Raw genomic sequence first — 144179 nt, 5'->3', positions numbered from 1 at the left:
ATGATTGGCGCCGTCCTTGACCAGGCTCCTGTAGACCCGTGGGTCGCTTCCGGCTGGTGTGATTGCTGTGGCCCAGCGTAGCTGATAAGGTGAGGCCACTGCTGCCGTCCCCGCCTGGAGGAGCTGCCTGCCACGAGGCCTGTTGCCGCAGCTGTGGGCGGTTTGTGCGTGGTGCTGCCCACTTGGTGTCCCGGCAGCCGGCGCTTCCCCGCCCGCTCGGTAGAGCGTGCAAGTGTGAGAGGCTGCAGGCAAGCGGCGCATCGCGCCCGACGAGCGAGTGTGCGTGGTGTGCACCGGACCTCCTGCCAGCGGGAGTGCTGCCACGAAGTGGTGACGCTGGAAGCCTCAGCACAGGCCCCTGCACGGCATCGAGGAAGGCCTCGCTCCAGGTCCTGCCCCATTTGAGCCTCGGCCAGGCCACAGTACACACGCCTTAGAGAGCTGCTAGGTTGACACAAACAGTTCCACACAGTCAAGCACTGCACAGGCACGAACCGGAGCACCTAAGAATTGTGGAGGCAGCCAATGCTAGTGAGTGACGCAACAGAAAGGGAAATAGGCAAATGAACTGCCCTGGCTGCTAGCACACACATGTGCTCTCATTAAGGGCGTCCCGGGCTGCATATACTGGCCTTGTGCGCATGCCCTACCACTGAGAGGTCTCCTGAGTGCCCAGGAGAGGTTGGAGAGCCAATCACACGTGAGGATCACTGTCTCTATCTGTTACACTCCAGCAAAAACACAATCAAGAGGTCTTAATCTTGAGGCATGTCGCAAATTCCACCTATAGAGCCCTTCACTGTAGAAGGATCACCATCCTCCCTTGCGTCCAAATGGAAAGATTAGGTAGACCGTCTTCAAATCTTCTTCGAAGCCACTAAAGTACACAAAGATCAGGAAAGAGCAATGCTGTTGCATCTAGGAGGAAAAGACATACATAACATTACCAAAACGCTCATAGAAGCCACGCCAAAATACCACCAGACAATAATCAATGCGCTCAATGGGCATTTTGAGCCGATGGCCAACTAGGACTATGAGAGGTTCATATTCAGACAAGCCTGACAACTTCCAGAGGAATCTTTGGACACGTACCATGCAAGGCTGAAGAATCTGGCATCAACGTGCAGGTTTCAGGACAAAACGGAGGAGATACGGGGTCAAGTGATTCAGGGGTGTGCCTCCTCCAAACTTTGGGAACGCATCCTAGAGGAGTCTGGCAACCTCTCGCCGAGATCTTAACCCTGGGGCATACCAAGAAGCTGTCCAAATCCCACGCAGCTCATATGGAGGCAGCCCTCCATGTCCCTGTGAAGATGGAACCGGTTAACACGTAACAACTAAGCTACAGCGGGGTCGGCCAAAATGAGTGGATACAGTGGCGAACTGCCACACCAGCCAGTGGAATGTCCTGCCAAAGGGAAAAGATGCTTTGGATGCGTACTGTTTAATCATTTCGAGAAGGTATGCAGGGCCAAGAAATATGGCAAGCAATGGCAGATGGTTAACCCGGTGCCCGAGGGAGACAAAACACCAAGTGACATGGACGATGATGAGGAGGAAGAGTGGGTAGTTCACAAGGTGCACATTATTGGCACTGCCACCCGCAAAGCGTGACGCCTGCCCCAGTACAACATCCGGGTAGGGGCTCAAGAAGTCATGGTAGTAGTTTACACCGGGGCCACCATCAACATCATGGCCGCCGCCCTTCACCAAACATTGCGCCCGCACCCCTGCTACAGCCATCAATCATCACGGTGTTGCGTATGGTGAAGACAGCCCTCTGAAGATACTGGGACATTTTAAAACATCAGTAACTCACAAAGAGCAGACTGTCAAACCAATATATATGTCACTGAAGACGGCCAAGGCATGCTTCTTGGGTGTTGGACTGCAGAAAACCCGGGGGTAGTGACATTTGCCTTCAGTGTTCATCATGAGTCCATACAACATCTACTCGAGGAATTCTCTGAAGTATTTGAGGGCATCGGAAGGTTCAAGGGAAAAGAGGTCCATCTGCATGTTGACCCCACGGTTCAACCCATTCACTCCACGGCATCGAAGAATAGCATTCCACCTACGGCCACAGGTTGAGCAGGAACTGAAGAAACTGGAGGCCGCTGGAATCATTGAGAAGATCATCGGTCCCACGCTGTGGGTTTCCCCCATTGTGGTGATGTGGAAACCAAAGCAGCCTGAGGCGGTGCGAATCTGTGTTGACATGCCCCTTCCAAATGCCACAATAAAAATCAAGTGCCATATTACCCCAACAATCGATGATCTCATTGGAGAAATGGCTGGAGCCTGCTGGTTCTCCAAACTCAACTTACGGTCAGGATACCACCAACTGGATCTTGAAGAGATGTCACAAAACATCATCCCATTTTCAACTCATGTGGGGTTACGACGTTACACTCGCCTGAGTTTCGGAGTATCCAGCGCCACAGAGGTGTTCCAGAACGTCATACAAGAATTGATCATGGAAATCCCGGGGGTAATTAATGTAAGTGACGACATCATGGTCCAGGCCAAATCGTTACCTGAACACAACGCTCGCCTCCCGCAAGTGCTGCGATGGCTGTGAGATGCTGGGCTCACGTTGCATAGAGAGAAATGTGAATTCCTAAAGAAGAAGCTCCAATATTTCGGTTATACTTTCTCCACGGAGGGAGTCAACCTGGATCCCGAAAAGGTGTGGGACATCAAAAATGCTGTCGCCCCTGCCAGCGTGACGGAAGTTCGCAGCTTCTTAGGCATGATAAACTATTTCGGAAGGTTTATCAAAGACCTTACCACTCTCACACTGCCACTACGAGAGCTGACCAAGGACTCCGCTCTGTGGAAGTGGGGTCCGATTCAAGAAAAAGCATTCAACGACATCTCGGAAGCAACCACTCTGGCCTTCCTTTACCCTGAGAGAATGACCCAAATTGCCATTGATGCAGGCCCGATGGGCCTCGGAGCTGTGCTCTTGCAGAGACAACATCAGGTTGAAGACTGGGCCCCTGTGGCGTTTGCAAGCAGGTCCCTCACAGAGACTGAGCAGCGTTATTCTCAAATAGAGAAGGAGGCCATTGCCATCTATTGGGGGTGTCGCCATTTCCACTTATATGTATACGGAAAGCGGTTTGTGGTCACGATAGATCACAAAACTCTTGTGGCCCTATTCGCAGGGACATCAATGAAGCCTCCGCCAAGAATCGAAAAGTGGATGCTACAACTCCAAGACTATAATTGTAGAGTGGAATACCAACCAGGATCCCGCAATCCGGCAGACTACTTGTCCCGACATCCCCGGGCAGCCACTGACAAAGAGATGGAGGACGCTGCTGAAACTGAAGAATATGTTAAAGGTATAACCGCCCGGTCCTGTCCAATTCCTCTGTCCATGCAGGATCTATCCGAAGCCACCACCAAAGATGAGTGCCTACAAAGAGCCAAGCTGATTTTGCACAATCGAAACTGGCACAAGGCCAAAGAAGAATGGAAAATTCTGACAATTCCAGCTCAACGGATTATGGAAAGCTTACACCATGTGAAAGATTAACTCACTGAAGACCCAACCGGCTGCTTGTTAAGAGGGCATCACTTAGTTATCCCCACATCATTAACGGACCGATGTGTACAATTGGCCCATGTGGGGCATGAAGGCATGGTAAAAACAAAATCATGACTCCGCACCAAGGTGTGGTTCCCGTTAATGGACAAATTGGTGAAGAATGATGTTGGTCGTGCTCGGCCAGTCAAGTCACTGGAGACCTGCCTCATCCTGCTCCAGTCATCGCAGAACCTCTGCCACAGTCACCATGGTCCTGCATCAGTATGGATTTTGGCAGCCTGCCTGATGGTCGTCTGACATTGGTGGCCATCGATGATTATTCCACGTATTCCGAAGTGGAAATTGTGACATCTCCCAATGCTGCTGAAGTAATACCCAAGATAGAGACGATCATGGCCGCCCATGGTTTGATGCAAGAATTTCGCACTGCAATGGACCTCCTTTTCAAGGACAAGAGTTGGCCGCATATCTCATGGCCCTTGGCATCCGATACCGCCGAATCACTCCACGCTGGCCTCAAGCCAATGGTTAGGCAGAACGATTCATGAGGACTCTTAACAAAGTAATCCGAATTGCACATGACAAGAAGCAATCCATAGAGCTAGCTATCTTTACCTTCCTTCGCAGCTACCGGCAGACACCCCATACCACCACGGGGGTAGCTCCCGCTCACTTACTGATGGGTCGAGTAGTCACTGTCTCCATACCTCATAATCCTAGATGGCAACCGCAGGACCCCAATGGCCCTCGGATTGATGCTCGTCGGAGAAAGTCCTATGCCCAAGTAAGCCACCGATGGAATGCGCAAGAGAGCCGGATCAAAGAAGGAGACTTAGTGTTGCTCAAGAATCGCTACTCGAACATTCCAACTGCCGTATTAAAAGAGGCCCTGGACTGTGGTAAACATCAAAGTCACCAGAATCATCGCCACTAGAGGGCGGGAGACTGTGTCCCGCAACGTGTCTCACTTCAAGAAGTTTCACCCGGAACTGTCGACATCACACTCCACCATGTCAGGAACTGAGGTCAGTCGCCGTGGGTCTGTGGAACATGTCCCTGCGGAGGAAGAGTGCGGCGCCAGTGACCTAGATGACTCCTGGCTTGGATACACCTGCGGCGCAGAGAGTGAGAGCTCTTCGACTCTGTTGGAGGATCGTCGCTGTGAGGTGATTCCGGAGAGTGATGCAATTCCTTCCTCAGGAAGAGGTCAGTCTCAGTACCCGCTGCGGTGATATCCTGAACCGTCGTCCAGACTGAAGGACTATGTCACGTAAGACTGTTCTATTTATGTTGTTGTGTTTTGATGAATAACTGTGCCCCAGGTGTGCCTGAGTTGCATTATGAAACGTTTCAACTTGTTGCCAATTAGGTTTTTCTTGCCGTATTGTTTTGATCCTTGTTGGGGAGGAATGTAATGTTGTGACTTGTGACGACACCGTCACGACGCGACGTAAGGGTCATGTGACCCACAGTTAATAAAAGCAAGGGGATGCGTTCACGTCGGCCAGTTGGCGACGGAGGCGAACCCCATGAGGTTACCTACGAAGGTCTCCTGTGGTTATTATAATAAAAGTGTGCCCCGGCCTGCACATCATTGTGCCCTGCAAGTGTTGGCGCTGCCCATCTCGATCGACACAACACGGGCAAGCCTGATGTAGTAAGTGGTACAATCTGATTCACACAGATAAAGGCATTGGGCCACACTAATCTTCCTCTCAATGTCTCCGTCTCCTCGATTCCTCACAATTGTAAATTGCATCTCCCACAGTCTTCTTATTTGCACCCTGACATGTTGGTGGGTCAGTACAAATCGATTGCATCCCAACTTTACAAAGTTCAGCCGTTACAAAAACAAGCCAAGGAATTGATAATACTTTATCTAGAGAAAGACAATCCCTTTTTATCTCTTTAGTTAAAGTGGCCTCTGGATTTCGCCAGATGGCAAGACATAGCAAGACTGGCCTCAACCTAATCAAATCTAGTATGTAGGGAAACCCAAGAATGCGAGGTGGAGATAGGGACAGATAAAAGCATTCTGTAATATCTATTTTCTTCATTTTGAATAGACATGCATTTAAAAATCCCTCATACCTCGGCCCAAATTATTTCTGGCAATAGGCAGACATTGTGATCTGTATATTTGTAACATGGGGAAAAGGGAGGCCCCCCCACTAAGGTTTCAGAAGACTATGTAACGACCCATGAGCCATGACAAATTTAGCAGTGCGATGAGCAATATTAGTGGACCATGATCCTTGGGCAGAAAAAGTAATCCCTAAATAAGAAAAGCTGTTAGACGTGCTCAAACAATGGGTACTGATTGACATATTAGATAGTGAACCATACTTACGGCCAAATGACACCCAGCCCATGATCTGATTGCAGATAATTCTGCCAAGTATTTTAGCAGTAGTAGCAATAAGTGAGATTTGCAGTTACAGCCTGAAAGTGAGTGATTCCCTTATTTGAAGATCGGGACTATTGTGTCAGTACCGTAAGGATTGTGAATAGGTGACTGGGTGAGAGTATTAAAAACTTTAAGAATGGAATTATTGCTAAATTACCTATTTAATATGTTGATAAGTCCCTAGTCTGTGGACAGAAAATGTTGCTTGTCCCGAAAATTAAATGCCACCTGTGGACTGAAGAAACTATTGTACCAGCCAATACTATGGCATTAAAAGCATGGCTTCAGTTTTACTCTGTGCAGCAGTCACCTTTGCAACAGGTAGGTAAAACTTAATTTAAGACTTAATTTAAGTATTAAATAAGTCCCCACAAAGCACACCTGGCTGCTCAAAAGTTAAGATGCATAATTGTTAAGAGTGGAACACGTGATACATTAGAAATTGCATGTTCCCCCAGTGTGTAAGATTAAATGAAAATTATCACTGGTCAGGCTGTAACTGGCATGTAAGAAAAGTCAGAGTGCATATTATTCACTTTAATTTACATCTTTTGACTTGTATCGACCAAAGACTGCATTCAAAGACTTATTTTTATATCTAATATTAATCCAGTCTAATAGTGACGGCAGATTCTTTATTAAGTATAGTGGAAATGTAACTTTAAAAAGATCACCTTTACCCTTCCTAAAACTGCTGTATGCTAATTTGCATTAGTTCTCCAGCTACTGCCCAACAACCTGTACTTGGCCTAAACGAGATGTGAAAGAGTTGAAAAAACCATTCTCAGAACATGGACAACCGGCTGCGAGAGGGGAAGTGTTTTATTTTCAGTTGCAGGAACACCAGTTAAGGTGAGTCCAGACACTTAATTCACTTCAAAGGGTCCTGCCCTATCAAAAGTAAAAGTTAGATGACACTTGAAAAGATGCCAGATTATGCCCCATAGTGAGGCTACCACTGAATGTAGTGGAAGGAAATCTAACTCCAGAACTGGTTTTGAGTGATCACAGAGGCAGTGACTACTCATTACCCTGGTCACAAATCTGGGTGAGCACACAGGCTATTCACAAGGGAATAACTGATTCCCCATCTTGGATTTTAAGTGTAAGGGACACTTTAGGACTGGTTGCAGTAGAGTAGAGTAGAACTGCTTTAAAAGTGGGTACAAAAGTGCTTGAAGCACTAGAATTACATGCTAATAGGGGATTTCAATGTACACTATGAAAACAAAGAAAGCCCAGTAGTCTCCCAATTGGAGAGTGACATGCAAATACTCCAACTCAAACAGTGGTCTAAGGGAACCACCCACACAGCCGGCCACACACTTGATCTTCTCTTTTCCAACATAGAAGCCACTTGTATCCATGAGACCATAGCCCTACTCTGGACAGACCATTCACTCATAGCATTTACATTGGGCCTTCCCTCAAAACCAAGTAAACCCGCATCGCCCATCGAATCGAGCATGGAGGCTTGTCACTGAATCAGCATTTCAAGCCCATTTCACTTGCTCTAATGTAGACACCGTAAAAGATCTCCCAGTCGGTGCAGGTATCACCAACCTTGACTCAGAGATCTGTGCAACACTGGACAAATTAGCACCAATGCAGAAACATAAGCAACGTCAAAGACCAAATACCGAAAAATGGTACACCCCCCAACTCAAAACACTTAAGAGGAAATGCCAAAACCTCAAACACCTATGGAGATTTTCAAAAACGAATTGGACAAATTTAGGTACAAATTAGAAATCAAAACTTACAATCTCCCATAAAAAATGGACAAATTTAGGTACAAATTAGAAATCAAAACTTACAATCTCCCATAAAAAATGCTAAGAAATCCTATTATGCCCACCGAATTAACGAGAACTGCTACTCTGCTAAAGAATTATATAAAATAGTCAGAGAACTTAGTAAACCAGCCAGCATGTCTCACGTTCTACCTCCCTCAGTTGAAGCATGTGAAAGGATAAGTGACTTCTTCTCAGACAAAATAAAGAAAATGTACTCCTCCTTCAACACTGTCACCCAAATTGACACATGGTTCAGGGCCACCTCGACCCCCCACCCGGATGCCACTTCTAATATATGCAATTTCACCCCCCTTCATGAAAATGAGGTCCTTAAAGCTATGAGTGAAACAAAATTGGGATCCCCACGTGACCCATGTCCTCATTTTATTTATGCCCAGATCGCCCCTGTACTATCCCCATACATCACCCAACTCTTTAATAACTCTCTCAAAACTGCCACCTTCCCCGATAAATGGAAACATGCCTCAGTAATCCCTCTATTTAAGAAAGCGGGTTCAGATGTCCTCAATCCCAAAAACTACCACCCGATATCACAAATCCCCTATCTTCCCAAAGTTGTTGAGAAACTGGTGAACAAACAACTATCCGATTACCTAGAAACTAATAGCCTACTGGATCCAACACAGACTGGATTCAGGAAAAAAACAGCACAGAAGCCACTCTGCTGGCAGTATCAGACAACATCAGATCCTGCACGGACCAAGGAGGGGCAGTGGCATTGACACTGTTGGACCTGTCGGCAGCGTTCGACACGGTCTCGCACAATAGTCTGCTAGAAATCCTCTACGAAAAAGGAATTCACTCAAATGAACTGAACTGGATCAGCTCATTTTTAAGGAATCAAACACAATTGGTTCACCTCGGTCAACATCAGTCCAAATCGTACTCCATAACATGTGGTGTCCCGCAGGGAGCATCTCTTAGTCCCACTGTGTTTAATGCCTACGTCTCTTTACTGGCCAAAATTAGCAGGAAGTGGGGCATTGGTATTTGCTCCTATGCTGATGACACACAGTTGATGGTGACTCTGGATGTAAAACCTGAAGTCACCAAATCAGAGTTACACAACTGTCTTACGGAGATGGCACAATGGATGCATGAGCATTACCTAAAGCTGAATGCAGGGAAATCCAAGATTTTACTCTTCGGAGGTGCCAAATTAGTATGGAATCCTACACGGTGGCCACTCACACTGGACATCGCTCCAACTACAAAGCACTGCACCAAAAATTTGGGTATCATTTTCGATGACACCCTGTCCATGAAGGACCATGTACGGGCCCTCTGTGGATGAACCCCTGGGCAGGCTTTTACCCTGGATACAACTCGACTGTAGAAGGTCTGTCACACAAGCGTTGCTAATTAGCCAAATGGACTACGGGACCCACTATTCATGGGTATGAACGAACTCTTGTTCTCACAACAACAGGTTCTTCAGAATGCTGCCGCCAAACTTGTCTGCAACAAAGGCAGGCTAAGCTCAGCTACCTCATGCCTGAGGGCATTGCATTGGCTACCCATGAGGAAAAGAGCAGCGTTCAAGCTGCTGAGCCATACCCACAAAGCCCTATACCGAACAGGCCCTTTAATACTCTAAGAGAAAATTGAGTTTTACGTCCCTTCCAGGAGTCTTCGCTCACTTCACTCAGCTCTGGCTAGGACTAAGCGCAACAGGAAGGCGAGACCCGGCGGGCGTTCATTCTCCCACTTGGCAGCCAGGAAATGGAATCAACTCCCGCTCGACCTACGACTCACTTCTAACTACTTGCTCTTCTGAAAAAAATTAAAAACATACCTGTTCCCTAAACAATAACTCCTACAGTCCTACTTTCAGCTACCTGTTCCTAAACAATAAGTCCTACTTTCAGCTACCTCACCATGACAGTTGCTACTAGAGCCTTGATATCCTTGAATGCTGCGCTTTATAAATAAAATAAATAAAGGTCCTGAGAACTATTACCCCAATAGGAAGGGAGTTCCCAGGAGTCAACCTCACCCATTAGCCTGTTCCAGGCCTACATGTGGCACCTCAAAGCATCATCCTAAGAATATTTCCCGGGCCTTCTGGAGATCAAAAAAGGACAGACCTCAAAGAAGCCCTGAATGAATGGCTGAACCTGCTCCCCCTCTATCCAGGATGAAGAAGTGGACTAGAATGGTCAGAAGAGTTACTTACTGTGTGAGTGTCAGCACAGGTTATCTTTTATTGTTTACCTAGCTTACCCTGACTAGAGTGGTGGTTTCTGCTTTTACAGGGTGCATACTCTGAAAATAATGAATCTCATTTCCAACTGGAACCGACACATCTTCTGCTGTGAAAGCAGACTCGACTAATAAATGCTGTTGCATGAGCATATCCGAACATTGCCTTCGGAACCAGTGCATCACCCTTGTAATCAACTCATCCTTTTTAGGAGCAGAGTCGACATCTCTCCTTTGGAACTGGTGCATGACCACTGTTCCATGGAGAAAATTGACACATCACCTAGACTGCGAGATCAACAATGATGCCTCGTTTAGCTGCACCATGCATCTTTATTATCACAACCAGGATTAAGGTACTTTGTTCAGCGGGCTACATGTGGTCCCTCTATCCAGCCCACACTCCATTGTTGTCATCCAAATTTTGACTGTGTCCCGGTCCAGTGTGACCAGATATCCCAAATATGCACCTTTTTCTCTAAGCACTATTTCACAGCTTATTGTTTAAAAATTGTGTACCTCACATTCTGCCTATTTGATTTTTGGTCTTGTTTTATTTATTTGATTAAGAGCATTCATTTAAACCTGGTGTGCAATCTTTTTGTGTGGTGTTTTCACTGTTTTCCTGTTTGAAGTGTTGTACAAATATTTTACACATTGCCTCTTAAGTTAAGCCTGACTGTTCTTTGCTAAGCTACCAGAGGGTGAGCAGAGGTTAATTTATGGTGTGTTTGTCACTTAACCTGAATAGGATTGTGGTTCCTGCTTGGACAGGATGCACACCTCTGCCAACCACAAACCCAATTTCTAACAATATGCTCAATTCTAAGTGTATCAGTAAATAACAAGGTGATCTGACCAGCTGGTTTTTGCTGATATTCAGTTACCAAAAAAGGCCCTTATGGTATTTGAATGAGAATGGTGAAAGGCTCACAGTAGTACCTCAGGTGGTCGGCACTTATGCATTCGTACAAAAAAATACACAAGGCAATGTGGGTGTCACCAGACCATTAAACAATGAATCAGAGCGACCAGGTCTAAATTGCCAAGAAGTTCTTGAAGTCCCTACAGGATGTAAGATTGATAAGAGGAGCGGACATGGTGTCAGACCATCACCTTGTCATGGAGTAAACTTTTGCCAGTGCCTTGAAACATTTTTATGGATTTTATAGATGGTTGTACTCGCTTTTGCATGGGATTCTGGAAACATTTCAGAAAAGGGTCCATCTAGAGGTAATACTGAGATGGTTCACAGGTCAGAAGTGCTGAATTTGTAAATATAAGTTAAAGTGCATGCCCTGCAGCATATGTGGGCCCCTTGACTTGTTGGTGTAAGTCAAGTGATTCTAGATCAAAGATGAACAGAGCAACCTCCACATTTAGGGAATCTTCACCATGATAATTAAAATAACCCAGCAAAACAAACTGTTGATATGACAGACCATAAGTAGGAATAAATTAAATTAGGTGCTGCCTAAATTCCTTTTTGGGCCCTGGGGGTGATACACTAAGGTACATTTCCAAAAAACTTTGGGGGCGAATTGAACTTCAAAAATGTATATCTCAGCCCACTCTGTCTGTAAGGTATTAATAAGTGAGAGTTTGGCAGTGTCTTTATGCAAAATTACTATACCTCAGCCTGTCCTACCCTCTCTCTCCAGTCTATGCATGTGATAGTTGTCTGGTTGAGCAAACATTACATCAGTAAAGTGCTGGAATTTAATCAGGTTTTGTTAAGGAAACAAATCCCTGATGACAAGAAGAGAACAAGTCCCAGAGCTCTATCAAGTGTTTTGGCAGAGACCTGACTTTACTGAGAAGCCTGACAAACTGCTTAGGTGCTGAAGAATGTAAGGGGGTAGGGTGGTGCTTAATAAATCATTTAGTGTGTGAGCTGCCTGGTGTTTATGATTCTTTGCCTGGCAAGTACATGCAATTTGTGCCAGTGCAAGCACTATGAGAATGTGTTTGTGACCTTCCAAATACTGAAGCACAATTTAAACTATGGGACTGACGTGCAGTTCAGTCTTTCTTAAGGTTTCCTATTCCTTTGTATGGCATACTCAACTTTTAATTCCATTGTGTTTTGTTTGGCCAGAAAATATGCAAACACTCTTGCTCTTGTTATTTTCTACATTTTTCTCTTTGATACATTTTATCTTCAAATCTGCATCAAGGTACACCAAATCACATGGTCATATCAGTCTGAGCCAGTCTAGCAAATGGTTTTGCCATTCTGATGAGCCTAATACAGCAAGATGTGGCTGCGGTCCCCTCATTATTAGTTTCTCAATCAACTGGGCAGGACTTTCAAACATGAATTCCTCAGTGGCACGGCAAGCTTGTCATGAGGAATGAACTATTCCCTTTTGGATTACAACATCATCCATGTCAGCTTTACTGGGTGACAAAATTGAAATAATACAGGCTGGTACTTTTTAAATCTAGTAGAATGTGCCATTCCACAAATATTAGTGATCCAGTACATGGTCCCTCTAGGAGCCTGTATGCTTCAGATGCACTTAGTCATTCATCTCATAACCTGCAATAATTTCTTCTACTCTGAGTTACTTACAAGTGGCTTTTTTTAATACTACCTGTGGATCAAAAGTAGTAGATGTTTTCAATTCTTCATTGTCTCTGGGGAGAGGTGGCCAACTTACAACTGTCAAAGCTTTTGCTGGCCAAAGATCTTGCTGAAAGTATAGCTTAATCGGAACCCAATATGCTATCAATTGAAACTCTTGGACTTCTATTCTTTGAGAGGCATGGACATTAAAGACACAAAGAAGTCCTTATATCCATGAGCATATGTATCCAAGGCTGGAATTTTCTGTCATACTCTTGAGGGCAGTGTAAGCTGGATTTGGTAAGAATAGACAGACTAAGCTCTGTTATTTTGGAGACTACAGTCCTAGGCAATAGGGGGTAATTGTACATTAATGTACTTTGAATAAATAGAAACTTTATAACAGTGTAATATAGGTTAGGGGAAGAATGAGGGGGTATGTTAGCTGGTTTTGCTTATAGACTTTCACCAATCAGAGAGAAGATTGTTTCTTTAGAATTGCTATAATCTAACTTGGGTGTGGGAGATGAAAAAACAGAGGAGTGAAAGAATAATGCCTGTTGTTTGCTACAAGTGATCCAATCCGTTTAGTAAAGAATTGTAGAGAGATGTGTCTAGTTTTAACCTAAATCACTTTTGGGCACTGGTTTAGGGCTTGGTGATTTATTTTAAGTCTACACCAACCAAGATAATGTGGCTCAATCCTATCTACTAGCCAATGATAATATGTCACCAGCTCCATTGCTCCCTCTTTAAAGTATGTGTGAAAGCAGCAATGAAATCAGGAGGAAAGGGACAAAGGCATACAGATTTTATGCCATGGACCTTGCACTGGGTCCCTAAACCAGCTGTGTTGCACTTGAAACTTTTGCAAGGTAATGAAAGTTACTACTTTATGTTCTATGAAAGTAGGTTTAATTTAAACACTGACAATCTGACTGTTCTGCCAGGTTTCTAGAAAGATGTTATGGGCAGAAAGTATACATGAGATGTGGGAAAGGGTGACCCTGCACATTTGCTACAGTGTTGTCTAACTGTCTGAAATGGATCACAGTAAGAATATCCTGGTGGTCTCCCATTCAGAGAGCAAATCTCCAATGCCACTTTCACCTGTGTTTACTACAAATCCTGCAGTTGATGTTTCACTTTCACTTTTACTATCACATGCTCTATTCTTGTGATAACTCATGAAGCTTGAAATTCTGTTCTGAAAGAATTTAATGTCAATAAAAGTGAAGATAGCTCCATCCACTTGATTCAACATCATTGTAATTGACTAAAATAAGACATTGAAGAAATAGGTGCCATACTGAACTGCCATAGATATAAGAAATTGGGGGGCATATTATCAAGGGGGTTTATTTCCTCTTTTTTGGCTTTAAAAGCCAAGAAAGCGGAGATAAAATTATCTCCCTATTACCTAGCTGTCGCTAACACCAGTTAGCGACAGCTAGTAGGAGATAGCGACCTTCTTGGGCCCCACTTTGCATGTCAGTGATATTTATCACTAATGACATGCAAAGTGGGCGTGCCAAGATGTTAGCGACTGGAAACAGTCGCTAACATCGCTATCTCCTATTACCAAATTCGCGCTAAGCGCGAATATCTCCAAAAGCTAACACCTGCCCTGAGCAGTTCTTAGCCATGTTATCCAATAGGAGGTGGATAACATGGCTAAGAGCATTAGCTCGCTAATGCATGAATATCGCTGATTTTTCAGCGATATTCATGCACTGCGGCCGATTTTTATCACATTTGCGATAAACCTTGGTAATACCAAGGTTTATCTGCGATAAAAATCGCCGCAGCTCGGCGATAATTTTTTCACGCTAACCAAGCAATAGCGATAATTATCGCTATTGCTTGGTAATATGCCCCACGGTTATTAATTGAGGGGGGTAAAACCATAATCAAGCAGCTACCACAATACTTGTCTGGGTAAGGTCACAGCAAACCCCAAGTTATCCTGTGCTCACCCCTCTGGTAGCTTGGCATAGAGAAGTCAAGCTTAACTTAGAGGTAATGTGTAAAGTATATATGCATCTGTTCTAACTGTAATAAAGTGAAACACAACAAAAGAAATATCCCACACCAATTTAAGGAAATAGAGTTCATTTTAATAAATAAAACAGACCCTAACCAAGGACAAACATATACTCAGTAGAACTAGAGATATGCAGTTTTATAGATTTCTGTGAATTTAGCACCAAAAAAGTACAAAAAGGCAATTGTGGATATTTGGTCACGCTAGACTGGGACAAAATCAAAAGTTCCTGCTGACTTTAATTGAGTGTGAGCAGGCTACCAACTTAGGCCCTGTGAACACATACCTTAACTTTGATTGTGAAGGGTTGCCATGGCTGGTGTCAAGGATGATTCGATCATCTAAAATGGTGCAAGGTCTGGGCCAGAGATTCATTACAAAGCATCAGTTCTGTGGGGCTGCAAAGCTGCAATGCGAGGTCCTGCATCATCGTCAAGGAAACATCAATGATGGGGTTTGCGATGCAAAGTCCTGTGTTGAGGATACCTACTGCACAAGCTGGTTCCAAAGAATTTGTGGCGCATGTGATGCAAAGTCCTGCGATGTTGTTGAGGATGCTGTTGACAAGAGGCTTGTAATGCGAGGGCCTGCATCAGGTATGTGCTGCACAGCAGCTGTTCTGATGAGGCTGTGGGCTTTAAGAGCGATGTGAAGTCCTGGCACTGGCAAAGTCTGTGCAACAGAGGCAATGCATAGGTTCCTTTTGGAGTTGCGGCCCACTAAAGAGGAGATGTGTACGTTTTGTTGGGACCACAGATGGGCTGGCAGAGCACATTCAGGCCCACTTCCAAGGGTCCAGAAATGGGGTAGCCTCACTTGGCAGGGTAAAACTCCAATATTGCAGAGTCCAGGTGCTGAGTTCAAGGGTTTTAGGTGGCTGTCATGTCCCTGAATCTTCTGCTCAGGAGTAAGTATGGGCGGAAAATTCGTTCCGCTTGCGAATTTGCAGATTTTCCGCGATTTCACGATCTGCGAATCGCGCGAAATCGCGGCATTATCTGCAAATCCACGAGCAGGACGAATTTTGCTCAGGAACCACTTACAGGGTTACAGCAGGTGCCCAAGTTGAAGCTAATTTCTTTGTAACCATTTACAAAATGGTTACAAAGAAATTAACTTCAACTTGGGTACCTGCTGTAACCCTGTAAGTCTTTCCTGAGCGGCGCCTCGTTGCCTACTTGCAACTATTCTTGACCCTGCTCTGACCCTCGAAGCAGGGTCAGAGAATAGTTACAATTAGGCAACAAGGCTCCTGTCAAAAAAATTAAACCTCAGCAGGAAGCACTTACAGATATAAACCGGGTGCCTGAGTTCAAGCTCAAATTCAGTAACGCATTATAATCAGCCCAAGAATCTAGTGAGCACGGTCAATGCTAGGCAGGTGTGCTTTCTCCGCAAATAGCTGTAATCCATGATGGAGGTCTAGGCATCCACGAGTTTCTCGAGCACAATCCCCATGTACTTCCAGTGACCAGGAGGCTGCTTTCTCCTCATCTGCTGCACTGATCGACCTCTGACCTTTACAAACAAGAAGCATGTGAACTCGCACAGAAGCCCGGCCCCACACGCATTAGGCTATGCAACCTCTTCCCGCCCTTTCCCCCACTGTGATGGACAGCTCACTCGAGGGACCTCGGTGCCCATGGGCGCGGTGGCAAAGTTACAGACACACGTGCTCACTGGAGACAACCCTTCTGGGCATTTACACAGCTGTAGTGCAGGAAAAGCACAATGCATTTACCCAACAAGGTAGCACTTACTGCTTTCTCCTCGTCTGCTGCACTGATCGGCCTCTGACCTTTATAAACAAGAGGCATGTGAACTCGCACAGAAGCCCGGCCCCACACACACTAGGCTATGCAACCTCTTCCCGCCCTTTCCCCCACTGTGATGGACAGCTCACTTGAGGGACCTCGGCGCCTATCGGCGCGGTGGCAAAGCTACAGACACACAGGCTCACTGGAGACAACTCTTTTGGGCGTTTACACAGCTGTAGTGCAGGAAAAGCACAATACATTTACCCATCGAGGTAGCACTTACTGCTTTCTCCTCATCTGCTGCACTGATCGGCCTCTGACCTTTATAAACAAGAGGCATATGAACTCGCACAGAAGCCCGGCCCCACACACACTAGGCTATGCAACCTCTTCCCGCCCTTTCCCTCACTGTAATGGACAGCTCACTCGAGGGACCTCAGCGCCTATGGGCGCGGTGGCAAAGTTACAGACACACGGGCTCACTGGAGACAACTATTTTGGGCGTTTACACAGCTGTAGTGCAGGAAAAGCACGATACATTTACCCATCGAGGTAGCACTTACTGCTTTCTCTTCATCTGCTGCACTGATCGGCCTCCAACCTTTATAAACAAGGGGCATATAAACTCGCACAGAAGCCCGGCCCCACACACACTAGGCTATGCAACCTCTTCCCGCCCTTTCCCTCACTGTAATGGACAGCTCACTCGAGGGACCTCAGCGCCTATGTGTGCGGTGGCAAAGTTACTGACACACAGGCTCACTGGAGACAACTCTTCTGGGCCTTTACACAGCTGTAGTGCAGGAAAAGCACGATACATTTATCCAACGAGGTAGCACTTACTGATTAGCCAGTAGAAAGTACTCCAGTTGAGTATACTGTGCAATTGCAACAAAATCCGTGATTTCACGGGGAATTCCGCTAATTCGCTGATGTTTTTGCAAATATGCTCGAATTTGCGAACCGCCAATTCACAAAATTCACCCATACTTAATCAGTAGACCAGCCAACTAGCCTTTGAAGTCACTCTGATGTCTGGGAATCAGAGTTGCAGGTCCAAACCTCCCCCCCCCAACCTAACCCGGCAGAGCAGAAGGACAGCTGACCAGAGCAGAAGGACAGCACACCATACCAGCAGGGCAGCAGTCTTTCAGAGCAGCAATTCAACAGAGTGGTTGTCCTTTCAGCAACACAGCAGTCCTTCTTCCTGGTAGATCGCACTTGCGATTCCTCAGGGCTGAAACAAACAGATAAGTGACAATAGAGCATGTATCTTATAGGGATATGGTTACAACAAGACCTTGAAATGGGGTCTGTACATGCTTAATTTTGCTTCCACTACAGTGAATGTACAATAGTTCACCTATTTACATCTAAGTGCCAGCCCAACACATTCGTGTTGAAAGTGTTTAAATGCCGTTATTTTATTGACGTGCTGGTGACTGGTGAATTTGTGATGACACGTTGAGGGAACCTAGATGTCTATGTTAACAACAAATGATTTTACAATGAAACATACCATAGCGGAAAAGGTGTTCTATCCGTGCACGACTCATTCATACTACATGCTTCGTGAGATGTGAACAGTCACAGAAAACTGTGGCTAAATGCACAAAGGGCACATACCTAGATGGCTGTGTCAAAATCAGAAGGTCTGTATATTCAAGAAAATTGACCAAGAACAAAAGGAAAAATCTCATCACTATTAAGTCATAGTCATGGTAACTAGGCAAGAAACACAAAACTAGTGAGGCTAAAAATATATAAAAAGAAAAGAGGCTCACCGCACAGCTGGTGATAATTCCGACCCAGCCGGGCCCTGACCGTTGGTGTGCAAATGAGTCTGATAAATACAGGGTAAAGTTCTCGGTTCTGTAATTGGACCAAATGATATAGATCACCGAACGTGAGTCAATGAAAACATCCATTATCTAGAACTTTACGACTGACAATGACTAATATGGACCCTTATTTGGGTTCCAAAAATAGTTTCGAAAGTGGAAATTAATGGGAACATCGTAACAGGTTTCCTGATGAGTGGATGCCAACTCGTGACAACCTTTGAATATTTTGCAAGAGTTACCGATAGGTAGAGAAATATCTCTTAAAACACGATCCTGGATATCATTGTGTATCTCAATTAAGTTGATGTGACTCAAAATTCTATGTAAAGCAATTGGTGGCTGAAGCAAGCATTATTAGAAAACATTATGACAGTGTTTACGGTTTCTAGTGGCTTACCAATGTTTCGTATATCTAGTTCTGTGGTGCCCGGAGATCACAGCATTGTCGATTCAAAATGTGGAAAACGTGGAACATGGTACTGTTCAGAAATAATTAGGGGCCCCATTAAGAATTCACCCAATCCATACTGAATGTGACAAGATTGTTAGTTAAGACAAGGTCCTTTGAGGGCTTACCTATTTAAGTGTTCCGCTGTGTGTTCATGTCGGGTGCGACTTGAAAAAATGGCGGGATACCCCAGGCTGAAATAATGACAAGATTTGGAAGTGGTCAGACTCATAACTAATCGTAATATAACCAAATCCATATACGGAAGTGTTTTGTTTGTATATGCAGCTTCTCCACTCTTACCTGTGTAAACGCGGGAGCGGCGTGTAGCGCGTCCTCTCTCCAGTCTGTGTTCCTGTTTGGACACGTGGCCCGGCTGCACCAGACGTTATATATACGTCATCGCCCTGCATTGAGACAGTACCTTTGGGCGTCAGAGGTGGCAACCGCAAACTAAAGCTTAGACATACTGAAGCGACCTAGATCATGCGTCTGAGGTCTGTGGAACAAGGACTCAATTATGACCATGAGATGCAGTACTTTCTGGGAGATTGAGTACACATATATGTAAATCATTGTCAATAACATATTACATCCAAAGTGTGTGTGGACTCATATGTTGAACATAACATAACAGAATATTGATTGCTGTGGTATACATTCTTTATCCTTTATGTCTTGATAACTCTCCTGAACTCTGAACTGGATCATGACATGAATTCACTTGAAAGATATGTATATTTGAGGAACACTATTGTTGGTTATATGTGAATAGTTAACTGTGACTGCAACAATAGGTGACAAAATTGTGTATAAACTGCATTTTAAGTCACGTATGATTGGGACCTGCACCGGGAAACCGATCATGCCTATTCACGGCGCTCACAATCCAGTCACTCTCGAGGTTCACCGAAATCTTCTTTCATTTTTTCGAATTTCCACTGAAGCTTTATAATTTTTATGTTGTATCCAAGGATCTTAATTTAGGGTTATATCGTAGCATGTTTTACTGATTTTTCTTCATCGTAAATTATGACTATGGGTAGTGGCCGTACAACTTTCTATGCCAACTGCTCTAACAAGCAATAATTACATTTGCGCTTTACGAAGGCAAACAATTGGTTCGACTGGGGACTCAGGGATATAGACACATCGATAAATAAACATAGACGGGTCCAATTGTTGGGCACGCAGCGCGATGACGTATATATAACGTCTGGTGCAGCCGGGTCAAGTGTCCAAACAGGAACACAGCCCGGAGAGAGGACGCGCTACACGTCGCTCCCGCGTTTACACAGGTAAGAGTGGGGAAGCTGCATATACAAACAAAACACTTCCGTATATGGATTTGGTTATATTACGGTTAGTTATGAGTCTGACCACTTCCAAATCTTGTCATTATTCCAGCCTGGGGTATCCCGCCATTTTTTCAAGTCGCACCCGACATGAACACACAGCGGAACACTTAAATAGGTCAGCCCTCAAAGGACCTTGTCTTAACTAACAATCTTGTCACATTCAGTATGGATTGGGTGAATTCTTAATGGGGCCCCTAATTATTTCAGAACAGTACCATGTTCCACGTTTTCCACATTTTGAATCGACAACGCTGTGATCTCCGGGCACCACAGAACTAGATATACGAAACATTGGTAAGCCACTAGAAACCGTAAACACTGTCATAATGTTTTCTAATAATGCTTGCTTCAGCCACCAATTGCTTTACATAGAATTTTGAGTCACATCAACTTAATTGAGATACACAATGATATCCAGGATCGTGTTTTAAGAGATGTTTCTCTACCTATCGGTAACTCTGCAAAATATTCAAAGGTTGTCACGAGTTGGCATCCACTCATCAGGAAACCTGTTACGATGTTCCCATTAATTTCCACTTTCGAAACTATTTTTGGAACCCAAATAAGGGTCCATATTAGTCATTGTCAGTCGTAAAGTTCTAGATAATGGATGTTTTCATTGACTCAAGTTCGGTGATCTATATCATTTGGTCCAATTACAGAACCGAGAACTTTACCCTGTATTTATCAGACTCGTTTGCACACCAACGGTCACGGGCCCGGCTGGGTCGGAATTATCACCAGCTGTGCGGTGAGCCTCTTTTCTTTTTATATATTTTTAGCCTCACTAGTTTTGTGTTTCTTGCCTAGTTACCATGACTATGACTTAATAGTGATGAGATTTTTCCTTTTGTTCTTGGTCAATTTTCTTGAATATACAGACCTTCTGATTTTGACACAGCCATCTAGGTATGTACCCTTTGTGCATTTAGCCACAGTTTTCTGTGACTGCTCACATCTCACGAAGCATGTAGTATGAATGAGTCGTGCACGGATAGAACACCTTTTCCGCTATGGTATGTTTCATTGTACATATCATTTGTTGTTAACATAGACATCTAGGTTCCCTCAACGTGTCATCACAAATTCACCAGTCACCAGCACGTCAATAAAATAACGGCATTTAAACACTTTCGACACGAATGTGTTGGGGTGGCACTTAGATGTAAATAGGTGAACTATTGTACATTCACTGTAGTGGAAGCAAAATTAAGCATGTACAGACCACATTTCAAGGTCTTGTTGTAACCATATCCATATAAGATACATGCTCTATTGTCACTTATCTGTTTGTTTCAGCCCTGAGGAATCACAAGTGCGATGAAACACATGTCGGCTGGCTGTATACTTCATTAAAAGACTCCACGATTTACCCTTCCACTGGAGTTTCTGTTAAAGACTTCTGTCATTTTGTATTCTATACTTTATGTTGTATTGTTACATAACAATCTATTCACTGTGAATTGAGTGCATCGGCAACCCAGTCAGTTAGGAAATTGGTAGTTTATCTACTCAATCTGAGTGGTTTAAGGCCTTCCCACGCGCCGATTTGCACCTGAGAAATTTTGTACCTGATACTTGTGTGCGCATAAACAGGCAGTGCACCCAGTACTATAACTGACCAAAAGCCTTACAGAATCCTTACTTCTTCCTGGTAGAGTCCACCAGTCCAGAAACAACTGAAGAGTTGATGACTGTGGTCCAATATTTATACCTGGTGGCCATTTTGAAGTTAGAGACCCTAACAGAGGATTCCACCCACCAGAGATGCTTGGAATTGTCTTTCCTCCCTGCCTCAATAGAGTAGGGTCAAACCCCTTTGTGATAGTACTTACAAAGGGTCTTTTTGATGTAAAAATGTAGTACATGACAGCTCCTCCTGCTTGGTAACTCAGAGTGGCCCATCCTGCCAACTCCTAGCTTTTGTTTGTCTCATTGTCTGGGAGCAATACACAAAGACCAACTGCCAACTACACCTAGTCATGCGAATCACGATACAGGCAGCAGACACCAAATGGTTGGTATAAATCCTCGTCAATATCAACCAAAACCCTGATGACATAAAAAGTAGGTTCAAAAACTGTATGATCAGTATACAAGAATGGATGACCAGAAACTATCTTATGATGAACGCGGGAAAGACTGAGGTCATGCTATTCGGCAAAGCTGACCAAATCTGGTCATCAGACTGGTGGCCAGACTCCCTCGGCCCCTGCCCAGCCCCCAAGCCCTTTGTCAGAAATCTTGGAGTAATACTGGATGACAAGTTGACCATGTCTGAACATATCAGGAAAACAGTGGGAAATAGCTATGGCTAGATGCGAAGTCTGAGGAAGATCTTTAAATGGATCCCACTCTCAGCACACATGCCCCTGGTCCAGGGACTGATTGTAAATAGGATGGATTATAGAAATGCCCTTTTTTCAGCCATCAACCTAACACTAATGAATCGACTGCAGGTCCTCCAAAACACTGCTGCTAGGCTAGTACTAGATCTACCCCCGCGTACCCCTTCAGCAGCCTGCCTCAGGACTCTGCACTGGCTCCCCATACATACACGAATAAAGTTCAAACTTTGCTGCCTGGTCCATTAGGCCGTAAATGGCTGTGGACCTGTTTATCTCGAACAGAAGCTCAAGGCCCATGTCCCAAGCAGGACGCTACGCTCTTCCAGCAAAGCCCTTCTCTCCTTTCCCAGAGTCTGAACAGTTAGAAACGGAGATAGAGCTTTCAGTAAAACTGCCCCAGAAGCATGGAACTCCCTCCCCATTCAGTTGAGGTTAGAGCCCGATCACATGAAATTTCGAAAACAACTAAAAACCTGGCTCTTCTAGCCAGCTGAGCCTTCCTAACTCCTGGATCAGTTGGTCATAAGGATTCTGCTACCTGCAAGCGCTCGGTGACCTTCGGGTGATTTATGCGCGATACAAATGAAATAAAATGGAAATGGAAATAGGAAAATGCCATCTTGCTAAAAGTTGCATTTTCAGATGATTAAAAGTCTGACTTCACCATTAAAGAGGGTGTTTAATTAAATTTCTTTAGACACTAAACCGAACCGTTCATATGCTCCCCATTAGAAGTTATAGCTTATTAAACGTACTAAGGTAACCCCAATGTCATCCTATGTGAGAGGAAGGACTTGCAGTAGTGAACTTTTAAATACACAGCACCCTGTACTCTGGACTGTCCAGGGCCTACCCTAGGTGTGATGTACATGTATTAAAAATGAAGGCTTGGGCCTGGCAAAAGGTTTATTTTTACAGGTCAAAATGTCAGTTTAAAAGTGTCCTTACAGGCTGCAATGGCCGCCCTGAGAATGTTTGGGAGAGTTACTCAAGTGAGGGGCACAATCAGTGTTGGAGGCCCACTAGTAGCCTTTATTTTGCAGAACCTGGGCAGAAGTGGTGCCACTCTACTGGGCACTTACAAGTAAATGTCTTTTGCGAGTGGCTGGAAGCCAATTCCACCATGTTTTGAGGCAAGAGCGGAAGTGTTTTAGCACTGGTTAGCAGTGGTAAAGCGTGCAGAGTCCTAAGGGCAGCAAAAACAAGATCAGCAAAAATAGGAGGGGTGTAGGCAAAACATTTGGGGGTAAGACCACCTCAAAACTGACAGGTCTACCAATTGGGAACTAATGATATGGGGCCATCAATCTCTGCCTTAACACCCTTATCTCAGTGACTCCATCATCAATATGTCACAGTAGAACGAAGACTATCGAGGCAGAGAAACCAGGTGAATCCTGGTCTAGATTTTTGAAATATTACCACTGCCTATATAGGTAAGAGAACAAGTGAATGGAATGAGATTGAGCTTCATCCTGACTCCAATTGAAAATAAGACTTCATTTTACTTTCGGTATCAATCTGAATATTACTGTGTTTAAGGTATGCAAAAGAGTTTCAGTTCAATCTAAAAGAGCAATGTCCTGATCATTGATCTTGTTCAAGTGATGCTCTTCCCAATGCCCTGAACACTGCCCCCACTTTGTGTGTTAAGCCTCTGGAAACCCACCACACTCCTTGTACTCTGCAACTCTTTCCTGGATTCTTGCCAGCCATGTCCTTGCACAGTTCGATTCCACTTGTGAGGATGTTAGTGTTCAGGTAAAAAGACTGAAACTGTAGAGAAGATTTCAATGCGTATGAAATCTGTACTTTTTTTACTTCACCATTTTCACAAAATGCCACCACGTTCCTATATCTCGCTGGTGCTAAACATTATTACAAAAGTCACTGAACCTTAATAGATCATGGACAGATCCTAAGTGTGGACCTCATCAGTGTCTATCTCCTAATCTGATTTCACTTTCCATGCATTGTTGGTTTACTCTCGAACTCTGTGCTTCCAGTGGCAAATCTGGAAACGGGGCATATTTATAAAATGTTACGGAGCGCAGCAAGCCACCTTGCTGCACTGCCTGACAGCGAAAGGACAGGCATGTGCGATATTTATCATCATACGCGGCATTCCTTTTTTTTCCCGGGGCTGGTGCACAATGTGCTGCTTTGCTCCAATACTGGTACCCTTGCAAGGGCACCTATGTTGCAAGCAGGGGCACCTTCCTGCACAAAAACAATCCCCTGAGGCATATTCCTCTTTCTATGTGTGCTGCAAAATGCACAGAATAGGGGATAACTAACCCAAAGAATGACCATACTCTCCTAGAGAGTTTGCCATGGTCCAAGCAAGCTGCTCTTGCTTGCCATGTATGTCACTGTCGAAGTATTGAATCAACGCTTCGCATGTGGAGTCAAAGTGCAACTCCAGCCATTGTAAGGCATGTGAAGCCAAGAAAAGCATTGTAAAGAATCTATGCATGAATGGTCGAGAACCTGCTGGTAAGGCCACACATAAAGGTACTGCAATATGCACATAATGCAGAGTGCTAATGCTGAAGTTGAATTCTTTTTGGGTTAAGAAGAGCAGCTGCTGATAATCAAAACTTGCTAAATAATGCAGTAAACAGAAGCGCTCCAAGGTGAAGATCAACCAGGTATCAGAAAATTCTAATTGACAATTAGAAGAGAAGAAATAAATGACTTACTGAATACACTAATGGGAGACTTGTACCACTGCGCTCGGTGAAGGTGGCTCAAAAAGAAGTGTGCATGGTTTTGCTTACCCAAAGCGGTTTATTCACAAAATTACTGAGTGTGGCTCAGAACAACTTCACACATCTTTAAAGAGGCAAAAGCAACTCTAGGAATAGTGAAATTTTTCAGATGGCAGCAAAGAAAGACACATCTCTAGCTATCGTTAAAGATTATACAGAGCCCAGCATGTCGCAAGGTCTCACAGATGAGTTGCTAGACAAAGTCCAAGTGATCCACTAGTAATTGTCATTAAGTTCCAAATTGGTCTGCAGTGCTGCTGCATTCATGAAACTATCCCACCTTTCGCCAAAAAGCAGAATATTGGTGATAGATGGACTGCAAAAATAGAGACATTTGATGATTTCATTGATGCACTTGAAGAGACTGATAAAAAAAGATTATCAAGTATCTCAAACATCTTGCTGATGATGATGCGAAAGAAATCATAATGAAAATGCCACAAACTAATTAAGAAATCCCATACCTTCAAAATAAAGAAACATTGAATCGCAAATTCAGTCCAATACCCAATGATGATTACGCAAGATACATGTTCAGTCAAGAATCCCCAAAATTTTGGGAAACCATTGATGAATTTGTGGAGAGACTTTATACACTCATTAAACACAGTAAGTTCAATTAATTTATTGATGAAGGAGTCATGTGTCTCAGGGTTATTGATGGATTTTTGTCGGATTCATTCAGATGATCAATGCTGAGAGAAACTCTTAGTGTGGAGCGAGTTTTGCTGGCTGCCAGAGCTGAGGAACCAGCTAAAAGACAAGCTGCTGACATAGGGGCCAGAGATGCCCTGAGTGAATCAGTCATGGGTATAAAAAGTAAGCCAAAGCAAAGGACTGAAGAGCACAAAGTGATGTCTACATGTAAAAAGAAGTATTGCTTTATATGTGGATTTTCATTTCTACACTAAGGGAAAAGCCCCACCATTGGACAGATATGTAGAGGCTCTGGGAAAGAGAACCATTCTTTGATGGAGAGTAAAGTGAAGGAGAAAGTAAGTATTGTAGTAAAGGGAAATGATTCAATTCCGGAAACTCAGAGGCTGGAATCAATGTAACAATATCAACAAAAAATGCCTCTGAGACCATAAATGAAACTTTTCTTGTGCCACAGAAGTCCTTTTTATTAACTGTAGGCTTCAATCTTTTTGAATTATTTTTTCTATTTTTTTAAAGAAATTAGGGTTTCTTTCACCCAACACATTTAGAACATACACCTCTGTTTTTATATATATACATACAGACTTTTTCAACACTGATCACAATACACTTAACAAAGACAATATTTACATCACATACAGATATCTTTGCTACTAACAACGTGTACTTTTTTCACATAAAACAACACCCTAAATCATAATTACAAACTTTCATTTTCCACAGGACAAGACTTCCTATCAAACCTATACAGTCTTACTACCTTATATCCACTATTGGGAATTATTTCTTTTTAGTCCTCAATCTAATCTGATTTTTAGGTCCTAAAGAGGTCAGAGTTTCTTTTTGAACTCTGAGCACAAGATTTGTTGTTAATGGAGAAAGTAAGAATGCCATGGCAGAAGGCAAAATGGCTACCAGAGCATTTTTAGAAGCAATGATTGACACACACCCACAAGGCCAAGTGGCAACATCAATTGAGCCAAATTGACACTGAACAAAGTTAATCATAATCTAAATCTTCATCAAACAGTTCTTCCGTCCCAATCTCAAGTGTAAGTGAGGAAGATGGTTGTGCCATGTCAATGTTTACCTCAGAGAAGCGTGCACATGCTGGACTGGCTGCATGTGAGGAAAAATATCAGTCAAAGAAAATTCAGCATGCCATAGCACCAAAGTCATACAAACATTGTCTGAAGATTGTATTGAAAATAAATGGTTGCTTCATACCGTTCATCATCAACAGTGGTGCATTGATAAACATAATGCCTGAACAAAAATACAATGAATTATTTACATTGCCCCAACTTACGTCATGAAAAACTAAAATGTACACAGGGGCTGCATCAATGCCCATAAAAAGTCAAGGTTCATTTGTACTGACAATGGAACACAAGAAAACAAAAGTGCAAACACCCATCCATGTGCTACACAGTACAGCGTCAAGTGCCTGTCTGCTCAGCTTCAGCACAGCTGGTGATATGGGACTGATTTCTGTAAACTACAACATGAATGCTCACCTGAAATTGTACATAAGTTATTTTTGTTGTTTCATGGTTTGGGAAAGATTAAGGGCCAACCGTGTCAAGACTTATTTCCCATTTGAGCCAGGCCGATTCTCAGAATCTGCCCATTTGCAAATGGTAAAAAGACTTTTGGGATGTATCATCCCAAAAGGTCATTGCAAAATAGAGAATCACAACATTTGTGATTCTCTATTTTGCTAATGCAATTAAGGAATTGCAAATTGTGATTCCTTAAATGCAAATCTGGAAGCACCAGAAATTTGCTATTTGGCCTTTATGAATCGCAAATTACCACCAACTTCAAGTTGGTGGTAATTTGTGATTTTCTAGAAAAAAGCACATTTTTGCTTTTCTCAAAGTGCCATATGGTGTACATACATGCCATTAGGGCATGTATGTGTGCAACATGTGCACACATGAATATTTCAGGGGTGCAACAGGGTGTCCTTTTGGCACAATTTGCGAATGTCTTCCTATTCATTCCTATGGGCCTTTGAGAATCGCAAAGCTCTTTTTTGATACATGTGCCCCTAAGGCTATAAAGCAAAGTTGCATAATAATGAGGACGTCAGCCCTGTTGCTCAGAGACATATGAGAATTGCTGCTCATTTACAAGATGCTGGTAAAAAAAGAACTTGAATCATTACTTAACCATCACTTCATTGAGTGTTCAATTGGTCCAATGTCATGGGTTTATCCCATAATGGTACTGTCCAAAAAGTGCAGAGAAGGAGCGGTAGCATATTCATTGACAGGTGTCAAGGTAACAAGGCAATTGAATGAGAACAACATCCAAGCGCATGCATTGCGGACATGATAATGTAATGATATGGTGCGAAGGTCTTCTCTCATCACGATTTACATAAAGGTTCTCATCAGTTGGAACTTGAAGAAGATTGCAGATATATTACAAACTTTTCTACACATGTTGTTCTGTTCAAATATAAGAGACTCGGTTTTTGTGTGTCTTCAGCTGCAGAACTTTTCCAAGTTGCAATCAAGTCATACAGCCTGTTGTGAATGTGTTCAATTATAGCAATTAAGTGTGTGCATACATAGATTATGGATGCATCCCTGCTGTTAGGGCACTCCTTTTGCTTCTATGTATCAGACTCCAATACTTGTTCGTGCTGTGTGAATCATTTTATTTTCAAATGATGTACATTGTTTACGTATATTTTGTCTTGTGTTTCAGCTATATCGCGCCTGAAACTTCAAAGCCTTCTCAGTAAGTGTATGTCACCACATGATCTCGCGTTCAATTACACGAGCACTCCGGCGTTTTTCACTTTTGTTTGCATGAATTCACGCGGCTATGGGCGCTAAAGTGTATTTATATTATATATATCAGTGATTGGCTATATCTACTTTTGATTTCGTAGAGCTCCCGGATAAAGAACTGGGTAGCCCAAAATGCATTGTAGCATAAATAACACTTTGATGAACTATATCGTTTGAACTATATGCATTATGAACTTTGAACTTTGTTGATATTATTTTAAATACTCAATGAACATCATTTGAAAATAAAATGATTCACACAGCACAAACAAGTATTGGAGTCTGATACATAGAACCAAAAGGAGTGCCCTAACATCAGGGATGCATCCATAATCTATGTATGCACACACTTAGCAGCTAACTTCGAAACGTGACGGACGGACACGTCACCTGCAGGAGCACTCAACCATACACAGCTAACACAAATCGCAAAAGCTTTTTCACAGACTGCTGTGCACCTTGCCTATTTTGTGAATTCAATTATAGCAATGACATACTGATTTTGGGAGCTACACAGAAGGAGCATGGTAAAGCTCTATGTTGTTTACTTACTGATGCAGGTTTGAAAATGCAGGCATGTGTGAGTTCCACAAGACAATGTTAAAATTCTTTGCCCGTATCTTTTCAGATGGTGGTATGACAACTGATCCTGCTAAAGTATAAGCCCTTTCAAATGCTGATCCCTCGCAAGTTGTTTCTATGGTATTTTCATTTCTTGGCATGTCCAGTTACTGTTGAAGATACATACAAGACTTTGCTACTATCAGTGCTTCATTGCAAGAGTTAATGAAGAAACATTTTTCATTCAAGTGGTCACAAGAATGTGAGAGAAATGTTAAGAATATCAAACAAGCCACTGAAACTGTTGCTGGCATGAGCTACTTCAATTCAAAGTTTCATACAGAGGTTGTTGACGCTAGCCCTGTCAAGTTAAGCGATATCCTTGCACAACACAGCAGAAACTCAAATGCTCAAAGGCATGCTATGGCATATGCCAGCAGACATTTGTCCCAGACAGTGTTAGAGTATATGAGCGACTGTGAGTGAGTGATTGTGAGAGTGGCTATATGGATGGGGGTGTGCTTGTATCAGAGACTGTATAGGGGAGTGAGTATGTGTGAGTACCTGTTTAAATAAATAGTGGGTGTGTGTATAATTGTATAGGTGAACTAGTGACTGTGTGATTCACACTATGGGTGAGTGAGTAGGTGTGTACTTTTATGGGTGACTCATGGTGTGTGAGTAGCTGTATGGGCGTATGAATGGATATATCATTGGCTGTATAAGGGAGTGAGTTAGTGTATGAGTGGCTGTATGAGAAACTGAGTGGACGTGTGTGTAGACCTATGAATCAGTGAGTAGGTGTGTAAGTCAATGGTTTTGAGAATGGTAGTGGGAAAGTTGTAATATGGCTATGAAATGTTATATTAGGATATGAGTGAATGCAACGAAGATTGTATGGAGGATTTCATCAGTGATGTCATTTGAAATGTCATGAGTGATGTCAACAGTGATGTCACTGAACACGTCATGAGTGATGTAATGTCTGAGGTCATAAGCAGTATATTGTTGGGGCGCGAGTTATAGTTAGTTCAGATAACTATAACTGCTGAATTTCTCTGGTTTTGTATGAGCAAAAGATGAACCTAACTATAACATCTCTGTAACCTTTGTTTTTGTCAGTGAATTTCTACGTTTTTTTAATTCTATTTCCTAACTATAATGTCCCTGTAAGCTATGTTTTTTTTCAGTAACTTTTTAAAGTTTTTTAAATGCTAATTACTAACTATATAGACCCCATAACCTTTGGTGACCTTTTCCGTCAATTTCTATGTTTTTTTTCAACCAATAGTTGTGTTTGCAGAGTGGTCAAGAAAGGGGGCTGGAGCTCTTAACAACTCTCAGGAATCCCGCTGTGAAGGACTTACTGGAGGTACCAGGAGCGCTTCTTGGCCCTAAAGGTCCCTCAGGAGTAAAGTGGACTTCATCCCCCAACAAGTAGTGCACCATGAGCGGGGTTTGTAGAGTAGTAAAGAAAGAAGGCGGGGCTTTCGAAGACCACTTAGCAATTTCTCTGGAAACGCACCTCCTCATGCATTACACATTGGAGGAGAAGTGCACTTTAGCCCTGATGCCCTTAGGAGGCAGTGCGCTGACTGGTGCATTTGCAGAGTGGTGGGGACACCATCCCACGGGGCCAGGCCTCTCTGTTGGGGATTGCAGGGGGGCCTGAAGCCCCCACCATCCAGGCTGGCTCCCCGCCTCCCGTGGGAGCTGCCTTCCTTTTACACACAGGGAGCTGCTGACATGCAGCTCCCTGTGTGCTCTGCTTTGAGCAAGCAATAGCAAAATGCTCACGCTTCCTGAAAGCAGAGCACACTGTATGCTATGGCATGGGTGGAGTGGTCCATGCAATAGCATACTGTAATGTCCCAGGGTTGGAGGTTCAGAGAGTCATTCAGGGCTCCTGGAGGGCACCTGCTCCCCCCTCCTTTGTTCACATTTGCCCTGGGGATGTGGTGGTCTCCCGGGCCAGGGGTCCGCAACAGACTCCCTTCATTAATGCATTTGTTCCCCAGGGAGGTGGCAGTCCTGAAGGCCAAGGGGAGGCACTACATACTCACCCGCATTACAAAAAAAGAAACAGCGTGCCATGGGGAGGTGGCAGTCCCCGGGGCAGGTGGAATCCATGATACACTCCCACATACTCTTAATGAGTGTCTAATTGCACTCATGGATGTGGAGCTTAGATTCTACTCTACTCTACTGCTACATGATCTGGAATCTTTAGGCACAGGACAATTGGGACTCCCACCAAATAAGACTGTTTTTAAGGGGTCAAAGTACTATCACCAACCTCATGTCTATGTGCCTGATACTGAATAGAGCAAAGGCAACCAGTACCTGGCTCTCTATGTGCTTAGTTGATTTCAAGGCAGCCTTTGACTGTGCTCCACTTAAGCAATGGGAAATACCATCTCACATCCTGTGAGCAATTTGATTAATATACTCAGACACGTGTATCAGAGAAAGTTAAAACATCTGCGAGCCAGAAGAAAGGCTGCGTCATAGCACCCGTCTTGTTTAATTTATATATTGCAGATCTCTCAAGGACCTGGATGAACTGACAGTGCATGCCCAGAGCTTGGGTGGACAACAATTGCCAAATATTCTCTACGCTGATGATTTACTACTACTCAGTAACACACGAATAGTCCTTTAAAGGCTTCTCAATTGTCTTGGCATATACACAGACAAGAATCGTCTCGAAGTAAACAGCAACAAAAACAGATGAGATTGTTTTTAATCAGCGTATTAAAAAACTGCAAATGGCACCTCTGTGAAAATACAATATATGAGACATCTGCCTCTGTAAATGTAGGAGTAAAAATAGATGCAAGAGGCACATTTGTTCCCCAGAGAAAGGCAATGGAGGGGAAAGCCCGAGCAATCAATTATGCTTTTTCAGCATTGCCAAGATCCATTCGAGGTCACACAATGAAACCTTTAGGAGCAGTAATGAAGGACAAACTTCTATCACGCTTTGCGTATGGATCAGCGATAATGCTAGGCACTGAGGACAGCCTTCTTGACAAACTAGTGATAAGAAAGCCTAAGCAAGCATTTCTGCTACCCAGATCTTCCTCACCAGCGCATGTTCAGATGGAGTTTGCCCTAACTAAACAGTCACTTGCCAGAAGTGCACATTTGTAAACCTGTGCCACAAACTGTGAGCAGCTGCTGACGATACACTGGTTAAATGAGTTTGGACAGAAAATCATCTCCAACAGGGAATTTGGAGAACCAGATTGTGAAGCTAGAACTGGAAGATATATGGAACGCCATATACCTAGACAAGTTATTAATCAAAAGGTTAATAAGTCAATTAAACTTTAAAGCTGAACAGCAGACAAAGAAAAGTTCACAGGGGCTGGTACTGAGATCATATTGAAGCCCAAGAGAATCTTGACTTTTGGTAGCACCCTACCACTGGAAGGTAAAAAAGACTCTCCTGGCACTTACACTAGTCTTCCTTCCTTCCTTTCCAAAATGGAGGAAAGGCGTCGCAGGAGAAGACAAGAGTTGCTGCCTGTGTAATCAGGCAGTTGAAACTCTACAACACGTTATATGTATCTATCCAGTTCTCGGAAATAAGTGAAGAGGCTTAGGAATTAGGTTCTGCAAAACTGCATCGATGGAGTCATTGGACCCAAGAAAAACAATGCTGAACATCAGATTAGTGCAGTTTCTGTCTATTTTTAAAACCAATACAAGAGCATAGGTTTGCTTATGGGAGGAGCAGGGGGGGCGTGGTAAAGTGATCTGATAAGTTATTATCAGGGACATCAACTTGTCTGGAACGGGCTGCAAGGGAAAAATTCATAAGCTTTCCTATCCTGTCATGCCACATAAATATTGGTCTAGCACACTATTACTCTCAGCACTTTAACCATTATCTTGCACATTGGCACACTATCGGCAAATTTGCAACCTGTTGTATGATTTGCATGAATGAGTAAATAGACATGTAAGGCTGGGCCCCTAGGGAAATTGTCATTAGCTGATTCCATTCCCATCTCGCAAAGTAAAAATTGGTTTATTACTTAGATATTCTATGTTCTTTCTCCCAAGTTGCACATTGGCACTTTACCCGCATTTTATTTTTACTCACTGGTATTTTATCTGTATATACATGCTACCTAAGTAAGACATGAAAAAGTTGGTTTACGATTGATAATGATTTTTAGATTGTAGGTAGACTTTGTGGCTCATATGACTTTCTGAGCCATTCCAATTGTGCATACTGGTATTCTTATTTATGATGGGCCGCAAATATGATAATTTTTGACAATTTTTGTCAATCAAGAAATGAAGTGGTTTGCTGCTGATGGTTTATAAGTTTTTCAAAGTTTTTGGGAAATATTTTTATATTTTATGGCTTTTGTAATGTTTATTTTTTTAATTGACTAATAAACTACCTTATTCATTCATTCTATGGGAACTATGGTCCTAACTATAACTACCAAACTGGCAGCTGTCTGTAGGATATATATGAATATATATCTATGCATACTTACACATCTATACAATCAAAAACCCGCTTTTTAATTCCTTTCCATGGACAAACGGACACAGACCGTAGTTTCAGTGCTTATTTTATTGACATGAGCTTTCTGCCATTGCGCTTTTCGGCTGTCCTCGGCCTTGATCACATGACAACGCTGCCTGTGCAGATCAACTAACTTAGAGTGACGAGTGCCTACACTACATTAATGAATATGGATGGCAGACTGTAGATTTACGAGCTTGAATGTTTTCCAATGACAGTAGAAACTATTTAAATATATGTCTCTCTGTACATTTATAATTTCATATATATATATATATACACACACATATATAAGTGTGTGTATATATCTATATACACATGTTTATATCGTATATATCATATATCTATAATATATATATATATATATATATATATACATACATACATGCATATAAATGTACATACACATATATATCATATGTATATCAAATAACCACAGTCCTTATTACTGTGTCCTCAGCAGCAAAAGCAGGTACGGACCACAACGTGGAGTTGATAAAGTTCTTTTTATGGTAAAGTAGGGTGCATCCAAAAATAAAGCAAGCAAGTGTCCAGCCTAACGCGTTTCAACCTCGTTTTTCACTGTCTTGTATAAATATACATACATACTCCTAGCAGAGCTGTAACGTAGGTGTCACAGAGGAATGCAATGAAAGCTTTTTTAGAAACTTTAGTTTGCAGTTGCACACAGCAGAATAAAGACGTTTAATACCAAGCTCCGTGTGTGGCATAATCATTAGCTGGTACTCAGGCTTGGGAGGGTGCAACTCGTACATCAATGTACAACCCACATGCATCACACATATATGTAAGAAAGGCTTGAAATTATGGTTAAGCATAGTATTTTGAACTGTATGACAACATTTTCAATATAATCCCTGTAAAATATATGGTCAACATCATGCAAACACATTTGCACTATGTTTCAAAGGTGTGTGAGTGGTGCTATACAGCCTGAAAGAGCACCAGCACAAGGAAACAGAGCAGCAGCAACATACAGTACGTGACAATGAGCTGCTCAACTTGCTTCTCCAAGCACAATGCCTTGCAGCTTTGGTTGCTGTGTTGCCCTACACTATAAATTAGTAATTCTCCACCTCATTTTGCGTCTCAAAATGTAAGTATAAAAAAATAAATGGCAGAAGATGTTACATCTAAAGGTCACACATGTTGAACTCATTTTTAGCAGATGTGCCTCCGAGATTACCTATATAACATTCAGAAAATTACTGAAGTCATGAAGCTTCTGATGACCAGTACTGAGAGATCCTTAATGTATTTACCCACTCACACTCTCAGTTGCCATGATGCAGTCCCTGTTTCCCAGGGCAGTAGTATGAAAAAAGTAATTCCACAATGCATTTTTCTTCATGCTGAAATACAAACCTCTTATGCGAACCACATTTTTCACCTAGGGGTCTTGCTCCTGTGAGATTTATTACCTTGAAATAAGTCAATTGAGATGCATTTCCAGTAAAAAGAAAATTGCCAAAGAATGAAGGGAATGTGGCATCGGCATGGAAGATGTGTTCTGGTCCTAACGATGTGTTCTGGTCCTTTCACTCACAATGCTGGGCTTTGCATTCTGATTTAGAATGTTCCTATGCTATTCTATACATCATTTCACATTTACTTTTATGATCTGCACCTATGTAGCACTTTACTCACATGTCTCTAAACAGGGCAGCAATGGGTAAAAGGGAAGCTTTAATAAGGCGGAAATAGGCATGTGTTCTGGAAGCTGAGATGTTGTGGTAGGAGCCCCGGCCCATGCAGCCATCTGCCCATTGTGCAGAGAGGAGGCTGGACAGCCCCTGCGACCTGTGGTGCAATCTCAAAGGCTCTGTGCTGTGGGTGTTGGGTACCCAAGGATAGTTGGGTACAAGAGCGGACCACAGAACAGGCGTTGGGGCCAATCCCACTGCACCCAGCAGGAGCCATGCATATAATGGTGGAGAGCATGGCAACAGTGTTCCTCAGGGTCTAGAGATCAGGCACAGTGGCCAGACCAGTTGCACATAGCCTTCAGCTATACACTGCGATTGTTACCCACCGATGGAGTTACATTCATGAGGCCTGACCATGATGAGCTACTTGTGCACATGGATAAAGGTTGTGCGCTGTGGGTATTGCTCCCCCATGGAGGATTGGGTAGAGGGCATGTCTTGAAGCTTGGCACTGCGACCTACCCTGTGCTGCATGCAGCATGGAGGAGAATCGTTGTCTGTGGAGTTTAGGAGGCATTGAACACTTGGAAGTTGTATATGATCAAATAAACATAAAGGTCAGATGTCGGAAATCAACCAGTGTAAGTTATTGGAATATGCAAATGGTGAATGTTGTATCAAATTTGGCCAACCTGTCCTACACGATAGGTGTGACTTTTTCCACCGCATTGATGTTTCACACCCTCCCCCACCACTTGTTGAAATGGGGTGTCTGGAGTTGCTTCCACGTATGCGTGATACACAATCTGGCTGCCAGAAATAAGTGAGAGAGAAGCTGTCTTGACAGAGGTGGTATGGTAAAGAGTCTATCCACTCCTGAAAAACCAGTGGAGCCATGAAATAGCTATGATGGAGTAAATCATAAGTAAGACTTCCTCCCAAAATGTTTGCACTGTTGGGCATGTCCACTGTACAAGCAGGAAGGTGCCTCATTCTCGCAGCCCTTCCAACAAAGCTCAGAACTCTCAAACATTGTACGCAGGCAGACTGGTGTTGAATACCAATATGCAAGGATTTTGTAAGAGTTATCTTTGTAGCGGAGGCAGTTACGTAGATTTAAAAGCACTTTGCCATATCATTCCCCGTTTTTAATCTGTGACATCAGTGGCTAGTTTTTTTCTCCCATTGTGTCACATTAGTTTAATTTTTCAGTAGAGAGAGGTTGGGTATGTGATGATAGAGCCAAAGATTCAATTGGCATCCTGCCTAATGCACCCAGCCTGCCCCAATGTGGTGCTTGCCCAATCCTATAAGTGGCCCGCCTAAAGAGGGTGCATTTGATGACCGAGGGGATTGACCATGGTCCAGACAAAAGCAGGCTGGATGAACAATGCCAGGGGAAAAGTCAGAGTTAATCGGTAGAGGGTTGAGAGAAAAGAGGTAAGCTGGAAACATGCATCTTCCACTGACTTATCACCAGTAGGTCAGTAGGGAGAAGATCTATCAGAGGAATGGGATGTTGCAGGCCCAGGTTGACAGAAGCAGCCACAAAAACTTTCCAGGAGGGTCAAAGAGAAGACCTGATTAACCTGTGCCCAAAGTTGGTCACCAGGATCCTGGTTCCAGTCACAGGAGGGATGGGGATGGGTGCTAAGATATATAGTAACAACAGGAAATCCCAACCCACTTTCTTCTATGGGCTGGGAAAGAGTTTCCCGTGCCACCCTCTGTGACTTGCCTCCCAAAACAAAGATGAGCATTTTGTTGCGTATTTGCATTTGTTTGGGAATAGCAAGGAGGAGGGTCTGAAGAACATAGAGCAGCTGGGACATTAAGTTCATTTTGAAGCAGTTGAGCCAAGTGATCTCTAGTTTGCCCCATCAATACAAGTCCTTGAAGAGGGCAGTGAGCAATGGAGGGATGTTACTATCATATAAGGCCTTTGTGTGTACTGGGAATTGTATCCCATATATGCGATCACATATGTTGCCTATTGAAACCTTCTCTCTGGATAGGCTCCCAGAGGCTATCTCGTGGGTCCGCCATCCCCCTTGAGCTTGAAACAAGGGGCTGATCCAACAACTATTTTGTCTGATATCAGTGAGCAAGTCATTGGTGCCTGTGGCTCCAGTTAAGACTGTGTGCAACGTGCCACAGATTTTTTGTTTAGTTCTCACATCATCTCAGATAAATTGATTGGTGGCAGCATTTACATCTGGTCAATTTCACCCAATCAGGCACAGGGAAACCCTTTCAGACTTTCTGTCTATCCACATTATGAATGGAACCCACATTTGAAACTTTCTCTGGTTAGAACAGAGCGAGTCCAATACCCTATATGCTTTGTTTACACACTCTACCTTATATTGCAGTCGTAGTGTCTGAGTCCAATTTTTCACAGCAGTATCGTATGGAACAGAAGCTTACATAAGTTCAGTGGCATTATTTCCTTTCTTACTTTTTTGAGAATCCCAAACAAAATAAGAGTGAGGCTTACCACTATAGTTTCTTGAAGTATTTCAGAAAATGCCTTGCCCACCATAAGCCCAAATTGGTTGCAGTATCTTACAGGTAACAAACATATGCTTATCATCTGCCATATTTTATCTACACTTTGGGCAGCAATCCATCAAACCTTTCCCACACTTCACCACTTTTGTGGGACTCCATACTAGCCAGTGGAAAGTGAAAACATGATTTCTCATTAAAGGTAAGGCTTTATCTGTCACCTATAATATAACAAAGGATACTTGCCCTAAATCTTCTTCTTTGTTGGCAGGTATCCATCTCATATTGTTATTGGTGGTTTTTGGGTTTCTTCCACACTCTTAATGTATCACCAACACCATATCACCACTTCCACTTCCCTCTGAGCTATATTTTGCCATTTCAACTCACTTGTGTGGATTCATTTAATACCTTTTGATGCACCTCAGTCCATTCCATAAGTTGGTGGCCTTTAAACCTTGACAGTTTGCCACTTGTTTTTTCTTCAAGAGTCTCCGAAAACAGTCCTCATTCCTACCCATCAGGTGTCCCAAGTTCTAGATCGCTGCCTCTTTTAGGGGGTACACTAACTAATCTTTCATACACTCAGGTGTACCTCAGGAATTCCAAAGTGAAGAAAGTCGACTGTAATATGAAATCATCAACTCAGATCTTTCAGACCTTTCTTCAAACCAAAGTTAAGCTGCAGCTAGAAGTGTCCTCAGAGGCACTTTCATAAAATATCTATGGGTGTCAAACCTACAAAAGGGCCCTCTCTCCCTGTACCCCAACCAACATTGTATGACCGATATTCCCCTTTATTGAAAGGTCCATTACCCACAATATCATCCTCCAGGTTTTAAACAGAAAATCTCAGCAGTAGTTCTGACAGTCTGGCACTATTAGGCACCCTATGTCTCACTTTCTTTTCAGTTTCTTTCAAGAAATACTGATTCACTTTGATGCCCATATGAAACTGCTTATTTTACCTTGTAACTTAGCTATCTTCTTTTTATCAAAGGTTAGCAGTATGCTTTCACACAAAAAGGTGATCTTAAGTTGGCCCATCATCTTATTCAGGGTGACCCTTTCATTGAGAGATAATAGTAAATTCTTCCACCTTCTCAAAATGACATGCACTTTTGCTTCAACTTTCTCAAATTTCCCTTTTAAGATCATATTTCAATCATTCTGAACAAATATACCTAAATATCTGATGCTCTCTTTCACTGTGTCTCCATTATTGAGCATATTACATGTCATGATTTTAATTTCTGCTCTAGTCCCTGCATAACCCAATACCTACCCAAAATGATTTATTACTTGTGGAGCTGATCTGTCCAGGTTAGATGTATATACAATTAAATCATCAGCATTGAATGCTGATCTCTCTCTAACTCTTTACAAATGGAGAGGTGTGGTGCCGCGGCCAGGGTAGCTGACTTCGGAGCACATGTTTCTCGGTTCAATCCCTGTCTCCGGTGGCAGCTCAGCTCAGCACCATGTGACTCTGGGCAATAGCTCACTTAATTTCCTCAATGGCCCCCAGCGCCTTAAGACCTGTAAGGGTGAGTAATTTGCGATTTACAAATGAATGGGACTATCTCTTATTCTTTCCTTCACTCCTCTGCTAATGGTTCAATAAATCAATTAAAGACAAATGGGGAGAGAGGACATCCTTGCCTGGTACTACAAATTATCTTCAAAACAGGACACAGCCTTCCATTTACCAACAGCCTAGCTGTAGGTTTATTGAATATTTGGTTAACCACTCCCATAAAAAAAAGCCGAAAAAACCATCAAATATTCCTACCTTACTCTATCAAAGGCTTTCATTGCATCAAAGGTCATGGTCACCAGGGGTAAGCGTTGCTACGGCCACCTTGATCTTGATGATCTAAATAAAATATGGTTCAACTCATACAAATACTTCCCAGTACTAAAGTCTCTTAGTTCCTGGTATATTAAGACATTAATCAACCAACTAACGGCCCAATTAAGATATTGGGAAGTCAGACTGCCTTTCGCTGTTGTGGCAGTCAGGAGACAGACAAAAAAAGCAGTCGGCAGTCCGACCACCTAATTATGATGTGACAGCTGTAGTGGCAATTAGAAAGGGCTTGTTTACACTGTGACTTATGCTGCAGCCCAGGAAAAGGTCCACAGCACAAGTCACCATGTTAAGGATTACTTGGTGAACATACATGTGCGTTGTACCATGCACCATGTGGTTCATGGAACATGGTGAATGAATGTGAGTTTGGTACGTGCCACTGTGGCCACTTTGCAGTGGCACATGGGGTGCATGTCACACTGTGTATGGATGTGAATGGGATACTACATGTAAATGTAGGTGTACTTATATAGCGCAACCTGTCACCCAAAGGGCATCCTGGCGCTTGCTTAGGGAACCCGTCCTGGTATTCCCCTGTGAGAGGCCCCGGCAGGGTGTCCACAGGGTGAAAGCCAGGCATCCCGCCGCGAGGGGCCGTAGTGGAGATTAAGCAAGCTAATGCCCAGAGTTGCAGAGTGAGACCCCGTGAGTCGAGTAGGCACCGGAGCGAGAATTGTCGAGGCCGTGGAATTTTTGAGCCCGAGACCCGCTGAGGCGGGGAATCGAACCCTGGTCCACGGTCGATCCCAGCTTCCGGGTCTGCCGCCTCTAACCACTGAGCCACACTTCTCCACATGTGCCCCCAGTGCCACTCTGCAGTAGGCCACCTATTTAGGGGCCCCCAAAGTCTCTTTTCAACAGCTTTTTCATGGCACCAGGAATGCCATGAAAAGGCAGTCAGAAAGGGACATTGTAATCCTGATGGGAGTGCCTAACTCAGCACCCTAGCCATTCAAGGAATGTGATTCTGACCGCCGCCCCAACGAGATCGTAGATCGTGTCAGAGGTGGTGGTCTTCCCCCAATGGTTTCAGTCCATCTACCTGCATCATAATGTATCAGTCAGACCAAAGAACTGTCTGTCAGTGGGACCACCACCAACCGCTTGTCTGTGGCAATCCCACTGAAATAATGAGGCCCTTAATCAACTTACTAGGGTGCTAGAGAAAATCTTATAATCACAATTTATGAGTGAAATAGGCCTATCTTAGGACACATATTTCTTAGGGGATTTATTGAGGTTTTTTTTAGCTATATTAATAATTACCTCATCCCACAGGGGTAGTGTTGGTGCTCCATCTAAGAGAAATCATCAGGGCCTGAGGCTTTACTACTACCATCTAATTTCTTGCTCCTCTATTTATTGTTTTAGGTATGTAAGCTGTTCTTCACTCCATCTAGTGATATGTCTCTTTGCTAACCAGCTCTTTCTTCCATTCATTCACCTTCTTCTTTTCTGTAAAGGTATTGGAGAAATTCAGCCCACAGTATCTAATGTCCAATCTTTTTTATATTGCTCCTGGCTCAGTCTTGTCTGACCTTCCATGTCAGCAGTTTTCAACACCTTTTGCCATACTTAAATTTGCCTCAGCCTACTAACCTCCCACCTACAGTGGACCTTATCTTCTACTTTGAGTTGAAACCTCTCTTCAAAAGTCTCTAGAGTTTGCCCTAACCTTGATTTTTTTCCATATCTGCTTGACTCTTTAAGGACCTTTCCACCCGCTTTAATTTTTGCTCTAGTTTTTTCCACTCCCCTTTTTCTATTTTCCTTCTGTAGCATGTCATATTACTTATCCTTCATCTTACGTAGGCCATATATGCATCCTGAACAATATTTGCTGGCAGTGATCCTGTTATTTTATCAAAAGCTGTCTGTATCCTTCTGAAAATCCTGTACATTATACCTGGCGCAGGTATAATGCGGCGCAGGGGTTTACAAAGTGACGCATCTACCTAGATTGTTAAAACTGTTAAACTGAAAGCAGCACACATTGAAAGAGGAAACAATGAGGAGAAATAATGGTATTTGTTCTTGTTTTGACTCTCCTACAACCCCCCTGGGGAGGCACAGGCTTTTGATGCATTCCCAGGTGTACAGCATGTTGTAAATCTAGGAATGTGTCAAATGCCATGGGTATTATGGGCAAACACCAACTTTAGCGCTCATGGCTCGACGCCCTTAGGCAGTGTGAGGCTACGGTTTTCCGTGGCCATGCAGACTTGGCTAATCCCCGTGCGCCACAAAAAAGTCCAAAATAGTGACATTACAGTGGTGCACAGGGTTTGTAAATAAGCCACTTGTATTTTTTATGAACGGCGTGGACTTGCCTGTATAGCGAAGGGGGGGTCTCAGCTGCTGTTTTGCTGCTCGTCACACAGTCTCCCTTCACAGCATCCATACCAATTTGCTTTGTCTGTTAGCATTGACATGGAGTTGCCTGGGCACAGGGGTATTAGAAATACCTCCGTCAGAAGAACAAAAGAATGCGCAATAATTTACTTAGGCTGACAAGAAGCACTGTGCGCAAGGTAAGCATATGAATGAGCTTGCATGCATGCACGTCTGCCACACTTCTGTATTCAGTCAGGTTATCACTCTACAGTATTCAGTCAGGTTATTTTTCACAGTACTTTTGGGGGTGTTCCATTCTGGTGGTCTCCATCGCCAATTCCAAATATCAGATTCATTTGTGTTGGAATCCAGTTAGCAAATAGCAAACATTACATTAAGCTAGTCATTTTGTAATACAGTCTTCCCTGAGAATGAAGTCAATACCATTTTCTTAACCGTGCATATATGACTAACACCTTGCCAGAAGGCTTCAGTCCTCATCAAACACTCAAAACCTGAAACAATTCAGTATATTACATTTCAGTGGTATTACCAGCGGACTGCTAGAAGATATTTAAAGGACCTGGGCATAACTAATATTTCTAACATATTGTTATTAAATGTGAACTCCATGCTGTTTTGAAAATCATCGCTGAGTCTCCAAATTGCAAATCACGTGGCTTTTTTTCCTGGATTACATTTACTAACTATAATTTGCTTCTTGTTTTAGAAGATATAGTTTTCATGCATCTATTCTTTCATGTTACAATTGTCCTTTATTGCAGTTTTTGTATACTGTCAAGAAACGCTAATTGCTAATCGTGGGTCCATTATGGGGGAGGTCGAATCCCATTGTCAATTCAGGCATTCAGATATTCCACCCCTGCCTTCGTCTTTTTTATTTTCTACTCTCAGCATGCATTGAAGCGGTATGATTTACTTACATAGACGTAATCATATCAAGCAATAAAGCATTACATGATTGGATTATTTACTTACGGCAGAAACATAGCATGAGGCTTAAAAATGAGTTTTCATTCAAATATAGAAATATTTTCTCACAGGAAGAAATGCTCACTGCAGATTTAGATACCAAGTGAGAGTTTGTAAGAAACCGGTATAAAAATCATTTTATCTGCCTCATGCTGCTTGACAATAATAGTTCGTGTTTTTACAATTCCTTTGCAGTGCCGGAGAAGGAAAGGAACATCGTTATAAAAAAAAAACTTATATCAAAAGCACAATAATGTAAAAGTTTTGACATGCCCATAAATATCATTACATTTTTGTACAATTCTCACTGGCTGCAAAGGACCATTAGGATGAAATTGATGTATTTGCAAGAGATGTTTTGTGTGCTTGTTATAGATATGTTCGGTAGCACGCTGCACAGGCTCTAATGAAGGTTAATAGAAAACATGGCCCCCATTTTGTACTACGTTCATCCATTTAAAAGAGTGAATTGCTTATTTTGTGCTTAGACTTTCAACAATAAGTAAAACGCTGTTTCGAAAAGCTATGTCAACATTCATTATATTTGCAGTTCGGGTGCTTTATCCTCAACAGAACAGGATTTCAGACTGAAAAAATGTTCTTGGTCTATTATTGATCAGGAAAAACTGAACTACAGTGTGTGGAATATATTCTCGAATTATCGGTTTATAACTCCCATTAGAATCACTTGTTTCTTTAGGCTACTGAAGTTAGAATCCACAATACTACTGTGAAAAAGTGTCTCTTTTGGCATGAGCACCCCCATTTTTTGTAGACTGTTGCTGCTGGTACTTGATCAGCTCAAGGGGGTACGGCTGTTCAATCCATTGACGCATGTGCTCAGACTCCTAAAACATGATGAAATTGGCTTCTCTCCAACTAGCATGTTTAACTTTCCAGTAAGGACACAAGATATGATGTAAGAAAATGCACCAAATGCATCTGTTCCATAGAACATATATGATGTAAGAAATAAATGCACCAAATACATCTGTTCCATAGAAAGATAAATGTGGACTGCTGCACCTAGTGTGACATTCACTAGACTGACAAGGAAAACATGGCTTCAGGCCTACATGTGTAATCTTACTCCTGCGGCTTTGATTACTGCAGCAGACCTGTCACAATATACCTTTTTGACAAGTGGGAAACCCCACTTTAAATTAATTTATTAAGTATGCCACCCTGAAATAGGCCCTTTGGTCTAAAAGGCAGAGATTCTGCACTTTAAAAGTGGAACACGTAAGATTCTAATGTTTTCCTGTTCCTATTTTGGTTAGCCCTCACAGGCCATTTTCACTTTGGGCCCTAGCTGGTTCCCTCAAAAGACAGAACACACCCTATACTAACTCCAAGGTACCCCAAAAAGTGCACATGCCCCCATTCCAAAGCAGGATCACTCCTCCTAAAAGCCCACCCTTCTCCGAAACCCAAGACTACCCCTCACAAAAATATACTGACTCCCATACCCAACACCACACCTTCCAAAACCCTCTCCCAAACTCAAGGATACCCCTCCCATACCCAAACACCCCTCCCAAATAGCATCTTAGGGGTGACTGCTGTGCCCATTAGATGCCCTTTCCCGGGGAGTTTTCCCTGGCTGTGCAATTGGAGGAAAGCTGAGTGCCACGGCACACATGTGCACAGGACTTTGTGGACACCTATGGATTGGCATTTGCCTTTTTTTTTTTTACAAGTTGAGAGTTCTCTCATTGTGAATATATCACAATTTTTCTTTTCACCAAGTTTGTCCTGTCACTAATTTTCCTTTACAATTGTTTGATTCTTAGCAACGTGTCTGTGTAAAATGTGTAGTACCTACTTTTCTTTAGGATGATGGCAGGAACTACTACATACTATCTAATGTATTCCATGCTAAGTGCATACACTGTTTCTGATCATCTGATGATGATTTGAATTTAGGTGCAGCCATTCAACGTAGTAGTTTACACTTACACGAACAAATAGAATTTGAGACATTATTTAGGGATATTTTACTAGAGGTGTTTTTGTTTCACCTTGATTACTGTGCATGCACACATATGCATTTCATCTTGTAATATTATGTGCAAATTGAAATTGTATATGATACAGGACTTGCACAACACAAGAGAAAATGTTATATGGATGAATGTGCAGAGTGCTACAAATTTGGGACTGCAATTGATTATTCCAAGTAATCTATTAGGTGAGGGTTACAGTTTGCCTACTTCAGTTTCTACATGGGATTACATTGCACTTATCCCAATGATGTGTGAGGCATATGTTTTTATTGAGACAATTGTCATACTTTATTTCCACATACCTGCATAGTTAATTTCTGATTTTTGATTCAATATCCTTTTTTTGTGCAAGTGTCCTTTTCTCGGAAGGTAGCTGGCACCTAATTTGTGATTTAGCCTAGTCAAGAAATCTTTGTTCAAACTTAGGGCCTGATTTCGATCTAGGCAGGTTAGGTCCCACCTTCTCCCTTTTCGGCAGTCTTCCCACTCGACAACCTGGTCGGTCCGTCCATCCTATTTATATGTTGGATGCTACATACATGAAACACTGCCATGGTCCTGCTGTCACCACCAGAAAATCTCGACCGGGTTGACGGTGGCATAAGCAAAAGAAACTGTTGGAGGGAGGACCACCGGTTTATGTGTTTATACAGGTGTAATTCTTCAAATTTCTCAAACATCAACATTAGAGAAATATGCATTGAACATTGGTATGCTATAGCGTGTGGGAGTTTTTCACAATGCACGAGTCCAGAGGATTTATTAACAGCCAAGTGAAAATAGGTAGTATATAATGGGGGAGGTTATCTTTGGTTCTGGTGATGATGATGTTGATTTGTATCATGATCTACCAGCAGCAGCAGAGGTAGGACGTGTAGGACATGTAGGATTATGTCCATGGCAGTACCGGAAGTGGGAAGGGAAGAAAAGGTCAGTTTGTCCCTTATATGCATTCCATTCTACCAGAGAGATCAATGCAAACCCAGAACCCTTTTCGACATTGTGCTGTGTCTGCAGCATGTAACAAATTTGCTTCAAGCACAGAGAGGGCATTGTCTCCTCAGTTTCATAGAACTAGCCATGCGACTAAAAGGGAATACCAGCTTCTTCAATGGGGTAGAAGGCTAAGGCCACCACAAATTAGGGTCTGTAACCCTACTAAAGGGCACCCCATCCTCTGAAGGTCAGGGCAAGCCCCACAATGATCTGGTGATCCTGTGGCAGATGCAGTGCCTGATTAGGTGATACGCCTAAAGAGCCAGTTGAAGGTCTTCTAATGGAACACAGGGGTTCCTACCTCTTTATGGGGCAGGTTTATTTTAAATTGTGCTGCCTTAATGCATTTCCCCTCTGCCAAGCTCAAAATGTGACCATGAGTCCCTTTTTAACTCCTAATGATACGTTTTGTGTATAAACCAGGGAAGGGGCATCAACTTTCCAAGTTTGTAGCACTATTGGCTTTATACACGAAAATATTGCATTAGAGCTTTATGGTGAAAGTATCTAGCCTGATGTAGCAGGTGTGATGCGTTAGAATGTATCAACTTTTGTACAATCATGGTTAACCTGATATTGTGACTAGGCTCCTGCAAATATTGTTCGTGATTGGCACTCTATGTTATCTTTTTGCTTTGGTGTTAAATCTTAAGAAATCCATATCTATTGTTCCTTTTATTTTATGCAAACATTTAGTGGCTTTTTGCTCACTGGGGTACCAAATCCCAAATTAAAAACCTGAATTAAGATAGTAACATTCAGTTTTTTTAATATGTGTGCCAAACATAAAGAGAGCAAGAAGTGGTGGCCGCTCTTTTTCCTATAACGCGGCCAGGCTGTGGAATGCCCTCCCCCACCACATACGTCAGGAATCCAACCATTTGTCTTTCTGGAAATTACTTAAAGCATGGCTTTTCAAAGTCACTGCTCAGTAAAGGTGTGGCCTGGTCCGCTTATGCGAACAGTGTTGGGATGCCTTAGGGTAGCTAAGTGCTTTATAAATCTTTTTCATTCATTCATTCATTATATATCTTTTGAGCAGTTATGTTGTTGGCTGACTCGTGTGTCAGCCCTGGTCATGCTACATCCACAATGTCTGGCAGGGTGAACCACAAAAAGCCATTATATTAACCAGTGCTTAACCCTGGGTAGCTTGCCACCAAAAACAGTAAGGCTTTATTTAGAAGCAATATGTAAAGTTTTAATACAGCACACAAACAGTAAATGAAAACACAACACAAGAAAAATACCACACCAGTTTAGAACAATAGAGTAAATGTTAATACATTTTTTTCGCAATAAAACAACAATAATCAAATCGGTAAAACCGGTGTTATTATTTTTTTAACTTTTTAGTTCAAACTAGAATCTAAATGATCAAAGCACCAACTACGGACATCTAGTAGAACGAGGCTGGGTCAAAGTTGAAAAATATAACTTATTGCATTGGTTTGTGGGACAGATATAAGAAGTGCATTGGGCCCAATAGGACTTGGAATATTAATGAAAAATGCCCTGGGGAGAAAAATTTCAAGCGAAGCAACGCAGAATGGTGTGTCCGAGGAGAAAGCGTCGTTGTCAGGGACCCTCTGGACAAAGTCGGGGTGAAGATTTCTACATTTGGACTGAAACACATTTATGGAAGTCAAAAATCTCCAGCGGGCTCTAGCCGATAAGAGTTTAGGAAGGGTGGATAATCCTTTCACGATGGACCACTGAACAGGATTTGCTGCTGGGTAAAAGAAATAGGCCCAGGCGGAGTTTGTGGATTTGCGCTACTTAGAACTCCACGAAGTCGCGAAAAAACTCAGCCGCACTACACAGCATTCCACTTGTGATGGAGTTTGCCAGTGCACCTGTTCGTGTTGCAAATGGAATGAGCGCATCCTTGTGTTTGGAATCATGCGCAAACGGCACCATGTGGTTCTCAAGTATGTTCTTGCATTATTAATCTTGCGTGAACTGCATCATGCATGCGCGTAGCCATCTTGTTTTTCTGCTCTCTGTATGGTGCTGGGCCTAAAATGTGTAATCCTCCCCTTTAAGAACTAATCTACCCCTCATTGTTATTATTTATATTAGCGTATGTCTTTGTGTTTGTGTATTTTACATTTTAAGGGGACTTTTTTGTGTTTTTTGTTTATTTCTTCTTACTTCCTTATCTTTCTTCTTTTCTTCTTTTCCTTTTCCAAATCCACCCAGTGTCATGGCAGAGACAGGGTGGCAACGTTGTGGGCAGCGCCACTGCCCCATTCTGCAGCCCGGGGCTATCTTTGGTGAGGACGAGGTGGCAGAAAGTTTTTTGTTTTGTTTCTGGCAGTAGGCAGCAGGCCGGCTAGAAGATACCCCTGTGGGAGCACCGGCAGCACTAGGGCAGGGTGTGCTCATTCATCCTGCACACCAGCCAGGTTTGGCGCACTGTCCAGCAGCTGATGCACCGCTGTGCGGCCATCCTGGACTGGGAACAGGACCTGCTCAACCTGCTAATCATCGAGATTCCAGATCTTTATAAGTATTTATTATTTGTTATGCTTGTGTTCTACAATGCTAACATTTTCTTTTTGAGTACCACGCTGCTCACACTCAACAGTAAGTTATGTTTAGTTTACATTGGTATATTACTGTGTGATACAATTTCTAGTTTCTGCTAGGCAGGTGCGCAGCGCTACCTAATTGAACTCATCATTGGCACTTGCTTTGGCTGATTAATTTATAAGCCATTGCAGACTGCTCTCCTGTCAATACAGTGAAATCAGTGAGTAGCGCATTCTCTCTATGACTTTGGTTATGTAGGTATTTATTTCACAGCGACGTGTAGTATGCATCTATGCATTGCAAAAAAGGAAGACTGAGTTGGCCCATGTAGTTGCGATGAGTATGAGGGTCAAAGGGAATTTTTTTTACGACCAGCCCGGATTCACATCCCCAATAATCTAAATTGTAAACAACACAACGAACCGGGGGTCTAAATGCCTCAATTCAGGCTCAGCAAAAGCACTCTGCTTCTGGTAAAGTATTAGCCTGTGTCACTTCGAAAAACGGGAAACTCAAAAAGAAGAAACCTGAGACTATAAGTGATATTTGGTAAGGATCAGCCTATGACAGAATCTGGGTGACCATCAACTCTTCACGGTGATCAATATTATCATTTGGTCACCCAGTTCAAGGGATGGTGGGTCTCTTGATCATAGAGCACACCATACCGATATATAAAAGGCCAGATCTTGCCCAAATTCACTCTAGAAGAGTAAAGTGAGTGATACTATAGTTACCCACTGGAAAAAGCAGAAAGGGAAAGCAGTGCAAGAAAAGTAGTGAATTAAAATAAAGTGATGTGCCCCAATGTGGAACTTTTATTAAAAATGTGGGCAACAAAACAGAACGGTGCAAACTGCAGTATTAAACAAATAAATGCCGAAAAAGGGCCAACATGTTTCAGCCAAGTGGGCCACTGGTCCCAAGGCTTTCTCGAGGGCCTCTGCTCTTATACCATTGCTCCTGTATTGGTGAAAAATAAGCACCTCTAAGTTCTAGAGTACTTGCTATGATTTAGGTGAAAACCAGCAAAATCAGATCATCCACATCAAGGGATGCAAAATGGCATCTGTAATAAATCAAAGTAAAAAATTATAAGTCTCTTGTTACTTCTTAGAGTTCCTTTTATAATCGAAAATACCACATGTAATGAATTTAAATTCGCTCACCCAGCTTGACCGGGGACTGGACCTCACCTCACCTGGACCGTGCTCAGAGTATTGAGTCCCCGCTCCGTAAACAGTAAAATAAAACAAAGGGATGCAAGGAGAGGAACCATGGAACTTGAAAGATACTACATTTCCCCATGAGACCTACAACACAAATCTCTGTTTCTTAGAAAACTGTCCAGGAGGCAATCTATACTTGACAGCTAATAGTCACTCAATCACCCCACCACAAATACACCCGCACCAACAATAAAGGGTTTGCTGTTACAAATGACAAAGCCTCTAGTCATCAATCTCAACCCAATATGTTCTGGTACTCGGTACGGTATCTACTGAACACTTACAGGATACAACAAGGGTCCCAAATACTTCCAAGCAGTCTATTTGAAAGCGTCTTCGTCAGTACCTCAAGACTGCTCTGAGTCTAGGGAGGCACCTGACCGAGGGCGGAGGCTCCTTTAACTATCTACGAGTCCGTTGAGACTATGACTCATTATTCAGCAAACAGTAGCCTTAGATATTACTCGATGTTAAATACCTTATATTTCATCCGTCCTGGAAAATATCATAATGCAAAAGGAGCAATCCTACAGTAACAGGCTTACGAGACGCGCGACTACAGGATGATGTCATTAAAAATGGCGCGTGTACTTCAACGCAATCCTGGTCACGTGGTTTTTAGAACATGCCTCCAGAACTACCAAATGGCATCATAATGGCGACATTTGTAGTTTCAATAGTCCCTATTACCTTCAAGATCGGGAGATAGAATATTGGCACAACCCGGTCTAAATGTGAGTCGTGTAGTTACTAAAGAGCAGGATAACTGATCCAATCCTACAACACTTGTTATAAATCTGCCCTGTATATTAAGGCAGATGAATAAGTAGGTAGCACGATGTAAAGCACTCGGGAATGTTCATAGAAAAGGATAATAATGATGACTGCCTCATGTATTTATCAAAAGAGGCTTGTGTGTGCTCAGAAAAGAGACAACGAATCCCCAAAACTCCGTTCTACAGATTATATCAATTTGAACCGGCAGATTGTCAAACTCAATATTACCGGTGTGTAACAAGAGAGATGACAGTATATGATATTATAACTGGAATTTAAACAAGGATAGTCATCTCTACACCATGCTCAGCCTGCAGTCAAAACGAGAGCTTGCCATGAGCAGTGCATGCATCGCTATCTATCCGCCATTTGTCTGTACATTTCAACCAAACATATTAGTAGTGTATAAATGGCAAATGGCAAATGAAGGTGGCCCGGTCCCGAGTCACCACATTACATCCTGGACAGTATAGATCTCCTATTAATGGTGTGAGAAATAAAATCAACATTATAGACTAGTCCAAGGTACAATTCAAAAGGCCAAACAGCCATAGAGATGGGAAGCGTAAAAAATCAAAGGGATGCATCAGTTCCTGAGACCATGAGGAGGCGATGCAACAATTCTGCGTCACGCAGAAGAAGTGATGCATCGAATCCGGTCTGTAACGGGAAGTGATGCATCGATTTATAGACAGTTCTGGTCCGCGAGTGATGCCTCTGGAAAACTTGCTGCACAGGTAGGATACGTGGAAATCCGGGATGCATTGGCAATCGACGTGGTGAGCAGTGCTCTGGTGGTTTCTTCAGCCGCGATCCCTCGATGTGTCAGTTCTAGCAGCAGCAACAGGTGCTGAATCAATTTCAGCAGCAGCCCTGCAATGAGTGGAGCTTCTTCTCACACAGCAGTGCTTCATTCGAAAAACAGACGCAAAAAGATCGATGCTTCGATTTTCTTGTAGTTGCGTCGCTTTTCCAACTCCCAACAGTATGAACTACCTACAGAGGCCAAACACAGTCACAAGCACCACTTGGCAGGTCAGAACTCCGATCAAGGAAGTTCAGGGGAGCTTGGGTGAAGTATTTGTGTCCCTGAGACTTCAGAACAGGAGGCAAGCTCTACTCAAGCCCTTGAAGATCTTCCTCAAGCAGGGGGACACAGCACACAGCAAAGTCCTTCTCCTTTCCTTAGCAGAACCAGCTACTTTAGGCCAACCCCAGACACTGCAGTGGCAGATCTGAGATAACTTTTCAGGGCTACTCATGTGGGTGGCACAATCAGTGGTGCTGGCCACCTGGTAGCATTTGATTTACGGACCCTAGGCACACACATTGCACTTTACTATGGGCTTACCAGTAAATTAAATATGCCAATCATTGAAACACCAATTCAGAAACGCTATTTATACAGAGAGCATGCACACTTTAGCAATTATTAGCAATATATATATATCAAATTTCAAAGCTTTATTCGACAGCATGTCATAAAAGCAATTATTCATCCTAAGACTACACTATAAATACTACAAAGTTAAATTCATCATTTTTAAAAACTCATTAAACCATGGTGCTGTCACTTACAAGGATTATGAACAATTTATACAAGATGAGTTAAAACAATTCAATGAAACATTGGTTAAAAAATTGATCGTACATTACTCGATGTGATAAATTTCATTGGCTAGCCTCTAGGGACTGCAAGGAGCGGGTGCGTATTGTCCAGGCCCACCCTAAGAATTTTGCAACGGCTATCGCCATGGAGGGTGTGCAATCTGATGCGAGTATTCTTAAAGCCTCTACAAAACTGCCTGTCCCCAGGTTTGTACACACAGGTTTTATCCACTTACGACAGGGGCTTATATAAAGGGGACATACAAACAGCAGGTGGGGTACATTCTCAATCATATGTTTACAATAATGACATTTGTCATTCTGGTTTACCGACCATTTATAAGTAAAAGCTTTTACTGGAAGGGTCCCAATTCTGAATTGAAAATACAATTTTCTTTCATAGGGCCTTTCTATAATGTCCCAGTAAGACTCACACAATGGTAGGGATTTAATATCAGGAAAATGACCAGTTAACTCTGTGTTGGATCCAGTACTAAGGGAAGACAACCAAACCATGTTCCAGTACATTTTTTTCAGGGTTATCTTTGACGGGAAACTTGAGGCATTTGGGTCGACCCATAGGTGATCTAGTTCCAACTTTGTTAATAAGCCCCTTATTTCTTTGTGCCACGGGATAGAATGAAATCGATCTGCCCTAGTGATGTCCTTCAGGGCAGTGGCATAGTGAACTTGTTCAGGAGTTGTCATGATCCGTCTCCAATATAATAAGGGACGTAACCGTGCCAAATCCTCTATTTTTTTCCTGCCAATATCATATACAAGCGGTAAAGTGGGGGTACTTTGGGGGACCCCAACTAGACGACGTAGAAACCTATTCTCCGCTAATTTTAATTGATTCAAATTGGAAAATCCCCACAGTTTGGAACCGTTCAAAGAGGCACTTATCACCTTCATGTTATATATTTCTAGGGCCTGGGTGATTGGCTTGGTCAGAGAAGCTTTATGTTTAAGGGCTATTACACTCACCAGCTGGTGAAATTTTATAACGGCCATATCAATGTGGTTTTTCCAGCTCATGTTACTCTGAAGGGATATTCCTAAATACGTAAAAGCCTCAACCTGTTCCTGTGGGATACCATTAAAATTAATTATGCCTTTGAATGTTTTCTGCTGATTCAGGGACATGAACTTGGTTTTGGAGGTGTTTATCTCAAGTCCACGCATCTGGCAGAACTCTCCAAACGCATTTACTGCCTTCTGGAGCCCACTCGGAGTCTGAGAAACTATCAGCGTGTCGTCCGCAAACATGAGAACTGGCACGCGTGCCCCGGCCAATACAGGAGCATCGGTGGGGGAGCGGCTTAGATGGTCTACTATGCCGTTGATGTATAGGGAAAACAGTGTGGGCGCCAGGACACATCCCTGCCGAACACCACGTTCAACAGGGAATGAGTCGGTCACCTCACCCTGTGCCCCCCATCTAATTCTTGCATAGCTGTTCTCATCCAAGCAGACAAGTAACGCTAACAGTTCCGGGGCCATCCCTGCTTCAGCTAGAGCACTCCAAAGTTTGGGACGGGGAACTAAATCAAATATATATATATTACCTACTGGCGGTCGCCAGTAGGTAGTTATAGTTAGGACCTATTTTCCATAGGAAATCTGCAACATTCTATTCCCAATAACATTGGCGCAGGTTGACGAATGTTCGCGGAATTTTCTAAACTTTTGGCCAACTCCGGTCCGCTCCTATCCTGAAAGTCTCGGGGTGATTTGTCAAGTGGGGGCTGAGAAAAAAGGGAGGTCCCAAAACGTGTTTTTCCCAAGCAATTTTCCATAGGAACCTTTAGTCGCAGCTACAGGCCGAACTGCTGAACGGAATTACACTAAATTTGGCAAAGAGGTAGTCCTTGGATCAGACTCATGCTTTTTTGTTAAATTATGTAAATATGTTCAGTAGTTTTTTAGATATTGAAGGAAAAAAATATATATATCTGGGCAGAGCCTAACCACACATCTCATCGTGAGATCTGAATGGCTGTCAACACTTCATCCAAGAAGTGTTGGCAGCCATCTTGGGGCCAATATACACGATAGCACCTCATTAAAAAACATTGCAGTTACTAGAAGGTGTTAAGACTTCAGTTACATTATAAATCAGTTGTTGATGGTACCATACTCATTTTAGGAGTTTTTAGGATTTATGGTGTGTTCAAAGGTGATTTTACCATGTGAAAAATCCTTCTGCTGGGATATCATGAATCATGTTTGAGAGAAAACTATTTTCTCATGCTTTTCCCACAGAGGTTTGGAAGGTGATCTATAAGCTAAACTGAGAGCATATTTTCTGTAAATTCACATTATATTTCTCAGTCATGTGAGAATGAAGTCTGACATTCTAAGTAAAACATGTACATCCAACAAGGGCAGAGACTGTCAGTAGATTCCTTTGTGTTCGACTGCAGCTTCCCAGAGTGTTCTAAAAAACAACTAGAGTGCTAACAGCCTTACTTATTACAAAGGTTTAGCACACTTGAAGCCATCTTGATTGAAATAAAGTGGTAACTCTTATAACATTTAATTTAAAAAGGAACATATTAAGTATGATTAGTGCTGCAGAAAGAAAAATGAGGGCACATTTTGAGTGACTTCTCTAATCCTCTTCCATTTAATTAAAAAAAAATACTGACATGCAGACTGAAACTTGTACGTTCAATACCAGCAGCAGACTTCCATTGTGAGCAGTAGCTGTACTACAGTGATCTAATGAGCAACTAGAGTGCTAACATTCAGAATGTATGGCACATGTGTGACACATCTGAATGCCTTCTTGATGGAACCAAAGTAAAAAACTGAAAGTATTGGAGACTGTATTAAATGAGGAAATTAGGAAACTTCACAACAAATAAGTCACCCTAGATGGCCACCAGAGACAAAAGAGCCCAAATGTAGCACAAATATCACCCAGATGTAGCCCAAGTATAGCCCAATGACAGCATGTCCCAGAGTGTTCCAAAGAACAACTAGAGCACTAACAGTCTTACTTATGACAAAAGTATGGCACACGTGAAGCCATCTTGATTGGAATAAAGTAGTAACACTCAAAACATGTACTTTGCAAAGGAACAAAATGAGGGGGTTTATTTTGCCATAGTAATTATGATTAGTGCTGCAGAAAGAAAAATAAGGGCACATTTTGACTTCTCAAATCCTCTTCTATTTCATTAAAAAATTCTGACATGCAGACTGAAACATGCACTTTGAATACCAGCAGCGGACTTCCCTGGTGAGCAGTAGCTTTACTACAGTGATCTAATGAGCAACTAGAGTGCTAACATTCAGAATTTATTGCAAATGTGTGACACATATGAATGTCTTCTTGATGGAACCAAAGTAAAAAACTGAAAGTATTTCCTACTGAGGAGACTGCAGTAAATGAGGAAATTAGGAAACTTCATACCAAATAAGTCTCCCAAGATGGCCACCAGAGACAAAAGAGCTCAAATGTAGCACAAACATCATCCAGATGTAGCTCACGTATAGCTTAATGACAGAAGGTCCGAGAGTGTTCTTAAAACCAACTAGAGCGCTTCATAATAATAATATAATAATATTCCACATTTGTAAAGTACGAACAATCACCCGTAAGAGGCTCCAAGTGCTGGGGGCCGTTGGGAAGATTGCGCAAGCTATTGCCCAGAGTCACATGGTGCTGGGCTAATCTGCTGTTGGCGCCGGGAATTGAACCATGATCCCCAGATTCCAGCGTCAGTTGCCCTGGCCGTGGGGCCACACCTCTCGCTTACTGTCTTACTTATGACAAAAGTATGGTACACCTGAAGCCACCTTGATTGGAATAAACTGGTAACACTTAAAACGTTTAATTTATAAAGGAACACAACGAGGGGCTTCATGTTGCCTTAGAAATTATGATTAGTGCTGAAGAAAGAAAAATTAGGGCACATTTTGAGTGACTTCTCAAATCCTCTTCTATTTCATTCAAAAATTCTGACAGGCAGACTGAAACATGCACTTTAATACCAGCAGCAGACTTCCGTGGTGAGCAGTAGCTTTACTACAGTGATCTAATGAGCAACTGGAGTGCTAACATTCAGAATTTATGACAAATGTGTGACACATGTGAATACCTTTTTGATGGAATCAAAGTGAAAAAACTGAAAGCCTTTCCTACTGAGGATACTGCAGTAAATGAGGAAATTAGGAAACTTCATAACAAATAAATCTCCCAAGATGGCCACCAGAGACAAAAGAGCCCAAATATAACAGAAATATCACCCAGATGTCGCCCACATGTAGCCCAATGACAGAAGTGTGCAAAACACTTTTTATTTTTTTGTGTTTTTGCAGTTTTATGTCGTGCAGACTTGTCAGATATCTGAGTGCTTTACATGAGCATTGGATACATCACACAAGAACAAATTCATTTTGGTTGTAGACATGGGGAGATTAAGTGATTTGACCGGGGTCACAGAATGTTGAGCTGAAGCAGAAAATTCCACCGAGTTCCCAGTTGCAAAGTCTGCAGCTCTGGAAAGGAACACCATATCCACTCTCCTAAGTGTCGCATGTAATCAAGTGGTCGACTGAATAAAAAAACATAAAGATAACATATAATTTAAAAGTGCTTTGTCGCTATTTGAAAACTCAGAAAATATGTCCTCATTTTCGTTTCTTAGAGCACTAACCATAATTGTGATGCAAATAAGACCCTCCCATATATGTAATTTCTAAAGTTTTTGAGTACATCAAGATGACGTCAGGCGTTCCACACTTTTGTAATAAATATAGAATGTTAGCAATCTAGTTGTTCATTAGGATACTGTTGAAAGGCAGAGGCCAGGGGCACAGACTCCGAAAATTGAAGGCAGGTAGAAGGGTGCAGAGGCAACAATTTGAACCACACTGGAAAGGCAGGAAAGGCAGTGGCAGCAAAACAGACTACAAAGGGCAGTGGAAAGGGGAGCATGGGCAACAAACCAACAATACAGGACTGGCAAGAGAGGCTGTGGGACTATAATAGCGCATTGTGGGCAGAAGGAAGAGGCAGTGGTAGTACAACCATACATGCCAACAGACACGATTTTGCCAGGAAACATCCAATGTTTTTAAGCCTAAATGGGCTTTATTTGATCTGTCTCCTGTCTACAATCTCCTCTTTTTCAATGTAAGTCAAAGGGGAAAATCATTACCCCTGTTTTGTTTCAAAATCTCCCTCTTAACAAGTTCAAAATGTTAGCAAGTATGGTACATTGGATCATGGAAGGCAGGAGGACTTGGGATATGGACATGGACTCGGATAACAGAGGACAGGAGGGACATGAAGAGATGCACCAAACTGACCCTACAGGGCAGGCATCATGGTTTGCAGCAGCACAATACACCACACAGGGAATGTAGGATGGAAGTGCAACACGACAATCCATAGAAAGCAATAGGGAGGGGACAGGACCAGGCACATGGACAACAGAGAACAGAGGAGAAAGAGACAATGGTACCTAGCTGACCATAAGGGACAGACAGGAGAGAAAGCTGCAGCGTAACAAACCATAAAGAGCAGTTGGGACGGATCAGGGGCATTACAATGGAACAGACAAGCCAGGAGGGAGGGAATAGGGGTCTGCACATGGAAACAGAGGGCTGGGGGAAAGGAGGTAGGGCAGGAGCAGCACTATGGCCATGTAGGTCAGGCAGGATGGGCACTAGAAGCAAGACAAACCATGGATAGCAACAGTGAGACTATAATGGCATACACAAAGACCATGGAGGGAAGGTAGGAGGGGGTCAGCGTCAGCTAGCTGACCCCACAGGGAAGGTGGGAGGAGCTGTGGTATCACAGAAGATCATACATGGCAAGCAGGAGGGTAGTGGCAGCACAATGGCTCTGATGGGCAAGAAGGAGGGTGCAGGGGCATGCACAAAGGATCATGAAGAATAGAAGGGAGGGTCAGGACCTGGGCACAGAAAAGACTGTTCAGGGGAAGGGGCCTCACAAGAGACCTCACGGGACAGGCAGGAGGAGCAGTTGCAGCACAACAAACCAGGGAGGGCAGAAGGGTGTGGCAGTAAAATGGACCATGGAGGACAGGAGGTAGGGTATAGGGGCATGGAATGTGGACGGGCAGGGTGGAGGTGGCAGGGACAGGTTACAGTCATCTGACAATGCTAGGCAGGTAGGAGGGGAGTGGCAGCTCAAAAGAACACTCAGAGTAGACAGGAGAGGCAGGTCCATGAAACATGGTCGGCAAAAAGATGGGCTGGGGCATGCACACCGACATCGGAGGGCAGGGGAAGAATAGAGGCAGCAAGCTAAGCACAGAGGCAAATGAGAAAGTCAATGATGGAGCATAGAATTGGGCAGTGAAGGGCAGGAGGAGTGGACTGGTACCTCATGCTAAATGGAGGGCAGTGGCAGCACATCAGACCATGCATGGCAGGAAGGAGGAGGCTAGTCCATGAAGGAGGGAAGGCAGGAGCAGCAAGCTTGGGTGGGGAAGCAGCACAATGCCAGGCCTTGCTTCCAACCCCCCACCATCCATCGGGATATGCATCTTCCTTATTATTTTTTTTTAATCTAGACATTTTCTGAAAAAAACCCAAAGATTACAGGGACAGTATAGTTAGACTCATCCACAACCAGTGAAATTCAGCAGTTATAGTTACCTGAGCTAACTATAACTTACGCCCACGCAATGTATTGCTAATGACCTCAGACATTACATCATTCATGACATGGTCAGTTACATCACTCATGACATCACTCATGCCATCTCAAATGAGCTGTGAATGAAATGGAACTATAATCGCTAGAACTTTATTTAAGGATAGTGTGTGCATATTAACACCCCTTTTTTTCTTTTCTTTCATGTAATAACCATTATAATATGCAGTGTGCCCAGATTAATATGGCCAATAGCCGTTTACTTTAAAGTAATGTGTAGTCCATTGTTTATGTAGATGTTTGCAATCCTAAGTATGTTTATTATGAATAAGTCACATTGACGAGCATACAGGTATGGTGGTCACAGGGCAAGATATGCTGAAATTACATTGTGTTTATACTAACACTTGTTTTCTTTTCATTATTGTATCAATTCCTGAATTTTCAAATCATGATCAGACCAATATGGATGCCAGGTTTTTGGATTAAAGTAAAATGTAGTCCTTTGTTAATGTTGGCAACTGGAGGCATTTGTACATTTAAATAAGGATGCTACGATGACATCTTGTATCGTTATCAAGGTTAGGACAAGCCGAAACGCATGGATCACATCCTTTGCAGATTGAATACTTCAAACTACAACCTCAGTGCTGATTCCTTCCTTGTAAGAGTGAGAGGAGATTAAATACATATATATAAAATTCGCTGAAAAAACCACAAGTTGCAGGGACAATATAGTTAGAAATTAGCATTTAAAAAAACTCAGAAATTCACTGAAAAATACACAGTTTTCATGGATGTCATAGTTAGTTGGACATTTCACTCGTACAACAGAAATTCGACTGTTTTAGTTAGTTGTGCTATCTATAACTCGCGTCCCCACAATCCACTGCTGATGAGGTCATATTACATCACTCATGACATGGTTAGTGACATCACTGATGACATTACTGATGACATCTCAAATGACATCACTGATGACATCATCCACGTGATCATCTGATGCACCTCCTCACATTCTAAAATACAGACTACCATTCTTGAAACAGTAGTCATACCAATACTAGTACAGCTACAATATTCTGTGCACTATTCAGGCAGACCTCTATTCAGCTACATAGCATTGATACAGTCTTTTAAATACTCAGTTAGTACCTAATCAGTCTAGGAATCCTTCTTTCTGTCCCATGCACTTGTCCATTCACCCATCCACCACTATGTATGTATCCAATCACTCTGCCAATACCTAAGCACTTATACATTTAGCATGTACTCTCTTTGCAGCACTGAAATTACTCCAGTTATTAGTCATATACTTAAGGAATGGCCTAGCCACTAACCCAAGTACAGGTACAATGTTTTGTACACTATGCAAGCCGATCTCTAACAAGCTACATACAATTAATACGCTCTTCTAAATACTGAGTTAATACCTATGCATTGTTGGAATCCTTCTGTCTGTGCCATGCATTTCTCCAATCACCCATTCAGCACTATCTACGTATCCTATGACTCCGACAATACCTAAGCACTTATAAATTCAACAAGTACTCTCTTTGTAGCTCTGAAATTATTCTAGTTACTAGTCATGTATCAATGAAATGGCCTAGCCAGAAAAACTAGTACAGCTACAATATTCTGTGCACTATGCATTCAGACCTCTAATCAGCTACATAGCATTGATACAGTCTTTTAAATACTCAGTTAGTACCTATACAGTCTACGAATCCTTCTGTCTGTCCCATGCAGTTCTCCATTCATCCATCCAGTACTATCTACATATCCTATTACTTCACCAATACCTAAGCACTCTCTTTGCAGCACTGAAATTACTCCAGTTATTTGTCATACATTTAAAGAATGGCCTAGCCACTAATACAAGTGCGGGTACAATATTTTGTACACTATGCATGCAGACCTTTAACCAGCTACATCAGGGGTCTCCAAACCGGTCCTGGAGGGCCGGGTCCATGCCAGATTTTTAAAATTACTACATGTATCTCAATGGAGATATCCAAAAAATCTGGCATGGATCCGGCCCTCCAGGACCGGTTTGGAGACCCCTGAGCTACATAATATCGATGCGCTCTTCTAAATATCCAGTTTGTACCTATGCAGTGTAGGAATCCTCCTGTCTGTTCCATGCATTTCTCCAATCACCCATCAGCACTAGCTACTTATCCTTTGACTCCACCAATACCTAAGCACTTATAATAACTGGAAAAAAGTTTCGCATTTTTTGATATGTACTACTGTCAAGGTAAGATTAAGTAATCCAAACACTATCAATGCACAACTACATTCAGCTGTGCACTATATATATAAACCTCTAACCATCTACTTAGTAAAGTACTACCCATGCAACCTAGGAATCCTCCTGTCTGTCTCATGCACTACTCCAATCACCCATCCAGCACTATCTACGTATCATATCGCTTCGCAATACCTAAGCACTTAGACATTCAACATGTACTCTCTTTGCAGAACTGCAATTATTCTAGTTACTAGCAATGTACCTAAGGAATGGCCTAGCCAGAAAAACTATTACAGCTACAATATTCTGTGCACCATGCATGCAGACCTCTAATCGGCTACATAGCATTGATACAGTCTTTTAAATACTCAGTTAGTACCTATGCAGTCTAGGAATACTTCTGTCTGTCTCATGCAAGTCTTCATTCACCTATCCAGCACTATCTACATATCCTAACACTCCACCAATACCTAAGCACTTATAAATTCAGCACGCACTTTCTTTGCAACACCGAAATTACTCCAGTTATTAGTCGCATACTTAAGGAATGGCGTAGACACTAACACAAGTGCAGGTACAATATTTTGTACACTATGCATGCACACCTCTAACCAGCTACAAACTATTGATACGCTCTTCTAAATACCCAGTTAGTACCTATGCAATGTAGGAATCCTCCTGTCTGTCCCATGCATTTCTCCAATTACCCATCCAGCACTATCTACTTATCCTATTACTCCACGAATACCTAAGCACTTATACATTCACTATACACTCTGTTTGTAGTACGGTAAATATTCTAGTTACTAGTCATGAACCTATGGAATGGCCTAGCTACTAACACAAGTACAGCTATAATATTTTGTTCACTATCCAAGCAGACCTCTAACTAGCTACATACTATTGATGTACTTTTCTAAATACCTGGTTAGTACTCATGCAGTGTAGGAATCACCCAGTCTGTCCCATGCACTTCTTTAATCACTTATCTACCACTATCTACTTATCCTATCACTCCACCAATACTTACGCACTTATAAATTAAGTGTTCACTCTCTTTGCAGCACTGTCATCATTCCAGTTACTAGTGATATTCTTATAAAATGACCTAGGCACCAACACAAGTACACATAAAATATTCTTTGCATAATCCCTACAAATCTCTAAGCAGATACATACTATTGGTCCACTCCAGTAAATACTGAATTAGTACCCATGCAGCGTAGGATACCTCCTGTCAGTCTTATGCAATTCTTCAATCACCCATCCAGCACTATGTTCTTATTGTATCAGTCTGCCAATACCTAAGCACTTATGGGGCAGATTTACAAGCACCCTTCGCCACCAGTATGTCACTTTTTATAACATAGTGATGGGACCAGGCACTCCTTCATATTTACAAGGAGAGGAAAAGCCACCCTGTGTGGTTTTTCTTCTCCATTGAAATACGACCCCTTCATGCACAGAACTTTGCGTTGAAGGGGCGTTCCATAGGTATTGCTGTGGGTGTTCCCACACAACACCCATAGAACAAGACACATCTCCAGATTTATGAGAAATCATGAATCTGGAGATGTGTGTGAATGCTGCACCATCCTAGAGTTGGTGTGGCAAGGAGCAACAAGGATAATTGTTTAATTTCTCCTCATTTTTTCCTCTTTTAATGCATCACAGCATACATTAAAAGAGGAAAATGCATTTACTGATTGTTTTTGTGCAGGTAATTTTGTCCCTTCCTGCACAAAAACATACTCCGCATGACACCGACATCCTTGCACCATGGTGCAAGGTTGCCTGTGTCGCCGCATGGCTGCAGTTTGTGCAGCAGTGCAGAGAAAAGCACAGAGTTGCAACATATTCATGTACATATGTCACGTCCCTGTGCTTCAGAAGTGCCACAGTGCAGAGCAGCTAAAGAGCTTGCAGTGGCACGCTGCAGTATTTCCTCATAAATCTTCACCTATAAATTCACCATACGCTACTAATGAATTCTTTCAGTCAATCAAGCTGTATACATATATTGAACTAAACGTTCACACATTACCTTGCAATTATAGTTCTTTCTTTAACCAGATAAGGTAGTTCTGATAATAAATTTTTTCTTTTTTTTTTGTTATTTTTTTTTAACATTTTTGTATTTTTTTGTGTTTTTTCAAAAAATTCAAAAATAGAACGAATTAAACAGGAAACTTTTGGAATTTCTTATCATTGGAAAAACAAAAACAAAAAAAAATTAAAACGATGGTTGTGTTGCGCAGCACAAACTACATGTACCGACTGCTCACCGAAGCATATACATTTCTTACACTTCACGCAGTGTTGCTCGAGAAAGGCGAATTCTGGCCTAATGTCCAGTGCAGGTGTTCCTGAGGATGCTCCAGACATACTTGCCACAGCAGGTGAGGGGTTCAAAGCAGCTCGTCTCATTTCCTCCTGAGCAAGATTGAGAGGATGTGTGGTCAGGAGATGCTTGTACATAGAAGCAGTGCCACAAGAGTATTTTTTTTCACTGGTACTTGACAGGACTCGCTCACAAATTTTGCGCGTCACCTTTCTCGCATTCACTTTCTTCTCTCCAGGTGGACAAGTGAAGAATTTCCACACAACAGATTACGGCCTCTTTGGACGTGGTGCCCCCTGCAAGAATTCTTCTTCAGAAGAAACTTCCTCCTGTTGCTGCTGCTGCCAGATGCTATTTTGTTTGATATTTTTTGAAAAACACCAAAAAAACAAGCAAAAATGTTTTTTGTAGGAAAGGAGATGTCTCTCTAAAGATGCTCCAACAAGAATGATTAAAATGGGTGGGGTCCTTCAATAGTTACAGTGGGAAATGTTATGAACCAGTGAAATCTTTTTTTTTAGGTCACATGGGATCCGTGCACCCGACGCGACTTTGTGAAAATATATTTTAAAATAGATTGTTTTTATGAATATCTTAGATAATCTCTTGCCCTAATATGTATGCTAAAGACACATACATATCATTTTAGAACCTAAACATTTTTTGCAGGAGTCACGCACCCAGTGCACCCCAGCACGTATATTAAGTCACGCGGGACCTGCCACCGTGCAAGCGCCAAGTACCGTAATGTGCATGTGTCACAAATGCGCTGGAGTAGGAGTCGCGGACTGGTTGCATACCAATTGCGCACATCACGTAATATTAAATGTATATGATGTAACTCAAAAACACGCAGCCCTCGCACATGGTACGTGGATCCATCACGACTTTCTTTGTAAATGGCGGCTAGAATCCGCGCACCCACCGTGATGTGTAAACTTTGGGTGCGCAATTCTTTTTTTTAAAGAAAATAATATAAATATATTAAAATAAAAAAATAAAACAAAAAAATGTAACATTTCAGATTGAATTTTAAAAGAAATAATGTTGTTGCAGTTTCAGAAAAATATATAATGTTATTTAATGAATAAAATATTTATAAATAAACAGTTAAAAAACTGTAGAAAATTAGTACAAAAATAGGTATAACTACTATTACACTTAAAAATTAGCATTTGAAAAACCTTTGAAATTCACTGAAAAAAACCATAGGTTTCGGAGACTTTATAGTTAGAAATTACCATTTAAAAAACCTTAGAAATTCACAGAAAAAAAATAGGTTTTAAGGGTGTTATAGTTAGCTGGACATTTTACTCGTACAAAACAATAGAAATTCCTCTGTTATAGTTAGTTCTTCTAACTATAACTCGAGTGCCCGCAATGCACTGCTGATGATGTCACATATTACATCATTCATGACATGGTCAGTGACATCACTGATGACATCACTGATGATATCATCCACGTGACAATCTGATACACCTCATCATACACTAGTATAACCTTTCATCACTCACTGTAAAATACAGAGTACCATATTTGAAACCATTGACACACCAATACCAGTTACTACGTACCCACTCACTGATTCCTAAGTCTACACACACAACTACCCACTAAACAACAGAATCACTTATTCATGCAGTCACTAATTAATAGAACACTATCAATTGCACATATACACATATATAGACATTGATACATCAGCAGTCATCTTAGTCGGATATGAAGTCATCCTACTCACTCATGAAAAAAAATAATCCCGCTACATTTACTCACTCACAATTATACACACAACACCTCATTTATTCAAACACATAGTAACTAATAGTTAATATGTTAAAAAATCACCATTAAAATTATACACTCATTCATATAGTTACTCTCACAATCACTGACTCTTACATATACTTATTTATATACACCAACTCTCACATACAATGCCTTTTAATTTTTTACTTTGTAGAAGATGTACAACTAAAACATGTATTCGCTCACCAACACACAAATAAATACACTCAGTCACCCAAACCACTGTTTCCACATGCACTCTTAAACCTATACCCCTAGTCAATTAACCATTCACACATCTATGCATAGAGTTACACACACCCCATCCAACTACACACAAACCCAGTGTCCCATACAAATCGTCACCCAACTAATCAATAGCTAATATACACACTCATGTAGTTAGTGACCAACTGATGCAGCATGTTATACATGCAGAGTGACTGCATGTATGAGTGACTGTATGGGTGAGTGGATGTGTGTCTAGGCCTATGAATCAATCAGTGGGTATGTACTAACTGGTATTGGTATGTCTATGGTTTTGAGAATGGTAGTCTGCATTTTAGAATAGGTGTATGAAAGATTATATTAGGGTGTGATGAGGTGCATCATATAATAAGTGAATGATGTCATCAGTGATGTCACTAACCATGTCATGAGTGATGTAATATGTGACATCATCATCAGTGCATTGTGAGGGCGCGTGTTATAGTTACCTCAACTAATTATAACGTCCAAATTTCTCTGGTTTTGTATATGAGTGAAAAGTCCAACTAACTATAATGTCTCTGAAACATGTTGTTTTTTCAGTGAATATGTATGTGCATATATATATATATATATATATATATATATATATATATATATATATATATATATATATATATATATATATATATATATATCTCGAGAGCCGCATTGAGGAAGTCAGATGCAGCGTGTTATCTCCAGCAAGCACCGAAAAGCAGACACGAGCCCAGATTAAGTGCAAGCAGTAGCGTTTATTTTCTCAGTAGTCAGCCATAACGCGTTTGACCACTGGAGTGGCTTGATCACATTGTGGTAAATATTTTACCGTATACTATTTTTGCCATATAATTTCGGACAGGTTACAAAAGAATAGCTCAATCAAATGAGAGGCAGAGTCCGTGGTGTCTGAGTCATAAGGGCTTTAATCATAAAGGATGACTAAATGACTCGAGTCAATGGAGATCTAGTCCATCAATACAAGGGTTCGAGTATGCAATGATGGCAGGAAAAGATGTCAACGATTTATTCACAGTACATGACATATATAGGAAAATGACACAATAGCATTGAATACAGTAGGCGTGACAAGTGAAATGTATATGATAAGAACACATGTGCGTAGCAAAAAGGCGTGAACATGGGTGTGCACAAAGGCGTGAACTAGAAACGTCACAGAAAAGTGTCATAAGTGGGTGGATGCTTAGAGAATTCTTGCAGAGTCAGCTGAAACCTATGGCCTGGATGCGCGCGCAGCTAATATGACGTGTGATTGACGTACATCTGGAGGAAGCTAAGAGTCTGACTTTTAACACTAGTAGAAGAGACAGAAGTCTGGCATGTCAGATCGACCTGTCCCTAAACATGTCTGATATCATGTGTTTGGAGGATGTTTAATCTAGTGTAAAAGGTCTCTTGGGCAGAGGCTATTCTATACTGAATGTATGCGTGTCTAGGTGCAAATGCTCGGAGCCAGGGGCCTACCATGGTAACGGGAGCAATGAATTTCATGAGGGAAGACAGGAGGGCTTGGCCCTTGCTCTGCAGTCGGGGATATGTTTTCGTATTTCACTAGACAGGAATGTGTTTTCGAGGAGCTGAGCTGGCTACGCTGATAACTTGAAGGCAAAATAATGTTTTTGGCAGGCAGACCAGGCCGAGCCGGGCACCGCTCGGTTGGCAGGAAGTAAGGCAGAGGTCAGGGATGCGTCTCCATGCTGCAGCTTTCAGAGGCAGAGACAGAAGTGGCTTGAAGACAGAAATCAGGGCCTAGCTCGACAGAGCCAGGAAAACGTGAAAGTGCACCACATAAAGACGGTGGCACGGCATACTTAGGAACGGAATTATCGATCCATTCATGGTGGATCTGATAGAGGACATGTTAACGTTGGACGCAAATGTATTTGCGTCTTCAGATTCGGTTGTGGAGGGAAATTACATGTACTTGAAGTGCGTACATGGAGCCGTTGGGGTCTACGTTAGGGGACACAATTGACCATAAAAATTACAATTACCTCATTCCCTCCTTGTCCCCTACGGACCCTTCATGATATGTCGATGTTCATGAGACCATCAATCTGTTCATACAACATCATTTGTTCTTCTTTCTTTCTTCTGGAATGGGAACGTGCACTTGAATGGGGAACACAAGCTGTGGCGCACAAGCCGCAAATCGCTGGCCCACATTGTAAACATAAACAACAACTGAACACTATGGCCAATATGATTCCTAGGAATGACAGTAGCTTCCATCCCCAGGCTGTAAGTACACTCCAGAGCCAACCGGACCAAGTCCAGGAGCCTGGATTCTGGTGTATCAGATGAGCAATTTCGTGAAGTCGGGTAATGGCCTTATAGACTGATGGCGCATTATTTGGAATAAATACGCAGCAACTGGATCCGATGACTCTACAAGTCCCGCCCCTATCGGCCAGGATGACGTCAAAGACAAGGCAATTCTGGAGAACAACAAGTCTCATAGCAGACTGTTCCTCTGTTAAGTTGCCCAAAGCTGAGGTAGTCTCATTCACTACCGCTTCGAGTATTCTGGTTAATTTGCGTATCAGTTTACTATTGGAGACAGTTCCTAGATAGGGAAAGAATCCTTTATTGAAATCTGTATATTGTTCCCATGTAGTTTCAGTCTGATCAACTATTGGGAGGTCTCTTTTGTGTCTAACAATATTAAGGCGGGAATTCCTGTGATAGTCAGATGGGGCTAGAAATACTGGTGGTAATAAGAATGCAATGAAACAGGTACCATCCCAGTCTGGAGGTAAACGGACATAAGCTGTCTGACCACATATAAAATAGGAATGTCGGGAAGCTTTGAATGTAGACTTGCCTTGATCACTGAATTCGACCACAGTAGTACAGTCACTGTGACCTAGATGTACTGAACCATTCTTTCTGACACATAATACACCTTTCGCCTGTAGAACTGATATGGATGGCAAGTCTGGACTGGTTTCTGACTGAACATTTAGAATCATGAGATTAAGTGTAAAATTGCCTAATCCATACACTTCATTTTCTAGATCTGTCCCTGTCATTTGTGGAAGCCCTTCTTCGTTCGGGAAACATGCTTTGTTCATGACTGTGTTCAAATTTCCCCATATCCAATTGCCTTGGGAAACCTTAGAGTCAGTGTCTATAGAAGATATTAAACTAAACCAGGCACCACAGGAACCATTATGTGTAAACGGGTAAGGAAAGAGAGGCAGAGCTCCCTTGTAGTTCTGATAGGGAGGGAGTCGGCCACATATCCAACAATTAGTAGCATTGTTGGTCTGGTGAGAATGATGTAACATACGAATAAATGTGTTGTTGCGCAGCGCAAGTCGATAAGACAATTCGTGTGGGGTAGAGCACTAAACGTGTGTTCTGCAGTGTTGTTAGAAAAATGTGCAAGAGGAAAATACATATAAAGCATCCAACTTAAAGCAATAATCGTAAGACTCAGAAAAAACATAATAAGTAATGTGCAGACGCATCTGCTCCGGAGACTTTTACAATATTTTCGTTTCTTGGTCTCCTGACTATCTCTCTCTCTATTTGGGTCTATCTTATACATTGTCAGAACTGCCTAACCGCTTCACCCAGGGGGGGACTTAAACAATTAAACTGTCTGACTTACTAGACCTCAACTTTTGGCGATACTCCTCTTGGGGAGTTTTCTCTAGAAGGGGGAGTTTGGTATCAGTCACTGGTACGTGGGAGTTCTGGGATTCGGATTTTGGCGGAAGTCCATAATGTCTTTTCACGTGACTCGAGTGGAGCCAGCCCTTACGGCCCTCCAATTTGACTGCAGTCCTTGTAGTTAACAAAACAATTTTCGGCTCCTTCCAGCGGGGCTCCAGCGGACTCTTCCGATCGAAGTTGCGGATGTATACGAGGTCACCAGGGAAGATCTTGTGTGGCTTCACCTCGGTGTTGTCTGGGAAGGCTGCCGCGACCTGTGAACGACATGATTGTAGTGCAGACATCAAGGAAGCAAGGTAATCTGTCAACATAGTACTATCAACATCAGTAATTTTTCGCGGCAGAGGCGTCCCCCACATATTAGGAGGTCTACCGAAGACCACCTCATACGGGGATAGCCCTGTCCTAGAATGAGCTACTATTCTCATATAGAAAAGTGCAACTGGCAATGCTACTATCCAAAACACTCCCTTCTCTTTACACACTTTTGCAAGGCGAGTTTTCAGAGTCTGATTGTGTCGCTCCACGAGACCTGCTGCCTCTGGATGTCGGACACAGTGAAACTTCCCCTGGTACCCCAATAGAAGAGAGACCTGCTTCATGAGTTCGGATGAGAATGGCTGACCGTTATCTGAATACACGACACGGGGCAAACCGTATCGAGGGAAAAACTCATGAACCAACTGCCTGGCAGTGGTCGGGGCAGTGTAATCTGGGACGGGATATGCTTCTGTCCATCGGGATAGGGCACATACGACTACGAGGATATACTTAAATCCTCGGCATCTGTCCATCTGGATATAATCCATCTGGAGGACTTCAAAAGGATAGTCGGGAGGATGGAATCCACCTTGCTCTACGGGAATCCCTTTTCCTGCATTGAACTGACAACAGATCATGCAGGTACGCACTTTCTGTTTTGCTGCTGCTCGTAAATGCTTGTTGAACCAAAGGTTCTGTACACTGTCTAACATGGCTTTTTCTCCTAAATGTGCCGGACTATGTGCTGTGTTGATGATAACTTGAACCATAGAGTCGGGGAGAAATCATGTGGTCTTTCCCTTCGTCATCCATCCTTGGTCTGTCTGGACCCCTCCTTGTTCAGTCCATTTCTTTATTTCATCTGGAGTGGCATGTGTCTGTATGTCGATGACATCTAGTTTGGGGTCCCTGACTGTCATGCAATGTGTCTGTGAATTTGCATCCGTCTTTGTCATGTCAGTCGTTTGAGTATGAGTCAGTGCTGTATGTTTTGCTATTCGATCTGCAAAGTCGTTACCCTGAGAAATCTTGTCTGTGACTTTTGTATGTGCCTTGCACTTCATAATGGCTATGGCTGTAGGCAAATGTATTGCTTCCAATAGGGCTTGAATGAGGGGGCCATGTTGGATCTTGGCTCCGTGAGAGGTCAAGAAACCTCTTTCTTGCCAGAGGACACCGAAGTCGTGAACAACTCTGAATGCATAACGTGAATCTGTGTATATATTTACTTTCTGGTTCTTTGCACGTATACAGGCTTGGGTCAGAGCAATGAGCTCTGCTGCTTGGGCTGACAGGGTGTCAATGCGATGTGTTTCTATGACTTCAGTTTCAGTGGTCACTGCATACGCGGCCACTAACTCTCCTGTACTTGTTCTTAAACATGAACCATCCACATAAAGTGTCAGGTCTGGATCAGGTAATGCAACATCTGTCAAGTCTTGTCTGGGTTTCGTAACTGTGTCAACTACATCTATGCAGTCATGTGGAGTAGGATCTGTTGTGCGCGATGGTAAAAGTGTGGCAGGATTCAGTGTATTACAGCGTCTGATTTCTATGTGTGGTTGGAATAACGTCAATTCATAACCTGTCAGTCATGCTATAGTCAAGTGTTGAGTCTGGGTTCTGTTTAAAAGAACCTCTACAGAATGTGGAACTTGTACTGTCAATTGGTGTCCTAATACAATGGAGTCGCTTTGTCTAATTGCTAGAGCTGTAGCTGCAACTGACTTTAAACACGCAGGCAAGGCCTGGGCGACTGGATCCAATGTACTCGAAAAATAAGCAGACGGTCTGTATTTGTCTGCTTGTAACTGAGTGAGAACCGACAACGCTGTGCCATCGCGTTCTGTGACAAAAAGTGTAAAAGGTTTGCTGTAACATGGTGTAGCTAAAACAGGTGCTTGACATAAGGCTTTCTTTAATTCGTCAAAGGCTTGTGTGTGTTCCTGAGTCCATGGGAGAACAGACGAAGACGCTGCCTCCTGTGTTGTCAACTGTATGAGTGGTTTAGCTAGAAATGCATATTGTGGAATCCATTGTCTGCAATAAGAAGTGAGTCCAATAAAGGCTCGTACTTCTTTCTGTGTCTTGGGTTGCGGAAGATGTGCAATTAACTGAATTCGTTCAGGTGTCAGCTGCCTACCCCACTTGGTCAGCAAGTGCCCAAGGTACACCACTTGCTGGGCACAGAATTGTAGCTTCGAAGGAGACACCTTGTGTCCCTTGTCTGCCAAGAAAAGTAAAACAGTCAGTGATGCTTGTTCACATTCTGGTTCACTACGGGCGGTGATCAATAGATCATCGACATATTGGAGTAGGGCAGTGTTAGCAGGCATGTGAATACTGTCAAGTTGTCGTTTTAATGCTTGGCTGTAGATGCTGGGGCTTTCTGTGAATCCTTGAGGTGCGCGTGCAAATTTGAAGCTTCGGCCATTTAAACAAAATCCGAAAAGATATTGGCTTTCCGGGTCAATAGGAACACTAAAGAAGGCGTTCTTGAGATCGATTACAGTAAAGAACGTCGCTTCAGAATCAATAGCTGTCAATAAGGACGAAATGTCTGGGACCACAGGATATTGTGGTACAATGCATTTATTCAATTCTCGTAAATCGATAACTAATCGATAAACTGGAGGTGCATTTGGATCAGTACGTTTAAGAATTGGAATGATAGGGGAATTACAAACATTTGAGTCGGTTTCTACAACCACTCCTTGTGCAATCAGCTCGTCAATTATTTTCAGTAAAGCCACTACAGCATCTGGTGGTAACTTGTATTGTCGAATGCGTGGCAGTACTACTCCTGGCTTGAGTGTAACACGATATGGAGTAATGTGCATACAACCTACATCAGTGGGGCCTTTTGCCCATAAATGTGCAGGAACATTCTGTAACCTGGGGTCAAAATCTCTCAATACATAATGTCCCTTAAAATCACGAAGGAACAACCTTACTCCTTCCGGAGAACAACAAATTACAGCTCCTAGAGCTTTCAGGGTCTTTATACCAAGCAAGTTTTCTGGGCATGATTTCATGAGCAATAAATCTGTAGTGCGGGACAATGGACCAACTGCAAGGGGAACTGGTTTCGATACTTCATTAACAATAGGCTTTCCTGAAAATCCAAGGGAAACATTCTGTGAGCCTGAGAGGGGTGCCCCTGGAACCTCGTCGTGACTGATGGTTGTCCTGCTTGCCCCTGTGTCAATAAAAAAATTTCTATCCTTCCCTAATACCTGACTGTGTACATAAGGGCCTTCTTGATCTACAGGAACCTCGATAAGAGGCAAGCCAACCTCCCTCTCTAGGCTGTTTCATGTGTATTGCTGGTAATCGGGGTAATCAGATTGTGCATACTGGTACATCTGCTGTGTGACATGTTGTGTTGCGGCAATGGGCTGTGGCTGTGGTACTGCTACGGTCTGTTGTGGAACCTGCATAGGCTGGACATTCTGTGGAACGTGTTGTTGGACCTGGTCCTGTCTAGGAGGACGCGGTCTCTCTTTAGTTTTACCTGTAGCTATGCTGTGTTTCAAAACTGCACAATCGTTTACATAGTGACCTGGCTGTTTACAATAGTTGCATATCCCTTTAACAGGAGCTGCTGAATTATTGGACTGTGTCGTACCCCTTTTATGACCGTCAGCTGGAACTGACAGAGCAACTAGTACTTTCATTTTCGTGTCTTTCATACGCCTCTGTTCGTGATCATGTTCTTCTCTAATTCTGTTCTGGTGATATTGTAACATTTGTAACATTTGGGAAGGCGAATTAGCTTGCCATGTGCTCTCGACTTTCAGTACACGGTTCTTAACCTGGGGCAATGAATTCTCGACTAATTTGGATACAAAAAGGTGTGGGTATGTCTCGCTACTTGTTTTCAGGCCACTATTAATAATAAAACATTTCTCAAATCGGGAATAAAAATCACTAGTGTCTTCGTCGGGTTTCTGTTTGCAGGCTGAGATTGCATCCCAGTCCTCCTTTTTAGTTGCTAACAATCGTGGCAAAACCTGTACTAACAATCCTGGTAATGCTTTAGTTTTATCCCCAAGACCTACACCTGGGGTTCGAGTCGTTTCTTCGGCTTCTAATGCAGCCCAATCAATCTTTTTGTCTCCCACCTCCCATTCTTTTTCTTTGAGTTTCTCGTAAATACCGGCAGGCAATAACACTTTCAATATTTTCATAATGTCGGGATAGGTATAATCTCCCATGAGTAACACGTCTTTTATTTCACGGTGGAAACCTGCAGGGTCTTTATCATGACTGGGCACTATTTTCTTCATTTCCAATAATTCCATTTTAGTTATGGGCGTGTATACATACACACGTGCAAAGGTATCATCAGGGTTCCGGATTGGATGTACTTCTCGTAAAGGATTCTGTTTGTCAAAGTGATATGGTTGCCTGACTGGGGGTGGACCGGAAACAAGATGTGGAGTCAGGAAAGTTCTATATTTATGGCGTTGTTCTAAAATCGTTTCAATTAGATCAGTACCTAGACCTCTCCATCTTCTCAGGAGTAAGTCTTGCAATAGACTGTATAACGGACCTGGATCAGATGCTTGGTTCTCGTACTGTATAATGAGGTGTTGGGACATGTATATACCAGCTAGTCGCTGTTCTTCTGGAGTAAGACTTAAAAATGTTTGCACTACTGAATCGTCTTTGTATATACTGTCATCTCCGGCCCACTGTACTGCGGACCGGGCTAGTTCCTGATCACGTAGGGTATTGAGTTCGTGATAACCTACCCTTTCTTTCAGTACTTTGTCAGTAATTTGGAATACATGTTCAAGGGTACATCGCTCTGCTATCGGACATAGGTATCGTTTCTTGTTTTCTAAACGAATGGGTATATCGAAGGGCCTATCAGGAGGATACGGTCTAGGGAGTTTCTCTCTACCTACATATGCCACCATGTCTCTACTTGGTAGTTGCGATGTTTCTGCTGGATTCTCTGGTTCTTCCTCCTCTGAGGAGTCCTGATCGTCTGATTCGAGATGTTTTTCAGATTCTCGACGGGCATGTATTGCTATTACTTCTTTACGGATCTTTCTAACCATAGCATGTACACATCTTTCTCTATCATGTTTACCCTCTGAAATATTCTGACCCCATCTGTTCAATCTATCCATCTCACTTTGTGGAAAGCTGGGCTGATCTTGTTCCCTTATCAAACAATTAACCAAAAATCGCATTATCAAACCTTGAGTCTCAACTTTCTGACGTGACATGGCTTCACCAACACACTCCGGTCTTTCTCCTGTTCTAATAAAATGATACAGATTGTCTAGATGGTCTGGCATTTCTGGTAATAACATCAAATAATCAGTAACACGTCTTAAACGTAGAGACGCTAACAACATGGGTCCTGTTTTACCAGGCACTGTGTCATATCTGCAATCTGTAAGCTGTTCTTTGAGCTTTTCGGCTGGGGCACCTTTAGGTGTTCGCGACATTGCGAATTCTCTCATTGTCACTCGTTGTAACTGTGGCGGGGTGCGGTAACCTCCTGTAGCACCTCCTGAGGCGGAGGCTTGAGCATAACCTGGCTGTAGGGTCGGTATCTGCTGTAACGGGGTTGGAACCTGAACCGTGCCAGACCCAAAAGGATTAAGCGGATGAATAGGGGGAACAACAGGTATGGGTGCAGGAAGCGGTGCAGGAGGGGTCTGCTGTTGCGGACCCGGGGGCTGATGATCATGGGGTAGGTTATTGTCAGCAGGTGGTACGGGTACACGGGCAGGTACATTGGTATATGCGGGAGCTACATCGTCTAGATAGGAAGAAAGGAAAATATCTGCTGCGGTCTTGTGACGTAATTTAGTCGGAACCAATGGAGGGGGCAGATTTCTCGGTGTTTCCGGGGTCGCCTTGGGCAGGCCCTCGGCCAGGACTGGATACAGTCCTGTCATAATGGCATTACTCTGTCTGTCGTGTTGTTCCATTCTAACCTGTTCTCCTTCTTCTAGTACTTCTTTTTCTTTGGCTTTTTCAGAATCCTCTCTACTCTTCTCTGCCTTTCTGAGTGCTTTCTCTGTCCGTCTATGTGATTCTTTACGCCATAATTCAATGGCATCTTTCTGTGACTGTCGGGCTTTCTTTTTCCACAACGCTTCCTCTACTCTCATGATGCACTCGGCATCCCATGTCCCTGTAACGGGCCATCTCTGATTCTCTGCCAAGTCTTTCGTATATTCCACCCACAAGTCGAGAAATAATATGGCATCTAAGCCATGCTTGTGGTACATAAAATAACCAGGAGTGTCCCTGGGTGGGATGGGAACAGCTTCCTCGAGTATCCCTTTTCTAGTTCCTATCTGTCGTAATTTCGAGAATAAAGGCATCGCTACCTCGATCTAGACACTATACACAATAAACACAGTAAGAAAAAATGCAAACAATCACTCATACCACAACATTTAAAACACATTGAAACATTATGAAACGAACAATAATAACTGTATAATTCAATACTAGATGCACTGCTAAACAGTACAGATACACTGCTAAAACAGTGCAGACCGGGTCTGTGTACCCAAACCCGTCTTGACCGGACACAAATTAATGCACCCGTCTAGATGCGTCCCCAGCAACGGTACTCACCGGGAAGCACGGAACGGAAGGCCTCGGAAACTCGACTGGACTGGACTGACGTCACTGCTTCTGCCGCGCACTACGCATGCGCCTCGACACTACAGGTGGGCCTCTCGATACCTCGGACACTGCTCTCTCGGCTGGGCTCTGGTCGGGATCCTCCGCACTCCTCACCGCCTCGTCTGGATGTCGGCCGCAGTCTCCGTCACCTCCGTAGGCCTGAGGGAGATACAGGAAATCCTGCAGATGCGCATGGGGTCCGTCACAGCTGTAGTCGGGGGCAAAGCCTGCGACGCATCACCGGCGCGTGGGGTGGGGGAGGGGCCCCAGTTCGGGCGCCAAATTATGTGGTAAATATTTTACCGTATACTAATTTTGCCATATAATTTCGGACAGGTTACAAAAGAATAGCTCAATCAAATGAGATGATTCAGAAAAGGGGGTGGTGATGAACAGAGTGTCTGAATTAAGCAGACCACTCTTACCCAGTCAAAAGATCAGGGCTTGATCCATCACCGTTATTTATCTCACTGCCCCATCCCAGCTCAGAACCTGGCTATATGCAAATCAGTCTGTCCCTGGCCCAGTGCATCATGGGAACAGGGCAGACTAAACTACCAAGCCAATTCTTCACCAGAAAGGAGACAAGCTACCGGGGACCGGTTTCTGGCATTACAGCCGTCTTCGGCCCGGTTTGCTTGAATCCTAATGGTGCAATGAGCAAGGGTCTCACATCTGAGAATACCCTTCCACGCTTAGGGTGGACAAAAATATTTACCACAAGGGGTGGTGAGGGACAGAGTCTCTGAATTAAGCAGTAAGCTCTCACCCAGTCAAGAGATCAGGGCTAGATCCAACACCGTTTTTTAGCTCACTGCACCATCCCAGTTTCAGAACCTGGCTGTATGCAAATTAGTCTGTTCCTGTCCCAGTGCATGATGGGAACAGGGCAAACCAAACTACAAAAGCCAATTCTTACACTGGGAAGGAAACAAGCTCAGGGCTTGATCCATCATCAGGGGAGAGAAAAGAAAAGGTCACTTCCAGGGGGGCTCAGTAAGATAAGAGTAATCATAAACAGGTATGTAAATCTTCAGTGTTATTTAGACCTCCAGGGCTTTTACTGTTGAAGTTCAGGATATCCAAGAACAACAAGAGAGAAAGGGTTTAGATGTACACTCTCACACCCCTTATCTTACTATCTTAGCTTAATTTGGCTTCTCTAAAAACACCCTCAACACACACAAAACCAGCTCCGCTGTAAACAGGCGTTGAAGCACACTGGAAAGACATTAGGTCTTTTCAGTGGGAACCCAGTGATGAAGCATGTCACCACTAGGTTGGTGAGTGAGGGTTCTTAAAAAATCTCTATTGTGTTGTCCCTCCCCTTGGAGTTTTCCACTTTCTCTCTTTTCTAGACACTTTGTTTTTCCCACAAAGTTGTCTTTTATTGTGTTGTCACTCTTCTGTTGTTTACAGGAAGTTCAGGATATACCTTGTCTCCAACTTGCGCATTTTATGCTCACGGTCACCTCCCTGTTTGGTTTTTGGGATCGTGTCGATGATATAGTATTTGAGATCCATTAGGTTGTTATTGTGGACCTCCCGAAAATGTCTCGCCACTGGGTAGGTGGGGTCAGAGTTGGAAATAGCCCTGATGTGCTGCAATATCCTTACATTAGCTGGTAATTTGGTACTTCCCACGTACCGTAAGGGACAAATACATTCCAAGATGTAAATGGCGTACTCAGTTTTGCAGTGGAGGGATTTGGAGATTTTAATATCTTTGCTACTGAAGGCTGTACGGTAACTGGTTTTGTTGATACCGTAAGTATGTATATATATATATATATATATTACCTACTGGCGACGCCAGTAGGTATATATAGTTAGGATTTTTTTGAATAGGGATTTCTGAAAATTCTATGTTGAATAATTTTGGCGTTGATGGACGGAATTGGCTGAAATTTTCAGGAAAATGGCACATTTGATCTCCGACCGTCCCCTGAAAGTTTGGGGGAGTTTCGTCAAGTGGGGCCGAGAAAAAAGGGGGGTCCCAAAACATGTTTTTAACATTGAATTTTCCATAGGGTGGTTGGACTCACTTTTAGCTCGAACGGCTGAATGGATTTCCACGAAACTTGGCAAAATTGTAGGGACTGTTTGCCCGATGTGCCTTTGCTAGGTCTCAAGATATGTGCTCCAGTGAATTTTGTGGAATTTAAGTTAAAAAAAATATATATATCTGTAAGCGCGCCCCGGTACGCGCACCGGGGTGCGCTCCGGGCGCGCTACGCGACTTGCGCGCGGAAAGCTGATTGGCTCTCGGGGGTCTGTAAACATTCTAAACAGTCCGAAGCAGCCGCCACCTTGTGTCTCAGTAGGATCGAGACACAAGAGGTGGCCAAAACAAAGGGGGAAATGACCATAAGGGGGCAGAGTAGATCCTCCCTGACCCCCTAGGTTTGATGTGGGGGCTTTAAAAGGGCCCCGCGGGGCAAAAAAAAAGAATTTGTTTTTTCGTGTTTGTTTCAGGGGGAGCGCCTGGTACGCGCACAGGGAAGCGGTCCAGGGAGCGTACTATGGGGAAAAAAGAATGATAGACTTTTCAAATATTGGATATTTATTGATTGTTCTTTTTGTTGTTTTTTTTTTGTTTTTTTTTATTTAAGTAGCAACATGTAGGTACCAATGCAGAGTCTAAAATTTAATATACACCGTGTCCTTTGTAGATATCTTGCATGTTGTTAAAGAAGTTATTCTGGTATATGGAATTCATACCATAGTCTGTCAGGAAAGCAGAAACAATATGGAGGCAGGAGATAATAAAGAGATGTTAAATACACATTGGAGATAATATAGTTGGAGAAAGGAAGTAACTATGAGCAAACTTACTATGTAACACAAAAAAATTGCACAGTATATTTTAAGTCTCACTTTATATTATATCTTTTTGGGTACTATTTCGTAATTTTAAAATAAAAATGAATAATGTCTCAAACAATTTTAACTTTTAAAATTTTAATTTATTGTTCTGATTTTTCAAAATCTAAAAGAATTTGCAACATTAATTCATCTGGTATGTCCTCCTTTTCATTCCATGATTCACATTCTTCAACACATTTAATTAAGTCTTGGTCTACAGTGTCATCCAAAAAGTCTATTTCTTCTTTGTCTTCCTTAGGATTGTTTTCAATATTAATTTGAAATGAAATATTATTTTCATTTTGTTGTGCTTCCATTTTCTTGCTGTAAATTGCATAAAAAATAAATATATCAGTAGAGATAGGGCACTGTTGGGTTTAAGTTCAGACAGGTACTTGTGAGTTTTTAACAGTGAAGTTATCTTTGGGCACTGTATGGTTTCAGGCAGGAAGTAGAACTATTAAACAGTGCCTGTGATGAAGCCTAAGTAAATTCATAATTATACCACAGAAGCCTAACTCAATTAATAATTTAAATAATTAAGCCTTTCTCAATGTCTAACTCTTATAGAGGGACAGTATATAACTATCTGAAAACGTTTTACAAAATTAACTTAAAGTGCATAACATAGTTCTCCTTTCAAATTAACAACTTACCTTCTTCAAAGTAGTTGAGGTTTTCTGTCAAATTCTTTTCAAAATGTACCTTAGGTAGTGTTAGTCAAAAGGGCTGTGTTTCCCTCTCATTTTTTATATATATTCATGTACTTAACCAATCAAATGTCAGCACATAAAAGTACAAAATGTAAGTAACATTTTAATTGGTTAAAAATTCAAACAGTTTCATATGTGTTTTTGTCATGTAATTTACTTCAGGATATTTAGACAGGGCTACAACCCAAATGGCTCAAAGAAATACCACCAAATTTGGGTAAATGGTAGGGACTGCTATGTAGTAGGGCCTATTCTATATTTGATGAAAGTGTCTCCAGTGGTTTTTCTGTAAATTACTTTCCCACCTTTTTTTAGCGAGCGCTTACCGGTGCGCGCCCCGGTACGCGTACTGGCAGCGTTACGAGAGTCCTCCATTTTGTATTTCGGTAGAATTGAGACACAAGATGGAGGGCAAACAATGTTCAGAATGGGTAGAAGGGGGCACGGTAGACACTTCCTGACCCTCTAGGTTTTCTGAGGGGGGCTTAGGACGCTCATATAGGCAAAAACAATTTTTTTAATTTAAAAATGTTGCGGGGGGCGCCCGGTACGCGCACCGGTAAGCGTACCGGGGAGCGTACTTTGGTGAAAAATAGTGAAAAAAGTTAGAAAAAGATAAACGTTTTGAATGATCAGAGGTAGGGTAGCTATGAAAAGAGCTTTTGGGTTCTGTGGCTGATTTAGGTACCCTGCAAGTAGGTTCCAATGCACAGTCTTAAATTCAGGAGGAATATTCTATTCCCCTCATCTGAGAAGTGCACACCATCTCCTCTGTAGATGTCTTGCATGTTGTAACACAAGTTGTTGTTGTATATTGAACCCATTCCATAGTCTCTCATGTAAGCAGAAACAGATTTATTCACATGTTTCCGTGCTTTCTCAAATTGTGGACAAAATTGGTTGGACCAGTTTCTTGTCTGTCTTTGGCATATATTGGAATATACCAAGGCAGTTTCGGGAAAAAGTGTCATCAATTGATGAAAGGTGTCCTTTAAAAGCATTTCCAGACCAACCCCAGTCATAGTGCCCAAATCATTCTCACCACAGTGCACTATTAAGAGGTCAGGGTTTGGCAGATGCATAAAAAAATTATATTAAAAACATATAAAATATATTTTTCCTTTAAAAGAAGAATACATTTTACAGCTTTTGATATTTGATATTAAACAACCATTGAAATTCACTGAAAAAACCATAGGTTATAGACCATATATAGTCAGGAATTAGCATTTACAAAACCTTGAAAATTCACTGAAAAAACCATAGGTTATAGAACATATATAGTTAGGAATTAGCATTTACAAAACCTTATTTTACTCATACAAAACCATTGAAATTCGCATATATAGTTAGTTGCACTAACTATATATCGCGCACCCGCAATCCACTGCTGATGATGTCACATATTACATCATTCATGACATGGTCAGTGACATCACTGATGACATCACTGTTGACAACTCAAATGACATCACTGACAACATCACTGATGACATCATTCATGTGATAATACGATTAACCTCTTCAGACTCTAATATAACCTTAGATACACTCAGTGTAAACAGACACTCACAGATTGTCACTCATCCATGGAGTTACTCATACACCTAGTCAGTCAAGCAAAGAATCAATCACACCTCCATTTCCTCAACTATACAGTTATACACACCTTACTTATCCGAACATATTCTAACACATATTTACTCTCTTATACAATCACTGATACAAGTTTTCAATGATCCATGCAGCCACTCACACATTCACTGGCTCTGATACACAGTAATTTATATATGTCAACTCTCACATGTACTGTGTTTTACATATGTACTTACTTTGACATGTAGCACTGAGATATCCATTCACTCACCAATACACTCATGCACACAGTCAACCACCCATACAGCTGTTTCCACATGCACTTTTGAACCCATACATCTAGTGAATCAACTGTTCACACATCTATGCACAGAGTCACACACCTCCAGCCACCCACACACACACACTCACTCTCCCATACAAATACTTGGGCAACCAATCAATAACCCATATAGTTACTCATATAGCTACTGATCAACACATTACAGAACAACAGATATAATGATGCACAAATTAAGACAGTTTAGTCACTAACCCATGCACTCAGTGAGACACATTTAATCACTCTCTCATACAGTCAGTCATGCACCTACTAAATCCTTCATCCAGACACTTATACATCCACCCATTCTTCAATATGTAAGACATATTTTAACTTTACAGAAACATAGAGTCACTGGATGATGCCATCAGTGATGTCATCAGTGATGTCACCGACCATGTCATAAATGATGTAATATGTGACATCATCAGCAGTGGATTGCGGGTGCGCGATATATAGTTAGTGCAACTAACTATATATGCGAATTTCAATGGTTTTGTGTGAGTAAAATAAGGTTTTGTAAATGCTAACTCCTAACTATATATGTTCTATAACCTATGGTTTTTTCAGTGAATATATGTATATATATATATATATATATATATATATATATATATATATATATATATATATATATATATATATATATATATATATATATATATATATATATGTGTACTAGCAGCCCGTCCCAACCTTGTCCGGGAGCATTCAGGCTTCCCCTACCCCCGCCTGCCCCGACATTGCCCAGCAGCCCGTGCCCTCGCCCGCCCCGTCCCCCGCCTGCCCCGACCCTGGCTGCCCCAGTGTAAGGTGCGTTCACCTGTCTTCGTGGTGGGGTCTACTACCAAGTAGATTCTGACAGTGAATGGGAAGACAGATGAGGTGGTGATTGTTATGCCCCCGAGACCTGACTTTCGCCTCTGTGCTCCATAAAGACACACATGCATCTATTCATTATTAAAGCGTGTTGCAGTAACCCCAAATGGCAACAGGAGTATCTGTGCATCCCAACATCTTGTCCCCCACCTGGTCCGACATACTACAGCATGTTGCAGTAACCCCAAATGGTAGCAGGAGTATCTGTGCATCTTGTGAACTTTCCTCAGCCGATCCCTGTCCCCCGCTTGGCCCGACAACCGCCTGCCCCGACATTGTCCCCGGAGGCTTACCTGATCCGCCGCTCCTCAGTTTACCGCTCCTCGCCTCTCTGCTACTCACTGCCTGTCCGCCGCCGCTCCTCCCCCCACGCCATGTCCACCTCTCCGCTGCTCGCACCGCCGCGGGCCTGTCCGCTGCTCCTCAGGTCACCGCTCCTCCCCCGCGCCATGTCTGTTGCTCCTCGGACGCCGCTCCTCCCAGTGCTACTGACGTGAGCACGCAGGTCGCAGCCGGTGCTACTTTGGAGGGACTACTTTTTTTTTTAATATACATTTTCTAAATACCGTTAATTTTTTTAATTTATATAGCCTATATCCTTCTGCTTACCCTGACATTTTCAAACATGTATTGGGTGTTTGGATTGGTGGTGTACTTTTCGAGTTTACCTGGCTCAAAGGACACAGTTCTCTCTTTATAATAGTAGTATATATATATATATATTCACTGAAAAAACCATAGGTTTTACACATGTTATAGTTAGGAAATAGCATTTGAAAAACCTATGAAATTCACTGAAAAAACCATAGGTTTGACACCAGTTATAGTTAGCTGGAAATTTTACTGACATAAAACCAATGAAATTCCACGTTATAGTTAGTTGGACTCACTATAACTTGCGCGTGTAATGCACTGCTGATGACATTACATATTACATCACTCATGACATGGTCAGTGACATCACTCATGACATCACTGATGACACCATCCAGTGAATGTGCATCTTACTGAAAAATAAATATTTTTTATATATGTATATGTAAAGGTCGATGGAAGAATAAATGTTTAATTAAATGTTTTAATGAATGTTTTCTTTAAAAAAATGATTGGTTAACTGGCTTATTAAGTATATTTTAGTGAATACATATATTAGCGAGTAATGTTAAAATATTTAAATATATGTATCAGTGTTTCACTTTGTGAATAAGTGGCTGCATGGGTTGATGAGTACCTACATGTGTGTGCATATGGGTTATTAGATGTTTTTTAGTATCAGTATGAGTGTCTCTATGGTTTGGTGGGGGTGTTACTTATCATATAGATCCATCAATGACTGACTCACTGTTTCTATATTTTTTGAAGACAGCATATGTGCAGGACTGTATGGGTGGATGAGTGTGTATATGTGTGTGTTAGTGAGTGAATGCCTGCCTCACTAGTGTCTTTATCAGCAACGAGATATGTTTTAATTTAGTATATGTGAGTATTGATATATATATAAGTCAGTATATGTGAGACTAAGAGATAGAAAGAGTTCCTGTTTAAATAAGTATGTGTTTCTATAAGTGATTGTTTAAGAGAGTAAGTATGTATAAGTTTCCTTAGAAGTAACGTGGTAGTGTGTGTATAGTTGTATATGCAAATAAATGGATGTTCAATAGTTTATTTGCATGCGTGAGTATGTGTGTGAGTAACTTTTGGATGATTGTCGGTGTGTAACAGGATGTATAGGTGTATCACTACATATGATGAGTGAGTATATGTATGAGTGACTATATAGAACTGTTGGTGAATGAGAGAATGTGTATATAGATGGTGAAATTACTGAATTGGTTGTTGTAACTGGTATGGGTATCTCCATTTTTTTGAAAATGTTAATTTCTATTTTCCAATATGTGTTTTAAGGGTTACATTACACTTAAAGGAGGTCTGTCATCAGTGATGTCATGAGTGATGTCACTGACCATGTCATGAGTGATGTAATATGTAATGTCATCAGCAGTGCATTACACGCGCAAGTTATAGTGAGTCCAACTAACTATAATGTGGAATTTCATTGGTTTTATGTCAGTAAAATTTCCAGCTAACTATAACTGGTGTCAAACCTATGGTTTTTTCAGTGAATTTCATAGGTTTTTCAAATGCTATTTCCTAACTATAACGTGTGTAAAACCTATGGTTTTTTCAGTGAATTTCATAGGTTTTTTGAATGCTAGTTCCTAAGTATGAAATCACGTTCGTAACTAGATGGTGTCACCGCCTACACGTCCTGAGAAGCGCATGTAAAGTCATGTGACTTGAAAACAAGACTTCCAATTGGTTCTTAGTAGTTTCTGTTCTGGAATTTACACGAAGCACTCCACCCACTTTCCTCACAATCTTTTCTACTCTCAAGAGACAACAACGTCGAGCATCTTCCGGAAAACTTTGCTGAAATGGCTGCCCTTTCGCATTCATCTTCCGAATCTGAAGGAAATGAACGACCACCGTTAAGAAGAAAAAAGGATTCTTTCATTTGGCAATTTTTTACTTATCCTGAAGATCAAAAGAAAGTGAATGCGCCAAAAGTAACCTGCACGATATGCAATTCGGAGCTCTCAAGGGGAAATCCAAATAGAAAATATTCCTTTTCTATACACACCATGCTGCGGCATGTTAAACAAAGGCACCCTGAGCATTATGCAAAAGCATCGACAAGAGCCCTGGCCACGCTATTACCATCAGAGGTGGCCAGCACATCTTCTGGTGGATGACCTGTATCTCCATCGAGTGCTGAGATGGACTTGAGACCATATCTTGTGAAGGTGCACATGAAATGCAACGAGTGTGGAAAAATTCTTTTGTATGGAGAGCAGAGCCTCGTTCTTATTAAACTCAAAATTGAAAATCATAAATGCCCCAAGAAAAGATAAATTTCTTTACTTCATTTTCATAGTATTACATACTGAAAAATGTAGTAGCAACTTTAAGAAATCGAAAGCATCATAACACTTGTTTCCAAAAAAAAAAAAAAAAATAATAATTCTTTTCAGAACTAACTATTTCCACCAAAACGTGCTCCAAGAGCATATTATGAAATGTGTTTTCGCCGCTTTATTTTAGTGCGAGACCGGGTGCGCGCACCCTCCTATCGCGTACAGGACCTGACACTTGCATGAGAAGTCATGTGACTTCAAAACAACACTTCTAATTGGTTCTTGGTAGTTTCTATTCTGGAATTTACACGCAGCACTCCACCCACTTCCATCACTTTCTTTTCTACTCTCAAGAGAGAAGAACGTCGAACATCTTCCCGAAGACTTCGCTGCAATGGCTACCGTTCCGCATTCATCTTCCGAATCTGAAGGAAATGAGCGACCACCTTTGACAAGAAAAACGGAGGCAGCGCTATTACCATCAGAAGTAATCAGCACATCTTCCGGTGGACGACCTGTATCTCCATCGAGTGCTGAAATGGACTTGAAACCATGTCTGGCGAACGTGCACATGAAATGCAACAACTGTCGAAAACTTCTTGTATACGGAGAGCAAAGCTTTACTCTAATTAAACACAAAATTGAGAGTCATAAATGCTCCAAGAAAAGTTAAATTTCTTCACTTTATTTGGATAGTATGACATACTGAAAATGTCATAGCAACTTTAAGAAATCAAAAGCATCATAACACTTGTTTCCAAAAAAAAAAAAAAAAAAGTTATTTTCAGAACTAACTCTTTCTACCAAAACGTGCTCCAAGAGCATATTATAAGATGTTTTTTCGCCGCTTACATTTAGTGCGCGACCGGGTGCGCGCACCCACCTATCGCGTACAGGCGTCGAGACACGCATGTGCAGTCATGTGACTTTAAAACAACACTTCCAATTGGTTCTTACTAGTTTCTATTCTGCAATTTACACGGAACACTCCACCCACTTCCCTGGAAAACCAGTTTATCAAAAAACTTTTAAAGCCTCCTCTTATGAAATATTCGACATCGTTCACATAGCAGAGTAGTAAACAGCACTATATACACTCCGTCCCTTAATTATAAGAGACTTATTGCTATGTGAGAACAACTTTTGTTTACACGCGATAATGTGAAATGCTGAGCCTGTTACATAATTTTCTTCAACATATATGTTACTATTCTCCTTCGAGCACTAACACCGTAGAAAATACCACCAATAGCGGTGATATTTTTTACACCGAGAACGGGCGATTTGTATCGCTTACAGCCCTTACAATTATAAAGTTTTATTTCCTAAGTCTCTGATCTCCAACTGTGCAACGTGGCTCCCCTGTGTGTCGTAATAAGGTCCATAAACAAAAACTACAGGGCCAGCATTATACACATGCACAGAACCACAATACGACAAGAGCCACCATGTTAATATATATTCTTAATATAATAAACCTCTGAGAATAATTACATATTTCCGTGGCACCCCATAAAAGAAATTTGGCGTCCTCTGAATCATTACCAAACACCCTAACCCCCCGCCCCCCTCACTCTTCACTAAACTCCGCACTCCACCCCACCCGGACCCCCTATTACAAACCCCCAACCTACCCTCCCTGCCCAAGCCCACCATGAACCTCAAACCGCCCCTGGAAAACTTATAAGACACAGGATTACTAAAACTCAAAGAATAGGCAACAGGCAGATAATCTAAATAGTACATAAAGGCATATATTTTTTCCATAATACTATTGAAAAACTTGTTCTATTTTTTATAAATCTATCATGCATCTGACCCTCTAGAACCGCTTTCAAAACGTGAACTATAAACCTCTACTTTTCATTTTCAAACCATACACTTTCAATTACATTATTTTTTTTTTTACAATTCATGTAATGTTACACACCTTTTCTAAAATACACCAGTCCCTGTTATTTATAAGGATTTATTTTCAGTCTTCATCAGTGACACTTTCTTAACATATAATGAAAATCACTGTAACTTTTTAAACGACAATGCTAACGCGGTAAAAATAACCCTCAATTTGCTTTCCTTTAAGAATGCAGACTATCTACCCCACGCATGCGTTTCTTGATCTTTGTATTTGGCAGCGAATACCGACCTTGAATCGGAAGACATGAACAAGAGCTCCATTGTCACATTTAAAACTGAACGTTGCATCTGCTCACACACATATCTTTCACTTAGCTAACATTCACAGAAAACAGCATTGATGTAAAAAAAAATTGACCTTGCTTTACAACTAACTCAAATGACTGCCTTATTTTTTAACGCATCCTCCACTTCAAGAAAAGCTACTTTTTTGATAACTACTAAGCAATATATAAGTGACTAGACTCCTAGAAAATTTATCAAGTCATTCTGCTCCTCTCCACTGCATAGCCGGCGACCTAATTCTGTGGAGTTGCTATACAACCGGCAGTGCTGCGCCGTTTCCTTTACCATCTTGGGAAATTCAAAATGGATGTCCCTCCTGCCTTCGCAAACGAGCCGGACCACTTAGAACTATTTCGACAGAGAATGCTTCTGTACTACGGCACCTTACCACTCTCAACTTTGAATATTTCATATCGATTATCATTTCGATATTCGTATTTCACCTGTGTGCAGCCTGTATTTCATTGCCTGACCTGTGATTTCACGTGGGGCCTGGATTTATGTCTCTGCAATTTGGTACCTCCTGAAGCGAATTACAATCACCTTATGAATCCGTTACTTGATCATGAACAGCTTTGTTACAACGGAGGGTTTATGGCCTTTGCAGCGATACAAGGAGTTCTGGGTCATTGGAATATATTCGCAGCGGCGCAAGATTTCCTAACAGAGAGCTACATCGAAAACCCACTGAGCTGCCCTATGATGGTAAAAGACGCTCCAATAATGACAGATCATGAATGCTCCTTTCATCTTCTCAATTGGATGGCTGACATGTTTTCAGATGATAACAGTGATTTCCTGTTAGAAGCACTTGCTGCATACTTTGCCTACACAATGGACGGTTAACTCTTTCCTAACAGAGAACTACATCGAAAACCCACCGAGCTGCCCTCTGATAATAAAAGAGGCTCCGATTTTAACAGATCATGAGTACTGCTTTACTATTTTCCATTGGATAGCTGACATACTTTCAAATGATAAAAGTGATTTCCTATTACAAGCAGAAGCTACCTATTTTGCCTAAACAATGCTTCAATAACTCTTATACAAGCCATTGACGTCCTCATTTCCTTTTGCTTCCCTATATTCTTCACGTTCTTTTCCATATTTTCTTTTGAAGAACAGACCTATTGGCTTTACTAACAGTGGACATTATGATTTCGCGTTGTTTAAATTTTGGTCTTTTATGTGGACTACATTTGTTTCTTCAGCTACTCGATTTTCAACTTTATTTTTTTACAGTCTAATCTCAACAATTCTATTGCATATCTTATCTAAGGTTATTTCAAACGTACTCGATGCAAAACTCGCTAATATATGCTACATGTACCCTAATTAATGTGTAAATTTTAAACGAGTTTTTTATAACTGTAAACGCCATTTCGCATCTCAACTGCTTATTTCCGCCTCACACGCCTCTGCTCCTTTAATTTTCTATAAAATTATTAATTTAAAATACTTTACAGAAAAATATGTTCTTTCAACAATATTTCCATTGTTACTTGTACTGTATTTCAAATGCAATACTGCAACCTTCAAAAGATATCTCAATACAGTAGTTCTCCTCAATAGTGATTTGCGCAGCATCCAACAGATTACATACATGCACCTCTCGCCATTTTGTCGCTTTTGGCGCCTTTTTTTCCCCGTACACAGTAACATAACACAAACTTGATAGTACTTCGCATGTAGACAGCTGATTGATAAAGTAATGATGTATAACCACTTGCATTTTCATATATCGTTCCTAAACTGAAAGGCCAGAGACCTTCTTCCATTTATTAAAATATAATATACTTCCTTATAAGAGTGTACAATGTTTTTTCCAACTATATTCATTTTTCTTCAACTATAGCGTTTGTATTCCATGTACTACTGACAATGCCAATTACTGTGTTTTTTGCAATTTCTGTACTCATATTACATAATGATTTGCCTTTAAAACAGTACATTTCTAAATAAACATTTCAAATATTCACGGTTTCTCTTTTAATCCATAATCTCAACTGAAATGATTTCATATTGAAAAACTATTCATGGGTTCCACATAACCTTAACTGTAGTCACTGAGGACCTTATTTATGAAGACCTTCCGCCGCCGGTGCCTCATTTTTAAAAATGGGAAACAGTGACGCACCGGTGGTGCAAGGCCTTCATAAATAAAGTCCTGAATGTTTTCTTTTCTCGACCTCACTTACTGATACTAGAACCTGCAAGCCAATTACGGCCTGTGAACTCTTTCTTAGTAGGTCGCGCACCGTGCAGACAGTTATACCACTGTTAAAAATTTTTTTTTACTGTTACCAAGCACCGCCACAGTTCCGCTTCACTCAGACTTAATCACTGCTCCCACGCTTTCACAGGCCAAACGCTATGTCGTATTTCTCTCCTTATCACCCTTTCATCTCCACAATAACAAACAGTTCTCCGCCTGCCACCACAGAACAGAGTCAGATACAGAGGCACCAAAGAGTGAAGCCATCACCAACTGCCATCTCCGGCTGTTTCCATGGTCACACCTCATTCTGCACAATGCTGAAGGCACAGGTCAAAAGTTCATGTCTCAACGTTCTACAACAAATTAAGAAGACTATTTTCCTTCCAGAAACACCTGCCAATCCACAGCTCTGTTACATGTCTTGTTTTTTCACACCCAATAGTACTTTTCGTTTAACATAAACATTAACATGCAACGTACTGTTCAATCTCCACTTATTACAATCAACAAATCATTTTTATTTTTTTAACCACACCCAGCCTCTTCTTTTTTCTTTATTTAGAATTTCAACTTCTAACTACCATTCCACTTCCAGAACCGATCGGAGGACGACTACAAATCCCTTGAAAATGAAGGTCTGGCTTATAGGACACAGTTATATTCACTGGAGTGAAAAATATGCAGTAAGCAGACGAATTTGCAACCTCGGCTTACCAAATGTACACATAACATGGATTGCCAAAAGAGGATTGAAATGTCACCAATTGATTCCATTGGTGAAAACTTTTATGCATCTCCCAGAACCAGACCTTATAATTGTGCACTGTGGTGGGAACGATCTAGGCACAATCACTGGGGTAGGTCTGGAAATGCTTCTAAAAGACACCTTTCGACAATTGATGACACTTTTTCCTCGATCTGCCTTGGTATATTCCAATATATGCCAAAGACAGAAATGGAATTGGTCCAATCAACATTGTGCACAATTTGAGAAAGCAAGGAGACATGTAAATAAATCTGTTTCGGCGTTCCTCAGAGATTATAGCATGGGTTCTATTTACCACAACAACTTGCGATACCACATGCAAGACGTCTATAGGAGAGACGGTGTTCATTTCACGAATGAGGGAAACAGAATCTTCCTATGCAACATCAGGCTCTGCATTGGTACTTACTTATAAATGCAGAAAACACTCAATTAACACAATGGCTCTTTTCAGAGCCACCTTATATCTAAGCACTCAAACTTCTGATTCATCTCCATTTTCACACTCTTGTAAATAGGTGTGCGCGACCGGGTGCGCGCACCCCGTATTTTTTTTCGGGAAAAAATTATATCTGCTAAATCCACGAGAATTGGAGTCTGTATTTCGTTCCTTTGGCTGTGTTCCGGCTGGGCACTGCAGAGGGGATTCGGAGATATTCTTATATCAATTGCGAAATATCGGGTTGATTTCGCTTACAGACCCCCTGTCCAGGAAGTGGCTGCTGCAACCAACCCATCTCTTGCTCGACTTCCGTTAAGGAAACTACTGCGGCGGCCCCCGAGTGAAAGCGTGGAGACCAGGCTGCCGTGAGCGCGGCAACTCTAGCGAGGTCGGAGGACCAGCGGGAGCAAAGCACGAACGGCGGTGAGTGTCCTAGCGTGAGTGAGACTCGGTGGGCAGGTGTGGGCAGGCAAAATCGGCTCTGACATTCGAGCGCTGAGCGTGTGAATTGAAACACGCAATAACAAACACGTAAAAACAGACACCATGTCAGAGGATGAAGTTCGCGCAAGGGAGGCAGCTGCTGACGATATCTATAGCAAGCTGCCTGTCATGGAGAAGAGGGGAGCAGTGGCTAGCACCACTAACACTGTACAAGCGGATGACACTGCCAAGACTCTTTTAAGAAAGCTGGAAAAACATATGAGATCCGAATTAACAAAGTGGTGGGAAGGAAAATCGCTGAGCAAATATGTGGAAGCCGGTCGAGTCCCACGGGGGTTAAGAATCTTACTTGCTCCTAGCTATGAGAATCCGGACCCTCAAATGTTGAAAGAATGGGGCACAATGAACCTAGAAGCGTCAATGAACCTAGTTCATCTACTAATCAAATATGCGGAATCTGATAGACTTAAATTACTGGATGAAATTAAGGTCATAAATGAAGAGCTGGCAAAACTCGAACCAAATAATTACATTGCAAAAACACGCAAGGAGATTAAAGAAAGGTTGCAAAAACAAGAAGAAAAAATAAAACAGCGCAAAGTATACAAGTTCGCCCGTGATCTGGCAGACTATGAGCAAGGCAGAATTTATACATTTGCAAGAAAGTTTGATATGGCCAAAAAATTGAAAGCTAATTCAAAAAAGACTACAGGGCAAGAAATGAGTGAACAAGCAACATGTTCAAATCAACAGGCTCCTGACACCAATAATCCTGCAAGTGAACTAAGCGATAACAGCTCAGTCTATAGTGCCAGCGGTACAAACAGCACGGACGATGAGGATACTACTCCCAGAACCCTAAATCTCGGTGAAGAGATAGATTTTTTAGTCGAGGACAGACTAAAAATGCTAAGGCCACGGAAACAACAACAGGCCCAACCACTGGTGACACAAAAACCCGAAACGCAAAAAGGAGGGAAAGGCGCAACAAAACCAAAAGGAAAAGGGGAAAAGAAACTTTTGGCGCAACAAACAGTAACCAATGCAATGGATAAAACAATTATCAATATGACATCACTAACATTGAATGAAAAAGAAGAACAGATTTTAAAGTTAGGACTATCATACTGTCCTCCAAGAAACTTTAACTTTGCACGGACTCAAATCGACATATTCAGTTACGTCAGAAAACTAAAACTGTTAAAGTTCTATAAGATTAAAGATGGACTGGCAAAAAAACAAACAGTTGAACAATCATCATCAGGCATTAGATTAACAGCCACTGATGTTGAAGGAATAGTGGCTGCTCAAGCACTCGTGGATAACATTGATGAAGCAATTGAAAGTAACATGTCTACCGAAGAACACTTACAATCAGCTTCAATATCCCAATTGGAGGCAGGCAAAAGTCCATTCAAGCCAAAATCTGTGTTTGTACCAATCATGCCTAAGGATGCAATCGATATATTCCATGTCAGGGTAACATAGGACATAAAAGAATTACACCATCGAGTCAGTCATCACCCTAAAAAGCTAAGTCAGAACCAACTGGAATATAATCAACTAATGACCAAACTAGGTAACAATACTGAGATCATCATAAAAGCCTCAGATAAAGGCGGCAACATAGTATTGTGGCCCAAGCAAGACTACATAAGAGAAGCCAATCGACAGCTGTCTGACACTGAGTGTTATGTGGAAACAACCAACAGAGAATATACAAAAGCATTGGAAACTTTGCGGAAACACCTACTCCAATGTAAAAGAGACAATATGATTTCCAAGGAGGAATATACTTTTCTATGGAATGATTCACCTGTTTTGCCATCAATATACTTTCTCCCCAAGACCCATAAGGAGAGAACACCAGTCCTAGGACGCCCAATAATATCAGCAATCGAAAGTGCAAGTGAACGCCTATCACAGTACATTGATTTCTTTTTGCAAGATTTGGTCAGGGATCTGCTATCATATGTCAAGGATACCGGTGACTTTCTAATAAAAATCAGTAATATCAAATGGGAAGACGGTATGAGAATGCTAACATTGGACATTGAATCCCTATACACTTGTATAGATCACCAAGTGGGACTAGATGCTATTAAACATTTCTTGTACACAAGACCAATCGAATATTACGAACATAACAAAGTAATCATGAGAAGCATTGACTGGTGTTTAAATAACAACTACTTTGCATTTTCTAAAAAGATATACAGGCAATGCAGGGGCGTAGCGATGGGCTCCTGCTTCTCCCCCAGCTATGCCTGTTTAGTGGTTGGCTGGTGGGAGGAGCAGATACTTAGAAAAGAACTGTCGTCAAAATATGGTAACAACATTATAATCTGGCTACGTTTTATAGACAACGTCTTTGTGTTGTGGAAAGGGGACAACGAAAGTGCAAATGCTTTTTTACAGGACATTAATGTGAACAAAATGAATCTAAAATTCACTTCAAACATAAGTTTTAATGAGGTTGAATTTTTGGACACTAAGTTCTATGTAGAAAATGGTGAATTAAAAACAACACTACATAGAAAAACAACAGCCGGTAACTCAACGTTACATGCCTCCAGTGCCCACCCTAAACACCTAATTGATAACATTCCCTATGGTGAGCTTCTCAGAATAAAACACATATGCAGTGATGAGAAACAGCAAACTATATGCATGCGAGAGGCTGTGGAGAGATTCCGTAGGAGAGGCTATACGGCTAAAATTCTACAAAGGGCTTTGGACAAAGCCAATAGTAGATCTAGGGAATCATTACTACCAACAATAGAGGAAAATATCCCGCAGGAAAGTGAGGACACCCCCAATACACCCAGGCTGATATTAACTTACAACAACCAGGATCGCCAAATTCGATCAATAATTAATCGAAATTGGACGATAGTGCAGACAGATGCAGTCATAACACCAGAATTGCCTCAAAAGCCTACAATAACCTTTCGAAGAGGCATTTCGATGAGAAATGAAATAGCTAAAAGCGTCCCTGATCTTAATACCAAAAAGAAGAGCACCCATTGGCTACCGGAAAAACAAGGTTTTTTCAAATGCTCATCCTGTCGGGCTTGTAAATTTGGCATAACCACCAAAAAATACGCCACTCCTTTCAGCCCGAGGGAATTCAAAATTCAGGGAAGCCATGACTGCAAAACTGAATATGCAGTTTACATTCTGACGTGTACTTGTGGGCTCCGATATGTGGGCAATACCAAGCAGCAAGTACACGTCAGAATTCTGCAACATTTGCGTGCTATCATAAACAACGATTGCACCTATCCTGTCGCAAGACACTTTAAGGCAGTCCACCAAAACAACCTAGCGGACTTAAAATATTTTGTCATCGGAGCAGTAAATGACAATCCGCATGGTGGGAATAGAGAAAAGCGCCTTAGACAGCTGGAATCGAAATTCATTATTTAATTAGATAGCAGACAGCCCAACGATCTAAATAATACGGAGGACCTTCACCATTTCCTTTAAAGAACCCTTTCACTTGGTTAGGATGTCCCTGACAAGGTATTTTCAAACTTTTGTTTCCTGTGTTTAAAGTCCAACAATCATACTGTGGCCCCAGTGTCTTTTTCATTTATCTCAATTTTAGTTTTAGTCTTTCACATTATAAGTATAAATTATTTGTATCTTATAATTTAAAAAAATATATAAAACTTAATTAAATATGAAGTTTTCTTCCTTAAACAAGAGAGCACCAACATTATGGTACAGGGAAAATATCACTATAAGCACTTTATTTGAAGAAATAGTCTCATGCTGCTATAAATACATCATTTGCACTCAATTTGTATTTTTGCACATAGCTCTATTTTTGCACTATTCTATCTTGATTAGTTCAAGATTAATGAGCTCAGGTCCTTAGAAAATTTTGGAATTCATTCCGATAGATACGTATAAGCGATTATTGAAGTACCAATAATTTTAGAGCATATTTCTATTTTTATATTGTATATAATATACATATTTATTTATATATATATTTTTATAAAGGAGAGATATATATATTTTTGTATATTATGGGTACATTCATGAAAATCGATGAAAGCATATATAAATGTGGCCTAAGTTGTAAAGTATGATATGCTCTGTGCTGACACATTAACATAATTGTGCATTGCATTGTATTTTTTCATCAACAAACTGGCATTCATGCAGTTATATTGTTTTGATTCTAAAAAAAACGCCATGTAATTGAATTGGTAATTCTGGGTGTTGAAACTACAAAACCCAGCATGCACTTGTATGTAGTATTTCTTCTATTTTTGCACTGGGAAATAGGTGAAAGCATCACACCAAAAAATGTATAAAAATAAAAAGCGGACCATCTGTTTGTCAATTGAGAAAGAATACGGAGGTATTCGAAACGCGTCTGACAACTTAAAATAAAGACCTGCTAAATCCACGAGAATTGGAGTCTGTATTTCGTTCCTTTGGCTGTGTTCCGGCTGGGCACTGCAGAGGGGATTTGGAGATATTCTTATATATATATATATATATATATATGAGGTACGTGTAGTTCCCAGTACGGCGCAGCGCAGCGCAGTCAGCCACACTGTCAGTCAGGAACAGGCAAGACCCAAACGTGGTGCAAATGAATTTATTTAAGTTTCAGCCCAGCACCAATCCGCCATGACGCGTTTCGGCTAGAGATAGCCTTGATCACATGATCACATATATATATATATATATGAAGTACTTGGCGCTCCCGCAAATATACCAACACAGCAGTTCAGCTGATCAGCAACACAGGAACCAGCAAGACCCATATATTGGTGCAAATATTTTTATTTTCGTTTTTAGCCCAGCACCAGTCCGCCATTATATATATATATATATATATATATATATATATATATATATATATATATATATATATATATATATATATATATATATATATATATATATATATATATATATATATATATATATATACATATATATATACCATATGGATTTGTTGGCAGACAGACCCTTACATATCTGAAATATCTGAAATAGGACACAGACTCCAGCAAATGTGGTGCAGTCACTAATTTACCTGGATGTGTTCTGCCCACCACCTGGGGTTTGAATAAACATTCACACATCATTTAGAGTTTGCCCTCTCTAATGTATTATTATTATTATCTCTAATGTATTATTATAACTGCCAACTTCGCCAGTCATGTGATCCAGGGGAGGCAGCAAGTACCAAATGGCACAGGGCAGGAAAATGCCAGCTTTCTAAATGCAAACAATAAAACACCATCCCTTGTCTGAAACTATTTAACAAGCACAATAAGTTATTGCGTTATCAAAGAATTTAATGAATTTAATTTAATGACCGCATTCTTTTTTATTAATGTATCTGCAACATATGTTGTTACATTTTACATATCATGTCATATTCCCAAATAGCATATACATCAATCAATGTCTTATATACTTATTCGTCCCACATCAAATGTCAGTGTTATATCAAAATCATATTTTCCTTAATTGTCCATACTCCTAGGATAATGCATTCACAGGGTTTGGGACAAAATATTAATTGAACCAAGGAGAGGCACCCAATTTTTAAGGGTTGCCTCCACAATAAGAAGAGATTCTTACAACTCCTTAATGCATAATGTTGACGCATTTCGAACCCCATCATTTTGGGGTCTCCTCAGGACAAAGAACTTTCCCAGTTCCAAACATGCATGACCTATCATTGCAGGATTATTGTTGATTGTTGAACAGTGAAGACAGTAATGTAGATTTCTGTTTTGAAGTATTTTAAGTGTCACCTCTCCAAATACTTGTCTTTTTTTGTACAACCTGCCCGTGCTGTTTTTCGAAGCAGTCACTCTGTGCCTTCATGTCCAAAGAGAGAGTTCTAAAGGATGCTAAATCCGAAAGAAAGATTGGCAAAACCTGGGGCTTTCATATTTTTGTAAAATATTTGGTATCACCAGGTGCAAAACGCCCATAGGGGTCAAAGGGCTCAGCCCCTCCACCACACCCAAGTACCTCACAGGTCTTTAAAAGACCATTTGCATGCAATGAGGTCTTGTTGTTTTTCATCCCTTCCTTGAGCCCCTGCATCTCCACTCTGCTTATGGCTGGAAGAATTAGCCCCTCCCCGAAATGTTTTCTTAGCCCCCCCCGAAATTTGACCCTAGTTGCGCCTCTTGGTATCACCATCATCTCGGTCCTCTGCAGGTATCATTGAAAACAACTCAGAAATTTGTACGGGCCTGCAGAGGAATCCTCATTTGTTAAAACTGTTCTGTAATATTTCATCCATTACATCGTGCATTCGGCGGATGCTTCTACTGAGGTGGCATCTGTAAAGAAAGCCGCCGGTCTGACTGTAAAATGAGTTTATTTCTTCAGAGACAAATTTCAAGGGAAGGCTCAACCATATGCTAAATCTAATTTAGCATCCATTATGAAGCACCGAGTCATGCTTTATATTGCGATAATGATAATAAACGAGCCTATGTCTCACGGATTTTTCATTTGTAGCTGTCCTCATCAATCATGCTAATGTATTTAAGATTTCCAAAATGAACATTTTCCAACCTGTAAATGTTCATGGTTATACCCAACATCCATGTTGTTTCTAACGCTCGCGACACAAAAGCAAGTGGCGTCACGCAAATAGCTCCCCCATTTCGCCGCAGAAAGTGATGCGGGCAGGGGCGCATTCAGGGTCCCCCAAATCTTACAGGGGGCGCCCATTCATTGGAAAGCCATTGAATATCAGTGAGATAAGGAGTCTAGGGGGGGGGCGGGGGTCGTCTACACCTTCTGTAGGGGGCCTCATCATTTTGCTTTAAGCATCTCTATGAGGGTGACCCAGTCTACAGTCTGTCACATTCATTAATTGGCGTTGGGGCTGCTTCTAAGGAAAATCTAGTGCTCCTCAGCAGGAAATGGCGAGTAAAAGCCATGAACAAGGCAGACTGTTTTTCAATCGCTATTTTTATTAGCGAAATGCATTAAGTGAAATGAGCAGTCATCGCTGTTTCTCAAACCCCCGGGTTACACTGTCATATGGTGGAGTTAGCGAAATGTGGCGTTGAAAAGGATGTTTATTGATTTATTAACCAGCCAGCCTTCTTCTCGTTTCCGCGTTTTTACAGGATCTCCGCCCTGGCTCATAAAACAGTCTCAGCTCCAATCATCGTCACAGTGCTTTTTATATGTAGTTAAGGTTTCTTTACGTGACTTCCGGGCAAATCTCACACAAATGTGCATGCCAGTGGCTAAGACATTAGATCGGATCCAGCAAGCAGCGGACCAAACACTAGCCTGGTCTGTTCTTCGACACACATTCTTTCAGGGTAATTGTCAGTAATTCTGAGGAAAAGCAAGGAAAATGAGGGTGCGTTAAAATGAAGATAGTCAGGAATATGCAGGCAAGAGGGTATGTCTGTGCTAAGTTATGGGTTTACTTTTTTGTCTTTAATAAGGTAATTATGAAATACATCCGTGGGGAAACCTCAACTGTTAAAGATTTAGAAAAATCTTGCATATTTTTTATTTTATATGGAAGGTTTGAGTAACAGACATCTGCATGTCATAATTTAGTTATAATAGCATTTTAATGTCATAGTGCTGTGCGACATTCAATGCAACAATTCAGCTTTCGGCCATAAGAGGTGCCCAATATCATGCCAGCGCGCAGCGATGCATAAAGAACATTAGCAGAGCAGAGCAAGCCACATTCAGCGGAGAACAAGCCTTACAGGCATAAGGGTATGAGAACATTGTACCAGGGGAAGTCAATAATTCAAGAATAAAATGGTACATTTTATTTGAGAGAAGAACTTGGTGCAGCCATTGAAAGAGTTGGCGTGGGGGTACTATATAAGCACGGACATCAAATGGAGCTGGTGGGCTGATACCATGGCTAGCAGCTTGTTCTTTATTCTCTGATACTGCCTTTGCTACTTCTGCTCCCATCAGCCATGGCTACAGTGACAACAGCAGAAAGTATTCCGATTTTTTAGAGGCATGTTTTTTTTTCAAGTTTTTCTACGGCTAGCTCCTCACCAGCCAAAAACAAAAGATTCTGAATTTGAATTTGAATTTAAAACATTTGTAGAGCGCAGCGTTCACCGTATGGTTTCTTGGCGCTATAGTGGTAGGTCCAGCAACTGAGGACGGAGTGAACCTGGCGCAGAGCAAGGAGGGACAGGTTACAAGGGGAAGGCCTGTTGAAACAAGAGCGTTTTTAGGTCTTTGCGGAAGGAGGAATATTGTGTGGCAGAACGTAGGTGGTCAGGGAGGGAGTTCCAGAAGGTGGGAGCCAAGGTTGAGAAATTGGCTCCACCCCACTTTTTACGTTTAAAACGTGGGATTTGCAGGAGGGATTTAGAAGAAGAACGAAGCTCTCTGATCGGGACATAATCGTTGATCAGAGAGGAAATGAAGGCGGGGGCAGTGCCCTGGCGGGCCTGAAAAACCATACAGCCGGTTTTAAAAAGGGAGCATTCCTTGACAGGAAGCCAGTGGAGCTCCTAGAGGAGGGGTGTGGAGTGGTGAAAGCGGGGGAGACCATACACCAACCGGGCCGCTTGGTTCTGGACCATCTGGAGCTTCCGCAGGCTGTATGCAGGGTTGCCGTTGTATAGGGCATTGGCATAGTGCAGCCGCGAAATCACCAGCGCGGACATGATCAGCCTAAGTGCCTGGGGGGAAAAGAAACGGGAGACAGTGCGGATGGTTCGAAGAGTGAGGAAACAGGAAGAGACCACAGAGCTGATTTGTGAGTGTAAAGTAAGTTGGTTGTTCATTTTGACACCCAGGGTTTTAACTGTGGAGGAAGGAGTGGGGGAGGGACCAAAAGAGGAGGGCCAGAAGAGAGAGTTCCAAGGACTGGAAGAACCACCGGTGAGAACCAACTCAGTTTTGTCCGGGTTCAGCTTGAGATGGTTGTGGTTCATCCAGTCCCTGATGAAAATCATAGTAGATTGGAAATTTGAGATAGAAAGGGGAGAGGAGGAAAGGTTAAATATGAGCTGGAGGTCATCCGCATAATTGTACACGGTGACCTCCAGCTGCTGAAGTGCAAAGATTAGAGGAAAGATGTAAATATTGAACAACAGGGGAGAAAGAGAAGAACCCTGGGGAATGCCGCAGGTGACTTGAAGTGGTGTAGTTGTGAAGTCCCCCAGCCGAACCGCCTGGGTGCGGTCCCTCCGGAAGGAGGATAGCCAGACCAGGGCTGAGCCCTCAATTCCCGCCGCCCTGACACGTGAAAGTAGGATGGTATGGTCCACCGTGTCAAAGGCGGCGGAGAGGTCGAGGAGCACCAGCGCCTGATGTTTGTTGTGATCCATGCCCTCCCTGAGGTTGTCCAGGACCGACACCACGACAGATTCGGTAGAGTGCCTGGGGCGGAAGCCGGCCTGACGAGAAGCCAGACCCCCATTTGCTTCTACGTGGGCGCTGAGTATCGAGGTGATATGGCGCTCAAGCACCTTGCCCAAGTAGGGCAGCAGGGAAATGGAGCGGTAGTTGGCTGAGATGGAGGGGTCAGCACCGGACTTCTTTAGAATGGGCACTATTGTGGCTGATTTAAGAGCGGGGATCACCACTCCCTGAGTAAGGGAACTATTAAGGAAAGTAATGGGGGGCTGGGGACAAGAAGAGTAGATCTGTTGTAGGATTCGTGCCGGACAGATGTCTGCCGGAGAACCCGATTTAACTTTGGGAAGTATCTCTAAGAATACTTCCTCAGTAAGGGGGGGAATGGAGGAAAGATGGCATTGAACAGTGGGAGGGGAAGGATCAACAAAGGTAGAGGAGGGGAAGGGGATGTTGGCCTTGATGGTTGCAATCTTGTCCAGAAAGTAGGTGTTTAATTGGTCACACAGGGGCTGGGTTGGAGGGATTTGGGGTGAGGCTCTATCGGAGAAGGCTAGGTCGTTCACTATACCGAAAATCTCCCTAGATTTGTTTTCCGCTGTCATTATTTTTGTTGAGAAATAGGTGGTTTTGGCAGCTAGGATTTTATATTCTTATAAAGCGCCAGACTAGACCCCCGAAGGGGTATCTCCACGCTATTGCTGCAACAAAGAGTGTTCTGATTTTGATTGTGTGTCCAAACAGAAGATAAAAAGCTGCAGGGCATTATTTACTAGGATACAGATAGGTTTTTAAGATTTTCCGGAAAGTCAGGTGACTAGAGAGAGATCTTAGTTCTGGGGGCAGGGAGTTCCAGAGTATTGGTCCGGCATAGGCTAGTGCGCGGCCACCTTGTCTGGTCTTTTTTACTCGGGTACCTGCAGTAGCTGCTGATGACTAGAGCGCAAAAGGCGCCCTGGAGTGTAGGGCTGGAAGATTTTGGTCATGTATTTTGGGCCCTCCCCTATCATACTCTTGTGGATTGTACATAGAGTTTTAAACTGGACTCGTTTCCTCACCGGAAGCCAGTGGAGTCTCATCATCAGGGGACAAGAGGGTGTCCTTGGAGGAGCATTCAGGATAATCCTTGCTGCTGTGTTTTGGATTACCTGTAATTTACTAAGTTGCTCCTCGTTAGCTCCAAGGAGCAAACCATTGCAGTAATCAACCCTGCTGATGACAAGAGCCTGTACAAGCGTCTTTCTGTGATGGTCCGGTATGTAGGGGAAGACACGTCTTAACATACCAATAGCCCGAAAGCAGGTTCCAGCAACTTGATTTACGTGGCCTTTGAAAGTAAGTTGCTGGTCAAAAAGCACTCCCAAATTCCTGACTGTACTCTTGGGAATAGGGACAGGGCCCAGCTCTAAGGGCCACCAGTCAGATGCCCAGTGTGTTGCCGCTTGCCCAAAACACATGACCTCTGTTTTCCCCACATTACACTGCAGACAGTTTGATGACATCCATTCTGCAATGGCTCTCATGCCATCTGCAAAAGATCTTTTAATTGCAGGTGTAAGGTTTTTGAAGGGAAAAAGGAGTTGGGTGTCGTCGGCATACGACACCGGGGTGAAGCCGAAAGATCTTGCTAAGTTGGCTAAGGGGGCCACATACACATTAAAAAGTGTAGGACTCAGGCACGAGCCTTGTAGCACTCCCTTATTGAGCTCCCTAAGAGTGGATTTGTGGGAGCCCAGCCTAACTTCTTGGTAACGACCAGTCAGAAAGCTCTTCATCCATGCCAGAGCCTCTCCCTCCACACCCACCTCGCTTAGGCGGTTGAGGAGCACCCTGTGAGACACCGTATCAAAAGCGGCGGAAAGGTCCAACAGCACCAGAATCATTGAGCTGCCATCATCCAGTGCCATTTTGATGTTATTGGTCACCGTCTGAAGGGCTGATTCTGTGCTGTGGTTTGGCCTGAACCCAGATTGCGAATAGTCCAGGCCGTCCGTTGCTTCAAGATGTTGAAAAAGATAGGTGTTCACGTGCCTCTCCGTAACCTTGCCCAGGTAGGGTAGGAGGGAGATAGGTCGTAAATTGGAGAGGTCTGTCCATGGGGAAGATGCTTTTTTTCTAATCGGGTTCACCACCGCCTTTTTCCAGTCTGCTGGGACCTGGCCTTTTGTTAGTGAGATGTTGATCATATCTAATATGGGAGGTCCCAGGAGGGAAATCATGGGGCCAACCATCTTAGCGGGAATAAGGTCACTTGGCGACCCTGATTTAATATGACTGGAAACGGAGAGGAGCTCTGTATTGGTAATTGGAGGAAAAGATGTTAGAAGTATTTTATTGTTGTTTGTTGCCGGGGTCAAAGAATGACCATTGTTCGTTTTATTTATAGCGCTGTTGGCTGCTACTATTTTTTCATAGATGTTGTTTATTTTATCCTCAAAAAATGTCGAAACTTTATCACATAGATCTTGTGAGAAGTCCTCTGAGCTCTCACATGCGGTCGGTTTAATAAAATTCTGCAGGATATTAAAACGCTCCTTAGAGCAATTGCCTGCTTGTGATATCTGTTGCGTTATGTGCTGTTTTCTGGCGAGTTTAATATTCTTGTAATACTTTGATTGAGCATCTAAGAAAACTGCTCTGCTACTCTCAGTTTTCCTTTTTCTCCAAGCTTTCTCAGCTCGCCTACAGTTTTGTTTTTCTGCTCTCAATTCGTAAGTATACCAGCTATCTTGTTTGGACACAGGATACTGTTTATGCTTTCTTAGAGGGGCTACAATGTCAATGGCTTGCTTACTAGAAATGTTAAGTTTAGCTAAGGCCGTATCAGCTGTGTCTGTTGCCAAAATTTCCGGGTCTTTCCAGGATGGCTTTTTTATACTCAGTAAGTAATGTTAGATAGTGAGTTTTTGATGAGGGGCAGTAGTTTCTTCTCCATTGCCTCTCTGCTTGCCGTACGGTTAGTTTTTGTTCTTTTAGGTGGTCGTTGAACCACCTGTTGGAGTCCTTGGGTCGTCGGGTGGAAATACGACGTAGAGGAGCAACCGAGTCACACCCTCCAGCCAGCCAGGTATTGATAGCGATGGCTTGAGAGTTGGATGAAAGACCAGAGAGGGTCGGACAGGAGTTCAGAAGCAGGGAGGTCAAGGAGGGAAGATCAACTCGGTTCCAATTCCGCGCCCAGGTGTTTTTGGCATGTGGGACCTTAGACACCGAGTTGAGAAAGATGGAAAAAGAAATAAGGGCATGGTCGGACCAGGGACAGGGAGATACAGACACCGGGGAAACAGGAAGATTGAGGGACCAAACCTGGTCGAGTATATGACCGTGAAAATGTGTGGGAACGGATATGTGAGGGACAAAGTTCAGGGAGAGGAGAGATTCGGTAAATTCTGAGCAGGGCACAAGTCCAAAAAAAAGAAGGGGGTGGAGGGACTAACCTAAGTGGTCAGTATGCAAGTGGCATCACGGCACTTGACATCAAGGCACGTGACATTGCGGACTGTGAGACAAGTGACATCACAGGAAGTGGCATCACAAGAAGTGACATCAGATCTTAAGCCCTCACATATATGTTTAGCGGGCCTATCATCAGTACATTTGAGCACATTTCAAGAATAGTTGTAAACCCTCCTGATTTAGGCAGACGATTCACACTTTTCCAAGCCTCACATAAACCAATGTTGCCTTTTGTCATCGTAAAGCTTCCTCTACCCATAGTGCTTCAAAAGAAAAAATGGTGGTATTTTAATTATTACAACGCCTCCTCAGGGGTAGTAAGCACTATGAAAAAGTTATTTATTTTGTGAAAATACTGGGAAAGATCAACACATCGCCATTCTTGCAGGCATGCATATCTCCTAAGCAAGAGGCCTTCAAACTTTTTTAGGTTGAGCCCCCCCAGTTGAATTTTTTTATGTCGGGCCCCCCCACCACCTGACAGAAACCTCTGGAATCAGGTACACTACTACTCCGCTATAGCTCACCTCAGCTGCGCAAGTTACAAGGACACCAGACAGCGCTGCAATATCACTGACATCAGAGGAGCCTGGACGGGTGAGAGCTGAATTGCTACAGAGTGTCTGTGTGAGTTAGGTGACTGACATTTGTGTTTAGGCTGGTCTGGCTTCTGCTTCCTGTGGCAGGAGCTGGTGGGCCGCCTCACAGTTTAAAGTTGACTGCTGGCAGTCATGGTTTTATATATGGCAGGCAGTGCAGCTTGCACGCATGCTACGTTGGAACCGGACTCCATGTTGGCTGGGGCACACCATTATTGCTTTCCTTTGGGAGCGCTTGTATCTGGCGGCTGCTACCGGAACCCGACTCCACCGGTGCCATCAGGGCCGTCTAAGACTGCTGCGGGAGACAGTCAACGATAGTAATAGGCACAGTCGCTGCTTGCGGCCAGTGGGGAGTTGTTGCCCGTCGCCGTCTGTGTTCGGTGTCAGGTCAGTGAGATTTGTATTTCTATCACCTCGTGGCCAATGGGAGAGAGAAATTGATGTGCGTAGAGTTGAGGTGCTGAGCCCCCATGTGCAGCTGTTCTGCTGCCTCGGGTGTCTCTCTTCTCAGTGAAGCCATAGGAGAGCTGGTGATGGTCTGTGCTCTCGCCTGTTTATTTCTTGGTAAATGAAACCCCAACCCTCATCGAAACTCCTTGCTTCTTCAGAGCTGGAGGTCTCATTTTGTTTTACCAGTGAACTGGCCAACTGACGGGGATGGGAAGCTCTCTGCAACAATCATGGCTCCCCCCACCATCAGGCCACTCAGAGTCTGGAGGAGTTGCTTTGCTATGAGAGAGGCTGATGCTAGCCAACTAATTCTTGCAGTAACTTCAACACTTTCATCAGACAATGCTGGCCCCCAGTATATCACTGTGAGCCTTATAAAAAATAGTGCAACCACAAGGCATAGAGATACATGGCATTTTCATAAGGTGAAGCATGTAGTGAGACAGTGTACAGTGCACTAAGACACCCACGGCCGAGTGTGTGTTTAAACTAAATTCATTGGCAACACACAATCAGGCCACTGCCAGCAGTCAGTGGGTGCTGGTCGTAAAGTCTGCGTCACATTACAACATCTACTGTAAAATGACACTGTTTCTCGATGCTCAAATGGGTATAATTTATAACTATTGAAATGTTTCTCTCATCTTCATTGCTTGATTTTACTTACAAGAAAATGTCACTCATAGTCCTTGAAACATGACTCATAATTACACTAAAATTATGGTAATGTCACATATAGTACTCAAACTTTGGCAGCTATGTTTAATTTAACGAGAAAACTTGCCTTCTTTATGTGAAAAGCTAACCGTCCTGGGAGGGTTAATTCCGAGAGGTGAAATGCTTCAGCTGCAGTGGGAGGCAGGGTCTCCTCTGCCATGACACCGATTCTGTACGTTCGCTTTCGGTTTCATAAAATAAACACAAAATCCTGCGCACTCAAAAGAATCTCAACAACAATGTGACAATTAGTTTTACAAATTGATACAAAAGGAAATTCGTGTTCAGCGTCGTTTTCATGGAGGTTCGTGTGTCCCTCCTTTTTATTGGGTCATCAAAATTAGGTAACTTAATACACAGCCAGCCGACACGTGTTTCGTTGTAGGACTTTACAATTACAGAAGCTACGACTCTTCAGGGCTGGAAAATAGAAAAAGGAATGACCTAAGTCGCACTCCTACATATGCATGTCCAAACAAAATATGCTCTGTCATGCATTATGTCCCAATAGTGACTCCTTTAGTCGATAGACACCTCCTTGTGTGGAACCCCTGGAGAAATGATAGTACAATAGTGTACCAAAGTACAGTTTTAGTTTAAACTGAACGAAATAGAGTGTAACTTCACCCGTGTCGCAGTTCTAATAGATCATACATTGTGTATATACACCCATTCCTTATTGATTACAGTCATTGACACAATGTGAGAGGCCACAGAGAGAAACAAATGCACATGTTTAAAAAGATCAAGGTTTATAATACCTCAAATGCTGCAATGTCAATATCTTGACTAATTCCATATGAATAATATATATGGAAAGAAAGAGAAAGGAAGGAACAGAGAGAAGAGTGGAGAGACATAAAGAGAACAGAATTAGTCTCCCAAATCCTCACAACTGGTCTCCTCTTGGTTTCAAAAATCAAATGATGTCCAAGTTGTTACCTTACCCCAAATACAGTGATACTTCTAACCCGGCGGGGTATCTTTAAATCTGTCAAGTCACGATATATGTTGCCACTGTAAAATATAGGGGTCTTTCTATCAGTAAAGCTTGCGTGTGAAATGTGTGGGAAGACACACTTTCTCTAAGGCAACTTGTGACTGGATCTTTATAGTCAAATGTCCGTAAACTACCGTCGTTGAAAAACCTGTTCTTTCGACATCATACTAATGATACGATAAATCCATGCAAATTATAATTGTCACTCATTATGAGTCAAAGACCCTCTCTGTTCCACAAAAGATTGTATTGTATTAGAGATATAAAACACCATCTCCCGATATTCACCGTATGCCACTGGAATATAATGGTTTGCTTTGTACCTATATTAATATAACGTGAATATATGGCAAATCTTACACGCTATTATGCTGCAATCTTAATCCAAAAAAGTCCGTATATAATTATTAAAGCTTCTGTTTTTCACTGGAATCAGTTTAAGTCCAAAGGGTACAATCCCCGTCAAAATAACCACAACAAAACGTAAACACGGGTACCTGAGTTACGAATTCCTGAAAACAAGAAATAGCCAAACATTAGTTATCCTTGTATTCTCATAAATAGTTCGGGAACTATCATAAGTTCAAGTACAGAATTGCTAAAACTGTCCCAGGACAATTGTCCTTACCTTCGGCACAATCGCCCTCGTGCTGCTGGCGTTCAAAAACCCGGAAGTGAATCGGGTTTGAACTAGGAAGTCGTGTATAAGTAGGGCAATCGGAGAAAAAAGACTGTAGCGCTGACCCGAAGATACCTCAGATCGCATCTAGTGTGTGCTCAAACGATTGCTACTCAGTCTAATAACGGGTCTAGACTAAAGGTTATGTTTAATATTATATCCAGTAATTAAGAATTGTACCGGGGGAGATTAAAAGTGTGGGTTAATATCTGGTGATTCAAAATTGTGCCGGGAAAGTATTAAAGCGTGCGCTAAATTCTATTTCATAATAGCGTCACAACCATCACGGCATAGACGGCTCTCTATATGTTTATCATAGTTGTGCTATAACGAACAACAAGGCCAACTATGTTGAATTGTTGCGAAAATATAAAGTCAAAGCGGTCCAGTTTGTGTTTAGGACCCAAAATTATATCAGACACCAATTACACATTTCAGGACAATCAAGCACAAGGTGAACCTCAAAGCCAAGGTGGTCAATGATATGGACTTTGGCGCAGAGACATATAATTCAGGTCCTTCCTCCCGCAGGGGTGCTGAGTTGGCTGTGTTTTTGAGCTTGCATAACTTGGTTAATGTCATGGACCAGACGGGCATGTTACATCTGATTAATAATCATTATCTAACATTCAGAGGTCGGGGCTATTCATCCACTATAGATTTTGTTTTTATTTCCCCTCTCCTCGTGGATTAACTACTCGCTGCAGAGGTTGTTGCTGCTATTCATGGGGATCGCAACCCAATCAAAATAGCTTTGAGATTGGCTTCGCAACCCGTGTTTTCATGTGAATGCGGGGACAGAAATGTAATGCCATCAACTGACAACTTAAGATTAATATGAAGGGGCATTGACTATAATGATTTGTTGAAGGAACTAGCGAAGGATAACCTGCCCCTCATTAATTCCTGTTTGTCATTTCAAACCCCGCACCCAGAGGTAGTACACAATTTTTCTAAACTCTGTCTGGCTACTAAAACTCTTTTGTTGAAGCTTGCTTCTCTGAGTAAGCAGGGCCCTAGATGGTTTGATGTTGAATGTTCACTGGTTAACTGGAATTTGCGTAGAGTACTGTCAGTTAAACCTAGGTGTGCCTTAAATGTAAAACTGGCTAGGCAGAAGTACTATATAGCAGTTAATACGGAAGGAGTACTTTTAAATGAGGTTTGGGAAACCCTATCACAGGCTGCAACGAACAAAAAGGGTAAAATATTTTGGTCCACAGTAAGGGACCTCCGATCTGTGGGACAGCTATTAATCCCAATTAGCTGTACTATTTCTAGTCAATCTTGGGAAACTCACTTTTCTAAAATTTATGCTACTTCCTTGTTGGAGCTTGACCAGTATGAACATGGTACTTTTACCAGTATTCAGATAACACTTGCCGAAGTAGAAGTTGCTATTCACCAGAGCATTGGGAACAAGGCCCCTGGACCCCATGGGCTACCAATAGACCTTATTAAAAGGAAACCAGATTTTTGAGCCTCGCTCCTCTTGAACGTTTTTAATCATCTAACGCATGCTCCATTACTCAATACCTTGGCAAAGAGTATTATTGTCACAATATTTAAAAAGGGAGATCGGTCACAGCCCTGGAACTACTGGCCTATTTCACTGATCAATAATACCCTTAAAATATTGGGCAGAGTTTTATACAGTAACATCCTGGAATGGTCAGAGGAATGTAGTATTTTAGAGCCTTGCCATCTAGGCTTTCGCAGTAAGGTCGACACTAATGAGCAATGCCTCAACCGTAGCCTCATAATCGGCAAATACACCATTGCACGGAACTCTCCAGTCTATTTGGCCTTTATGGATTCATCCTCAGCATTTGATTTTGCTAATAGGTCAAAGCTGTGGGCTATCATGTTGGCCTATGGACTGGATGAGCCCCTGGTCCATTTTTTAGCATATCTTCATAAAGATCTTCAGGCTCGGGTGAGGATTGGCAGAGGAGGAGAGGTTTCAGTACCAATCAAGGTTGGAAGAGGGGTCAGGCAGGGGTGTGTCTTGGCCCCCTTCTCTTTATTATTTATATCAATGGATTTCATAAATCATTAGCATCCATGACTCAAGATGTTCCTATGATTAATGTGAAACCCCTCCCTGTACTACTATAGGCAGATAATGCAGTGCTTATATGTCACACCCCAAATTCTCTGCGCATTCTAGTACTGTCCTTTGTTAAATACATGGCTAGGTTGGACCTCAATGTTAATTTTAACAAGTCATTTTTAATGTTCTGTGGCCCTTGGAAATGCCAGTGTAGCTCCATCGTTTTTGGCAGTCAAAAACTGATAAGCACCTGTAAATTCCCCTATCTTGGGGTGGTTTTTGCTGCAAACGGCTCCTGGACTGAGTATCTTACCTATTCTAGGAGCAAGTTCTCAAAGACCATCAACTCAATTTTTAGTTTCCCCTGCCCAAAGAATAGAGGTGCCATTTTAGCTATCCTAATTTTGTTTAAAAATTACAATGAGTTCCAGTGGCCACTTATGGAGCCTAGATTTGGGGTACTTTAAATAGTTCCTGCATTCAGCAAGAAGAAACAGGTTTTGTAGGAAACTGCTGGGTATCCCAATCTCTACCCCACAATATATTTGCCATAAAGAATTCAATTTAAACTATATAACTGATTTTATATGTGCCCGACCAGCCCTTTTCTGGTTATCGGTCTGAAAGAATCAGGCAGCGGCTCACACTAGAGACATTATTACTGATTGTCTGAAGTGCAAGAAGGGGATGGATATTCCCTGGCTTTCTGGAGTGTATCACAGTTTATGCAGCGTTAATAAAGGCTGCATTTTCTTAAATCCCAGTAAAGCCGAAACTCTGCACAAAAAGTAACATAAAAGGGCCCTTTATTTGTTATAAAGTATAGAAAGAACTGTGCTGGAATCGAAGACACCCCATGTTTCCAGTTGTACGTCTCTTGAGCGGCACTGCCATCCCTTACCAAATTATCTTACCCTCCCTATGAGCTATTGGGAAGGGAGCATGCTATTCCCCTTGGCTACTATCCTAAACTCGATTTAGTACCCTTTCTGAGTGATGGGGTGAGTGGCCAATCAACCCTACACTTTTTGTTCTTTTGGAAATATTACCTGAAATACATCAAGGGGCTCCTTTACCCTTTTTTTAATAGGAGGAGGCAGATTAGTCTTGATTCTGCCTACTTAAGAATGCTTGCCCTGCCCGATGAAGAACTGATCTTTTGTTTAAGTACATTTCTGCGAATTGTCACTCGGACACGTAAGACAATGCTCAACCCTTGAGTTTTTAGTCATGTATGGACATGTTTATAATTGTTGGAGGGATCGATTTCTTTATATTCTAGTGATTTATTTATTGATAATGTTTTTTTTTATTTTACCTACAATTTGTGATACTGTATTTTATTATTGTAAAATTGTGGAAGGCAATGCGGAGTAGAGCCATTGCTCAGTTCGCACTCAGTTCGCAGCAACAGCGGCGCCTGAGGGTCTCAGTGAGGAAGTCGGCACTGCGCGTGACTCAGTACACTCGTCTCACCCGGTGAACACCGCTGTCTGGTTACTGGCAGAAGTCATTCCTGTGGACGCTTAGGGGCCACAGTGCAACAAGGGGCAGTTGCAGCATGGGAATCCTCTTTCAGTGCACTGCGTGTGTATGGGACTTTCTGGTGCCTCCCAGACCGTGGCGTGTTCACATCAAGGCAAGATTACATGGTCGTACTGTCTGTGCACCAAAGGAGGTCATCAATGGCATCTATCATGGGTGGTTGCTGTCACAGGGCACAGCTCTCACAGCGCTACCAATTAGCCCCACTCGGAGGCAGGGGTCAGCAGTTTGTTATGTTGCAGCAGCGCAGAGAGCTGGACTCCACTGTCACATGGCCCAGAAGGGCGGCATAGAAGCAGGCGTCAAGCGGCAAGTGTGGTGGGAGGTGAAGGACGGCCGCACCAGGATCGTGTGCTACTTGACTTCAAGAGGATCTGGTGCGGGGCTCCGTGGCGCCCCAGGTCTGTCTCACACGTTTCTGAAGTGGTTGCCAGTGCCCTCCACAACCAGTTTCAGAGGGATCCGGTGCAAACCTGCAGCCCACACCTCCATTCCCTGGTGCACTCCAGGCTTTGGATGCCGCAGTTGCAGCAGTCTGAAAGCACTCACTACACGCCGACGATCTCCGGCAGAGGCATCACACTGCAGTCGGATCTGCGTTCAGCTACATCCCCCTCAAGCAGGAGCACTTAGTGGCCCTCTGGCCTCCAGCCGTGCAGCAGTGCTCGCTCGAGCACAGAGCCAAGGGCCAGCAGCCAGGCCCACTCGGTCAAGTGCAGCAGGGCCAGGGTCTCACCATCGCTCCCCCAGCGCTGCCACCAACATGGCACCACAGTGCTCGAAGGTAGGTGGAGCAGGAAATGCAGCGGTCGGCCTCAGCGTACCGGCAATGCCATGGCTGCTTTCTACAGATTGGATGCCGCCTCTCCCTTGCTCCCAGTGCGGCCACAATAGTCCAGCAGGCTCGCGTACACTTCAGCACGGCCGCCCGCAGTCCCGATCCACAGCGAATCTCTACATTCTGGGGACATGTATATCGGCAGAAGTTGGGTCAGTAGTATGCCGAGTTCTTCTGCTACATTTGGCTACTTAGTTTTAAACAGTTTGCAGAGTATATGTGCAGGATAGCGAAAAAATGAAGAAGCGACCGAAGGAGATCGCTTACAGCGTGGCCAGCACCTGCAATGCTTATTCTTTGTTTCCACCTACTCCATACCTCTCTGGCCTTAGTCGGGTGTCTTGTGCTTGACTTGGGAAAAGCCTTTGATTCTCTGGAAAGGATTTTATTTTTGTCACCTTGTCTCGCTATGGTTTCTGGTCCAATTCTAGTGTGCCACGGTACACACCAGAGATGCCCACTGTCCCCTTTGATTTTTCCCTAGCTATAGAATTACTTGCAGCCACTATCAGAGCTCGGGAGGCTGATTGGAGCACTCCCAAAGGAAATTACACCCACATCAAATCTCCATACCCAGATGATCTCCTTCTATATTTTCGAGACCTGCGGTTAGACCCCTGTACACTACTTGGCTTGCTCAATGATTTTGCTGACCTCTCCGGCTTGAAAATAAACTGGGCCAAATCATGTTTTTTCCCCTTCACACCACCTTCACCTGACCCTGCCCTGACACTCAGTGGTGTCCTCCATAATAAGGCAACCTAATACATTCATCATCAAGCAGCTGACCTGCTTGAAGCAACATTACAAGAGTGGTGACAGCTATTACGTCCTGTATGATTTTGTGGTGCATGCTCACCCTATTGATTATGGGTTAGATAGCGCTACTTAAAATGGTTGTCCTGCCAAAACTCCAATACTATTTCACTAAATATCACGCCCCCTTCTTTCGCACATCTGAAAGAACCTTGAAAAAATTCATCTAGAGTGGCTGCCATTGTCAAGTTACACTCTCTAAGCTATACTTGCCCACAGATCATGAAAGTCTAGCAGTCCCAAATATGGAGCAATACAATCTCGCTTCTCAGCTTCAGTAGGTGACCATGTGGATAACAGGACTCCAGTTCTCAGACAGAGCCACAAACTCACCGTCCTGGTCACTCCAAGTGCTGCTCTGACTACTTCACCCCTGCACTCAGGATAGGCCACCAGACTCCCTATCACTTGGAGTTGAAACCGCTGCTACCGCAGATGTTTATATCTTACACATATGACAACGCCATTTGTCCCGGCATTGCTCATATTAGGCACACCCGATGCCCAACTGTTAAAAGATCCACTGAAGTAGTCTATGTAGTGGGAGGCTGGCCTCCAAACCACTGGGTGACCTATGTTGTGACATCATCCTGCTATCTTATCACACACTGGTGGAGGAAGACAGCCTACATCCTGGTCTATTTTTATTGCACGCTTCATTACTTAAAGCTTTGGGATGCCAATGGGGAGACCTGACAGGAAACATCAAGCTCACTGCACTGCCCAATATACCTGCATGTAATGGGTATGAGTAGGCACCTCACCAGATGGTTCACTGCCTCGCCGCATCAGCACATGGCACTGTCCCCCATGAAAAGGGCTGGGGATAGACCTGACCCGCCCCTGCGCAGACTAGAAATGGGCTGCGGTATTGGTCCTGCCCAGTCCTCGCCTCACATTGGTGGTTAGTCACAGCCACCCTATTCTCTTGTACTGGACGCACTACGACTCACACCTGGAAGGAATGCATGTTAAACCTATTCCGTATTAGTAAGTGCCAGAGGATGACTTCATGGTTCTTGGAGTTGAGTTTATTAGTGGCTAAACGCTAAATCACAAGGAGGTGGAAGTCTCTTAAACCTTGTTCTCCACTAACCTTAAGACGTTCACTGTTGGTGTGGGCTGAAAAGTGTTACCCTACATAGAGAGGAAACTCTCTGCCTATGTAAAATCCCTATTGTAGCTAACTGGGACACTGTAATGAATGACTTCCTGAGTGAGTTCCTAGTAGAGTCGGGTTCCTTGGGAGGTGAAGTAAAGGCAGCGGAGAAGGATGAGGAGACCCAGTAGCAACCCCCCCACATGACCAATGTGAGCTGGGTTACCTCCAGAACCAAGTGCAAACCACACACATTCCACAAGGCAAAGGATTTAAGAGGCTTCCATTATGCATGACACCCTTACATAAACAGACTGGGTGGGGTGGTGCAGTTACAGTTGGGCTAAGTTATTCCTTTACTTTCAATTTGGCACATTAGCTTTTCCTCTCACCTCCAGATATACACAGAGTTTTAACTTGGAATGACAAGTTACTATTACTACAAATGGGCTGCCCTTGGCAATATGCCCATAAAAGACTGCTCTTCGCTGTCAACCAGCAGTGCATTCCAACAGTCAATGTTCCATACACTGCCCCCTGAATGTATAACATTTTTGAAAAAAGTGCTGAGGAGGTTATGTAGTTGCATGAAAAGTGGGAGTATGTGCAGGAAATGGCAATATATTTCATTTTCTAATGTTGTCTTCTTCACCAGTTAATGACCACATTTGTAAAAATAAAAAGTGAAAAAATATAACCAATAAAAACAGATTGAAACAAAAATAAGGAGGTAAGTTCTTGGTTTAGGATTTTTTTCAATGATTTTAGGTAGCAGATGAAACATGAAATGGGCCGGTAGCTGCCCAGGTCCGAAATATCCAAACTGAACTTTTTCGAAAAAAGGTGTTCAAATGGAAGTTTTTTTCCACTGCATTGTAAAGACTCTGGTCTGAAAGCTTCGGTTATAAACATAGGGGCCGATTAGGATGGAGGATTTTCCGCCTCCTCCGGGCCGGCGGAAGCCACCTCCGGCCCGGAGGAGGCGGAAAATCCTCTGCGGACTCACCAAAGACCCACCGCCGCATTACGATGGCTGGTGGGTCTTGGTTTCTGTCCGCTGCTTTTCCGCCGCGGTCGGATTACAACCGCGGCGGAAAAGCTCTCATTTGGCTGGCAGTGTCTATCAGACACCGCCAGCCAAATTAGGAAGCATTAGTAAACATGCTTTTCCGCGGCGGTTTTTCCGCCGTGGAAAAGCATGTGTACTTTTGATTTTGGGGGCCCGTTGCGGGCCCCCAGGGTGGTGGCGGGTGGGGGGTGCACATGGGGGGTACCTATGGTACCCCCCAGCATTTACATGCACAATGCGGCAGGCACCGCGCGGTGCCTGCCGCTTTGTGCATGTAAATGTAAAACATGCACTTTTAACATTGCGGCGGGTGCTGCTTGAAGCAGCACCCGCCGCAATGTTAAATATCCAGGATGTGACCGCCAGGGTGGCGGTCACATCCTAATCGCACATGAGGGAACGCCGCAGCCCCTGCGGACGTTCCCTCATACTCTGGGGTCGCGGACGGACTCAAGTCCGTCCGCGATCCTAATCGACCCCATAGTGTTGTTGCTACATTCTGAGTTCAGAGAGCCTAAACTACAAATCTATAGCTGTTCTTAATTGAAAGACACACCTTTAAAATGTTATGTCGCTGATCCAATGATAGCCTATGGGAGCGCTAGTCCTTGCAATCGTGAAAAATTAAATACACAGAATTTCACTATCAAGACATAGAAACACACCACTACATGTCCTAACTTTAACATACACTGCACTATACCCATGGGGGTACCTTGGAACTACCTTAGGGTGACTTATATGTGAGAAAAGGGACGGTTAGAGTCTGGAAAGTGTGAGCTCTTGCCAGGGTGACATGCAGTAAAAACTATGTTCGCAGACACATTTGAAAGGCTACTGGTGCGGATGGAACAATCAGTCCTGCAGGCTCTCTAGTAGCATTTGATTTACAGGCCCTGGGCACACACAGGGCACTTTACTAGGGACTGACAAGTAATTCAAATGTGCCAGCCATAGATAACCAATCATATTAAAAATTTACATAGGAAACACTTGCACGTTGGAACTGATCAGCAGTGGGAAAGTGCCAGAGTACCTAAAGCAGCAAACATGACCTCCAGCACACTGTCAAAAAATAGAGGAGGTAGAGGCAAAATGTCAGGGGAAACCACGCCAAGGATGCCATGTCTACTATGAGCCTACTAGGACTCCTTATTAGCAGGTGCTGTAATGAGGCTGGCCAGTGGGTGAGAGAAGGGGTTCTATGTACACTGCTTTGGAGCTTGTGCATCAGGAGGCAAATCACTCCAAATGATGGAAGGGAGATTTAATTTAACCACAGACCTACATTACCCTCTGTTGACATGGTCGCCAGCTGTTAATGTTATCATGATGAAGGTGGCCCTGCTAGAGTAGGCGGCCTGCATTGTTTTATACCTTAGAAACTGGACACTGGGTGTTAATGTACTTTTTGTGGCTGCCACTTATCTCCAAACTTACTATGTTTTCCCTTTGAGTTCTGAAATGCAAACCCCATAAATGAGCACTTTTGCACGCCACTGTGCTGAAGAACATTCCCCTACCTCTGAACAGGAGACTGCTTCAGAAGGACTCGTTGCTGCCTCAATCCTGCAGTAGCTCCTCAGTCAGGCTGTCAATATAGCATCACATGGTGTGTTACCGCTACAACACATCTTTTACAACGCGTTCCGTTACAACGCGATTTTTACATCGCAAATACCATTACAATGCATGCCATTACAACGCATGGCATTACATAGCAGATGCTATTACAACGCATGGCATTACATCGTAAGTATTGGTAAGTATTTAATTTTTTTTTTTTATTTTATTTAATATTTTATATTTGATTTAATTATTATTTAAAAATATTTATTTCGTTTTTAAATATTATAAATGAAATATATTAATTTAAGTATTTTTTAAAATAAGTATGAGTATAGGAGTATATGTTTTGGGGTACTGATGTATATGTTTTGGGGTGTTTGGGTATTTTTAGGTTTTAGGGCAGTGTTTGGGTTTTGGGGTACAGGGGTGTTTTTAGGTTTTAGGGCAGTGTTTGGGTTTTGGGGTACAGGGGTGTTTTTAGGTTTTAGGGCAGTGTTTGGGTTTTGGGGTACAGGGGTGTTTTTAGGTTTTAGGGCAGGGTTTGGGTTTTGGGGTACAGGGGTGTTTTTAGGTTTTAGGGCAGGGTTTGGGTTTTGGGGTACAGGGGTGTTTTTAGGTTTTAGGGCAGGGTTTGGGTTTTGGGGTACAGGGGTGTTTTTAGGTTTTAGGGCAGGGTTTGGGTTTTGGGGTACAGGGGTGTTTTTAGGTTTTAGGGCAGGGTTTGGGTTTTGGGGTACAGGGGTGTTTTTAGGTTTTAGGGCAGGGTTTGGGTTTTGGGGTACAGGGGTGTTTTTAGGTTTTAGGGCAGGGTTTGGGTTTTGGGGTACAGGGGTGTTTTTAGGTTTTAGGGCTGGGTTTGTTTTTTGGGGTACAGGGGTATTACGACTTTATATAAATTAAATTAATTAAATTAATTTTATTTAATTTAATTAAGATAATAACTATATTTACAATTATTAATTTAATTGTATTAATAAACGATTATAATTAAATTATATTATTTAAAAATGTTTAATTAATTAAATTCTTTTAATTTTATTAAATATAATTATATTATGTATTATTTATAACTTAATTAAATTATAATTATATTTATTGTTAATAATTACATTATATTATTTTCTATTTATAAATTTTTTATATATCATTAATTATATTATTTTAAATATATTACATTAATATCAATTTTAATATTAATTAAATTACTATAATTAAATTAATTACTGTTTTAAAAATGTTATATTATTTTTATTATTTTAAATTAATTTAATTAACTTTATTACATTTTTTTAAAAAAAGATATACTTACCTATACTTACGATGTAATGCCATGCGTTGTAAAAGTATCTGCTATGTAATGCCATGCGTTGTAATGGCATGCATTGTAATGGTATTTGCGATGTAAAAAACGCGTTGTAACGGAACGCGTTGTAATACATCGCGTTGTACTGACACCAATCCCATCACATGCATGTAAGGGTCCTCATTTTAAACAGCCCAGATGGTTTGACCAGTTAAACTATGATCTGGCATCATCAGAAAACCAGCATCAGGGGGTCATTTATTCACAGATGGCTGATTTATCAGAGATACTTCAGCACCTGCATGGGAACCTCTGCTTTGCAGATCTAGGTCCCCCTTTTTAAGAAGGATGACTTAGTTGAGCAGTATGCAAGTAGATAAAGTCTTTGTTGTATTTGATTAATAATAAATCATTAAATTATAAGATAGCAAAATAGAACAAAGTATTATAAAACTGAAAGGAAACAGCACAATTATGACTGAAAAGAAACAAAAAACAAGTCAATACAGATTGTTCCTTCACTAACTGTACTATATGGACATTCATTGCATAGTCTATAGTCTGATCTGTATTATTTTGAAAACATATTGTCACTGATTCCCCAAACAACAACCAAATGTACAAAATGCTGGTCCAAACCATTTTTTAATATTTTAATAAAATTTAGACATAAGAATATTAAGTGATCAATCGATTGCAGGTTCGTTGCAGGAAATCTAAATTGTTTGTCTCTATTGTCTTTATCAATCATTCAGATCTCCCTCAAACTACAGCAGTGGTGTATTGTACAGCTGCAAACAAACAAACTTTCTGAAGAGAGAGTCCTTGGATCAATCCAGATATGTTTTTTATGGAATGACAGAATAGGAATACATGGTATATTCCGTAAGTCGATATTTTATACACTGCTGAATATGATTAAATACTGCCCTCCCTCCAGTTACAATCCTTGAAATCGTAGTTTATTAACTTGAATGGTTAGCATTTCTAGTCAAAGATCTAATTTATAAGTGATACAAAATCAGAAAAAGAACATAACTTTAACCTTTTAGATATCAATTGATCCTTCTGATATTTAGTAGACACACTGGGCATCATTAGGATGGCGGGCGGACTTCCGTCTGTCTTCCTGCCACGCTAGCGGTACTGGGACAGGCCGCCAGTGGTACGGCGGTCCTGCACCAGTGATTAGGATGCCACCACCACTGTGGTAGTGGCATCCTCCTTTCCCTAATAAAGATATACTTGGGAAAACCCAATAAACCCTTGTAGGCTTGGGCAGGGTAAGTGATTGAAGTACCGAGTGTCTACAAGGGATTTTCTTTTTTAAAACTCAGTATATGTGATTCAAAAAGATTACTTCCAGGATTTGTGAGTCAATTGAACCTGACTGTATCCATAGGATAACCAATGTATTTCAATGTTGTTCAAAATCATACATTTAATGAGGTAATAGAAGAGGAGAATATGAATTAAAAAGCACACAACAAATTAATTATATTCCAAAAAACTTATATTTTGAACAAACCATGGGGATATATAGAAATTAATCAAGATATAAAAGTCATGAAAGGCTGTACATATGAATTCACAGATCAGTTCATAACAGAACATCAACTCCGTAAATTGATAAGGAGAAACCAGTTCATAAATGCAAAAAAGTTTTCTTCCAATGCACAGAGGCTGTGGAGATGATGTTAGTGGTCGATGTTTCGGTCTTCCTTGTTGTCATCTATGAGACCATCATCAGGACTAATGTTTTTTTCAAAAAAAGAAGATAGCCCCCTATATAGAAATAATTATGTACAATTACTAAATTTGTCCACAAAGTGCAATTATATCAATTCTCTATTTACAGACAAAAAACAAACATAAATAAATATAAACAGAACTTGTGTGCTAAACATCATTTAAATAAGACCTTGCAGTCAGAAAACTAAAACTAAAATCTCACCACCTGCTAAATTTGGTGGGCAGAATTCTCCTCTTAAGTATAACAGCAAGTGCTTCTTTTACAAAGTAGCTTGAGCTATGTTGTTAAGGCTCATTATTTAAATATCACCACCTGCTAAATTTGGTGGGCAGAATTCTCCTCTTAGGTATAATAGCAAATGTTTCTTATACAACGTAGCTTGAGCTCTGTTGTTAAGGCTCATCATTTATTTGTCCCAAGGGAATTTAATAACTTAACTCACTTGAGATAACTGAGTACAAGTTGCCACTGGTCTCCAAAAGGAACGGAATGATTATTTTCTCTTGAATCTGGGAGATCTATAAAACATATTCTAATTATAAATCGCACAGGGATTTGGGTTTTTATGTAATTATAGGCACAGCATTATTTAAACATACCTGAAACGGTAATACTGGTCACTTAGTATTACAGAAATATGAGCTCCAAAGGTAGCCGCAATTGAGACAGCCAACACCGTAGTATCTGCATTCAAAAAGATATATGCAGACTACTGTTAGGCTGAATAGATTTATTTATATAGTACAAATGTTATCTGACTCCCGAGTTAGTGCCTGAACAGAATTAATCAATGGTTTGTGTAGTCATTTAACTTAACATATTATTTCATCAAGAAATAAAACTATGCTCTATTGGGCAATTGTAGTAAATAGAGCGCGATATCGTACCACTCAAATACTCTGGTGTTAAATTATTCGAGCAAACAGTGTCCCATAAATACTGTTGATTTTGTTGTCATACTAAAACACTGTATCATGAGTTTTTAAGGATTACAATGTAACAGTCAAACGTCGTATAACACGCGTAACCAAACTGGGAAAGTATGGTGTTGTTTAAAAACATGAGGTACATGTAGCTTGCACTAGAGCATTAGGGAAATTACATAAGTAACCCATGTTGCTTGCATTTCAGTAAAATCACCATACTTTGAGTCCTGTGGAGTTAATTAAAGTGCAAAGTCGTTGCCAAGCTTATTATAAAGATACCGACTTCATATCATGAAAGCGTCCTAGCTACTATAAACAGTGAAGTTACGGGGACGAAATGAAGGGAGCTTAAAGGTATCTTTACTCTCTTAGGTCATAAGAGTTGCAACAACTCCGGGAGAGCTTGCTACAATGTCAAGATGGCTTAGCTCGACACCGCTTCTGCTATCAAAAAATAGAGACGGTGATTCAAAATTGGGTACAACAAAGATGGTACAATTTGTACTTACAAGTCTCACGATCAGCAGTTAAGACTTTCGCAGTGGCGATTAGACCTCTAACAGGGTTAAGTTGAATATTGCCGGTATTTAAGCGCCCAAACCCGGAAGTACTTGTTATTGAGACTACGATGTTACATAAATGGCGCCATACAAAAACGGCGGCAATCTTAAAATGGTCATTTAGGTTCGTTAATATCCAATATTTTGATGGTCACTAGAACATTTCATGTATCTTCTGACTTTTTCAACGCGCGATTGTATATCATTTACCGACCCGGTTGTAAATATATTTCAGTCAAATAACAACATGGTTATATATTATACATTTTCAAAACATCCTAATAGATCGCTTAATCCCAAGTTATATAATCACCAGTATGTTTTTGTACAAATATCATTCGAAACACAATTGGGAAACATAGTGATCAATTTGGCTTGAATGCAATCTAGTCTCTGTTATGATAAAATCACAAAAGGCTAAATCAGACCATTGGACTATACTTGTTATTGAATATTAACAAACCTAAATGACTACTTTAAGATGGCCGCCGTTTTTGTATGGCGCCATTTATGTAACATCATAGTCTCAATAATATATTTACAACCGGGTCGGAAAATGATATACAATCGCGCATTGAAAAAGACTGAAGATACATGAAATGTTCTAGTGACCTTCAAAATATTGGATATTAACGAACCTAAATGACCATTTTAAGATGGCCGTTGTTTTTGTATGGCGCCATTTATGTAACATCGTAGTCCCAATAACAAGTACTTCCGGGTTCGGGCACTTAAATACCGGCAATATTCAACTTAACCCTGTGAGAGGTCTAATCGCCACTGCGAAGGTCTTAACTGCTGATCGTGAGACTCGTAAGTACAAATTGTACCATCTTTGTTGTACCCGATTTTGTATCACCGTCTCTAATTTTCTGATAGCAGAAGCGGTGTCAAGCTTAGCCATCTTGACCTTGTAGCAAGCTTTCCCAGAGTTGTTGCAACTCTTATGACCTAAGAGAGTAAAGATACCTTTAAGCTCCCTTCATTTCGTCCCCGTAACTTCACTGTTTATAGTAGCTAGGACGCTTTCATGTTATGAAGTCAGTATCTTTATAATAAGCTTGGCAACGACTTTGCACTTTAATTAACTACACATGACTCAAAGTATGGTGATTTTACTGAAATGCAAGCAACATGGGTTACTTATGTAATTTCCCTAATGCTCTAGTGCAAGCTACATGTACCTCATGTTTTTAAACAACACCATACTTTCCCAGTTTGGTTACGCGTGTTATACGATGTTTGACTGTTACATTGTAATCCTTAACAACTAATGATACAGTGTTTTAGTATGACTACAAAATCAACAGTATTTATGGGACACTGTTTGCTTGAATAATTTAACACCAGAGTTTTTGAGTGGTACGATATCGCGCTCTATTTACTACAGTTGCCCAATAGAGCATAGTTTTATTTCTTTTTTTTTTTTAGTATTTTATTTTTGTTGTTGCTGTCACATGGTATACAGTAACGTACAGTAATTCTTCAGTGCAGCGTCAACATTCAGCTGCCACATTTATTAAAGCAACTTTTTAGTATTTTAACCCCCCCAACTTAAACTTGCTACTTTCAGGGTTAAGTCCACGTTTTCTAGCAATGGTCAATATCAGCATTAGAGTGCCTAAATGCAACTATCCGGTCTCGGTTCAGATACACATTTTGGTAAGGTCATCTGCGGGCATGTTCCCATGGTCCTGTAGCTTTTATTGTCTCCACATTTCACTCCCCCCTCCCTCCCATCAATCCAGACCTTCGTCGTCCTCTGAGCTATCCCCATCTCCCTCCTCGGGCAGGGGCTCACAGAGTTCTCCCCTATACTTGTTCCAGGGTGACCAAATCCCGTTCCATTTCCGAGGATTATGTCTCTGCTGATACACCGCCCGCTCGGTTAGCATAGTCACATCCATATTTCTGCACCATTGCGCTAGTGTCGGTGTTTCCTGTGCCCCCCAGTTTTTCGCGATGTCACGTTTCGCCATCATTACACCTATGACCACCCACCTCTTCGCATGCAGTGAAAGGTCTGTTGGGCCCCAAACATTAAGGAGACAGATCCTGGGGTCTGGTGCAAATGGGTTCTGTAGGGTCTGACCGATCGTGCGCGTGACACGCCGCCAGTAGTCCTGTATATGTGGACATGTCCATAAAGTGTGGTATAGTGTACCCTCCTCCCCGCAGCTTCTCAGGCAGTGTGGGTGTTCCGCTCTATGTATTTTATACAGTGTCGTGCGGGTGTAGTAGACCCTGTGTAGCACTTTGAACTGGATCAGTCTGAATCGAGTGGAAATACCCGCCTCCCTGGGCGAGGCCAGGGCTGCGTTCCAATCTGCCTCATCTAGGTCCCCTATCTCGTCCTCCCAGTACTCCTTTAGTTTCCCCAGGGGGTCCGGCAGGTTATTCATGAGTTTTCGATATGTGAGGGAGGTTGCCCCGGCCTCCATGTAGTCTGTAAGCAATCGGTCCTCTAACGGAGCCGACTCCGGAAGTGCCGCACCAGTTTCTAGCACCGACAGGAGTGCGTGCCTGATTTGTATGTACCTGTATGTTTCGGTCTCCGCCAGGTTGTATTGTTCCCTGAGTGCCGTGAAGGAGAGCACACCCTCCCTGGTCCACAGATCGCCCACCGTGGAGATCCCGATGGTGTCCCATTGGTCGAACCCCTTGGAGCTGCGCAGGTTACCGAGGGCTTTGGCGTCCCATAGTGGCGTGAGCCTGGTGATCACTCCCTCCCATCCCAGCCGTCTCTGAGCTCTGTGCCATAAGGCTACAGTGTGTTTGGTAGGCCCCTCTAGTTTCTTCACCATCCCTTTATTATAGAGTGGGGCTAGCAGAGTGGACAAGCCCAGTTGGTGTCTATCTGCCCTGTACGCTGGGTCGTCTTGCGGTGCGTGGATCCACTGGTTAATCACCTTAAGGTGAGCCGCCCAGTAATAAAGTTCAAGGTTGGGGAGGGCTATCCCACCGCTATACCAGTCTCTGGTCAATTTCAACTGCGCGACCCGGGCCGGTTTGTCTCCCCACAGGAGAGTGGACAGTTGGGCTGAGACGTGACGGAAGAACGACACGGGAACCACTGCCGGCGTGTGTTCCAGAACATAAAGGAAGCGAGGGAGCGCCAGCATCTTAAAGAGTGCCGCTCTACCTAGCAGTGTTAGGGGGAGATTATTCCAAAGGCGCACATCAGTCTTCAATTTGTCCAGCTGGGGCTTAAGATTCAGGTCAAGGAAGGTCGAGTGCTCCCTTGTAATCCGTATCCCTAGGTATTTGAAGGCGACGCGTTCTACGAGTAAATGGCAATCTGTAGGTAGTATTGGAAGGTCGCCCTTTATCATATATATCACGGACTTGGCCCAATTGAGTTTATAGCCCGAGGCCGTTCCGTGTCTTTCACATATTGCCAGCAGGACCGGGATACCGGTCGTGAGGTCCGTGAGGTAAACGAGCATGTCGTCGGCGTATAGGGATACCCTATCCTCGCCTCCATCTTTCCATTGTATACCTTTCAGCAGCTGGGTGGTCCTGAGGATCGTGGCCAGGGGTTCTAGCACTAAGGCAAACAGTAGTGGCGAGAGTGGGCACCCCTGTCTCGTGCCCCTTGCCAACGGGAACTCCCTCGATATGTGTCCGTTTGCGGTTACTCTAGCCATGGGGTCGGTGTAAAGCAGTCTGACCCACGATATGAACGTTGGGCCGATACCAATGTGTTCCAGGACTGCAAAGAGATAGCGCCACTCCACCATATCAAATGCCATTTTGGCATCAAGCGATAGTACCGCTGCCGCTTCCTCCAACTGCGGGGCTCGGGCCAATACCCCATGCAGCCGTCGCAGGTTCAGCGCCGTACTGCGGTGTGGCATAAAGCCCGATTGGTCCGGGTGTATAAGGTGCGCCAGATGGGGCAGTAGCCTGGTGGCCAACAGTTTCGCCAGGATCTTACTCTCGGCGTTAAGGAGGGAGATCGGGCGATAGGATTCGCACTCCTCAGGGGGTTTGCCGGGCTTAGGTATTGCGACTATTGTGGCCGTGCGCTGGTCAGGGGGGAGTCGTCCCCGTCCCCGGCACTCCTGAAACATATCGCGCAATGGTGCGGACAGTGTCTCGGACATGAGTTTGTACCATTCTATTGGCACACCATTGGGGCCCAGTGCTTTCCCGGGGTGTATCGCTGCTATGGCTGCCTGTAGTTCTTCCTCCGTCAGGTCGGTGTCGAGCTCGTCCCGTTGGTCTGGGGAGAGAGTGCGGGTCGGCACTCCCACAAGGGAGCTTTCTGCCATTTCCCGTGTGACCTCATAGTCAGGGGAGTATACGGAGTGGAAATGGTCAGCTAGGAGTTCCACTATTTGTGCCGGACTGGTTTGTACCTCACCCTGAGAGTCCCTCAGTTGTAATATCGCCCGCTGGCCACCCCGCGCTCTTTCCAACCATGCCAGAAGCTTCCCCGCCTTATCGCCTATGTCGTATATCCTGCTCGCTGTTGCGGACATATTGTCTCGCACTCGGCGACGCAGAAAGTCGGTGTGACCCTGCTGGGCTAGTCGGAGTGTGTGCTGGGTGTCTCCAGTCGGGTTCCCCTCGTGGTCTCGTGTAGCCTTATCTAGTTGTTCCTCTAGGTCCGTCAGTTCCTGACGTTGTGTGCGTCTGTGCTGTGCGATCACCGATATCGCCTGTCCTCGGAGGACTGTCTTGTAGGCCTCCCATAGAACAGTGGGCGACTCCACCGATCCCACGTTTTCTGCAAAGTAGGACCGAGTGCTTTTCCTCAAGGCCCTGGTGACGCCCGGTTCTTTAAGGTAACCCGGGTAAATAGGATAAAGTCGTCTGCGGGATTTTCTCTGACTGGACAGAGTCAGTGTAAGCGGGGAGTGGTCAGAGATCCCTCTCGGCCTAATTTGGGAGTCAGTGAAAGTGAGGAGGCCCCCCCCCAACGTCAGGAAGTAGTCTATCCGCGACAGGCTGTCGTGGACTGTTGAATGATATGTATATTGCCTATCATCTGGGTGTAGCCGCCTCCACACATCCACTAAACCCTGCGCTTCCATGAAGTCATGCAGTTTGGAGGGCCCTGGTGTACGCATGCGCGTCGGGTGGCGGTCTAGGGAGTCTTGTGCCACTGCATTGAAATCCCCCCCCATAACAAGATCCCCTTCAGGAAGATCTAACAAGAATTTCCCTAGTTCCGGAAAAGCTATGTTGTGTAGTGCTGGTGGGATGTAGACCGAGACCACATTCAGTGGCTTCCCCTCCCATTGCCCGTGTATCGCTGCAAAGCGCCCCTGTGTGTCTGTCGCCGTTGATTGGGCTATGAACCTGGATGAGCGATGAATTAATATCCCGGATCCCCGGGACCCCTTTGTGAATCCAGAGTGTACTATCATGCTATAGCCTTTTCTGTCTAGGGCCTTCGTAGCTGTGCCGGTGAGGTGTGTTTCTTGTAGTAGGACCAGGGCGGGGTGCAGCCTCTTTATACTCTGCAGGACCAGCCCCCGTTTAATCTTGTCGCCCAGGCCCCTTACATTCCAGGACATGAGGAGTAGCGGGGACGTCTGCCCTACATTAGTGTCCTCCCCCATTCTGTGTTGGTGTATGGCCTGTGAATTTACGCTCGGGGACGACCAGGAGGTCCGTGTAGTGCCTCTGTGTGTTGCATTGTGACAATACCATCCTATACTCGTGTGCCCCATCGTAGCTAACCTGCCCCTGTGTAGAAACTGAAAACCAAAACCCCCCTCTACCCCCAACTCCCCCCCTCCCTGCCCCCCTGCTCAACGGACTCAGAACTGCCCGCCCCCCCAACTCAGCAGAGTGCCCGATCCCTCCCCATAACATAGTACTTGCTCGCTGGGGTGATGGTTCTCCGTGGTCAGCGGCCCCCTTCTTCAGCTGCGGAGGCCTTTCCGCCCAGTGTCCAAGGCGGCGTTGCCTGTCCATCTCATGTTCCGGTCAGTCGGACCATGGCTGTGACTTACTGATCCCCATCTGCCTTGTCCTCCTGATGGTCGGATAAAGGGGAATGTATCTCTAGATCCTCGTCGTTGGCCTGTGAGCCCTGTCGGGAGCCAGCTGTACGGTGTTTGTTCTGTCTATTTGAGCGACGAGGGCCCGCTGCTCTCCAGCCCTCCAGCCAATCCTGCGCCACCTCCGGTGATTCAAAAAACCAAGTCTTGTTGTCCGCTACGACCCGAAGTTTGGCCGGGAAGAGCATCGAGTATGGGATTTCCCTGGCTCTGAGTTCTTTTTTGACTTCAAAAAAGGTCCGCCTCCTCCGCGCCACCTCGGCCGTGTAATCAGGAAAGAATGCCAGCGTCGCGTTCTGGATCTTAATCGGGGGCGAGTTCCTTGCCGCCTGTAGGATGGCGTCCCGATCCCTGAAATTGAAGAGCCTCGCTATGATCGGTCTGGGGTTAGCTCCTGTCTTGTGGCGTCCCCCCGGTACCCGATGCGCCCTTTCTACTGTGAAAAAGGCGGAGAGTCCTTTGGGCTTCAGAGTGTCTTTGATCAATCTCTCCACGTATAGGTCCATCGCCCTCGTGTCTTCCGATTCTGGCACACCAATAATACGGATGTTGTTCCGTCTCGAGCGCCCTTCTTGATCATCGAGCTTGTCGCGTAGTTCTTTGTTCTCCCTCGAGATGCGTTCCACACTAATCTGGAGTTCCGAGACGTCCTCGACCAGGGACTTGGTCACAACCTCCATATTGTTCACTTTCTCTGCCATTTTATGGAAGTCCGCCCTTATAAGTGTGATCTCGGCCGAGATCGACCCCACCGTGGCCTGTACCTGCGTGAGGGCCCGCATGACGTCATCAATGGTCGCTTTCTTGCCCCCGGTCACTTCGGCTGTCTTGCTCGCCTGTGTTTTGGCGTCCTGTGAGGGAGAGGGAGAGCCGGGCTTGTCATAAGCAAAGCGTTCCAGGCGTGATTGCGTCGCTCCGCCTTTATGCCCCTTGCCAGCCATCCTGGATTCGCCTGGGCCAAGCTATCTTCCTCTGCCAGCTACTGGGGGTCTTCCCTGGGCCCACGCAGTGGTTATGAGGGTAGGTGTGGCCCCCGTGAGGTGTCTCAGTGAGTTTGCGGATCTGGACGGGCCTCTGTTATGTGGTGGCCGGCCTGGTCACGTATTTATTGACGGGGCGCGCAACCGAATGTCGCCGCCCTGCAGGATTCTCTTTGTCTCCTTCTTGCACCGCTTACAGAGACCCTGACTCGTGCTCGGCCCCCTGACGGTGACGGGGGGGGCCCCGGGCCGTCCCCAGATAGGTCCTTCCGCTGCGAGGACGGGAGCCCCGCGCCGATGCTCTGTTGGGTCTTGGGCGGGGATGCCCTCGGGTCCGTTGCACTTCGCCAGGCTCTCCGATCGGCCAGGGGGGGGGCCGCCGTGCAGACACTAAGGCAGCGCGGTTCCGCCGCTGCCGGACTTTGCGCTCTGGCCGCCGCTGCTAAAGATGGCGGCGTCAGCTCCCCCCGTCTTCGCTCCGGGCGCCGGAGCCCGTCCTCAACGAGCGTTCCCCTCACCTCAGCTGAGCCACCCGACGGCAGATCGACTCTCCTCTGTCCGGTGACGGATGCTGGAAGGCTCGGCCTCTGTTTACCCCGGCGTTCTCCGTGGTCGGGTGTTTCCGGCGGATGGCTGCCTGGCTCAAGTCACTTCCTGTCGGCGAGCCGCGCACTGTGCCTCCCGGTCCAGAGGTCGCCCACAGGCCCGCTCGGAGCACTGACACTGACTGGTGTTCCTGACCTCGGATTGAGGTCCGGCGAATTCGAGCTGCCGCCGCCTGGTCCTAGGCTTCGCTGCCTTCCCGCCTGGGTAGTTTTATTGCCGGATAGATGTGCGGATTGACCTGGGAGCCGCCTTAATCACGGAGCTCTCCTTTTAGGCTGCCGCCATCATCGGCTGCTAGCCACGCCCCCCATAGTTTTATTTCTTGATGAAATAATGTAAAGTTAAATGACTACACGACCCATTGATTAATTCTGTTCAGGCACTAACTCGGGAGTCAGATAACATTTGTACTATATAAATAAATCTATTCAGCCTAACAGTAGTCTGCATATATCTTTTTGAATGCAGATACCACGGTGTTGGCTGTCTCAATTGCGGCTACCTTTGGAGCTCATATTTATGTAATACTAAGTGACCAGTATTACCGTTTCAGGTATGTTAAAATAATGCTGTGCCTATAATTACATAAAAACCCAAATCCCTGTGCGAAATATAATTAGAATATGTTTTTATAGATCAAGAGAAAATAATCGTTCCGTTCCTTTTGGAGACCAGTGGCAACTTGTACTTTATCTCAAGTGAGTTAAGTTATTAAATTCCTTTGGGACAAACAAATGATGAGCCTTAACAACAGAGCTCAAGCTGCTTTGTATAAGAAACATTTGCTGTTATACCTAAGAGGAGAATTCTGCCCACCAAATTTAGCAGGTGGTGAGATTTAAATGATGAGCCTTAACAACATAGCTCAAGCTACTTTGTAAAAGAAACACTTGCTGTTATCCTTAAGAGGAGAATTCTGCCCACCAAATTTAGCAGGTGGTGAGATTTTAGTTTTAGTTTTCTGGCTGCAAGGTCTTATTTAAATGATGTTCAGCACACAAGTTCTGTTTATATTTATTTATGTTTGTTTTTTGTCTGTAAATAGAGAATTGATATAATTGCACTTTGTGGACAAATTTAGTAGTTGTACATAATTATTTCTATATAGGGGGCTATCTTCTTTTTTTGAAAAAACATTAGTCCTGATGATGGTCTCATAGATGACAACAAGGAAGATGGAAACGTCTACCGCTAACATCATCTCCACAGCCTCTGTGCATTGGAAGAATCCTTTTTTGCATTTATGAACTGGTTTCTCCTTATCAATTTACGGAGTTGATGTCCTGTTATGAACTGATCTGTGAATTCATATGTACAGCCTTTCATGACTTTTATATCTTGATTAATTTCTATATATCCCCATGATTTGTTCAAAATATAAGTTTTTTGGAATATAATTAATTTGTTGTGTGCTTTTTAATTCATATTCTCCTCTTCTGTTACCACATTGAATGTATGATTTTGAAGAACATTGAAATACATTGGTTATCCTATGGATACAGTCAGGTTCAATTGACTCACGAATCCTGGAAGTAATCTTTTTGAATGACATATACTGAGTTTTAAAAAAGAAAATACCTTGTACATCCTCCATTCCCAGCATTGTGACGGGCGGTGCTCACAGCACCGCCCGCCGCAATGCTGGGAATGCACTGCATGCATTGTTATGCACTGCGTGCATTGTCATGTACAAGGTGACAGGCACCGCAAGGTGCCTGCCATCATGTCCATGACAATGGAGGGGCTACCATAGGTACCCCCCATGTGCACAACCTACCCCCAATACCCTGGGGGCCCGAAAGTAGAATCTGCATGCCTTTCCAGAAGGCATGTTTCCGCCCCATGCTAACTTGGATGTCGGTGTCTAGCAGACACCGCCACCATATTAAACCCTTTTCCGCCTGGTCGACTTGTCAAGTGGGCGGAAAAGCACGGCAGACGGTCTTCCTGTCCACAGCGGTACCCCCGCCATACTAATATAGCGGGGGTAAATGGGCGGCGGGTGGGGAGGATGTAGGGTGGATCGCCCCAGCCATGTGGGCAGTGGCGATCTGCCCTACATCCTAATGGATCCCCTAGTGTTTAAGAGTTTGATGATGGTTCTTAGCACTTACAAGTTGAAATTGAATTGCTTTCAAATCCACTTCTGTTGATAACAAGGCTATACAAAGTTATAACTTTATCCTATAATGTGGTGTTGAGTGTTTCAATACACCAACTTTGGATTACTTTTAAACCAATTTTTGAGAGATATTCATGCAGCTGCCCATGAAGGTTGCCATTTCTTGGACTACAATGGAATGTAATTTATTTGAAAGACCTTCAGCGCATCACCTATATCCCCCTCCAAGGGCAACCAGAAACATATTCAAACCAGCTATAATTGTTAGCAAGGATAGTTTGCTGTAGAATTGCGATGTGTTTATCCCAATTTATTTGGTCTCAATCAAGATCCCCAAATACAGGCAATTGCACAAATTTGAAATATTTGTGTCACTTAATGTTGAAGCTATTTCTCTTTTTGGGGTGAAAAACTCAAAGTTTTCGGTTTTGAAATACTTATCCTAAAATATTTCTCCTTGCAATATTCCCATCATATTTTCAGGTGCCCAACACACGTTTTGTAACTGATAGAGAAATTTAATGACCCGAGTAGTGGAAATGAGACAATTTGTTTGAACTTGTAGCAGGCAGAAACCCATCTAATCTATCTAAATAGGCTGGAAAATCATACCTATGCAATGAAAATAGGCTTTGCACCAGACCATTTTCAGTTGGAATCTGAGGCCAGGATCATATAGTGTTTGAGTGTAATTCAATCGTCAAGTGTAAAAGTTAGGTTCAGGATCTAAGCAACAACAATGGTTAGTTGGCATGAACAGCATTACATTACTGAGTGTGCGCATTCACTGGAACACACTGCTGTTGCGGCCTTCCAACTGGCTGCAGGACGGGACTATTAGTCTGATTACATCACCATCCCCTAATGATGACTGTGTTGAGGAAGTAGCACTGTCACAGTGGCCATGAAGTGTGCTTGGTTGACTTTCAATTCCTATTGGTTCTTCAGGCGCCATGTGTGTGTTCACCTGTCCCTCCACTTTTGTGTAATCATCCTGTTTCTCTGGTTGATCTGTGTAAAACCTGGGCCCACAATCAAATATGAGGGAGTATCAATTGTTAAGTTTGGAAGCTTTTCTTTAATAAATCTATAATAGTGACTATTGTGAGTGACTTATTGTCTACATATCCCATAATGCACTATGATGGTAGCTTTTTGTAATACTTAAAACCACCCACTGGATTATGCTACATTTTTATAGGACATGGGGATAGATTTAGGCTAAGAGATGTGCAAAAACTAACATATTTAACACTCATTTTGTGATGTTGAAGGGTGCTTAGGTGTGAATGATTTCAAATCACACTATGGCCTCAGGATCCAAGGTAGTCTCAATCATAGACTCCAGTGTAGTGGATGGTAGCAGAGTCGAAGGTCCACCTCCAGATGCTTTGGGCTAAATGAGTTGCCTTGCTACCCTCTCCTTTATTCGCGACCTGAGGTTATACCACTTCTTTATGATGTCTTCAACAGTGCAGTGGTTTATTCCAACAGCATTTATTTTGTGCTGCATCTCCTGCCATAATTTGCGCCTCTGTGCCTTCGGGACAGACATGGAGACCCTTCCAAAGAGCACATCATGTTGTTGCAGCAGTCTTCAGTCAGGATCTTTGATTCCTTCTCTGAAAACTCCAATCTCCTTTTTCTGACCCTTGACTCCTTCTCTGAATTGACTGGTCATTGCTGTGATTGAGGCTTGTGTTGCAGGTCTAAACTGTAATTTGTAATAGCAACTGCTCTCCACCTCCACTTTACATACACTCAGGCTAGTCTCCAGGAAGGTAATAAGAGGCACTACCTGGTTCAGCGGACATTATTCATGACCAGGAAAAGTTTTCCCTTTATTTGCGGTCGCAATTCGTGCCCACATTTTTTGGAAAGCACTAACTGTGAGTATCAAAATTGAGAAGTAACTGACAAGCAAGTTCCAAATTGAGGGGAGAATTCATACATATATACTGATTTGTGATTTACTAATTGTGATTTGCAATGAATCGCTATTTGGAAATCGTTAATCAGCATGTTTATACATCTGGTCCTTTTTGTCAGAACAGCCCAGGTGTGACTAATAATGTTTTTAGTTTCTGTACTTGAGGACTCTTTACTAGAGATTTTTTTCCTATTGTGCAATGCTCCATCAATTAATTTCATTTGCCTTATTTCATTGTGATTGTAGATTTTAATTAATCTAATGACGTATATTTCTGTACTTACGGTAGCCTCTGACTTAACCATTTTGCAGACAGATGACTTTCCGATTCTAGCAGCATGAAGATGCTTTACTTGCTGGGCTCTGTAGTGGAGTCACATTTGTTAAATTGGATGCTATATGAATCCCCTTTACAAAGGCAGGTTTCTACAAGTTTGCAAAGAGTACAGTGAGAGATTGGACCCAATCTTCAATATCAATGTTAAGAATCTCTCTTGTTATATCGTTATAACTAGGGTCTAGTGAGGAACAGATTGTTTTGATCAACGTGGCAACATCCATTGGCAATATCTCCTAATTGTCACTGAGCCGCCAATCTTCAAATGGGGAGTATGCTTTCAATGAGCCAGTATACAGTGATATTATGTGAGGGGGACATTAGTCAAATGGTATTCTCTAGTCCAACCATATATGTATATATATATATATATATAGATATAGAAAGCCCCCTGCACTCAAGTACAAGTAAAGCAAAAGGTGTGTACAGTATGACACTATAGTGAAACAGTCATAAATGCTGGAGGAGAAAAAGGGAGAAAAAGGGAACAGTGTTTTCCAGAAGTGTCCTTCTTTAAAGCTTAAGAGGTCAGCCGACACATGTTTCGTCGCTATGGAACATAAATTCTGCGACTCTTCAGGGCTTTACAGAATCGTTGTTAATCTGTTGAGGTCGCGCAGCCGGTGATAATTCCGACCCGGCTGGGCCCTTGACCAGGAAATCGGGTTTAAGAAGAGCCAAGAATCACGATGCAATTCGCACAGGTATAACACTCGAGTAAAAACACTAGTGTAATCTTAACGTTCAGATAAATAACAAAAAGAGACGCCGGTATGTGGATATCTTATATTGTCAGGCATGAGTATTCTAACTAAAGCCCGCAGAGCAGAGTAACGCTAGTGCCAGTTTGAGGAGCGGGTCTACTCCTGAGGGAAAAGGGGCCCGGGCTGCTCTTTGTCTGTTTGTTCCAGGTGTGGATGTCCGACAAAGAGCAGCCCGCAGCCCGCAGTTCCGATCGCCATAGACCCAGCCCGATCCCGGGCCCCTTTTCCTTCAGGAGTGCAGGAGTGGTCCTGCAAGGCGGTCCTTTTCCACCCGCCTTGCTGGACATGGTACAATGGGGCAATGGCAGCGGTGCCATGCAGGCACCACTGTGGGCATTACAATGCCGGTCTTTTTTGGCAGAGATCCCGCCGCAAGAAGACAGGCAGAGAATGACTTAGGGGCCCGTTGCGAGCCCCCAGGGGGTGGGGTCCTGCACGTGGGGGATACCTATGGTACCCCCTGCATTTGCATGTACAAGGTGGCAGGCACTGCACGGTGCCTGTCACATTGTACATTCAAATGCACAACATGTATTTTTACATTGTGGTGGGTGCTGACGCTCGCTGCAATGTAAAAATACAGGATGCACCCGCCAGTGTGGCGGGCGCATTCTAATTTGTATAGCGGGACCGCCGCACCTAAGGCGGGTGGTCCCTTTTGCAGCTGCGATGGCGGGCAGCATAATCAGCCCCATAGTGCTGTTCCCTCTTCCCTTACCCTGGAGCTCTTTAACTCTGCCCTACACCACACACATTCCCTAGCAACACAGTGCAAGGGTGCATGCCTGATGTCTAGAATAGATTTTGTACTAGAAGAGTACCTTGCCATTCCAAAATCCCATGCTTTTCCAAACTTTAAATTTTCCCACATTGGAAGTGTGGTGTGCAGAACAGCACACATGCAATTTTGAAAAAAGTAAGAGAACATTTCTCCTTTTTAAAACTCTCTTCAAGGAGGTATTATTTGTTGGCACAAAGCCCTGTCTACCATTGTCAAGAGACAGTTTGTTGTGTCAGACCAATGGGTAGTCGCATGTGTACACCCAAATTCCACTCACAGATTTCCCCCTTGAAGCAAAGTACTGCACAGTAGCACAAGGTGCTATTTGTCTTGCTTTATGACAACTCTTCAAATAAAAAAAGTTTGAGCTGAAAAGTTAATAGTTTATCAGGACATTGTGTCAGGTTGCGTCACTTTTTGTTTCTTTACACCATCGCAAAACCCGATAAATCTGTCCCTACATTCCATAATTATTCAGCTTTATATATATTTATTTAAATTAAGTAAGTCTAAAGCTCTCCTTGTTCTCTTAATGTAATCAACATAATATAGGTTTCATAATCTTTTCAAATGTTGTAAATCTTGGTCGGGGTGGAGAACTCCTCTCTTAAAAAGACAGGTTTGTCCTATTTTTGTACGTGTGGCGCTCTCTGCCCCGACTGTGAAGTCTCTGCACTCATAAACATACTATTAAAATGCGGTTTTGTAAATACTGAAAAAGCGTCAACTTACACAAATGTATTTAGCTTTGTTCTGTCAGTGTAATGTATTTTCAAGGCGACCTTTTGAATAGTCCTCCCATTTGACAGATCCATACTTGTGAGTGATGCGCTTGGAATAAATGTTTAAACTTTTAAGTTCAGAAATAGATATATTGCTTTTAAATGATTGTTATCTCTTTATGGTGCATAAACTGTCCAACTACGTTGCTGTCTTTAAAATGTTCCTAACGTTGTGTCATGGAATTAACTTTGATTGCCCAGTAATTACATGTAATGGAGGCTCTGAAAGAGCCTTTGCAGGGGTTGCCTTTTAGTTTTCCATATGCATCATGTCACTCTGGATGTGTTTTATTACTACTGGTTACTATTAGTTTTACTATTAGGAACTATTTTACTGTAGATAAAACATCACTCATCTGGATCACTTCGATTTTATTTGTCATATTATATGACTCATATATCATATTGTTTGCCACTTGTGCTTGAACAACTCCTCTTAAGTTACTGATACCCAAATGTGATATATATAGAAGACTTGCATGTCAACATAGGTGTTATCAATATGCAAACTGCAATATTAAAAGCAATATCAGTAACCCCGAGGTTTGTCTAGCATTTCAGTGATGAGCTTCAGAATACCTGTATATGGGTGTGTGCTTGTTTCTTTCTGGTCCCCTGATTTTTTACCATGGATGCCAATGGCAGCAGTTGAGCGTGATCCTGGAGTTGGATTCTTTAACAAGGACTCTGATCCCTGGAGGAATAGTGGCATTCCTCCATCTGGAGGACAATGGTTGCAATTGACCAGTGCCTTCTGTATTTTGCTATTCTCCAAAGGGGTTAAGTGGTAGGTAGCCCGAATAGGGTGTTCAAACATTTGCTAAATGCTGCAACATTACACAAATTGACACAAAACTACATGAAATGCAAATCCATTATTTAGCGCTATATTCTTCCCAGAAACATTTCAGTTTTTGCCACAAGAACGGATTTCTCGCAAAAAATAGTGCACCACAAACAACAACTGCTTATGCTCTTTGTTGTCCTGTTAGTTTGTGGTCAATTTTTATCTTGCATGGCACACTTGAAGTGGTATGTTGACATTTTCCCCAGAAGTTTGCATAAGAATAATGTGAAATTTCTAAAATTTGGTAAATCACTCATAGCTAGTCCAGACCAAAAACCAGGTACCCAGTCTAGTGGTCCTGGTCCACAACATTAGTATCACAGTGGAGCAACATATCCTATTCATTTCAGTGGTCTATCTCGCAAATATGGAGAATGGGTCTTTGGATTACTTGAGCTGGCTCTTCCATCCTCTGTACCCTTTTTATCTATGCCCTTCCCTGTATCAGGTCATCATAGAATGCCCCATTCTCTCATGGCTGGATCTGTTTTCTTCAGAAGGGAAGCCTCTTTCTTATCGGTTCTGCTCCTTGCCCCCTCCCAAGGGCTCCCGAATACACCCCATGTCTCTCCTGTGTCTGTGAGGGATCTTTTCGAAACTTCATTTAATTACATTGCAGTCCTAGGTACTGCAGATGATCCAGGATTAGCATGGGGTTGGTATATTGTTAATTCCCTGCTGACTAAGGAGGCTATGATTCACCTGGTTTCAGCAACTCTCTGCATTGCCTCTATGTCTACCCACTGACTGACCGACCAAACCTATAGAGTTCTCTTTCCTTCACTTTCTGGTCTGGTCAGCTTGGGAAGCTAGGTCTGCAGGCTTTGGGTTTCTTCAGTGAAGTGGCTCTCAGTATTCAGCACTCTAAGAATCTGAACACCCTTATATTAAGACAGTGTGCTCCTTGAGGGGGCTCTGGTTTACCCCCAAATGTTATGGATTCCCATAGAAAGACTTTTATTGGGCTTTCCTCTCTTTACCTAGACGAGTCATTGGAATGCCATACATATGGTTGGGATACCCGTCACCCCCTCCCAACACACTCCCCAAGAATGGGAAGACGGAAACGGTTCTTGAACTTTTGGAAGGCGGGAGGGAGTTACCCTCCTGGCCGTATTTATTAAAATATGAAACAAAATTAAAACATTAAAATAACAGTTTCATATCATGTACAATTTCATTTACACATTACGATGTTTCTTGGCTAACCTTAACACATCTCTAATACAAAGGTTCTCCTAGCCGATTCTAAAACATCCTGTAAATGCATTTCAAAAATTCAAATTGTACATCCTAACATTACGGGCCAACGGCAAGGTCGTAACCGGTGTCAGATCCCTAAACCAGAACTCCCCCCTCACTTGTGAGGGGCGGGCGCACAGAGGACAGTCCCTCTTTGCCAACTTCCAATTTCCCTTGTCTTAACGGGGACCCCATATTTACTCGACGCCATCTTTAGTGGTCGTCCGAGGACTAGTGTGAGGTGTCTAGAAGGTAGCGTAGACCCCCCTCCCACTCCACACTGCTTACCACATCTGCCGTCGCAGATGTCCTGGCCCCGGAAAATTCCCAGGAGGGGCCCGTAGCCCCTCCTCCCCAGGGAGGGGCCTATGACCGCCTTCCCTTTCGGCGGCCCCATCCTTAGAGGGGACCGCCTCCCCGTTTGAGGGGCTAATGGCCGCCTCCCCCCGGGCGCTCCCATCCATAATGGGTGACGCCCCCACCTCTAGGGATCTTCCAATTACTGCTCACTGATCATGACCTTACCGCCCGACCAAAATAAATACGACATTTTTTAAACTAAAGAGGATGGAAAAAGACAGTCATACTGAGCGATTCAAAGTATAAACTCCTACTAAGCTTTGACGACATACATGCTGAAAGAGCAACCACTTTATTTACATACCAAAAAATTACCAACTTTATTCGAAAACAACCTAAAAAAGAAACAGTATTGTGTCACTCGACTTTATTCCAAAACAAATCGCTGTCATCAGGGGCTGGTGGGTGGGTCAAAATTGGCTCCTTGTTCCGTCTCGAGCTCACGTGCAACGAGGAGGTGCAGCTTCTGAGCACAGGAACAAGAGGATGCTTCCTTGGATTGTCGCTCCTCTTATCCTCCTTCGGGCGGGCGTGGACCCTCCTCCAATCCGCCTACAGGGCGTGGCCAACGGTGTAGGTGTCTAGGTCAACCCCTCCTTGGGCGGGAAAAGGCGCGCCCCGGCTACGCCGCTTCAGGCATACCAGCCGAGACTCGGCTCCCGCCCAAAAATGGCTTCCTGGGGGGATCGGGGTACTCCACCATACGTTCGGGGGGACCGATCGGTCGCCCCTTTCCATATGGTTGGGATACCCGTCACCTCCTCCCAACACACTCCCCAAGAATGGGAAGACAGAAACGGTTCTTGAACTTTTGGAAGGCGGGAGGGAGTTACCCTCCCGGCCGTATTTATTAAAATATGAAACAAAATTAAAACATTAAAATAACAGTTTCATATCATGTACAATTTCATTTACACATTACGATGTTTCTTGGCTAACCTTAACACATCTCTAATACAAAGGTTCTCCTAGCCGATTCTAAAACATCCTGTAAATGCATTTCAAAAATTCAAATTGTACATCCTAACATTACGGGCCAACGGCAAGGTCGTAACCGGTGTCAGATCCCTAAACCATAACTCCCCCCTCACTTGTGAGGGGCGGGCGCACAGAGGACTGTCCCTCTGTGCCAACTTCCAATTTCCCTTGTCTTAACGGGGGCCCCATATTTACTCGACGCCATCTTTAGTGGTCGTCCGAGGACTCGTGTGAGGTGTCTAGAAGGTAGCGTAGACCCCCCTCCCACCCCACACTGCTTACCACATCTGCCGTCGCAGATGTCCTTGCCCCGGGAAATTCCCAGGAGGGGCCCGTAGCCCCTCCTCCCCAGGGAGGGGCCTATGACCGCCTTCCCTTTCGGTGGCCCCATCCTTAGAGGGGACCGCCTCCCCGTTTGAGGGGCCAATGGCCGCCTCCCCCCGGGCGCTCCCATCCATAATGGGTGACGCCCCCACCTCTAGGGATCTTCCAATTACTGCTCACCGATCATGACCTTACCGCCACAGGCCGGATAGTTGACCGGCTATCCGGACTCCCCCACAAAACTCCTACCTAAAGGTCATGGCTGCATAAACTCTTTAACCAAGCTACAAAATCTCCTATGAGTAAAGCATTCCCCTCCCGGGACAAATGGACCCCATCCTCCAGATACATATGGTCCCCCCGGATACATCCATGAGGAATACAATGCAATGTACCTGTACGAAACAACCTACCAAGTTTGTTATTTACTTTCTTCACCGACTGATTTAAAGCTGACACAGAAATAGCCCCCCGCCAAACCTTCCGCGGAATCATGTGTGACCATGCAATCGTGCACCCCGGAACCCTTCTCGCCAACCAACTTACTGTGGATAAGATTAATTCGAGAAGTACTCGTTGACCAGTGGTCACCAAATCATTGCCCTCAAGATGCAGTATGATTACAGATGGCGGTGACCTTGTCCGCCCTAACAAACCCTCCATAAAATTTTGAAACTGGTCAATACAGAGCCCGCCCCTTCCGTAGAAGGTCACCCTGTACCCGTATTCCCCAGCCATGTGAATCATGTCACCTGCTTTGAATACGTCTGCGGCACGCCTCACGTATGAGTGGCCGACGACCCACACCACTCTTCCCTCAGCCGGTGATCTTTGACCGCTGGTCCCCAGGTGTCGGGTCAACTGCACAGTCCGCCCCGCAAAACCTGCTCGCGAAACTGAAAACCAAACAGAAAACAAGAAGCGTGAGTGCATGACATTAGCTTCACAACATTTGCAACCGCACATACCTCTTATAACAATTTGAGGACCAACGCCCCAACTGTTTCACTTTATCCACACTCAACCCCCTGGCTGTAGCCTCTGTAGCAGCACCTATCCGGAATGAGTGGGTCCCAAAATCGCTTGGGTTCAAGCCCGCTGCCGCGATTGCCATTGTTAACACCCGCTGAAACTGAAACCTGGTCAGTGGGGTGGCGTCGGTATGTCTCAGCAAGCTCCCCCCCCATGATGCCGCCCTTTGCGCTAAGTACTCCTCTACGCATTTCACTGGGCACATGTGGGACCCTAGCATGCGCTGAACAACCACACTGTCTCCGATCGCTCCCTGATCGGTTTTGGACTTGGCTATAGTGACTACCATCGTGTCACCTTTAATCTGGATGTGTTCTCGACACAGACCTCCCCCCGTATCCTGCTTGTTCCTTGCTACCAGTTCGCTTATTCGCATAGCCCCATGGAACGCTAATGCAAAGGCGGCCCAGAACAGCACTGTCTCTGACTGAGATGAACATGTCGCAGGGAGTACGGACATTAACTGGGACAACCTTGCAAGCCCTATCGGGCGCCTCTCGTCCTCTCTACGACCCTCAAGGCGTTGCCACCCGCGCAACGCCTTTTTTACTAGAAAGGACGCTGTGGGGTCCTGAATGCCATGAGCCTGCGCCATGAATGCAATGGCGGCTCGGTGTCTATTGGCTGTAGCCACTGATCGGCCTGCCTGATGCAATGAAACTAGAAATTTCAGGACATACTCTTCCTGCCCCCAATGCTCCCCCCTAGCTGGACCCAAAAATGCCCAATAGGAACGGAACGCCCCTTCATATGCCTTCCTTGTCCTGGGGGCTAGACTCTCTCCCACGAGGTTTTGTAATCCGGGGCACCGAGAGACCAGAGAACTTCGGGAAATGGTGCCGCCACCAAGTCCGCAGAGGGCAGATGGCCCCAGAAGGCCTGCATGTGGGAACGAGAGAGTGCATCAGCCGCCTGGTTCAGTACCCCAGGCACATGTTTTGCTCTAAAGTGGACGTTTAATTTCATACATAGCAGGACAATTTCTTTCATCAATCTCAAGATCAATTTGCAGCGTGCTGCCTGATTATTGATACATTCTACCATGGTCATATTATCCGACCAGAACACCACAGTGCGATCACGAAACCCCTCCGGCCATGTCTTCAAGGCCACTAGAATAGGGAACAGTTCAAGAAATCCAATGTTACCTGTGAGCCCACTCTCGTGCCACCATGCCGGCCATGTTTGTGCCGACCAATGATTACCAAAGATGGCGTCAAAACCCACACTCCCTGCTGAGTCGGTCCACAAACCCAGCTCCTTGGATGAAACCGCTGGTTTGTTCCACAGGACACGACCGTTGAAATCCGCCAGGAATGCCAACCATATGCGCATGTCCTGGCGAACCTCTGCCGAGAGTCTTGTGCGGTGATGCCCTTCCCTAAGGCCGACCATGGCTTGAGCAATAGAGCGAGAAAAGGGGCGAGCCATTGGTATCACTCTAAGGGCAAAATTAAGCTGACCCACAGCCTGCTGCAACTGATGCAATGTTACTTTCGTCTCGTCAATACATGCCTCGAGTGAGGCCATCAATTTCAATACCTTCTCCTTAGGCAAACGGAAGCACCCCTCTTCAGAATCGAGCTCAATTCCTAGAAACTCGAGTGAAGTAGACGGCCCCACTGTTTTGCCCGGTGCCAGTGGCACGCCAAATATTCTCATGAGATCACAAAATTTACTCAAAGCCTGCGCACATTCCGTGTCCCCAGCTGCCCCCAGAAACAGAAAATCATCAAGGTAGTGCATAACCTGCGTAAAGCCTGTGGCTCTGGTGAACGCCCATTGTAAAAAACTACTGAATTTTTCAAAATACGCACAAGAGATGGAGCAACCCATTGGCATACATTTATCCATGTAATAGCGTCCCTGGAACACAAAACCTAGCAGACGCTGATCCTGTGGGTGTACCGGGAGCAACCGGAACGCTGACTCGATATCCGATTTTGCCATCAGCGCTCCGGGCCCCAGGCGATTCAACATGGCGACAGCCTCATCAAAGGAAGCATACCGCACCGAACAAACTCCCGGGTCCATCGCATCATTCACGGAAAGACCCTTAGGAGCGGACAAATTATGTATTAACCGAAACTCACCTGGGTCCTTCTTGGGGACTACACCCAACGGTGAACAAACAAAATTATGGACAGGCGGGTTCGCATATGAACCCGCAACACGACCTCGGGCCACCTCCTTTGCAATCTTTGCCTGTACAACAACTGCATTCTGTTGAACCGACAGTTGGTTTTCGCACAGTGCTTCCCCCCGAAAATCCCCCGCCGGGATGCGGCAACCACATGAGAAACCGTCCCTCAACACCCCAGCGGAGACATGATCAGGGTATTCGTTCAGCCAGGGGATCATTGCCATGATGTCGATGGGAGTAGGTAGCAGCGCTCTTCGGCCGTCATTAGACCTGTTTGGCGCCGCCTCTGCCCCCTGAATCGCCATTCTTGGCTCTGCATGAACTCTCGGGGTGTGAAGACTGTCCGCACCCTGCACACTCATGCCTGAACTTGCACGTCCCCTGTGGTCTAGAGCACTTGCCCCTGTTGAAGCTCCAACAGACCCCTTTCTTGCCAGAGTTCCCATTACTCTTTGTGTGCTGATCACTACCGGCGCCCGCTCGAAAGGGCACCGCCGGGGAATGGCGGGAAGGCTCTGCCCCATTCCCGCCAAACGAAGACGGCTTTGTCGGGTTTGACCTGACCTGTTTCTGCCAGGAAATGGAGTCGAAACAATCCCACGTCAGAGATGAGTCGTGCTCCTTGGCCTTACGAAATTTGTTATCATAACCCAACCATTGATCACCATCGTACGATTCATAAAACTCCATTATTCGTGTCTGGTAACAAGCCAACTCAGTCAATACCATGGGCCTACGTTCCCCCATGATTGCAGTGAACATCCCAAAAGCCCTGGCCCAATTAGCGATTGTCTCATCAACTTTGAAACCCGCCATCTTTGCTCGCCATATACTTGGATGCAACAATTCCTTCTGATTTTTAACGTGTTCTATTTCATAATGATCAGTCAATAGCGAAAATATGTTCACGTATTTATCCGCCCATATCATTTCCTTTGTGGCCAACGGAATATGTTGTACCACCTTTTCCCTTCTTGAGGGTACCGACCCCTCCCCAGCCATTGGCAACGGCTTCTTACCCGAATCAGTAGCTGAACTCGCTGCTGCCGCTGTTCCAACGCCTGAAGACGGTTGTTCCGCTGGAACCTGAGGGGGAACAAAAGGACAAGGTGCCTTCGCAGCATCTCGCGACTGCCGCAACTGCTTCATTATTAGTTTGGCCTCTTCGGCCGTATCCCCTGGAGCTATGGCACCCACATTATTCTTGCCCAACCACGCCGCCAACTGGGCGGCCAACTCGGGTGGCATATCCCCCTCGTTTACAGGTGTAACTACGACAGGGATCGGCTGTCCTGCATCCGGAATCGGAACTGGGGCCTCCACTAGCCTGACCGGGCTCGCCGGAGGTGACTCGGGAACCGGAGCCTCACCCCCTGCCGCCCTGTCCCTGGCCCTTTTACCTCTCCCGGCAGGGACCACCCCCGGCAATGCTGGTCCGATGACTTTCTTAGGCCGGCCCGTACCGTTCATGGCCACCATCTGCTTCTTCATGTTCGCCATGTCCTTCACCAGCATACGAAGCATTTGGTCGGTGCTAACCTTCTTTCCGACCCTTTTGCCCGGCATTTTCTTACGATAGTCGACCGAAAGATCCTGGAACCAAAGTTCGAAGCGCTAGAAGAGAAAACACAAGAATTACAAATTCTCAAAATTGG

Source organism: Lissotriton vulgaris, chromosome 9 (assembly GCF_964263255.1).
Source record: "Lissotriton vulgaris chromosome 9, aLisVul1.2, whole genome shotgun sequence".
Taxonomy (NCBI): Eukaryota; Metazoa; Chordata; class Amphibia; order Caudata; family Salamandridae; genus Lissotriton; species Lissotriton vulgaris.
This window is presented reverse-complemented; position numbering follows the sequence as displayed.